This window comes from Delphinapterus leucas, chromosome 5 (assembly GCF_059928025.1).
Source record: "Delphinapterus leucas isolate spDelLeu-1000000601 "Yukka" chromosome 5, BTC_Dleu_Yukka2, whole genome shotgun sequence".
Lineage (NCBI taxonomy): Eukaryota > Metazoa > Chordata > Mammalia > Artiodactyla > Monodontidae > Delphinapterus > Delphinapterus leucas.
In genome coordinates, this window is record NC_143133.1 from 40,933,551 (window position 1) to 41,077,729 (window position 144,179).

Genomic DNA, 144,179 nt, shown 5'->3' on the forward strand with positions numbered 1-144,179 from the left:
GCTGAACAGCAATCTTCAAGAAAATTGCTTTAAATTGGCCTTCATTAGCACTCACAGCACTGAAAAACAACACCAAGTGCATGCCTTATGGAAGGGAAGCCAGTAGCAATAGCTCCCTATTAAAAAGGCAGCATATTAACCTGCTCAACCAGTGTTCACCACATTCTATAAATACTATTAAATAAAGAATCTTCAACCGCAAAATAATTCTACTATTTATAAGTATTGGGACTATTAAGGCCAAATTTAAAATTCCAACCTTCAATGGCATGTATGTTAATTCCAGTTTACTTTTTTTTCAATTTTAGAGAATTAGAGATTGTAATGGAAATTTTCATTTTTCTTTGTATAATGTTGCTCCTGGGTTATAAAAAATCGGTACCACACAGTAACAAAAGAATAAAGAAACTAAAACTCTCATAGGAAACTCAAACTAATGTAGATACCAACACCAAGAAGAAAATACGTTTCAAAGTGAAGAACAAATTCTTGTGTTTCATAACTTTTCTTTGAAGACCATGCTCGTTCTTGACATCTGCATAGTAAAATGGAGTTTAATTTCCTTGGTCAACTATCCTTTCTGAAAATCCTGCATTGGCAGACTTGGAAATGGAAGGAATTTTTCCCGGGGATTAATTCACAGCTCTTCTTAACACTCAAAACGCTGAATATCTTCAGTACACAAGCCAGGGAATTTGGCCCTTGGAGTTACACTTTTTAGCAAACAAACGTTAAAAAAAAAATGTTTTCAACAGAAAGAGGCCACACGAAATCTATCACACATATGAAATTGTCTGATATGAAAATTGATATACATATTAACTCCCCCAATTCAGCTCCCTCCAGTTTACAGCTTGAAAAATTTCCAGTATTTCATCCTTTATATTGGCATCTCCATTTCTGAACCTTACCACTGGTTTTGCTCCAAAACATAACATTTCAAAACAGAACAGTAAAGTAAAACATTTTAGGCCTAGCAAATAAGACCACCTTCTTGAAAGCCAGGTAATTTTTCTCAAAGTCTAAGTTCATAGCCAATTCTACCATTTCAACTTGAACCATTTAATTTAGTAAACATTTTTTTTTAAATACAAGGTTCCGTGAATTCAAGACTGTTCAGTGAAACATGGTTATTCATGTCAATGGAGGGATGCAGCTTAAAGTAGTGACTAAAATTTGGATCTTACAGTCAATTGATCCCAGTTCCACCATTTACTATCTATATGACTGTAAAGAAGTTCCTTATACTTGCAAAGGCTCAATCTTCTCATCTGTTAAGTGGGGATAATATCATAGACTTTCATAAGGAGGAAAATGAAATAATATTTATAGGACACCAAGCATGGTGCCTAGCACGAGAAGCTTTCAAATAGTAGCTCTTATCGCCATGTTTGATTTGACTTTTTAAAAAAAATTATATGGAGTCGTTTTAGACCAAAATGACCAGTCCTGTGTTTAAAAATTTTATCAGTTCAGACTTCAATCATCCATTATAAACTGCCTGCACTCAGCAGACAAAATGTGAAAACCTTGACCATTCATAAAACACTTTCTCACACACACCCAAATGCCATATTTTCCCCTTCAAAATATCTGGTTATCTGTTCCTGTAAATAGGACATAAAAAGGACAAATGACATTTTTCACTTTTCTTCAAAGATTTTGCCATCTTAAAAACAATTGCGGTATTTTCCTTCTTGTGACTTTTGCATATAAACCAAATCGTATTTTAAATATTTGTTTCAAGAGTTATCTTGAAGCTGATTTTAAATTTTCTTTACACAAGACCACTGTAAAATAGAACCTAGTCTTGTTCTTTATTCTAATTCCAGATTCAAACAAGCTACATTTTTGCTAGATTTTTATTTTTTAAAAAACCAAGAAAAAAAATATATGGAAGGTAGGGGTATGTACAGTTGTTGGTTTTTTTTTCCAGTTCTCTTCAATACATAAGCAGTGCTTTTCAATAGAGATAATGTAAACTAATTTCATTCATTGCAACACCCAACAGGACCCAAGATTATTTATTTCTATACCAATCTACCTGTTCTTTACTGAGTAACCCATTTCTAGGTATCTAATTATCCTATTAACATTATTTTCAATTTTATGATTGAGAATAAAGGAGTATAGAAACTCAGAGGTAAGCACCACAGGTGGCTCATTTTGTGTGGGGAAGAGGTGAGAATTATTTCAAACTCATTTGCATTAAGGAAGAGAACTGGGCAATCTGCTTAGGGAGCAGGGCAGCTTCATTTTAGGTTTCATATTTGTCAGGTAAAATTGGCAGGACAGCTGAGGCAAACCAATGGCAAAAAAAAAAAAAAATACCTCCAGTGTAATGATGGACTTACCATGTGGTCTCTGAAAAGACAACTGGTGGAAGAAAAGCACCCAGACTCAGTTTCATGAGTCAAGGGCTTCCTTCTGTCCTGGGGTCAGGGCCACTGTGGGATGCAGTTAATGTTAGGCATATACAACACAGATTTGTCCAGCTTACTCTCAACCATACAGTTTATGTCATTTTCTACTTGTTTCCCTCCAACCATGAAGGGGGGACTCTAGAAGTCAATGTGAGTTCAGGGCATGTGAGCATGTGCAAAGCAAGCCCATACAGCCCAACCAGGCCCATAAAAACCAGGAAATGAACAAGTTCAAGTTCTCATAGTGTGTTAATGTGCCCACAAATGTACCTACTTTATACATTTAACAGCTCATGTAGTAATGAAAAACGCCATGTAGAACATGTAGCTTCATGGGCGAGGTGGGGTAATTAATATGCCTATATGTGCTCCTTAATTGTTCCATTCCCTGTATTTTTGGTTAATGTAACACTCTGCAAATTTTTATATAAATAGTTTATATGTTATATGGAATTCCACGTAAAAGAACTAAGGGGGAATGACGAATAAGGGAAAAGTCTAATAGTATTCTTGCTAAATTTCATTAGCTTGATACTCTACCTTTTTTATTTTCTATAAACTGCCAATATATTGACACAAAACTTTCAGTTCTAGTATGGTCACTCAGCAAGCCGGTAGTGAGATTAGCAAAACATAAAGGAAAGCTCCAAATCTGTCGGAAGTAGCATTTTACCTTTTCAGTCATTTCTCAGCCAAGCCATCTTTGTAAAAGAGCCAGATATCAAGTTTGACATTTTGAAGTCCAAACATGTTTGAGTTGTCAGTTTGAAAACTGGGGAAGCCTGGGATAACGAGCTGAATTTTAAAGTTTTCACTATTACTAGTGAGGTCTGGGTTTGGGTTGTTTTTCTAGGAGAACCCAAAGGCCACTGAAGATGTTTTTCCATCAATTTTTCATAAGCATTTAAGCTTAAAGGGAAAAAAAAAGTGGAAAGGTGGGAAGACATGGTTTTCTTTGGGGGAAGGAAATTAGAAGTCACCGCAAATAATTCACCTGGATAGGTAAAGGCGAGCAAACACTGTTTGCCTGTGAATCCCGGACAACTTCATTAACTTCTACCCAAGGGAGGGGCAGAGCCTCTCGCTTCATTTCAGACGGGCAAGGAAAGGGCTTTGAGAAGGGAACTGGGGAAGGGTACGTTCCAGGTGTGGATTCAGCTCAACTCTCGCCCATGGCCTCCACAGGTGGCTCTCCTGGCAGCAAGGCCGGGCGCAAACCCGCCTGCTTGGGAAGCCTGACGTGACCCTCCCCGAGGCTGGCAGGAAACGGTGCCCCTGTTCTCCGCGAGTCGGCTGCAGCTGGGTCCAGTTTGCTCCTGTTCCTCGGGGCAAACCTCCGCAAGACCCGAGTTAGGGAAAACTCGACGCTCCCAAGCTCCGCAGCGGCTCGACCGCATCCCTCCCACCCTCCAAGCTGGAAAAGGCCTCATCGCCGGATTGGGTCTGCAAAGGTGCTCGCCAAAGCCCTCAGAGGCCCCCGCAAAGCCTCAGTACTGTCTCCAGTCCCGCACGGCGTCCGCCCGGAGACTCGACAGCTCCAAGGCGACTTGGCGGCAGAGAAGGATCCGGGGAACAGACGCGCGTGGCGGGGCAACGGTGCTGCAGACACCGCGGCGTGACGGCCCCGCTGGAGTAAGTGGCTTAAACGCAGAGTTCTGGTCCCAGGTCTGATTCTCCACTGCTAAACTGCCACTTTCTCGAGGGCAGGCCTTTGACCGTCCCTGTGTCCCCAGTGCCCCTGGCACAGTGGGTCTCAGGGCAAGCTGATCGAGCCGAGGCCAGACTCCACTCCCCTTGCCTCCCCGCCCCGCAGCCTCCGCCTCGGCGTCTCCCTGTGATGTCCCTGAACTGCGTGCACCAGCCCCCCCCCCCGGAGGGATACAAATGCAGATCCTGGGCCTCACCCTCACCCACTGAAACCAAGTACACTCCCCACTGAATTTTTACGCGTGCTGAAGTTGTGAGGCTGGCTGGGCCCTAACGCCAACCGCAGCTTTTTTGCGTCTTTGTACCGTTTCAGCTTCTGAAAGAGGGAGACATCATCAGCCTTGTCTTACAGGAGGACCTGCAGCACAAAGCGGGTTGCTGGTACCCAAGGCCCCACGCGGAAGCGGCCCTGCGCGGCTGGGGCTCTCTCCGCACCAGCGCAGCGTCAGGCAGGGATCTGCACTGCTAGGATTTGGGAGATCGACCGCTGCGGCTCCCGAGTGCTTGAACCGACTTCCCCTCCACCTGCCCCCTTCCCCGGCCTTTACTGCCGGCGATCCTGGAAACGCGGCTGCTGTTGCAGGGGCCGAGAAGGAGCGCCCAGCGTAGAGGGCAGAGGCTGATTGCAGCCAGCTTCGCCTGCGGCGACCCCTGCCAAAAGGGAAGTAACAGGGGGAGAGGGGGCACTGGCCTGGCTGGTGCCTGCGCATCCTGGCCAGGTGACCTCCGCGAGGGCCCCGGCTGCACCCCTCAACCCAATCCCTACCAAACCACGCCGCGCCCGCGGCCCCTACCCTCATTCCATCCCACCCGGGCGGGGCCTCCGCCCCCGGCCCGGTTCCACTCCACTCACGCCCTCCCTGCGTCACTCACCCACCCACCCTACCCGTGCCGTTTGCTCCAGCCACAAGCCCGGGACCGATTCAAGGCCTAATCCTTTCTGTCTGCGGTGCCAGGGGAACCCTGGGATCATCCCGTTCCCCCCCGCCCACCCCGCCACTCGTCCCACCCACACTCTCACAGCTTAAGCGCGCCTTGGCCTCCAGCACCCTGGACTGGCTCAGTGTTTGGGGGCCAGGGGGTGGGGAACCACTGAGTCGGTGGTGAGTACTGGGGTAGCCTTCCTGTTGGAGCGCTCAAGAAATAAAACTAAATCAGCGTCCTCTGCCCGCCAGGCAGAGAGACCTAACTCGCAAACCCTCATGCTCCTCTTGGGAAGGAAGGACCCGGGTATTGAAGGCAGGGTGTATCAGGCTAGTGGCCTTTTACCATCCCCGAGTCCACCTGGGATGCAGGGGAGAAGACCACGCCAAAGCGGCCTTGACCCCCTTCCTGGCCAGGGTTGACCCAGAAATTATGTCCGCTTGCATCATCGGTAACATGAAGATAACAATGCCTCCTCTTTCCACAAATATTCATAGAAGCCTACCAAATGTCAGGCACTGTTCTGGCCTCCAGCAACTCAGCAAAAAGCATAGGGGCGTGGTTACGGACATGAGCTGCCAAGGTTTAAATCTGGGTTCCATCACGTGGTTAACTGTAAGACCACAAAGAAATTCAGTTATTTGTACCTCAGTTCTCTTAACTGTAAAATAGGGATGATAACGATGCATCCCTCATAGAATAGGTGTGACAAATGTTTTAATGGGCAGAGATAGAGAGCTTGTCATGGTAGCTGGCCCCTACCGAAAGCTCAACAAATCGTGAGCTGTCACTCTCATTATCCTGTTTCAAAGTGCAGCCTGATGTCCACGCGACTTGCCAGCAACCTTTCTGTAAGGATCAGAGCAAAGAGATGCAGACGTGAAGAACGCATGGAGGAGCCCGCAAGCTAGGCGCTCGGACGGTTGCCAACCCTTGGCCCCTGCCTACAGGACCAGAAAGACGAAACCACAGAGATCCTGCTGGCTCTCCCAGGCCTCGGAGTCCTGGCTATGAGCCAAGGCGATCCAGCAGTGCGCCGGGCACCCGCCGTGTACGAGATGCCCCAGAACTAACCGCCGGCGCAGAGGCAGAGCGCCCGAATGAAGCCGCTGGTGGGGCTACCTCACAGCTCTCCCCAGCCTTCTTGAGCATCGGCGCTGGGCACCGGGGAGCCAAGGAGCAAGCGCCAAGAGACTCGGGCCGAGCCGAGCTTCTTCCGAAGTGAACCCCTAGGATAGCCTCCTATCTGAGGGAGATTCCAGTAGGAAAGGTCTGTAAGCCTCAGGATGTCCTTAGCGAAATGGACAGAAGTTGCACCACAGGCCTTGCAAAGCTTCTTCCTGGAACACTTAAAAATGCACCGTGAGCCTTCTTGTGACTATATCCCAGAAGGTCCTGCTTAAGCCGTTTCAGGCATTTATGATCTGACTTGATAAAGAGGGTTCCTATTTTTCCAGTACTGCATGCTAGGCACATTGCCAAGCATTTTACATGCTCTAATTCTAAATCTACAAAATAGCTGCTGAAACCTGTGGGCCTTTTAGTACCTTGCAGGCAAATCAAAAGCGGGTCATAAGATCTAGAAATCCTAGATCAGGATTTCTGATCAAGATTGTCCTCTAGAAGAAGAGTTTGTGAACCCCAGATGAATTCTGCCCTTCTGCTGGCATTTTATGAAGGACTAAGCAGCAAGTCCCCCACTCAGCCAGACTTTAATCCGCCCTGTCTGCCCCACCCACAGACCTGAGATGGGAACATTAGCATAGCTCTTTGAATGAACTGAGCAGAAAAGCGCAGAGTAAGCCTGCAATCTCTCTTCCACTGGATCACAAGTATACATCCAATCTAAGTCAAGAGCCTGCTTGTTCTGCCAGAACAGCTTTAAGGCAATCTTCCAAAGCCCCCAGACCCCAGAGCCCTTCCTATTAGGAAATTCTGGAGCCTCTGCTGCTAAGTGAAAATCATTATCCTCCTTGCAGAGGTGACAGCCAGCTCAAAAGAGGCTGTGACTGGGGCAAGGCCACCCAGTGGTCATGTCAGTGTTGAGTTCAGATCATCTCTAAACTCTTTGGCCCTGAGCAATCGCACCCAGTTACCAGAGCATTAACCAATTACATCATCTCACTCTACACTAGCAGTGTCAGTAAGGGCAGTTTATATACCAACAAGGAATAAGAGATAACAATATTGAACTCTTACTGAGTGTCAGGCAGTGAGATAAATGTTTTACATCTATCTTTTAAAATTTATTTTACAAAGAAGAGACTGAGGCACAAATAGACTAAGTATCTATTAGTTTAAAGTCACCTGGCTATTAAGTGGCAGAGCTGAAATTGACATCCAGGCCCCTGACTGGAGAGACCACCATCCAAATTGCCATTCTAGGCAACACTTGAAGCATCTCTTTGCAGATGTCTTTAGGTTCCATTGGTCTGTGATGGCTTCTATATTTGTTTGTTTAAATCCAGGCAAAGACCTGAGATTCCTTACCACGTGAGCCCTGGTGTCTTTGAAAACAGCTAACATGTATTGATTGGTTACTATATGCCAGACACCAGTAATTGAGCACTTATATATACCAGGCACTATTCTACGCCATTTCCAAGTTTTAACTCATTTAATGCTCAGCGAAACCCTATGACGTAGGTTCTGTTGCTACCCTCAATTACAGTTGACCATACTGAAGTCAGTGTCATACAGCCAGTAAAATGAAGAGTTGAGTTTGACTCCCAGGTACTCTGGCCTGTAAATGATTCTGTACTGGATTCGAAAATGGAAGATCCCTTTGCTCAGAGGTCTTTGCACCACTATCTGCCATCTTTTTTCTTCCCAATTAGAGTGATGGCCTCTCTGATGGAGTTTCTCTGCTGAGCTAAAGCTTCAAGCAGCCTAAAGAAAAGAGGAGAGACACTCCCTTCAGGCTTGGCCTCAGTCTCCAAGTTGGTAAAATTAACAGGCTATGCAACTCTTGTAGGTTTGAGCCATGCAGATTGTGCCTGGAGCCTGAACGACAGGAAGGCCAAGAGGGCTCTCCACAGCCTCTGGGCAGCCCCTGTAGATAACTACATCCACAGGCTCTTTGCATACCCTCTGGTTACAAAATCCTTTCATGAACATCCTTTCCTTTGCGCTCTCTGTTGTGGAAGGTGTGTGTGTGCGGGGGGGTGGGGAATCTGTTATTCTTTCACTTTTAGTAAGGAACTGAAACCCAGAATCTCCCTGGACGTGACCACTTTGGCTTCAAGCCGACCAAGGGCATGAGCAAGGCTCCTAGTTTACCCTGATAGCTAATTATCTTCAACCTCCTTCCGTGGAAGCCTCCAACTTATTTGTATCTAAAAATATGTATTCCCAAGACATTTCTTTTTAACCAACGAAGGCGGACTTTGGGGGTAGTGTGGGGTAGGTGTTACAGAGAAGCCAGCTACTTTAGCATTTATACCCCACCGCCTCTCAGGGCACTCCGAAGACGTTGAGTTGGAAACAACAATCGAGGCTGCGGTAGTGACAGAACGTGGTCCCAGCACACCTTGGGTGCAGGAAAAGGCGCCCTGCATGGTGCCATCCGCGTGGGACCGTGGGGCAGACGCCAGGGGGAGGCACCGCGCCAGGGCCAGCTGGCCCATGGATAGCGGGAATGGGGGACTTGGAGGCGGAGCCCCGCGCCCAGCTTTCAGACCTTGGCGGGTCATTTCTCTTCTCCAGCTCTCCGTTTCCGGGATGGGCTCCTGTTCTGGTTGACTCTGCTGGGTCATCGCTGCTTCTGCGCGAGGAGGAGCGCGCTTAGAACCGCAAACTCGCGCGCTTAGAACCGCAAACTCAAGCGCTTACTCGCAGAGCGGACTTCGCAGAGAACCCAGGACTCGCCCGCGACCTCCTCTCCGCGCTCGCGTCACCCTCAGCTCAGGGCCTCCCACGGACGACAGATAACCTTCAGGGATTCAGCGAACCCTTTAAGAAAGCTTGCCACTTCCTTGCCTGATTGGGGTCCGCCCCTTAGCACTGGCAGCATTCCCCCACCCATTACCGTGGGTGTGGCACAGGGGCTTCTAGGGACTGAATGGGATGGAGCCGCTGCGAAGGTCCCCAGTGCCTAGACAGGAGGCCTCTACCAACTTCGCAACCATTTTCGGAGGTGGGCATTTTCACCATGGTCTTACAGAGGATGATAAATCTGAGGTTCTGTGACATATTCCCAAGGCAGAATTAGTAAATTCTGAGCAGACCCTCCTCGTGCCCCATGAACCTTCCTGCTTCCCTAGATCAAGGCGCATCGGTCACTATTAGGTCCCAAAGGCCTGTGTGATGAGCAGTTTTCACTGTGAACCCCTGGTGGAGGTTCTATCTCTTCCCTTTTCTATCCTCAGGGCCTCGATCTTACTCATGCCTGAAGTGGGGGTTTGGGAGGCATGCAGAAGTGACTCCTGAGGCAGGCTGGAGAGTGTTGGCCAATGATGGGGTTCGCTGCATCCCTCCCGAGGGCCTCTAAAGTGAGCAAGACCTGGGCATGGACATGGGTGTCTTGGCTTCAGCTTTCTGCCTGCTGGCCTCAATTTCCTCACACCTACGGTGGGTGAGAGGTCAAGGTGGACTGTGGCACCTTAGAAAGGAGTTAAGAGCAGTGGCGCTGGGCCCAACTCCATCTCTACCAGGGCTGTGATCTGGGGCGGTTTACTTAACCTCTCTGTGCCTCGACTTTTTCCTCTGCAATAGCTCTCATCAGTTTTCCCTAGAAAGCTTTGCCTCTCTGATGGTTTTGAGGCTTGCAAATAAAGGAACAAGCCAGGTCTCCCTCTCGACAGCTGAGGGACATTCACTGCTAGGGAACTCCAGGAACGGTTCTGAGAAAAGCTTAGCCTCCAATTACCAGCCATGAGATACTGGACTAGCTGCATTCCCCTCTGTGTCCCCACCTGTAAAACGGGTCCCTGAAAATCCATGAGTCTCTGAGGCCCCTTCCAAGTTCCAGTTTTTGTCATCAGTGGTTGGGCATCTCATGTTGGAGGGAGGGGTCGGAAGGCTGAGGGGCCAGAAAAGACGGGTCCACCCCAAGGGCCTCTGCCGCTCCACCCCTTTGGGCGCGGCTCAGGGGGGTGGGTGGAAGCACCACACCGCAAGATCTCTGCCATGGCAGGGAGGGAGGACCGAGGGGCCCAGAGTTCCCGCTGCCACATATGGTCTGTGGATTTAGGTGTCAAAAACCGGAGAATTAGAAATGGTAATTTTCCGTCATTATGGCTGAAACGCGATCTGTCACAACAACTGGAACATGTCTCCGCGCTAGCGAAAATAATGTTCGTGATTAGGAATCATTACGCATGTCAAGCCGAGTCCATTAAGTTGTGGGGAGAAATTAGCCTTGACGGGCGGAATCAAACTACAAATATACAGGCCTCGCCTTCAGGAGGCCGAGCAGCGGCCCCTGGGAAGAAGCAGGCCAGAGCGAGGTGTTTTCTTAATAGGAAACCGCCCAGAGAATTAATACCCCTTTCTTCGCTCCCCATGGGATTCCTCCTCCTTTGCCCAGTGCCAGACCCCACCCTAGGAGTGGGAGTGGGGCATGTAGGTGTCTCAGGCAGTAGCTGGAACTTCTGAAGTCCTATAGGCCCCATGGGCGAGTTCCCTGCTCAACTCTTGCAAGCTGTGTGACCCTGCCCTAGTCACTTGACCCTCCTGAACTTTGCTCCCATATCTGTAAAGGAGAGATAATCCCACCCACTTCCTGGGATTCTCCTGAGGATGAAACAAGATGAACTATGGTCAGAGCAGAGCAGTAGAGGTGCTTTGGACCTGTGAGACCCCTTTACCCTTCCTGCAGCTCCCTGTCTCTGCTGCTGGGGACCTTGGTGATGGGGGCTGCAGTGTTTGTTGGGAGGGGTTGGAGATTGGGGTTGAGTGAACAAAACTGAGAAGCTCTTTCCAATCAGGCCCTGAGAAAGGAAGACAGAATCTTCAAAAAAATGGGGAGGGGTGAACGCACAGCAACTGATGTGCCTTCAGTAGACCTTATACACCACTCCCTCTCACAATGCGTAGGAAAAGGGGTGTGGAGTCCTCTACCCTTCCCGGGGCCTGTGCCAGCCACCAGCTCACAAGGATCGATCATGTCGCCAGGAATCACACTGTCCCCAAGGAGAGGAACATAGTAAATGGAGCCTGGATTAAGAAGCCTTCCTCTACAGTCCGTGTCTCAGATCCCCTGAAGACAAAAAGGCAATTTACTATCTCCTGATGCATCTGTAATAATGAGTTTGGGGGAAATTCTCCCCCTTTTGCAAATGGAAAAGAACGGAGGAAAGACCAGGGTGAGAGTCTAGGAAGGCAGGTTCCTGTTCAGCCTTGTACCCTTACCACTGCTGAGAATTTGCTGTTATGCCAGAACCAACTCCAAGGGCTTTGCCTACATTATCTCCTTTTATCTCCCAGCAAACCTATGTCTCCATTGTTCTGATGGGGACACTGAGGGCCAGAGGTTAGGGAACTCATCCAAAGGCCTGGAAGCTGAGAAAAAGCAGAAGCGGGAGCCAAGGCTATAGCCCTGCCTCCAAAGCCTTAACACCACGCTGCCATTTCGACCTGCACAGCCAAGGCCGACCAACCATCCCTTATCGAGTTCTCTTTCTTCCTTTGCTACCGGCACGCGAATTCCGCTTCTCAGAGAGGTTGTGAAAATGAAATGAGCTAAGGAACGTCAACCATTCAGCTCGACTCCTGACTGAGCTTACTCTCTCCGGGGCTCATTTTCCTTCTCTGTAAATGGGATCCTCATCACCGCGACTCTGCGGTGGGGAACAGAACGGAAATGTGGCCAGCGCTGAGTAGTTTGGAGCCAGACAGTCTAGTTCGAACCCCAGCTCCTCCAGCGAGAGCCGCAGCGTAGGGTCGATCCCCAACGTCGGGTAACTGTAATCGAGCTGCCTGGAAGAATGAATCAAATAATTCACGTAAAGTACTTAAGGAAACGGTTTAAGCGCAAACAGATTAAGCGCTAAATAAAGCGCCGGTTACTAGGACAGTGATTGGCCCGCGCAGGCTTGCAGGGCTTCTGTCTGGGTAGAAGGAGAAGCTGCCCCCCAGCTCCTCCTGAAACTTCTCGGACTTTCCAGCGGCTCAGGGCGCTAGTGATCGGAGACCTCAGACACTGACTCCCGAGGGCGTCCGGATCTCGGGGCTGCTCCTCCCAGACCCTCCCGCAGGCCTCCCGGAATGCAGCGGGTGTTTAAAAGGGCACTCAGAGCTCTCGGCCTGGTCTCCGCCCCCACGCACACGCAAAGTAGGGAAGACTCCGAAAGGACCTGAAAAGAAGGGACAGAGACTTAGCCCGGAATAGGGACCCTGTCATGGAGGCTGAAAGGCAGAGACCCAGCCCTAGCGATTGGCACACACCGTGAGCGCTCCTGAAAATATTTGACATTTCAGTGACCTTCCTTGACTAGCCTCCCAAATAATACCCTGCACTCTCCCGCTCTAACACACAGCCTGCTTAATTTTCCTTTTGGCACTTCTATTCCAGTCTCCCACTGGACGGTAAACTCCACCAGGGTGGGGCCTTTCTCCTCTGTATCCCTGGCACAAAGTAGGCACCTAACAAATAATGCTGAATATTTGAACAAATGAATGAATGAGGACAGAAAAAAGGAAAAAGAGAAAGTCAGACAGCCGTTCCACAACAAAGATTTTTCTCCTCACCTCCCCCCGCCCCAAACTCTATGTTTAGGATTACCCTGGGAGCTTTCTTTCGAGGTCCTTCCTGGCCCAGCACCTGGGAAGGATAGGACACCCGTTGGCCTCTGTATGTATCCTGTGGGGGTCTTCCCAGGCATGTTCTGGGGGTGCATTCCGCTCAGGACTGAACCACCAGGACACCACCCTCCCACAAACATGAGTACCAGCATGGCATGGAAAACAATTATTGTTAATCAAATAAATAATGCACACCTTAGGAAAGAATTATTTTAAAGAAATTCTTCTGCAAGTTCTTGTGGACAGAAGGAATCCACTGGAAAGCAGATTAATGTATTTCTTTTCTAAACCTTAATAGTCTATGTATTGAATTTATTTAAAAACCATAACTGCAGTTGCAAAGGATGCACGGAACCTGTTGTCTCAAAAGTTTCCATTAGGGGTTGACTGTTCTTACTCATTTGGTGATTTTTACTATCTCTCAACACTCCCTGTCCACCCCTTACCATCTCTGTAGATAATTTTTTTAAATGGTAAATGTCCTTGTTTAACTTTGCAAAACTTACTATCACTTAGGTTATGAGCTCTTCCTGGCACCTACTGCCCAGGAAGCATGGGGCTCTTAGATGATCACTGCCAGGGGTAGGGTGTATGGGGGGGGTAATTATCCCTAGTTTTGGCAGTGAAGCTTAAGCCCGATCTTCATGAAAGGCCTGGTTCCAAATCCACGCTCTGTTCCTATCGGGTTTTTCAAGAGGAAGCTCTCACTGTCTTCCCTTCTGAAGAATCAAAAAGATCTCAGCCTGGGTTTGGCCTTTCCAGCTGAGCACTCCTGGACTCACAACCTTCTCCCACCCCTGTGCCTTCTCACGGAACCAGAACTACCTGCCTTGAGATTCAACGGAAGTGGCCCAGAGAATCCGCTCTTGAAGCATAAGGTACAATACAGTAGGAATCTAAAAAACTTTTGAATGCTTACTACGTGCCAGGCCCTGAGCTGGGAGTCCAAAGAGCTAGGACAGTCGCTGGAAAGCTGCTATCCCAACTAGGAGCACTGTCAACCGCACCCCGGGGCCTTAGCCCGGGCTCACCCCTAAGCGTCTCGAGAAGCCTCTCTGCCGAGGGCCGCTGAGGGCTCAGTCCCGCCACCTGATCCACCTCCTGTACCTCTCCAAGGGTGTTCTCCACACCCCCCTCCCCGCGCCCCCGCCTGGTTCTCTGCGCTCTGCCGGCCAACTGGCCCTCTCCAACCACAACGTCTGTCCAATTCCGAAACTGGACCATTCCCCACCCACCCACCCATATAAACCGGAAACAGAACGTTTATTCAGGGCCCTGGTTTTGTCAGCCCTTAGCTGGTCAGATTTCATGTGCATTTTAATACCATCAAATCTGAGGTTGAGACGCATTCTGGAGTTTGCTGGCAGCTAAGCGGGCTGCCCAGGCTCCGGGAAGAATCTTGAGCCTGAGGCGGCATAACTTGACCCCAAGGCACGCCGGCTCTGATGCTCGGCCTTTCCCCAGGGCGTGCACTCAGCCAGCCGGGAGAAAAGAACTTAGCAAAGCTCAGGAAAGCTCCGCTGGCCCTCCTGTCCTCCGCTAGCTTCGCGCCGGCGCCTGTGGCCAGGCGCTCAGATCCCGAGGTGCAGGTGGGGTGTGGCGGGGACAGACAAGGACAAAGCTGAGGATCTTGGTCCTTATTCAGGAGTCTGGCCAGTAAGTATGTATTGAAAGTCACAGAGCGACAGGCTCTGCACTAGGCACTTAGGTACACCGCGGGCGCAAGCCCTCCCAGCTCCAACTTCCCAAGGGTTGCTAGGCCAGGCCAGACTATGCCAGAGCACGACAAGGGGCCCAATATCACTTATCACTGTAGCAAGTAATAAGGACCGGGACAGTGGGACAGACTTAGAAGGGATTTTTAATCGAAACTTGCGGGGAGGGTTGCCGGGGAAGGCCTGAGATCTGTAAGCCGAGATCTGAAAGACACAGCGCTTCACCGCCTGGTGAGGGCTTCCGTTGAGCCCGCTTTTTCTCTCACCTGCCCTGTGTCCACGCGCATCTCTTCTCTACTCTTTCTCACCACCTGTCTCTGTGTGTCTCTAGTTTCGTTTCCCACGGTCCCAGGGGCCAAGGACGCGTCGCTCAACTTCTCCCGGAAAGAAGAGGGGCAGCGTCCCGGGCCTCCTTAAGGAGGAAGAATTCCTGGAAGTCAGTCACCCTGGTGACATCCCCACACCGGGTCCAGGATGTGCTGGACCAAGCCCGGATGCCAGCCCACGCCAGCAGGAATACGCTCAACACCTGTGCAGGGAGGAATATCAATTCCATCAGCACCCTTTACAAAAACAAAGCACAAATGTGATAAAGCGGGACAAACCCTCAGATCTTGCAGCTCCTTCGAAGCTGTGGGTACAATTTGGGGTCACATCTAGGGTCTCGAAAGTTCCCTTGCAACCTCTGAACCCACGCAGCCCTGTATCCTCCGAAGGCCACAGTCTTGCTAAGGGCGCTCAGCAAGGCGTGGACAAGCCGGGGACACCCAGGTCCAGAGTTGGCACTGTGGGCGCTGCCCGGCCACCACCGCCCTGCCAGCCCCCGGTGCCAAGAGCAGCGGCACCGCGCGCGGGCATGCTTCTCCGTGCGTAAAAATCCCGGCCGCACAGCTCTGCCACGCCACCGAGGGGGCCTCGGAGCGCACAAGGGAAGCCATTCAAAAATGTTAATAAGCTTATTAAAATAAGCGGCTTTACTGGCTCTTGTTTTACAGCGTGCTGCTCACCCTTGCTTTCTAGTGGACCACGGGAGAGAAAACACTTGTGGCATTAATTTTTTTTTTTTCTTAACGCGTCGCGGTTTCCATCCAAGGACAGGGGTCTCTCTGGAGCTCAGCGCGGCCACAGAAGCAGAATAGCCTCAGGTCTCCCTCCCAAGCTTGCTGGGTGGGGAGAAGTCCTCGCATCGGAAAAAGCTGGACTTTTCAAAACAGCTGACCACCCAGGCCGGGGAAGCAGATAAAGGAGGCCCAAAGATACGGAACTTGGGGAGGCCTGTAGACAGCATCTTGGGGAACCCAAATTCTTTGTAAAAATAAAACAACTCCACCACACCCCCGCCAAAAAAAAGAAACTGCTTATAAAGGGGATGGCATTATTTAAAGTAAAATATAGCAAGGCTTTGTCCTTACTTCCACTTCAAGCCGGGGGTGAGTGTACACCCCAAACACTACCCAGAAAACTGAAGGAGCATCTCACAGCTCTCTTTTCTTTCCTTCTTCTTCTTCTTTATTTAATTTTTAAAACAGAGATTCTGAGAAAAGAAATTAATTTCCTAAGATTGAAGTGAGTGGCAGAGCTGCTTCTCACCTGTGGACTCCAGGTCCGAAGCAGAATCACTTTTTAGATCTATGGGGCCATTGAGCCCCATTTGACCACTTCTCACCCTCGAATATGCAGGCTGGAGAGAGAAGCTCTCACCTTGTGCATCCCAGATTTCCAGGGCCGGGATTTCCCTAAGTGCCGGGGCGCACGTCCAAGTCACAGGGAGCGCTGCTCAGCCAGGAGGCCTGAATGTGGCGATGGGAGGGGGCCGAGCCGGAAAGGACTCACCAAGAAGCCCCGAGGCCTTGAGCAACCCCTACGCTGATCCTCACGCCAAAAACTAAAGTTGCAATTGCAAAAACAGCAGGGAGGGATGCAAGCGCTCTCTGGAGACCGTGAGGCCTGTGCAGAGACCACGGGCTCTTGGCTTCGCTGGCGCACTAACCGCCCGGCCGCGGGCCGCACCCGGGATTGTGGGCGGGGGCGCGGAGGGAGAAAATCCGGACGCTTGTAGGTGGAAGAGTGTGAGAGAGCGCGGGCCTTGCGCGGGTGAGTGTGTCACGCACACTCACGCAAGCGTGGGGGGAACTTGGAGCCCAGCACCGAGCTTACCTCGCTGGAGGCTCCGGGGTGACGCCCCCGCGGCTACCGAATATCCCCTTTGAACTTGACATTCCAATAGGAATAGAGAGGGGCTGTTCGCCCAGGCCGCGGGCTCCGGGTCAGCTCCGGGTGGGTCAGAAGCCACGCTCCTGCCTTTCCCTGCCCGATTCAAAGCCAAAAACTTCAACAGTAACGACAGCGCTCCGGGATGGGTGCGGGGCTGCAGGGCCGTTTGCCACATTTCTCACATTCGTGAATTGCCCTAAATTTGGACTTTCGACCCTTCCTTCATACACCCAACAGGTTTGAAATAAGTTCATTGTTCAACTTAACCTGGATCCCGCACTGGACCACCCCGCTAGTAATCTTTTTTTAAATAAATGCTTTAATGATTTTTAACGACCCAGTTTATGTTGAATAATTTCTATGTGTGACTACAGGGGGACAATTTATTACATGATGTAACCATTTACAATATAATACACTTTTTGCAACCCTGTTTTGGCATTTCTTCATTTCAAAAACATATTTATCAGGAAACTCGAAAACTGGAGGAGGCCCAGGTTATCTATCCCTCTGAGGGCCCCTTCGTGGAGCACACCACAGAGCACTTAGAAACCTCTGAAGGATGCAGGAGTTCAAGGAAGATTGTTTAAGATCAGCCAACTCAGCATTGCCCAGAAGTTCATAATAATAATAATCATGGCAACAATAATAATAAGTCCACACCAGCTGCACAGTGCTTAATGGTTTTCAAAGCACACCCACCCTCTTGTGATCCAACCACCCTGAAACCAAACGTGGGGAATGCTAGCTCTGAAGCTGAAGGACAATTCACCCTGCTGCCTCAAATCCTAAAATATGCTTCTAATCTTTGAATGACTCCGACTTGGCCTCTTAACGGCCTGTGACTTTGGGCAAGTCACATTGCGTCTTTGAGCCTCAGTTTCCCCACCTGCAAAATGGAGGTCATGTCCACCCAGCTAAAAGGCGGCCTCAAGGAACTACCGAGGGACAGGATGCAGGAAGCACTTTTTCACTTGTAATGTCCCAGACAAAGGAATAGAGTTATAGTTATTGTTATCATTGTTGTTGGTGGTGGTATGTATTGCTTGGCCGCTCCTTCCGGCCTCTGCTCCTGTTTCCCTGGCCGCTGGCGGTGCGGCCTTCACACTTTCACTGGTGACCTGACTTCTGCAGTAGCGCGGCTACACCTGCGATGCATCAATCCGCCCCGCCTGCCCTCAGGTCTTTCAAGCATATGCTGGGTCCAGCAGGTCCCATGGAGCTCGATGTGATTCCCAACGAAGACTGTTAGCAGGGGGAGGTTGGTGGCCTGCAAGACTGAAGCCCTGCAGCTCCTTGGCATAGGTCTGAGCCCCAGCACGGGTCTGCCTCGCTCCCCTCCACTCCTTCGGGCCCAGAAGCTGCTCCACCAGTGTTCTGGTTCCCGGGAATGTGTGATTCTCCCCACTGCTCAGCTTTCCCCGAGGCAGGAGCCCTTCTATAAGGCGAGGTGAATTCCATGGACTTGAGAGAGGTCGGTTTCTACCTTTCTCCTGGTGATGAAACGCGGGTGGAGTATCGGCCTGGCCGGACCGAGCTCCGGTAGCCAGTTGGGGTCCCCACCCCGCGGACGTCTGCAGGCCTTGGATGAGGTCCTGCCTCTGTGGGATGCTCGGTGTGGCTCTGACACACTCTGCCAGTTTCCCGGTCCCCTAGATGCCGCTCTTCCTCAGGCCCAGCCTCTCGGGGTTCGGGGCACCGCTACCACTAAGCTGCCTCTCAGAGGCGCGGGGACATGTGTATTGAGCTCTCTTCCGACTTTCTCAAATGAAGTCAGATTCGCCGTCACCCTCTTTCCCTTGCTAGAGTGGAGGAGCGGGATTTGCTGTGGCCCGGAAGCCCTTTATTTTCTTAAATGGAATCTATCCCCAAACTCTCCCTGCTTGACCCAGCTCTTTAGAGATACTCTCCGGGGGTCCATGAACCCCTCAAATCAAGTCACTTTGAGTGAGACGCGCCTTGGGATCGCCATGGTGAACAGGTCGGGAGTTTGAGTTACACACACACACACACACACACACACACACACACCACCGGTGACATTTGGTAGCCTATCATCCCAAATTTGCTGCCCAAAGCAAGATTTTTAGTCTAAGCCTGATTCCTTGGAACTGATTTCCGCACGGGTCACAGCGTGTTCTGTCCCCTTTCCCAGCCATTGCTCCCAATCTAAGTGTGTGGGTCGAACCCAGTGATCTTTAAGGCCAGGTCTGAGATTCACTAAGGGCTGAAAGGGATTGAGAAGGATGAAACCAAAAGTCTACCTGACTCAGGTGACAACTGTTCCTGGCAACCAGGTCCTGAGAAGGCCCAGAGGGCTCAGCGGGGCCCAGGGTCGCAGGGAGTGGATGAAGGAAGATCTCCTTGGACAGGAACAGGGCGGGCAGAAAGCAGAACTTTCTCCTCTTCAAAGAAAGGGCACGGGTGGGAGTAGAGAAGGAAAAGGAAACGAAGAAAGTAATACCGAAACTTTCCAACAGGAGCCGCATTTGCGGCCTGGGGTCCAGGTAAAGACATACATCTTGGGTCACGAAATGCGGTGGGAAATCCTCGGAGGGTGGGCTGGACCCGGAGGCTGCCTCCAGCTCCTGGAATCAGATCTTAACGGCGTTCGCGCCAACGCCAGCCGCGGAGCAGCTCAGAGTGAAACTGCAACAATCCGGGTCAAACTGAATTCGTTTGAGTCATTTTTCCCGAGCGACTCGAGCCAGCCCAGTAGAACTGACCCAAGCAGGGAGCCGGAGAGGGAACTAGGAAAGGAAGGGGCGCCGCCTGGCCTACGGAAGAAACTTCCCAGTCCTCTGGATTCCAAATCCGCAAGGATGGAGAGCAAACTACAGTCTTAGGACGCAGCCACAAACAATTGACGTTTTCAGAAGGGGAAGAAAACCCTGCCCCCCTCCAAAAAAAACCCCGCAGTAATGGCGATCTCTGGAGAGAAGAGAAGGGATTCTAGCATTACTGGAAAACTTCTAACTTTCTTTAAGGAAAATGCATTCATGAGTAATGATGAAATTAAAGTGGAATTTTAAAAACATGTCAGAAAGAAACAAAATGATTGCAGGAATCCTTTGGAAGGTAGTTGGACTTGGGGGCTAGGGTGTGCATCTCCTGAGGGCGTTTGCTTTTCCCTTGCCGTCTCACTGTTTCCAGAAGCGGGAATCGTTTCGTAAAGCCTTTGTCGCGACTCTCTGCCCCCTCCGGGCTGAGGGGTAGCAGAAGCCCGGCCAAGGCCTTTGGGGTGCCAAGGCCGGAGGGTCCAAGGCTGGGAAAGATCGCAGGCGGAGGAGGAGGGCGAGGCGGCCTATCTGCTGCGGTGAAATTGAAAGTAGCCCGGGTCTGGGTTTCAGTGTTTTCCCAACTGAGGCCACGGACCAGGGGCCTTGGCGCCTGCCGTGTGGCATTAACTCTTGCTTGCTCTCCCCGGACCCGACGTGAGGGGCGTGTAGCGGTGAGCGCTTTGCTCCGGTGAATCCTTGGCATTTGGGGAGAGTCATTCTGGGGAACGCCGGCGGGGCGCGTTCATCTTTAAAATGGAGTAATAAATAACCATCTCCCTGCCCATCCTCTGCTCCCACGGTGGGCTTCTGTGCGGATCAAGTGACAACGTGTCATGAGGGAGTGAGTGGAAGTGCTTTGGAACAAGGTGCAGCGTCATTTGCACCCGGCAGGGGTCAAAGCACAGGTGACCCTCCCCGGGAGACACCTTATTAGCTCCTCAGTCTCCCCTAACCGCTTCAGAATTCCAGCGAGTTTTTGCCTATTCTGGAAATGAAATAATGGCAGGAACGCTTAGAGAAAACTCTCAGAAAATCGAAAGCAAAGAGGATGCCGGCAGGTGGAGGAGTGAAAAGGTTAGGGTGGGGGATGGAAATTGGGAGCGGGTTCAGCTATGGATGCTTCCTAGACTCTGATACTAGTGCCCACGAGTAAAAACGTGAATCCTAGGTATTTGCTCCGGATTCAGTGGGATTCCTCTGTGACTCCTGCAAAGTCCCAGAAATGACGATTCCCTGAGCTGCGCGGGTTTAAATGCTTCCTGAGGGTGAGCAGCGAGGAGACTTCCGGGGGGAGCGAGGTGTCCTGTCCTGGACTGAAAACAAGTTGGGAAAATGAGCCCACGTTACCGGTTCCCCCGAAGCCGGACAGAGAGAGGCTCAGAGAAAACACGGCGTCCAGGAGGGCATGTTAAACTAAAAGTTTATAAATTAAAGGAAAAAAAAATACAACGAATAGAGCTTCCAAATTTCACAAATCTTTTAAAAGTTAATACTCTAGTTGAGTGCACAGTGCCCTTAAGGAGGCGACAAGCGGCGAGGTTGACACGAGGTTGACAGGATCACCTGTCTTAGGTTGCAGGGACAGGGATGGGAGAATCCTGGGTCAGGACGCAGGAGTCGCCGAGGCTAAACGGTAGAGACTGGGCCCAGTGGCCGAACTGCAGAGGACGCCGAGGAAAGGCCGGTCAAGGATATTCACATTGAATACAAAAATAACCATCATTTGAATACAAGCAACTGAAAAGTGCTATAAGTTTTAACCTCCGAAAGAAAGAAAGGAAGGAAGGAAGGGAGGAAGGGAGGAAGAAAGAAAGGAAGGAAGGAAGAAAAAGAAAGAAAGAAAGAAAGAAAGAAAGAAAGAAAGAAAGAAAGAAAGAAAGAAAGAAAGAAAGAAAAAGAAAAAGAAAAAGAAAGGAAGAAAGAAAGGTTCTGCGAAGGACTCCTGGGTTTCCTCTCTCCTGGTTCGGGGGTTCCCAGGAGCTCCCCCAGTTGGTCGCAGCCTGGACCTCCGAAAGGGAAGATGCGGGGCCCTTGCCCTGTCCTGTGCTCAGAGGCTCCCTTCCATACATTCAGCACCCAATCAGGCGCCCCCACCCGAGCTCTGACACCGGGAAGGGGTGGGGAGGAGGGCCCGCAAACCAAATATTTCATGGTTCAATGAACCCCTAGCCTGGGGCTTCTTGGGGCTGCCAGGGCTCTAAACCCCTTTGAAACAATTGCAATTTCCAAAAATAATAGATATGTAGATACACATAGATTGGTAGCATGGATACCATGAACTAGTGTGGCCTAGCGCACGAAGCTCCCGGCAGGCCTGAAATTCTGGGATTCAGGCTTGTGTGGTCTCCAGGAGTTCTCTCCTCTCTGGGAAACGCCATCCCCAGGCAGACACAATCCAAACCCAACATTATGGTGGTAATAAATAATGTCCAAGGGATTCCAAGCAAGTGGGGCGGGGGGTAGGAACAGGGTCCCTAGGCCATAGGACGCTTCTGTTCAAACTAGAAAAAGGCGCCCCCCTCTGGGTAGACCCAGTCCCGCTGCCAGGGCGCACGTCCTGGAGAGCAGAGCCAGGGCTGGATTTCATCCTCCACCTGCCCCCTCCGCGGGGCTCTCCAGTACAGGGCACAACTTGTACAGCCATCAGCGCCCGTCTGGAGCTGGGGCGCGGGGATCATTCGCTGCCTCATCCCAGGCCGGCTCACTGGGTGCCCGCGGCGGCCGCACACGTGGAGAGTGCCCAGCCGGGGAGGCAGTAATAAGGGTAATAGTAGGAGGGCTGCAGTGGCAGCAGCGAGGGAGGCCGCAGCACCTCTCCGGGCAGGTACTGTCTCTGGTCGTCGCGCACCAGCACCTTCACTGCCACCTTCTTGGCGGCGGGCGCCGAGGCCAGTAGGTCGGCGGCCATCTGTCGGCGCTTGGTCTTGTAGCGACGGTTCTGGAACCAGATCTTCACCTGCGTCTCGGTAAGCTTCAGCGACGCGGCCAGGTCTGCGCGCTCGGGCCCGGACAGGTAGCGCTGGTGGTTGAAGCGGCGCTCCAGCTCGAAGACCTGTGCGTGGGAGAAGGCGGCGCGCGAGCGCTTCTTGCGCGGCTTGGGCGCCACGGGCTCCTCCTCCTCCTCTGCGCCGCCCGCGGGCCCGCCGCCGCTGCCGCTGCACAACGTGGGCACGCGTGCGCCTCCTGTGCCAACGCCGTCGTCCTCGACCCTCGGGCTGCGGTCGCCTGTGGACACAGTGAGAACAGAAACGAGGCACTGTCAGTGCCGCAGAGGAGTGAGGTCCGGCCTCAACCGCTGTGGTCGGGGTGGGGGGCGGAAATACCCTTTCATGCCGCCGGAGTGGTGGGGAGGGCCTGGAAGCCGCGGGTCCGGGAGGCAAGTCTTAGAACCCTGTCCCACTCGCTTCCTGCAGCTAAGCTTGTTGTGAGCCGGCAACGAACTCAGCCGCTGTATCCACGCTGTGCAGCCAAGATCCAGCTCCTTGCCCTCTCTGGGCTCCAGGCTCCTCGCAGCAATGTGGGCATTGGGCCTGAGCATCCTCGCACGCCTTCTCCTCAGCCCTCAGCCCTCAGCCCTGGGGTTCTAGATGGCGTTTCGGATACCCTCCCTGGGTTCGCCCGCCTCCCCACACTCACACTCACACACGCATCGTCACAGCACACACGTGTTGGCTGCGCGTAAAGAGAAAGTGGGGAGATGGATCCTGGAGACAGAAGTATTCGGAGTCTTACGCCCCCATCCACCCGGAATTGTGGGAGGGCTATGGCAATAGGCTGAGTCAAGGCCACGGGTAGGCTTCTCCCTCTCTCTTACAAAGGCAATGCAAGGAGGGCTGGGGTTGAGGGTAGAGGGGTGTCCCTGCTTCGAATCCTTGGACCCTAATCTGACGACAGCTCCCCTGCCTCTTCCCCGCTCTCCCCGCAGAACCCTAGCAGGGAGGTCCAGCAGCAGATAATATTTGCTTGGGGCCAGCGTGAGGCCTACAGCACCGTCCAGCCGACGGGGCAGGCATGGGGGTCTTTCTGACCAAATGACGTGCCAGCTCGTGGTTGAGGAGGTTCCTCCCCCTGCTGAGTCTGGGATGACCTAAATCAAGCCCCTCTGCCTTCAGCTGGCTGCAGGGTTTGCCTCCAGCTCTTGGGTCCTCAGCCCGGCACAGGTCTTCTGGGCCTGGGGTCTGGGAAAGCTAAAGAAACCCTCCTCCCGAAGCTCGGGCTCGGTTGGCCTTCGGCCCACTTGAAATTATCCCTCGTTACCTAGAGTCTGTCATACAGAGTGAAGTAAGTCAGAAAGAGAAAGACAAATACCGTGTGCTAACACATATATATGGAATTTAAGAAAAGAAATGTCATGAAGAACCTAGGAGTAAGACACAGACCTACTAGAGAATGGACTTGAGGATATGGGGAGGGGGAAGGGTAAGCTGTGACAAAGCGAGAGAGAGGCATGGACATATATACACTAACAAACGTAAGGTACATAGCTAGTGGGAAGCAGCCGCATAGCACAGGGAGATCAGCTCGGTGCTTTGTGACCACCTAGAGGGGTGGGATAGGGAGGGTGGGAGGGAGGGAGACGCAAGAGGGAAGAGATATGGGGACATATGTATATGTATAACTGATTCACTTTGTTATAAGGCAGAAACTAACACACCATTGTAAAGCAATTATACCCCAATAAAGATGTAAAAAGGGAAAAAAAAAGAAATTGTCCCTCGTTACGTATCTTTGAGCTGCAGGGCGGGCTCTGAGACCTCGAGCTGGGAGCATCTCTGATCTCTGGGCCAGGGCCCGGATACTGGCTACCCGAGGTTTCTGGGACCCTCGCTCTTCCCTTTCCTCGATTTTGGGGATTTGAAGACAGACTCAGCCGAAGGCACTGGCAATGGACTCAAAGCCAGGGTGCAGTGGTTCTCTCCCAGTCTGGTCTAAAGTACACTGCCCCACGACGTCGTCTGAGGCTTTACCCCAGGACGCAGCGTTCTGAGGAGTTTCTCGGTCCTCTCTCGGGCTCAGTTGCCAGAGGCTTAGAGCAGCCCGCGCCGATGCGCAGAGCTTAGGGTCTTGGCTAACCCGGGGGGCCCAGGGAACAAGGTGCTAACAGCAGGCCCACCCCACTCGGCGTGGTTGCTCTCCTTGCCCAACCCCTCAGCCCGGCCCCCTTCCCCGCGAAGCCTTAGCCGACCTGAGACGCTGGCCGACATCTCACTGTCGCTCCGGCCCGCGGCTTCCTCCTCCAGGTCCTTGGCTGCGGGAAGCTCACAGACCGGCTGGCCGAGGCCCAGGGTCGCCCCTGTACGGCAGGCCCCGCTGGCCCCCGGCGGGTCCGCGCAGCGCCGTCCGCCCTCGTTCTCCTCGCTCAGCGCCGAGTCCGAATCCCAGCCTCCCGGGCTCTCCGTGGTCCGCCCCGCAGCCGTTCTGGTCCCAGGAGGCGACGCCAGTAGAGAGTCCTCGGCGCCCCCCAGCGCGCCCGCGTCTGTCTCCCCAAAGAGCCGCCAGCAACAGACAGCGGGCGCCGCTGCCACCGCTGTACCGCCGAGTACGGGGCGCCCCTCCGTCGCGGGCAGCCCGCCGCGCTCCTCTTTCTTGTTGAGGATCGCCTGGATGGAGAAGGGCGTCAAGGTGTTGGCGCCGCGCACAGCCATCTGTGCCGCGGGCCGGAGCGGCCGGCCGGCCGGGCGGGCGGCTGGGGCGCGGGGCAGCTCCGAGCTGAATGGAGCGCGCGGGCCGCCGCAGCGCGAGTGAGCCCCGCGAGCGAGGCCCCTGCAGCCCACTCCTGGGCTGCCCAGCAGCCTCCGCCCCCCTCTGGCCCCGGATCAGCGCCGACCCTCACTCCCACTTCCGAGGCCCACCCCGCCCAGAGACCCCCTCCCCCCCAATCCAGCGCCAGAAGTTCTCCTTTCGCAGCTCAGCTGGATTATCTCATCGCCTCGCGCCCTTAGGGGCGGGCCGGGGTCTGGCCCTCGGAGGACGTGGGGGGAGGATCAGTGAGGCCCCTCTGCGGCTGCAGTCCCCTCCTGAGCGCCTCCGGGGTGCACGGCCCGAGTCACTTTTTCTTTGCGCCTCTGTCTCTTCCCCGCCTGCAGGATTTCGCTTCTGGATCGTCGTCTCCTTTCCCTGCTGGGCCGGCTCTTCCGGAGCCCACCCCCAGCGGCGGCGGCGACGACGGCCGCTGGATTCCGAGAGGCTCGGGGCACCCTTTTACCCCTTGTCTTGGTTTTATCTGTTTCTTCTCTCTTTCCTTCCTCAGAGTTCCACCGTAGCCCACCCCCCCACACACCCCCGCCCGGGTGTCATTCCTCACTGCTGAGGGACAGCCTCAGGCCACGCCCCTTCACTGGGCTGTCCCGGGAGCTCCCGGCCGCCCATTGGTTGGCTCTTGCTGGACGACGTCGACTTGAACAGACAAAACGGGGCACGCTGCGCGGAGAAAGTCAGGGTCTGACTTAACCCCTTTCCTCCCAAGCCTGGTCCTCGAAGCATCCTCCAGCAACAGAGAGGCTCACCCACCTAGACACGCTGAAAAACCACGATTCTTACCTCTACAGATGTAGCCACCTATTCTAGCACTTTTATGGAACACGATATTTAGTTGACTCAGATCTGGGAGGGAAACCCAAAGTTAACGCAGTTCCATAAAACGCGCGTAGTTTCTGTTCTCTAGGGAGGTTTATAGATTCGAAGAATGAAATGCTTCTTCTTCTCCCCTTATACTTTCGCGGATTCCTCACTGGAATATTAATTATTTTCTCTGAAATAATAAGTGAATTAAAATCACTGTAGAAATAGTTTTCTTTCCTCACCGGATTTTATTTGTTTCAATTTCTATAGAAGAATTAAAAAGAAAAAGATGGTAGAGATAGAGCTAAAGTCAGGAGAGAAATTAGAGGGCATCTTTGGGAGAGTTTCTGGAAATTGCGCGGTCATTTCCCTGGGCTGTCAAAATTGAATGCACTTGGAGTTTGCTAAATTTTACACGAGGAAGAAAATTGAAACTTTGTTCTTTAAATATTCTGTTACTTGTGAGTTGAAAAAATATGTTTTTGTTTAAAAGAATATCTGGGAACTACCATAGTAAAGATTCTGAACTGATGACATTAATTCGCTTTAAAAAAAAATGAGTAGTGCATTATTTTATGTAGTAGAAGAAGCTAGGCTAAGAAACACAAATATTGTGGATATCTCAAAACATTTGTTGCCTATTTATATTATTTATTTTTAAATGAAGAAGTTGCTTAAGGAACAACTTCACTGTCTTCCGTAAATTTTACCAGAGATTTAAATTAAAACCAAATACACAATTTGAACCATTAAATACGTTTAAAGAACTGTGATTTTAATTTAGTAAATTGCTGAGATTGGTGTTTTTGGTGCCACTAAAACAAATAATATTCGCCCTTGTAGCTTTCTTTTTGGTAGTTGTTTTTCTACACCTCAGGATGAAATACATTAGTAGTTTTCAGGGTCAGTTGGGGGGGGCTTCGCAGCATCTATACTTTCCAGCATTTCAGCCACGTGATGCTCTTTTGCATCCCAAATACACTATAGTGCACACCCTGTAGTGTATTTGGGGGGGGGAGCCTCATCCTTGAAGAGGTCATTGTCCATTTATAGCTCTTTACTACTACTTCAGTTTTGAGGGAAAGGTGTTTAAATTTGGTGTCAGTAGGTGGCAAGTGTAAGGAACGGGATGCTCTTCAGGCCCAGAGGGGGAACAGAACAGATGCTTAAGAGGTTTCAAAAGAAATCTGTCCTTTCCTTCCTCCCGCGGACCTTCATTTATTAAGTTACACCCCTCTCCCACCACCCTAGACAATTTGTAGCTACTCTCTGGGGGCGAGTTGAGGAGCAGATTGACTGACACAGGTCACCCAGAAGAAGAGAAACGGGCAGGTGTGAACTGCCTGTCGCAAACAGCCATCCCTTTGTGGGGTTAGGACTTGATGTGGACAAATATAGAATGAGTCCGGACACACAGGCAGGCAGAGATGTTTGCGGGTTGAGTGACTGAGCATTAGAGTGAATTTGGGGGCTATACAAAGACTTACTTGAATATATAACCACCACTTAGTTGCCCCTCCCAATTTTTTTTAAAGAACCCCAAATCAAAGTAGAATATATCCCTTGCCACAGGCTTGGATAGAGGTTTTCAAAGCTTAGAAAGATGCAATTCGGTGACTTTGAATTGTCCGTTTTTTGGTGTGTGCCCGGGGTATAAGAAAGTGGCCGCATTCCGAGTCTTCAGGAGGCTCACAGAGAGGGAGGCTCGTGTCATCTCGGGCAACTGCGGCGGTTAGTCAACCTTTAGGTCTGGGGAATGGCTGCAGGCAGGGCCGGGAGTTGGGTGTTAGCGGAGAGTAAACACACGGGTCTGGAACTACCACTAGAAGCTGTTGGTGGGGTTGGGTGGGAATGAAAAGGCTTTGGGGGCCTGTGAGAGGAGGTGGACGGATGCACAGAGGCTTCCCCCGGTACGCGCAGAGTCAAGGCCAGCGAGTGGGGGTGTGTGGCGAGGGCTCAGCAGGTCAGCGCATGTCGCAGGGCTGGATATCGCGGCGATAGGGGCGCGCCGGGGCCCCGCTTCCAGTTCATAAAGGGCGATTTGCTCCGCGCTTGACCGGGAGCTCCGGGGACCCACGGCTGCCTGACGGCGCCTGAGGTTCGGTGGGCGCCGCGCTCCGGCCTGGGCCGGCCCCGGGAATCTGCGGAGCTCCGGACCCCCCTCGGCCGGCCAGTCTTCGAGGGGGCGCCAGGCTTGCTCTGCGCCGGTGCCTTCCTCCCCGGCCCCTCGCTCAGCTCTGTCCTAATCTTCCCCTTCTCCTTTCCGACTTCCACCCTCGACCTCCCCTTCCTCCTCGGCAGTTTGGTTCCTGCGCGCCCCCTACATGCCGTACCCTCCGGCCCCGGGAGCAGCCTCGAGCCGAAGCGCTGCCGGATGGTGGGGCTTCCGCGGGCCGCGGCGCAGCGCAGGATGAGGGTGGGAGAGCCGAGGGCCCCGGGAGGAGGCAAACCCCATTACTCGGGCGCACGCCGCAAGCTGCTACGCACGCTCCCGGGACCCGTGTCCGCGGGGATTTTCCTGTGGGGCCACCGCGCGCAGCGTCCCTGCCGCCCTCCACCTGCGCCCGGGGCAGGATGGAGGGAGATCCGGAGAGGAGACCGCCTCCTGTGCCCAGAGCGGCCCGAGGGCGAGCGCCAGAGGCTGTTTTGCAGTGGGAGGCCAAGCGCGTCTATCAGACGCCAACGGCGGTGACCGAAGTCACCTGCCGTCTCTTGGCCACGTTTTCCAGTCCCTTCAAACGAGGGTTTTTACCTCTCTCCGATGCCGTTGCTAAGTTGCGCGAGTTGACGGGCAGGGAGAGGATGCCGGTGCTGGCTCGCCTGGTAGGAGCCAGATCCAGGCAGGCCGCGCTCGGCACTTACCCTCTGTCCCTATCCACAGGCTCCCGAGGGCACTCCAAGCATCCGAAGAATCCCAAGCATCAAGCAACACGCCACTTTCCCGCCAGCAGACACTGGCTCCTGGGTTTCTAGGTCATCCATTTTCAGACCCCACCAGAATTTTTCTCGTACGTGGTCCAGGTATATCAGACCATTACTATAGGCCGAGGTAGTTTTATATTTAAACAAATGTTGCTCACCAACAATGTGCCGGGACCGTAGCTTATTGTTTTCTTTAGTCTACATAACCCTGAGGGTGGAGTGAATAGAAGACATTATTATCCCTATTTTACAGATGAGGAAACTGAGACTCATGGAGTTTAAATGATTCCACCATCAGTAAGCAGCTAAATCAGGATTCAAATCTGACTTTGTGTAATGCCAACCCAGCTGGGTTTTCTACTCTAACCGCTTTTTCTCATAAACCTTCATGTTTATTCTCATTAAATGTTTCCCATTGTCTTCCTTACTTATTTCTATGCTACGCATTCATCAGAAAAGGAACTTCGAACTTAAGGAAATCAAAGAAAGAATTAGGCAGGAAAATCTAACGATTTTTTCAGTTTCGGACTTTTGAAAATAAAGAACGCTAAGGCCTGTGGATCTGAACCTAAACCTTGTTTATGTAGAAGGAAAGAAATACGCCATTGTTATTCTAATTAATAAACTAAACCATGTGTAGAGGGAGACAGCAGGTGATGGAAGTTCCGTTGAGTTCAGAAATATGGGGACCTGAGTTTTGCTCGAGGCTCCTGAGATGCTGCGATACGTCCTCACGGAAGACATTGTTCCTTTGGAGTTAGTTTTCTTACCTGTAAAAAGCCAGATTTGGAAATCACCTCTCAGGCTTAAAAAGAAAAGTACCCTTTTCGCCTGGGTACAGTGGAGGACGAGCGCCACCTAGCGGGCACCTCTGAGGGATGTGAGGATACCAAGGTAGAGAAGTAGTGTGATAAGTAGAGTCAAAAAGAGAATGTTGGTTTCATAAAACGGAATGTTTTTGCTCCTAGTTTTATGTTTCCACAGTCTCATGTTGTCAGGGATATAATAACCGAGGTGTTCCATTGAAGAGACTCAGCCAGACACAGTCCGGATCCCCACTGAAGACTCACCTCCCTCAAGGGGAGGGGGAAACGATGGGGGCGGTTGCAGCGGGAGCTCAGAGATCTCCTGGTCTAACATCTCCTTGATTCCTCTCTGCTAGCTCCGCTGACTGCCCCTCGTGCAAACTGGACCCGGGCGCCCGCTGGATGGCGATATAAGGTACATGCAGTCTGTGAGATTTACTGGAGCCATAGGCAAGTTTTTCATTTTTTTCAGAAGCTAACTTTTTCATGAGACTAATTGGGGTATTTCACCCTAAACATCAATAAGTTCTGGCTTTGCACACAAGTCTGTCTTGTCGCTCAGATTTTGTTTCTTCAATTGGGCTGTCAGAGCAGTGGGCGGATGATGATGCTATTTGAGGGGCGGTTAAGGAGAAGAAGGAGATCTGAGTGGATAAAGGGGAAGATGCTATGTGCTGTTACTTGTACTGAGTTTGAGATGCTTGTAAAATAACAAGCGAGTCTTCTGAATTTACTGTATTTCTGTCTCTAAGTAACTATCCTGAGGGCCTTTGTGGTGTTATGCAGGTTCCCTTATAAATTTTCCAGCCAATTTCCCTTTCTGTAGTCTCTTCCTATCATTTATTTAAAAATGTTCAACAAATATTTGAGTGCTTACTGTGTCTCAGCTACTGTTCTAGGCTCTGGGGCTCATGGCCCTGTAAGACACTACTCTCAATAGGCTAACATTCAAGTGGAGAAATATCATCAAGAAGCAAATGCCTGCATAAAGCAATGGAGGAAACATGAGATGGTGTAAGTGCTCTGAAGAAAATTAGAGCCATCTGATAGAGGGTGATTTGGGGCTATTTAAAAAAAGAAAAGAAAAATTTTTTAATTTATGTTTTTATTTCAGTATAGTTATATTAGTTTCAGGTGTACAACATAGTGATTTGATATTTGTAGAGATTATACTCCATTTAAAGTTATTATAAAATATTGGTCCTATTCCCTGTGCTGTATATTACATCCTTGTGTCTTATTTATTTTACACTTAATAGTTTGTACCTCTTAACCTCCTTCCCCTATCTTGCCCCTCCCCCATCCCCCCACCCACTCCTCTCCGCACTGGTAAGCACTACTTTGTTGTATGTATCTGTGAGTCTGTTTCTGTTCTGTTATATTCATTTGCCTGTTTTATTTTCTAGATTCCACATATAAGTGAAAACATACAATATTTGTCTTTATCTGACTTACTTCACTAAGCAGGATACCCTCCAGATCCATCTATGTTGCTACAAATGGCAAAATTTCATTCTTTTTTGTGGCTGAGTAATATTCCTCTGTGTGTGTGTGTGTGTGTGTGTGTGTGTGTGTACACCACATCTTCTTCATCCATTCTTCTGTTAATGGACACTTAGATTGCTTCCTTATCTTACCTATTATAAAAATGCTGCTATGAACATTGGGGTGCATATATCTTTTCGCATTAGTGTTTTCATTTTCTTCACTTATACACCCATATGAACGATATGGTAGTTCTGTTTTTTAAAAAAAAACTTTTATAATTTATTTTTATTTATTTATTTATTGGCTGCACCGTGGGCCTTATGGGATCTCAGTTTCCCAACCAGGGATTGAACTTGGGCCACGGCAATAAAAGCCCTGAATCCTGACCACTAAGCCACCAGGGAACTCCCTCTATTTTAATTATTTGAGGAACCTCCATACTGTTTTCCATAATGGTTGTACCAATTTACATTCTACCAACAGTGTACAAGAGCTCCCTTTTCTCCACATCCTCGCCAACGTTTGTTCTTTTTGTTCTTTTTAATGATGGCCATTCTGACAGGTGTGAGGTGATATCTCATTATAGTTCTGATTTGCATTTCTCTGATGATTAGTGATGTTTAGCAACTTTCCATGTGCCTGTTGACCATCTGTATGTCTTTGGAAAATGTCTATTCAGGTCTTTTGTCCATTTTTTTTTTGTCCATTTTTTAATCAAGTTGTTTGTTTTTTTGATATTGAGTCTTATGGGCTGTTTATATATTTTGAATATTAACCCCTTATCGGTCATATCATTTGCAAATATTTTCTCCCATTTAGTAGAGTGCTGAGACTTACTTTTATTTTTATTTATTTTTTTTGCGGTACCCGGGCCTCTCACTGTTGTGGCCTTTCCCGTTGCGGAGCACAGGCTCCGGACGCGCAGGCTCAGCGGCCATGGTCCACGGGCCCAGCTGCTCCGCGGCACTTGGGATCTTCCCGGACCGGGGCACGAACCCGTGTCCCCAGCATCGGCAGGCGGACTCTCAACCACTGCGCCACCAGGGAAGCCCTACTTTTATTTTTAATTAATTATTTTTATTGAGATATGTTTGACATATAACTTTGTATAAATTAAAAAAAAATAAATTTAACTATAGTTGATTTACAATATTGTGTTAGTTTCAGGTGTACAGCTTCCTTTTCATTATAGGTTATTACAAGATACTGAATATAGTTCCCTGTGCTATACAGTAAATAACATTGTATAAATTTAAGGTATACTGCATGTTGAATTGATACATTTATATATTGTAAGAGGATTGCCCTTGTAGGGATAATTAGCACCTACACATATTTATTACTTCTTTTTAGTGGTTGGAATAACTAAGATCTAATCTAGCAAGTTTGGTGATTATAATGCAATATCGTCATCTATGTTCCCTATACTGTGCATTAGATCTCTATTATTTACTACTCATTGCATCCCCCTTAAGCATCTGTCCTATTGCCCTTCACATTCCCTGATAACTACATTTAATACCAGAGATTTATCTTTAGATAGGAGATACTAGAATATGTTTTTATGTCGGTGTAAATAACCCAATAGAGAAAGATATTTTTTTTTATTATTCCAGTAACCCAATTAAACAAAAAAAATTATTTATTTAATTTTTGGCCACACCACGCAGCATGCAGGATCTTAGCTCCCTGACCAGGGATCGAACCCATGCCCCCTGCCCCTTAGGAGCACGGAGTCTTAACCACTGGACCCCCAGGGAAGTCCCAAGAAGGATAACTGATAATGCAGAAGAGAAGAGAAAACTGCAAAGTCCTTGAAAACTGCAGTTGGTCTCTGGTAAAAGAGAATGATATAGATGCTTTTAGGCTGGTTACTGCGGTGACTGACAATGACGTAATAATAACCATGGTTGGCATTTACTGAGCACATACTATGAGCCAGGTACTGTTCAAATGCTTAATGCTTATTACTTTATTTAGTTCTCTCAACAAGTATGAGGCAAGCTGAGCACAGAGAGTGGGGCAGGGAGGATTAGGGGGATAGGGAGAAGGTGCAAAAAGCCGTTTGGGACAATGGGAAGGGAAGAAATCAGAATAGTTAGGTGGAACAGCTGAGCAGGAGTGAGGGCATATTTGAGATTCATGTCCATGACCTTAAAGTGTGACCAGTTAGCACAGGTTTGTGCTTTTCTCCAGCAACATTCCCTTGCTCAGGGAAACAGAGACACACAGATACACACACACACACACACACACACTCACATAGCATAGGTTGGATAGATAGTTGGGCTACTCAAGGCGGGGCCATTGCTGGATCATTAACAAGGGCAGCCAGGAATTTAAGGCTGTTTGTGAGGGAGGGCTTAGAATCATGGAACCTAAGCTGGATCAGGGCAAAAATAGTGACTCAAGGAAAGTGATTGATCGATTTAGGATCAATGGATTTTTTAAAATTTATTTATTATTTTTTTTGTGGTACGTGGGCCTCTCACTGTTGTGGCCTCTCCCATTGCGGAGCACAGGCTCCAGACACGCAGGCTCAGCGGCCATGGCCCACGGGCCCAGCCACTCCACGACATGTGGGATCTTCCCGGACCGGGGCACGAACCCGTGTCCCCTGCATCGGCAGGCGGACTCTCAACCACTGCGCCACCAGGGAAGCCCGGATCAACGGATTCGAAGTCCTAAAAGAGTAAAACACTTGCTGGAGCCTGAGTGTGGGTATTAGGGTTGTGAGTTGGAAAGAGGAGTGGTCATAGATTTGGGTACTTAGTCGAGTTCCAGAGGTCCGCAGGTTATCAGTGACACAGAGGTCAAGGTTGATGCTGGTGGGTGGAGCATTGACTCCTGGGGGCACTGCCTGACTTCCTCTAGCTCCTGACACAGCCGAGTGACTCCTGATGTTCCTCTGAAACCCCTCAAAACCTTCACTCCTGTTCCTACCGCCTACAGGCCGTCTGTCCTGTTACTCATTGTGGAGACCCCACTGACCCACCAGGTCTGGCAAAGAACACAGAAACAGAAAAATGCACTATTTTAAAAAGATACTGTTCTCCACCTGCCTGGCTCGGCTCACACATTATTTCAGTCCTAAGTCCTTCTGGGAGTCTCCCATCCCTACCTGTTGTGACCTTTTCCTTCTGGAAACAAGGAAACCCTCTACTTTAGAATGATTTGCCCGTGCCCCCAACCTGAGCACTTGTCTTTCATTAAACCGACTCATCTGGGCAAGTTGCCACTCAGTGATGATAAACAAAGATGTGTGATTCAAAAGAGTGGCTTTTTTAGAGTAGCATTTCTTAAATTACAACCCTTTGCTACCTCTTTTCACATTTTTGTCCTCTGTGTGTATCCATCTATAATCTCTATTTACTTAATACCTTTATTTAAATGACTACTTTCCTTCCTTCCTTCTTTCCTTTCTTTCCTTTCTTTCTTATTGAAGTATAGTTGATTTACAAAGTTGTGTTAATTTCTTCTGGACAGCAAAATGATTCAGTTATACATAGGTATACATGCCCTTTATTATATTCTTTTCCATTATGGTTTATCACAGGATATTGAACATAGTTCCCTGTGCTATACAGTAGGACCTTGTTGTTTATCCATCCTATAAATAGTTTGCATCTGCTAATCCCAAACTCCCACTCCATCCCTCCCCCAGCCCCCTCCCCCTTGGCAACCACTAGTCTGTTCTCTATGTCTGTGAGTCTGTCTCCGTTTTGTAGATAGGTTCATTTGTGTCTAAATGACTACTTTTTAAACTGGAAAAAAATCTCATTTTTAAAAGAACGTTTGTATAAATAACATAAATAACGTGAATATGTTCATATATAAATATACACATATATGAAGCATCATTAACCTATTACCAAATATAATATTTTAAAAATATATGTATATAATGCTGATAGAACTGTGTTGATACACTAGTTCGATATAATAGGATGCTGAAGGCTCTGGGCCTGAGGTTGGCTCTCTGTCATAAGGACAGATTGACAAGAGCTAGAGAGACATTACAGCACACCAGCACCAACCTGAGACTTTCTCTCTGACGTAAATAGAAAGACTAAAAGGGAATTGATCCAACAGAAATGTGTAGGAAAGTTCCCCGAAAGATGTATGCTAGAATGCTCAAAGCCTCTTTTCCCAGTTTCCAAAAACCCTGAAACTACTCAAATGTTCATCAAGAGGAGGATAAGTCAAATGTTGTACATTCACAACATAGGATACTACTCAGCCATGAGGATGAGCCACTCCAAGGCTGAAGGCAGCTGTATGGACGAACCTCACGAACATTCACCTGGGTGGCCCCAGTGCCTAGAATGGGCCTGGCACATGGTAGGCTCTTAGCAGGTATTTATTAAATGAATGGTCTCTTTATTCTCACACAACCTGAGATCAGAGGGACAGGTATCAGGATTTCTATTTACAGATGAGGACTCTGAGACGTAGAGAGGCCAAGTGATTTATTTAAGATCACACAGAGCACAGCTGCTGCATCAGGATCCCTGCTAAGGCAGCCTGCTTGGTAAAATGCGTTAGCTCTCTAAACTTCCTCACTTACACAGCTGTTCCCTTAGTCTTTTAGCACAAATAACATATTTCAGCTTCTTTTGCTGTTGTTAAATCATCTTCTGAGGCCTAATTTGGAGATGTTTATTTCCATTATGGGATATTTTGGACTGGGTTTTGAAAGGGAAAGGGACAGAAAACTGTGTTTTCAGAGAAAGGGGTTTAGGATAGGGGGGAAGCTTACTGGAGAGATTTATGTCGAGGAATTGCAGCAAACTCTGTCATTCTGTCTGATAAGTGTGGCTAGAAACAGGAAAGGGAGAACAGGATATGGTGGTAGCACACGGGCTTAATGGAACATCAAGTGAACAGATGGGACTGAGCTGTCCTGGCAGCTATCAAAGGAAGAAGCGTGAGGAGCGATCCCTGCACAAAAGCAGGTGAACCAGGGCTGGAGACACGTGCTTCCTGTATGTTCAAAAAGGGCTCTTAGTGCAGTATCAAAAGCCCTCTCTTTAGAATCAATCCATATTTAGCTCAGAAGGAAGTAGGGGTCTGGGGGGCCGAGGGTGGATGAATTTATTGAGACTTGAATTTCACTTAAAGGTTGTTTTTTTTTTTTAATTTTAAATGAGCTTATTTATAAAACAGAAACAGACTCACAGACTTAGAAAACAAACTTATGGTTACCAAAGAGGAAAGGTGGAGGCAGGGGAGGGATAAATTAGGAGTTTGGGATTAACATACACACACAATATATAATAGATCAACAAGGACCTACTGTATAGCACAGGGAACTTTGCTCAGTATTCTGTAATAACCTATATGGGAAGAGAAGCTGAAAAAGAATAGAAATATGTATATGTATAACTAAATCACTTTGTTGTCTACTTGAAACTAACACAACGTTATAGATCCACTATACTCCAATATAAAATAAAAATGAAAAAGAAGTCTGAAGTGACCAATTATATGTCCTTTTAAACTCCAAGAATGCTTACTGGGGAAAGAATCTTTTTGAAGGATCAGAGGACCCCCAAGTGACAGGGATGAAATGAAAAACAATGTTTGAGGGTAAACAGAGACACATGAGCCCAAAATAGGAAAAGGCAAATTCTTGATGAATACTTCTTTAGGGATGAAAAAAATGTTATTTGACTCTTTCAAGTAAGACTTGAAGAGTGACAAATTGTTTTCTGCAAATAAAAACAACTTTGAGCTTTGATGATATACTTATTTTGAAAGAATGACATTTGCAAAAAAGCATGGGACAGATTCTGCCAGTGATCAGAGGGGGCACATTTATTAAAAGCTAATGGAGAAGCTGATCCTTCCGGAGATAAAAACTGAGTGAATGAGAACACAGATGATTTCTGCAGAGAATGTGAAAAATGTATTTGGAGTTTCCACTTTAGAAAGCATGGCATATTAGGTATTTGTCAAGGCTCCACTGTAGCAAAACAACCAGATGCTAGACTAATTACAAACTTGAATTGCATCCTTAAAGTGCAGTGCTGAGCTTGCTACAGCATAAGGGAAATCCACAAGCCAGTTGTTCTTGTATTGAAGTCTAAGTATGTGTAGTAGGGTGGGATAGAGTTGAGTAGCCAGAGGTGTGGCTTTGCCAATTATTAAGCTATCATCTCTTAGCTTCACATCTACCTTCTATATTCCATGTTGTGTTGGCTGGGCTGGGACTTGGAAAACCCCACTTCTTCTTAGCCAGATGGCTCTCCAGGTTCTTTCTGCCAATTTGGGGCACTAAGCACAGACTAGGAGGCTGAAGTTGGAGAAGGGACTTGCTTCTCCTTGTTTGGTCACTCTCGTTAGCCTCCCCCCAGCAACGGTTCTTCACTCCAGCAGTGGCAGCTGATTGCAGACACAGTTGGCTCCAATTTCCCATTTTTCCCCCACTCTAGGACAAGCCACCCTGTCTCGCCAACCCAGCCACACGCCTCAGGGGTCTGCTCATCACCACTGCTCGGTTTCTTCTTCAGTTTCCTACCAAACTCCATCTTTTGTTTCTGTTCCCCAAGCCAAGCAGTGATGGTGGTTGCTTTCTGAAGTTACTCTGTATCATGTCAGGATTACTCTTTTGCTCTTTACTCCTCTAATAGCTACTGAAACCAATTGCCAATATTAAATTATTTATTAAAATAACTGATATAGTTTCTAATAGCTGACTGGACCATGATTGAAACGGGTCTGAAATGATTTCCTATAACGTAGTAGGAAGAATATGGCTCTCAACAGGCCTTCAATCCAGCACTGAGAGCTGCTCCTGAGAAAGAAATAAGGTGACCTGGAGTTAAAAATTCTTGTAAATTTGCTAATGATTGGACTCTAGGCAAACAACGAATGGTGTTTGCTAGTGGGAGAGTTGATACTTAGGAAGTGCTTTCAACAGGACGTACCTGGTCTGTCCAGGATTGCTTACAGCAACAATACAACAAAGAAAAAAACCCTTTGGAATCTATTGATTTATGGGGCTTGGCTCCTGGGAAAACATCACGCAGGCTGTGTAACCTTCTGAGTAGAGATGTTCAATGACTGAAAAGACTTTTTCCTATGTAAGTAGAGTAGCTGCAGGTATTTTTTTTAGAGACTTCTTGTATTAATCTGGGCACATGTGCATCCTGATGAGAAAGGACCAGGGAAGTAAATTGGCTACCCCAGATCTCCATGCTTGATGGCACCAAGAAACTACTTATATGCTTGAAATTATTAGTAAAGATTTGTGCTGGCTATGGTCTCTGATGAGTCTGATTTGACAGTTGGTCCTTTATGGTATTACAGAGGCCACTTCTCATAATGCTACTGGGGCTTCATCAAAATACAGCAGTAAACAAGCAAGAGGAAGATGGGGGATGCAGATCTTAGAGGCTCCCAAAGATGACAGTGGTGAAGGGCATCCCCAGGATGGTGTGAGGAGACTCAGGATGAGATGGCAGCCAGCCCAGACTGGAGGCGTGTGACTCAAACGACTAATAGGCTGAAACCTGTTTTCAGCCAGATCCTTTGGCCATGGAGCATCTTTTAAAATCTAGTGGTAACTTCGAGTTTGGCCTGAATTCTTTTTTTTTTTTTTTTTGGCCTGAATTCTTTAGTAGACTTGGCTTGCCTGGGTCATGCACTGATACACCTCTTGCTTTCTTCTCTATGCTCTAAATGTGAGAGGCAACACATCAAAACTTAGAGATATCTGTTTGATCTTGAGTCTTAAGACACAACAAGATCTAATTCCAAAGTGAAATTTATATTCAATTACATTAAAATTAACGAAAAAGTACCATAAAGAAAGTGGAAAGATAAACCACAAATTGTGTGTGTGTGTGTGTGTGTGTGTGTGTGTGTGTTGTGTGTTTGTTTGGGGGAGTGGTATTTGCAACACATTTACATGAAGGTTTATTATCCAATATATAAAGATATATATATTTATATCTTTATATTAAATATATAAAGAATTCCTACAAGTCAATAAGAAAAACACAAAGAACCAAATGGTAAAATGACATGAACAGGCATATCACAAAAGAAGAAATAAGGATGGAAAATAAACACATGAAAACATATTCAACCTCCTTATAACCAATGCAAATAAAGACTACAATGAGATATTTTACATCCACTAGATAGGCAAAATCAAGAAGTCCTATATTACCAAACGTCCAGTGAGGTAAACACACTGCTGGTAGGAGTACAACATGGTAAAAGCATTTGGGAAGAAATTTGGTTATCTTATGAACCTGAAAATATGCTTACTCTAGGAATTAGCAGTTGTACCCTGAAGCAGAAAGCTGAGTGTGTCTTGGCATGGGAAATGGGGATATATATTAATCCCTCAGCCTTTGAAGTGGCTGAGTGGTCCTCTGGTTCACAGGCTAATGGTCGCCTCAGGCAGCAACCAGCCTGCTCCTTCAGCTTCCCTTAATGTGCCTATAAATGTCATCTTCTATATGTATGATGATAAGTTTGGGAGGCTCTGCCCATAAAATATCCATAGAATATTCATAGAAGCATTGTTTCACCTGGAAACAACCTAAAGACCAGTACCAGGCAAATGAGCGGCTTAGTATATTGTGATGTATTCTTTTAACGGAATACTATACGGCAGCAAAAATGTACTAACTGGAGGTATGCATGTTACCATAGAAGGTGTGCACATTACCATAGACGAATTTCAAAGCACAGTGTAGAAGAAAAAAGCAAGTCTCAAATGATCCTTAAAATATGATTCTATTTATGTAAAGTTCAAAAGTATTCAAAACTTAAAATATCGTTTAGGGATGTATATACATATACAGTAAAATGATAAACTTGTATTTAGAATGGTGGTAAACTTGGGGGTACGCAGGAAGCTTCCAAGGTGTGAGTATCGTTCTGTGTTTCAATGTGTTGGGGGGCCCATAGTTGGTGTATTAAATAAAGAATGTACAGATTATAACCTGCTGAACAAGGAGGCACAAACCACCCTCATGGGGTTGGCAGGTAGCTCTTCCAGCATCCGATCTCCCACTCTGGGGAAGTGAAGACCCCGGGGTCACTTTGATCAAATGTGCAGTTTCAATACATTCATACAAAGGAAGTAAAGTCCCAAGATTTGTTGCTTACAGATCACAGATATGGAGGTGGGGTTGAGGGAAGTGCAGTGAGCTGGGAGAAGGGCAGTCCTCTGTCCCAGATCACAAGAGAGCAGGAGATGGAGAGTGGGGTACCAAGCACCTGTTACTTATAAGGTGTTTGGGGCAGAGGTCACTTATTTTTTGAGTACTCAACTCTAAGTGGTTATTTTAAAAGGTGCCCCAGGAAAAGCAAAGCGGGAACTTAGGGCAGGAATCCTCAACTCAGGTTCTTATGTAAATGTCCAGAATCTGGGTGGGAGCAGGGTTGTCAAATAGATGTTAAATTGTTGAGTTTGTGTGTGTGTATGTGGTGTGTGTTACGGGGAGGTAGTAGGGGTTCTAAGGCTTTGACAACCTTGGAAAATTCTGGGTTAAACGAAGTTAGCCAGATTTCTTAGAAATCCATGTGTGCTCGTGTGACTAATGAATTTCCAAGAAGGTCTGCAGTGTGAGGAAGCAGCCTTTGGAGCTATGTATGTGTTTTGTGTGGTTAGAGCTATGTAGATATTATCTGTGTGCTTCTCCTCCTGGAAGTTTCTGGAAGGTTGACTTGGCAGTGAGAACGGGGCCTGTCGTTGCCAGCCTGCTCCTCAGCTTTCAAAATGCTCTATTCTTTAGGTCCTAACCTTGCTTCAAACTCCATTTTATACTTAAACAAACAAAGACTCTCTTGTCCACCAGGAGTTCGTCCTTTGGACGGCTTCTCTCAGGAAGGTAACTTTCTTCCCTGCTGCTGTGTCCTGCGGTGCAGTCCCAGGGCAGCACAGCTGTCTGCTGCACGTGTTGTCACCCCTGGGACTGGGGCTCACACTTGTGTCCCTGGTGTTGGGCTAGGAGCTCAACAAATGTGCATCCCAGCAGAGCAGTTTCAGCGGGAAGACACTGGCTATACAACCATTTCCTTTCCCTGAGAAGTGTCTCAGTGTATCAGGAAACACTTCTTGTTCTTGATTTAATTACACAAGGATAGCTAAGCAGTGATTTTAGGAAATGTAAGGTGCTCTCGCACTCAGAATGAACAATAAATAAAAAACAGATGAAAATTAAATCATTGAGCTCGAATCATCCCCCCACCTCATCTCAAATCAGTTAGGTTTTCAGTTGTGGAGATGTTTGGGGATTCCTCCACTATATCATGGTCCTGTGTGAGTGAGCCTGCTGTTGAGGTAGGAAGATCCATCCTCCCGCTGTTGGGGCTTTGCAGAAAGAACCTGGACCTGGGGTTAGAAGACAGGAGTTCAGTCCCAACTTGGCTCACTGTGAGATCACCAGACGGCCATTCCTAATGGCTGGCCTTGGCAAGCTGGAGTTAGTAGGTTCTAATCTTGAAGAAGTCTAGGTGATGGGGGGGTCCAGCAGCATCGCCCTGAAGAAGGCAGGGAAGGACCAGCTTCAGCTGCAGAGGAACTGGCTGCATTACTTTCAGTCTGGGGACAGGCTGCCCCTTTGGGATGTCCCGCTGCATTGGCCCAGCCTTGTGTCAGCTCCACAGACGCGTGACTGTTCAGGTTGCCTACGGACGAGCAACGAGGCATGGCAGTGGTCACTAAGCTGAGATGAGGGAAATGGAGAGTTTGAGGTGGTGTGAAAGTGTTTCCCAGTGGGATCTTGGGGGGAAGCTCCTGGCATTTTGGGCTGTGGAGTCAGGGGCTGTTCTGTGCATTGTAGGACACTCAGCATTCCCAACCTCCTCCCTTCTACTAAATATGGACCAGTGATGCCAAATCCTTGTGATGACCAAGAACTGCTCCTGTGTAGTTCCAGTGCCCCATGGGGTGGCAGTTCCTCCCTACACGGGTTTCAGAACCGCTGGAGGTTAAGTGACCCAGCTGAGCTCCCCACCAGACGATTCCTTATGCAGCTGCAATGCTTACTTCCAACTTTGTTAAGAGGCTGCATTTCCTCACCACCCAGCTACTCAGTCCCGTAAGGTCGTGCCCAGGGAGGGCGTTACTAAACGGAATAAGACTGGTTTCACGTGGAGAATACGTTCTCGGGTGAGCAGTTCTGGCGAACCAATCTAGAACCATCTAGTGCAAAGATGGTTTGCCAAGGAGTCTGGAGCCTTGGAACCTAGTCTGGCTTCTTACCCTTAACTAACTTTGAGCTTTGGTTAAACTCAATCATATAAATGGAAATAAGGAGTTCTCACATTCCTTGCCTCCCAAACCCCTTCCAGATCTAACATTCAATTCTACCGAGACAGAGAGGCCATCACTGACTCAAATTTGAATGTGAAAATGGAACAATATATCTAAGACCAATTATTTAGAGAGATGAAACAGTTTTCCCAGGGAGAAATTTTAAAATAGGGGGAAAAAAATTCTTACCACTCAAGTTTTGGGAAACATTTTATAATTTATATATAAAATCTCAGTAAGAAACAATGTAAAATGACAGAAATATCCAACTTACATTAAGAGTTCAAAAAAAAAATCACACACACTGAATGTAAATTTTAATTATAAAACAAGAATATGAACAAAACATTTTAAAACAATCTCAATTATTTGGCAACTCATCACATCATTGCTAGAGGCAAATTTGATCTTAAGAAAAGCTTAATCTTATGAAAAACTTAAGTTGGACAGTTTGCTCATATGAGAGTTAAAACATGTTTAAAAAAGAATCTGGCAATAAAGCCAGTTTCTATCTTGAAATAACTGTGTATAAAATAACATATAATCCTGAAGCTCGATAAACAGGAGTGACTTAATCTTCAATGCATTTCTCTTCACTGAAAAAGACATTATGGAAAGAACATGGGGCAGCACAGAGAGGAATGGACACCGACACAGGGGTTTATGCTGCAGGTGACAGATGTAATTTTACTTGAACCGGAACCTCCTACGTCAGTGGGGCTGGTAGTAAAGTCAGAGATGCGAGTATAATCTAGAAACAAGTTACATTCTTAAAAAACAGAATCACAACTGTGAACAGAAAAGCAATGGAGACCCCTTCTTGAGCTAAACTACTTTACTTGGATACATGCGAGAAGAGTCTGTATTTCCTGCCAGATGAAATTCAGATAGTTACAGGGCAGGCAGAGTCCTAAAACATCTCTACTAATGACTGCATAGCATTTAAAACCCTTTTTTTTATTAAAAAAAATAAAATAAAATAAACAGATATATAGTAAAGTTCACAGATAAGTTTTCTCTGTAAAATAAATAAAGTGTTCATTGATTAGCATCATACATACAGTAAAATACAACCTGTTTTTACATGTTTATATACTGTACACAGATTACCAATTGGCAGCCTGGTGTCTGATGGGCTGGAAGGGTTTGCGTGAGTGATGTGTCACATCGGGAAATCCCAATTTCAAATGTTAAAATATACAACTACTTTGTTTTGAGTTCAGGTACAAAGTAAACTTATTTTCCTTTATCTGAAATAAATGTACATAATACTTCTATGAACAATAGTTTATAAAGCTGTTTAAAACATAACAAGAAAAAGCTTGCACCTAGGAACTTGGAGCACATGCACGGCCTTCCCCTGGTTAAAAACAACAGCCTGTGGCCCTGAGGCTTGTCCCTCTTCTCTCTACCGTGTCCCCTTGTGGACCAGCCAGGGGTGGCCGCAGTCAGATTACCGCTTTGCCTTCTTCACCGGGGTCTCCTCCACCCTCTGCTGGCCTCTGGTGCGTGCCCCGGGAGGGCTAGCTTCTCTCTTGCGTTTGGTAGGAGGGGAGAGCTGTGCCTTTGATCTGCAGTAAACAAAAGTCAAGGCCGTGGTAAGACTTAGAAAGAGCTGCTTCAAATAATTTGGGAGTTCTTCAAAAATTGGAAGATTTTTGACCTTGAGAGCCAAGAAGAGAAAACCTGGATAAGGTCTACACAGGACAAGGAGACTCCAGAAGAGCCTATGCTGACTGGTTACTTGCTGACAGCCTCACATCCTAACAGGGCACGGGTGGGGGAGTTTGGAAGCCTGTACTCTGATTCCGGTTCTGTGCTACTCTGGGTGTGGACCTTGGTCAAGACCACTTTCTTCTCTAGGCCCTAGTTCTTCTATCTATACAATAAAGAAATCAATGGCCAGTCCCATGTTGAAACAACTGGTGAGAACACAGCGGGATGGCAGCCTCCGTCTGAGCACGCGCACAACCGTGTCTCACAGGACGTTACCACAGAGGACAGCTGGCAGTGTTAGAAAAGGCATGGGAACCTGAGAAGAATTTCCTACCCAGTCTCCCTGCCAGCAGCCTAGCCCTGCTCTCCATTCTGCCATTAGACTGATTTGTCGGAAACTTCAGTTAATCATGTCAATATCACCGTCTGTCTTATCTCTTCTCTAGGATCTCTGATACTTTCAGCACAAAGTCATCCAGAACGCAATACACAAAGTCCTTTACCATTTGCCCTCAACTGCCGCACCATTCTGGACTATAGTCCTGCCAAAGTAGCCCCATTCCCAAACACAAAGTGTTCTCTGACATGTTCATATTTTGGCATGGGATTTTTTTTTGGAACAACGCCACACCTCCTATCTGGCAAACCTCATTTTGAAGCCCCAGTTCAAAAGCAACTCCTTCTGGGAAGCCTTCCTCATCACAGAGCAAGCTGCCCTTCGGAAACCCCACAGCACTTTCTGTTGTTAATTTATCCACTGGAGTTTTTCAAATTGCAGGCTAGAGCCATTATTTTAAAACAATGTATTAACAGAACACAATAGACCATTGATATCACTTCTATTCAGTTTGGCTCATGAAAATTTTGTTTCAGTGACAGCGACAATATTGCAGAATACATTCTTAACATGAGCTGCTTACTGTCAAAAAAGTTTGAAAGTCAGGTACACATACGTCCCTCCATTAGACAGGATGTTTCTCCAGGGCAGCTGCTGAGGTTATTCCTTTTCCTCTCTCCAGTGCCTAGAACAAAGCCCGACATGTGTGGGCGAGCAGTAAATGTTATATCAGTGAAGACACTTGGAAAACAAAACTGCAGGAGATGGGACTCTACTGATGTGAAGACATGTTTTACTTATTGTTCCTTTGACAGCACAAGTAAATGAGCTCAAATCGAGTCAAATATTGTTGTATATGATGTAGTTTCAGCATGTTATCTATGCATGTATTGAGAACGGCTAAAAACCAGTGGTTGTCAATATCCCATTTCAAACCATAACCAGGGAAAGCCATCAGCCACTAAGTGCGCAGCTGTTTACCTAGGAGTGGGCGTGTGCCAGCACTGTGCTGGATGTCATACCGCAGAGAACAGAAGCTTTGCGCAGGGGCTTCCGTCTAGCTGTGTGAGCTTGGCTAGGTCACCTGACAGACCCGTTCCTTCCACTCAGAGGGTGGCCTATGACCAGCAGCACTGGCAGCACCTGGGAGCTTGTGAGAAATGCAGACCATCAGGTCCTGCCCCAGACCTACAGAATCAGAGCCTGCATCTCAGCAAGAGCCTCTGTGATTGGCCTGCACATTCATGTTTGAGAAATAATGAACCAGACCTTTCTAAGATTCTTCTCATATATAAAATAAGGATAAATACTACATTTTACTTAATGATGATTAATGGGAGAATATATGTGAAAGGTGCCCAGCACTTCAGTTTGCTTCGCTTTCTATAACATGGGGATAACAATGCATACATACAAGTATGCTAGGAAGATCAAATGGGATAAGAGACATCAAAACAGTTTTTATACAATATGAAGTCTTTTATTTTTTGATGCTATAATGTACAGAAGGTAAGGCAAGTCCCTGACCTCAAGGAAGAAGCTTATGGACCAGAGGGGAAAACAAAACTAACACACTTAAAGCAATGGTATATGCCACTGTCAACTGCACAGCCCCAATTAGAAGGGCAACAGGAAGGAGGTGAGGATGAGCTGAACAGGCAGGGCGGCATCCTGAAGGGGGTGGGTGTACAGGATGGAAGGACCTGGCTGACTGGGGGCTGGTGGTGTGGGCGCTCCTCAAGAAAGAGCCAGCACAAGCAGAGGCAGGGAGCAGGGGTCGGCACAACCTGTGGGAAGCGGGAAGATGAACCAGGCCAGGCTGAAGGTGTAAGCTGGCTCGTGGCTATGCCTCAAGGGCTCTCCTGTCACCTCATCACCTCTCCAGTGCTCTGGGCAAAACAGAAATGACCCCGGGCTGTTACCTGCTGGACCCTGCTGCACTGCTTTAACCAAGCATTCAGGTCTGTGACCACTCGGGGAGAAACAAGCCTTGTCTTTGGTTCTGGGGGGCAGGAGTTGGCAGGTAAGGCTCACACGTGTCAAGGATAAAGCCTGTGCAGGAGGGCTGTGAGGTGGGGCAGACTGGTGAGGCCACCGAGACTCCTTTTGGCAGCCCTTCCTACTCTGTTTGGAGTAGATTTCATTTGGAAAACAAATGATTCCCAAAGACAGTTATTTGGCAAGACAAGAATCTTAAGCTTGGGGAGAAAGCATCACTGCACCAAAACCGGTCTCAGGGGTTTAAAAGTGACTTGAACGTCAGCAGGGACTTACCTTCCTAGTTGGGGAGATTTACTAACTTTTTCACTGGTAGATAATTTCTCTTTTGCTAATTTTTGGTGATTTCTAAGAGAAACTGTTTCTGGGCTGCCAAGTTTGGATGTTGCATGTGTAGATGGCTCACTATGATGTTTTCTGAAACAGATTATAGAAACACTGGGCAATGGCAGCACTGAACACTCCGTCCCTGGGACTCCAGAAAGGACGAGGCTCCTCATGGGCAAGTCAGAGAATGGGGACTAAAAGTAGGAAAATGGCTGATTTTCTGGACCACTGTTGGTAAGCAGGTCTTCATGTCACCTGAGACTAACTCTGCTTATATGACTCTAGCTTTGCTTTGACTGTGTGGGACAGTATATCGTGATTTAGAGAAAGATAAATCTGTGATAAACAGAAAATATATTGGCTGATGATATAAGATCCCAAAGTGCTCACCAGAGTAGAATAAGGGGCCAAGATCGATGAAAGTACAGTTCACAAAGCTGAATGCTAAGGCCCTGGAACCGGGTCCAAGCAGTCGCCTGCACAAGCATCAGGTGAGAGAAGAAATGCCCCATGAGGAAAAAGAACGTGCTGAGTTGGTGTGCAGCCCAGGCAGAGGGAGCCCAGTGAGTTGGATGCATGTTGAAGCACAGTCTAGAAAATAAGGTGGACAGGCCTCTTCTAGATTCATCAGCGCACACTTGGTGTAAACATTTGCTTCTTAAAAGAGAACACAGATAAACTGAGGAGAACAAACAGGATGAGGAGGGGGCGCAAAACAAGAGAAGACCTAGAAGCCACCCTCCAGTGTTTAAGGGAAAGGTGTACAGGCTCCAAAGGTAGAAGCTATGGGGAGGCCAGCATCCATTGAACACAAGAGAATGCCATGAGGAGGTGGCTTTCCTGTCCTGAGGTAACACGCAGAAGCAGAAATACCTTTACAGAGGAGCTGCTGGCAGCATGATCGAGGTACTGATGGGTTTGCAGTATGGACCCACTGAGACCCCATGTGACCCTGGGAATCTGTGGGATTATAAAGATGCCAGAGCCCTGGAACCAATCAACCAATGCCAAGGAATCTAAAGTGAAAAAAATCCATTTGTAAGTCACAAGCTCCTAAAGTGCATTAAGGAGAAGCATTGATAATCCGGGTGATTATAGAACCGTAAGTCAAATACGATTTATCTTTGAAGAATAAATTTTAAAGGGAAAATCTGTTAGCTACTTTTAGACACTCACTTGAAGATGCCTAGAAGGCCTGTGGAACTTTCTGAGTTGGGCTCGACTATACTGGATGATCTTTCCACGAGTGTAAAAGAGGGAGGGGTGTCTGTACCCAAATGCACCCTCTCAATCAGCAGATATCTTAATCCTGTGATTCCTATTTATCTGAGCTGCCCCACCTAAAAAACAACCATGAGACACCTCACCTTCAGCCCTGTGAGCTCCTAAAGTCTTCTGGCTCTAAAATCTCATTCTTTGAGAAACTAAACCACATCATGAATGGCTAATAATGTACAGGTTTAGAGGAATTAGAAATAGGTTCATTTTAAGTCTTTATGTAAACATAACACATTATTACTATTATACTACAGTGGCAGATGTTAGTAAGTGATACTCTTGAAATAAATATTCCTGAAATCTTGGATAATGAAATTATAGATGAGGATACCAAGATTAACAGCTTGTGAATCACATTAAAAATGGAAAATATTCACGCTTCAGAAAAAGTTATAAAACTGTAAGGTGATGCAACACTTCTCAAAATGGGCTGTGGGGAAAGGAATACTGATTGATGTTAAAAGGTATAATAACAGGGGCTGGGGGGCCAAGTATAACTGACAAAGTTAAATAGGTTTCTTTCCTTTAGGACCATGACAAGCCCTTAATATGGTAATGTACACTATGGCTTAAGAAGGAGAGAAAATTCAGAGGCATTCCCCAAACTCACTTGACCATGGTCCTCTTTTCTCCAGAGGCTCTGGCTATACTAGGGTTTGGGAGAACGTACTATGGGAATGGGAAACATATGAAATTGCCAGTTATGTAAGTGGAAAATGGTGGCCATCCTGGCGATTTCACGTGATGGACCTGTTACACAGCACTGTGAGGTGCATCTTGCAACGGGTATGGGCTCGTGATTTCTCTTTCTCACTGCAGCTAAGCACGCTGCACACAGAGACTGTGTTGTATGTATCTGTGTTTCCACCCACGGTGCTTAGCACTGCATCTGAGACATCTACTCATCCTTGATAAATATTTATGAAGGAACTAAATAGGTTGCACCCAACAGGTATCTAAAGCCTGGAAAAGATTCCAAAGAGGGAAAATAGCCTCTCCCAGAGGAACTGAAATGTCAGAGGACTGGGAGCATGTGCTCTCTGCTGAGGATAAAACGAAAGGAAAGAGCTCACACTGTGGCACAAGTGAGTCAAAGACAAGAGAATCCCATGAGACCCACAGCTATTTTCTGATGGAGAAGCTGGTAAAGGTTCTGGAAGCTCTCCTTTGTCCCCTGTTACCTCTGAGCCTCTGATCTGGTGCTGGACCTTGTGGTGGCTCCTGTGGGCTCATCCTCTTCCTCTTCTTCCTCTTCCTCATCAGACTCCTGGTCTTTCTTGTCCTCAGTTGCTTCAGAAGCTGATTTCTGGCGTTTTCTTTCTGGCTCTGAGGATTCTGTTCAGACAGAAGGGTAACACCTGGATTGTACGATTCCCAAAGACACTTCCAAAGGACAGATATTAGGGCCTTGGAGGCAGAAGAAGTGGTTTTCCACTTCCTTTTTGTTTCAGCACTTGCAATTCACAACTGTTTAACTTAATCTCTGGGATAGTTTACTTAGGCAGTTCACAGCCAGCATTTGCAAAAAATTCACATGTACTCAGAAAAGCACCTGGGATGTACCATTTCTGACACAGGATTAGAGCCATTTCACACATATTTATGTAGTATTAATACTAGCTGCACCCCCTGGATTTTTCCTCATCCAAAGAAAAACTCTTAAAAAGGTGATTCTGAAATGATAATACTCTGTAATTAAGACTCTGCCAGGAACATACCAGCATCATCTGATAGAGTGAGCGAACGCTTGGGCTTTCTTCCTCTCCGACGCACATTTGCTACAGACTTTTCTTCACTGTCATCCTAGAAGCAAGAAAATTAAAGTTGAAATGGTGGTCACTTGAGCATTTACTAAGTTTATTTCTAAAGGACATGTCTTGATAAGAAAATTAACACTTACATTGCTTCCACTTCGTTCTTGTAGGTTAGGTGTTTCTTTATTGGACTCATCTTTAAGAAAAGGAAGATCTCTGCATTAATATTTTAATTAGTGTCAAATTAAATTTCAACAGTTTGGCTTGCTGTCTGTGCATGTACCAGTGATAATTAAGGTATTCTTACGCAATTTATCATTGTTTTTGTATCAGCCAAGCAAACGTTGAGGTGGAATACCTAAGCAAAAAAGCACGTCGGAATGAAAGTCAGGATACCAAAGTTTGCGTTTCAGATCTGTCATGAATAAGCTATGTGATCTAGGCAAATTACTTAAATTCCCTCAGCCTCAGTTTTTTCATCTGTGAGATGAGGATTTGGGTTAGATTGCCTTCATGGTTTCTCTCTTTCAGCTCAAATGCTCTGAACCTGGAAAGGGAGGAGGAAGGGGACATCTAGGGAGCCCCTAAGAAACAGCAGGAACTGCAGGTCAGGATTCCAGACTTTACTCAAATTGTAATGGAGCTCTATAAATAGTACAGCCCTCATTTGATAGGTAGGAAAATGAGGCTTGAGTAACTTAAGTAATTTGTTCAGAGTCACATAACTAGCAGGTGGGGGGGGGTTGGAATTCTTATGACTCCATATACTCATATCATGGTATCTAGAAAAGTACATTTTATAATCCTATTTTAGGTTGTGAATACCTATTCTTTATGTATTTGCTTTCTGTAGATGTTATCATTTTCTGAGAATGTATCTTGGTAAGAAAAATGAAGTTTAGTTCAATGCACTGTTTGAAGCTAAGATTATGAGGACGCTGATTAGACACTCAACAACCCCAAAGTGGACTTACTAGTGATGAAGACTGCGTAGCTGCCTTTTCTGCAATTTCACTAAACTAACATAGGCAGAAGAGTTAAAAACCAAGAAAAAGGCTCACAAAGAAGAATCCAGTCTTTAACTGGTCATCATTACCCAGATTCAGAAAACTACTGCCCAACGACAATAGTAAAACATAATTGCATAGCTTACAATAGAGTCTTTAAAGGGCATTTGAGTTCTAAAGATTTCTTGTTGTATGGATATAAAATATTATAAAATTATGAATAAAAGATGGTTAAAAACAAAACATAAGCAAAACCTCCTTTTGTTAAAAAAGATAAACAAACCTTAATTTTCAAAGAGGCAAGAAAAAGTAAAATATGATCATAAGATCCCACACATAGTTAAATGTGGAAAAAAATTTTAAATTACACATTTGCTTTTACCTTGCTAATCAAAATATGTACTTTCCTGATATGACCATGCTATTTATTTGGTCCAAAATACTTGCCATATTCTTTCTTTTTGCCTGTGTCAGCACTTTCAAACCCATCAATGGCTATTTTTTGCTTTTATGTATCAAAAAATTTAAACCATGAAATTAATACAGACACATAGTAAAGATTCTGAAAAATGCAGGCAACAGTAAAAACATGAAATGTTCCTACTATCTCACCAGCCAGAGCTAATCATTATCAACATTTTGGAATATTTTTTCTTCTTGGAATGAGGACAAAAACACTTCATTGAAACAATTTTATCTCTTGCATCCTAGTTCTGGAAGCTGCACAGGCTCCTTTCAAAATTCTTCTTCTGAAAACAATAGGCTCTTGGGCTGAATTCCTGTCTTCCTGATAAGAGTTCCCAGTCCCAGGTTGATCTATTTCTCACTAAAACATGTCCATGAAAGTATGGTTTGGACACAGCAGTGCCTTCCCTCTTTTGCTCCGTGTTGCCCTCCCCCTCCTCTCTGAAGGCTTCCCAGACTAACAAAACTGAGAATGACTCAGATCACAGGAAAAGCCACTAGCTAGAGTCTTTCATGGCTACAAGGACAGCCGCTTTTACCAAGGAAGCCACCCACTTCATTGGAAAACAATGAAATTCTAAAACCTTCCCCGACAGCCAGGCTTCCCCACCCCTTCCTTAAATCATACACAGAGCAATGCTTTTAGGTACATACCTGTTTGCATTACTTTCTGTTTGCTGCCAGGCGGAGATTGTTCTACCTAAATTTAAACAAAGAAAAAAACTGAAGTCAGCAGTTTGTTATCATCACATAGAAAGTCAATCAACAATGTAAAGAAGGTACAGGAGGACCTCTGTTTATTATGTAGGCAGAATATCTGGAACCTACTTCCTGCAGTTGATTAAACATACCAAGCAAATATGGATGCCTATGATTCTGAACACACAGGCCTTTCCACAAGGAGGATTAGGGCTGCCACAAGCCTCTCTCCCAGCCACTGTGCTGCTATGCCGGGGGGCAAGCAATGGAGGGACACACATGGCCCGCTGTTAATATTCCCCAACCCGGCCCGGCAAACCATCTTATGTGTTGGTAAATGCATTCACACTCTTACATGTGGCTCTTTGGTTCTGTTGTCTTATAAGAATTCTAGTGAGATAATTAATGCAGATATTGTTATACTACTTTATATCCAAGGAAATGGGAGTCTTGAGAGGGTCACATGACTGGCCCAGTACCACAGATCTGGGAGTAAGTGGCAGAGCTGAGGCTTGAATCCCATTTGCTTTTGTTAGGTCAGTGGACATGTCTGTCCTCTTAATAATGTTATCATTGAAACTCATGCAATGACGTTTTGGTACAATGATTTTGTTGGCTATACACTTCAGGGTCAAAGATAAAGAATATTAAAAAACATAAAGTATTACTGCCAATTTTCCTGCATCAAAATTGGTGTACATTCTACTATAGAAGGGCCTCCATAAAAAGTAGTAAGACAGACACTTTGGAGGTTTCCATAAAGAAGCCGTTATCTAAAAATCATATAAAACAGCTATTTTCTGTATTTTAATCAAGGATGACAAGAAGATAAGTCCCTAGATAATTTATATAACTGAACTGACAGGTGAGGATAGAGTCAGAGTGAATTACAATTAATATATTTATATGATGCTATTAGTAATCATAATATTATCTGAATGGTTATTTGATGTTTTATTTAAGAAAATCTCTTAAAGCTTTTCAAATACTTTTTAGCAAAGATAGTTGAAAATGCTAATATTGCAGTATACTCTTTCCAGGTCAAGAGCAGATATTTGAAGAATTCCCATCGTTTGCAATTACTTACAGTGACAATGCCAGCATCTGTTTTGCAGTCATCTTCTAAAAAATAAAAATCTCACTTAGAAAATCAGTTTGAAAATTTCTTTTGTGTGAACTGAAAACACACCAAATACCTACTTGTTTTTAATGATGTTTCTACAGGGTGTTTACGAGGTCTTCCTCTTTTCCTTTTAATAATTACTGGCTGATCTTCCTAAGGGGAAAAGGAAAAAAAAGCAATACAAAGTTTTATCCTCTATTATACAAATAGTTTGCTTTCTCAAAATGGGATTTAGAGTTCCCTCCTAAGAGGTCTCAAATCCCAGCTTTGTCTCTTAAAAAATATGTGACCTTAGGCTTAGTGCTTCATTTCTCTCAGTACAGTCCCCTCACTTGACAAACAAGTCTGAGTATGAATGAGTATAAGCTGACTCATACTGAGCTGACTGAGTATGAATTCACAGAGTCCTGAGGATTATGAGATAATAAGATAATGGAAGTAAGCGCTCAGTGTCAGCTTTTACTTCTGTAATAAATATGTATGTCCACTTAAATGTGGATTTGGTCCTAGTCACTTGTGATCAAATGGGATCCCTTATAAAAAATAAAGGAGGCCACTGAAAACAAACAGAACTATTAAAAAGCTGTATCAACAAACAGCTTGGAGAGGGTGTGGAGAAATGAATAAATGCTGGAGAGGGTGTGGAGAAAAGGGAACCCTCTTGCACTGTTGGTGGGAATGTAAATTCATACAGCCACTATGGAGAACAGTATGGAGGTTCTTTAAGAAACTAAAAATAGAACTAGCATACGACCCAGCAATCCCACTACTGGGCATATACCCTGAGAAAACCATAATTCAAAAAGAGTCATGTACCACAATGTTCACTGCAGCACTATTTACAATAGCCAGAACATGGAAGCAACCTAAGGGTCCATCGACAGATGAATGGATAAAGAAGATGTGGCACATATATACAATGGACTACTACTCGGCCATGAAAAGAAACGAAATTGATTTATTTGTGGTGAGGTGGATGGACCTAGAGTCTGTCATACAGAGTGAAGTAAGTCAGAAAGAGAAAAACAAATACCGTATGCGGACACATATATATGGAATCTTAAAAAAAAAAAAAAAAAAAGATTCTGATGACCCTAGGGACAGGACACAAATAAAGATGCAGAGGTAGAGAATGGACTTGAGGACATGGGGAGGGGGAAGGGTAAGCTGGGACGAAGTGAGAGAGTGGCATGGACATATATACACTACCAAATGTAAAATAGATAGCTAGTGGGAAGCAGCCGCATAGCACAGGGAGATCAGCTCAGTGCTTTGTGACCACCTAGAGGGATGGGATAGGGAGGGTGGGAGGGAGATGCAAGAGGGAGGGGATATGGGGATATATGTAAACATACAGCTGATTCATTTTATTATACAGCAGAAACTAACACACTATTGTAAAGCAATTATACTCCAATAAAAATGTTAAAAAAAAGAAGCTGTATCAAGACTGGCAAACTTGGCAATGGTTATGTAGAAGATCTGGCTGGTGTACAAGTTGTTTCCCTTGATTTATGGGCCTCCGTCTCAGGTCACTGTGATTCTGTGTCCCACTGGGCTCTCTGCAAATCCGAAGGGGCCTGGAGTGAGCAGGGATGGAGGTCTGCCTCTCCTGCAGCCTCCCAGGAATCCCTGACCTCACCTTGTCAAACTGGGTCCCGTCTGGCACTTGCTGCAGGCCTTCCGCACATCCTGATGCTGCTGCTCCCATTTCGTTCTGCTGGACTCCAGGGCTCAGCAGCTCCCTGTTCTCTGACCTGAGCTGGTGCCTGGCTTGGCCGTGCTAAGCCTCTGGGTCAGGAAGTGACATGGACACTGAGGTACAGATCTGGGCTGATCCCATGTGGCTGACAGAAGTAGGTCTCATACAAATGTTTGGATAAAATTAAGATATAGGGAAAAATGAATCAAAATGAGACTGATGAAGTGCACTGCATGAAATGCTGTCCTAGTGCACTAAAAAAAAAAGAGCTACTTCAAAAGCATTTAAGAACTTTGGGTAAGAGCATTGAATGTATTTTATTTGTTTGTAGTACTTAAATAAATCTGAACAAATAAATATAAAAAACATTTCTCACCTCCTGAGATTTTACGTTGTCATCATCATTCTGCTCTGTCTTTTCGCCAGCGGCTTCACTGCTGCTGTATTCATCTGAAGAAAGAGCAGAGCTCGTTCACTGCTGGGGACTACACTCAGCCTTGGCGCCAGGACACCTACCAAGGTGACCTATGTCGTCCCCGTCACACATGCACACAGACTCCATTCTCAGGTGGACACACCAAAGTTAATAAGCCAGAGTCTGGTTAACCGATAAGAAGCACACTTTGGGTAAAACAGGAGCCAGATTAAAAATGATCCCCAAGCGCTACTGATACTCAGCACGACGTACTGTGTTATAACGGGAAGGCAGATCAGCAAACTGCAGTTTCAGTTGGTGAAGCCTGGTGAGAGATATGCTGACTGCTTTGAAGGATCAGTCTCCTCTTAAAACAATTTATCTAAGTAGATGTATTACTCACCTTTTTCTTCCATGGCCCTTGAAGCAGTGTTGTTTGTCTTAGAACTTGTTTTAGGTAACTCTTCCAAATCTCCAGAGTTCTCTTCCTATGGAGAAGTTGAACAAGACAAGAAGCTTCTTTTTCTTACTTATTTCAACAATAATTTCCTAGCAGTCTTTTAGATATTTGTGGGAATTTTTTAAAAAAATAACAATCTTGCTGCTTGGGAGACTACACAAAAAGATACAAAATCTGAAGGCAGAAAAGCATGAGATAAGGCTATAAAGCAACAAGGCCATTTTTTTTTTCCCCCTGCAAAATGGAAATTGCTCTCCTCCCTCACCCTGGACTTTTCAAGAGAAACTCCAAAGAAAGAACTGAAAGGAATTTACAACAGATTTTTTTTTTTTTTTCTTTGCTGGTGGAGGCGAGGGACTGGGGGAAAGGAATAAAGCAGAAGATGCCAAAGAGAACTTCTGGGTATCCAGCTGGGCTGATTTAGAGCAATGATTTCTCAATGGTTAAATTATTTGCCCTTAGTTGCAAAGAAGTTTTGAGCATGAAATACCAAATTGTTTATACTATGATACTAATATAATGTGTAAATAAAAATATACAAGTTAAATTTAAAATGAGAATACTGTTTTATATTGAGAATATTACCTGTATATGTGATTTTTAAATGAAAATAATTAAGTCAGAGTATATTTAAATTTAACATTAAAAACCTTACACAAAGTTGAAGGGAGAATAAAAGGATACCCTTTAATCTGTTTCTTTCCAAATTCAGGAGTACCGTCTCAAGATTTTTGTTCTGGATAGGGCAGGGGGAGTGATGGGCTTTTTAAAACCCAGTATCTTTCCTTGGCCACAGCCAACTGAAATTCATGACAATATGTGACTTTACCTCTTCGGTTGTTAAAATTCTTTTACTACTTTTTATTTAGTTTATCAGTTATTGGGAGGAAAAGAGACTATAAACTGGTTTTAGTGAGCTGGAAGTCAGCTGCATATATTTATAAGGTGACTTAAATACTTTTGGAACAAGTTGGAAAAACAACAGATTAGGGAAAGAGAGAGAACAAGAAGATGGAGGTGGACTGGAACAGACACTGAGAAGTGCTGAGTCTCAGAAATGGGAGAAAACCCAAGAAGAGGTTATCTACCAGGAAATGGAGAAATCTGGGCCTAGAACAAAAGACAGGGTAAGAGCAGAAATGAAAATTTGTGAGCCGCTTCCCTGAGTCACAAGGTGAAAATAAGATCATAGGAAAAAAGAGGCAATGAGGGAGGGCCCATCCTTGGACTACCTATATTTTAGGGGCTGGAGTTATGGTAAAGAGAAAGCCAAATATTAAAATTTTTAAACAGTATGTATCACCGTATTTCACTGTTCTCATGTAAGTATATCTGTAATAAAGCATATTACACTTGGGAAGAAAGGACCTGGGAACCTAAGGAAGTCAATAATATGAACAAAAACCTAAGCAATGATTATATCTAAACTGTGATATTAATACAATCTCGCAGTTTAAGATTATAAAGTGCAACATTTGTTTTTTCCTTTGAGAGAGCCTAAAAAATATACACCTTTTATTTTTAGAGATACATAAAGTAAAAGGGATATTAGAACTATATATATATAATATATACACACACACACATATATAATACAAAATAAGTATACACAGTGATGTAATTAGGTTACCCCTAAAACTTAAAATTAATATGTGGAAAAAGTACCTTTGTATCTTGTGGCTCAGTTTCAGAGCATTGCCTCTGTCCTGTTTCTATTATGGAATCCAGGACATCTGGATTATCATCTGTAAATCAGTTTGCACAGAATCACAAAGGAATAAAAGCCAAATGAAAAAATGAAATGCATAGTTCTATTTTAAAAAATGACAGTTTGAGACTTCTATCTTAGGCATTTATGATGTCATGTGACTTGAGCACTGAACACTGGCCTTGGCCCTAGCAAAACCAAAAAAATAAAAATAAAAAAATCTACAAATGCTCAAATGGCACCAACAAAGCAGGAGGTTCTGTGGAGAAGGCTTAGGACATAGCGTTTCCAGAGATTGTTTTATTCTTGGCTGAGCTGTGTGGCTGTGGTTCCCCAACCAGGGATTGAACCCAGGCCACGGCAGTGAAAGTGCCAAGTCCTAACCACTGGACCTCCAGGGAATCTCTGTCCACAGACACTTTTAACTTCCTGAACAGGTTAGCACCTAAGAGGTATGGCTTAGCAATTAAGACCATGCTCTTGGGAATCAGATTTACTTGATGGCACCTGGTTGGGGCCCAGGCCCAGGTTACAGAGGAAGCCTGGGTTTTTGTGATTTCCAGGGGTTGGGTCTTCTGCAGGGAATAATCTAGTTTCTAGATCAAGTCCAGAAAAGACCCTGCAGGTGTCAAGCTGGTCTGGAAACACACTAGAGTTAAGAGTTGTAAACAATTACTACCCTCAAGAATTTTCTATGTTACCGGCCCATTATTTTGGATGTGAAAATAATATGATTTTCAAAGATGTCTAAAACAGGAACACATATATTCTAGATACCCAGTTCATCTTCTGAAGAGAGATACTGCTTCTTTCTTTTTCTTTTAGGCATGTGCCTTTCTTCCTCTTCAACCTAGAATTAAGAGTGACTATATTAAAGACAGTAGAATTTGGATCCAAATCTACTTAAAGAGGGGCACATTGTATTACTTTCTAGCCCTTGGAATAAATTTTTTAAAAATCTAGAATATTGCTTCTGGCATCTAGATTTGGATTAGACTCATTTTGTAAGCTTGAGGGTTTTTTTTTTAAGATTTTAATATAAATCCATACAAAATATCCATATCTATTTTTGGTTACATACTGTATTTCAACAATTCTAAAATACGTTAAAAAAAATTCTCATTTTACCATCTCTGAAGTCAAACTATGTGTTACAATTGATGGCATGTCATAAATTAATTGGCAACATTTTTCTCCCGTCTTGGTGGCCTATTAAAAGGCTGATGAATGGCAGTATATGAAAAAACATCCTTGACTGTACTGTAGGGACATGTCCAAGTAATCCTGGGACCTGCCAAATTACCTAAACCTTACAAGAACATAAAGAAGTAACAGTGATATGGAGAACTCTTAATACATACATTTAATTTCGTATATACACAAAGAGGTAAAAGCCTTTATGCACAGGAGAAAGCACTATGCATAAAACATGAAATGAGTTTCTTATGAAAACCCACCTCTTTAGGATTTGTTTCAACACTATGACTTCTTATGGCTTCTGTGTTGTCTTTTCCACTATTGGATGTCTCTGAGTAATAAATACAAAAGAAAAAAGAAAAAAAACAAAACCCCACCTTAAGTATTCACTCCAATACTTATTTTAGGGGTGTGTGTGGAAGGGGGAAGGAAAAGAAGAAAGAATACGTTACAAATGACTGTGGTGGGATCCTCACAAAAACTATGTCAGGTAAGTTCCATGATTTCCATTTCTAGACTTGAGTAAATGGAGTTGAAGGAGGGAAGAGAATCACTGGAATTTACATGGTAAATTTCAAAGCCATTTCTCCCCCCAGCTCCTGTATCAGCACAGTATGAACAAGTGTCCAAGGAAAACAATAGATCATGCATGGTAGTTCTCTTTGTAATTGGGACAAGTTGCAAAAAACCTCAATGTCCACTAACAAAAGAAGCAAAATAGTAACTGTGGTATATTCACACCATGGAATACTAAAGGGCAACTGAAGTAAAGTAACTAGAATTATACATGTCAACATGACAAAAAAAGAGATTGGGATTGGGGAGGGGGGTGTATAATATGGATTCAAATATATCTGTACCATTTTTTTAAAAAGTTATGAAGCAAATATACTGCATTTTAAGATATGACAAAACTAGGTGATGGATACATGGGTGTTTATAATTATTGCCACTTTACTTTGGTTTGAAATATGGTATACCTTGTTATAAAAATAACTGTATAGGGGATTAAGACCTCTTTCCCCATTCTTGGAATAGGGAATCAACAAAATCAGTAGGAATCAACAAAATTCTACATTTTGTTTTGAGAAGAGAATTATTCCTCTGGGGTTGGCAGTCTCTGCAGGTTGCGTGCAATGAGGTCTGACCCCTGGGCGATGAGCCTCATAAATGTGATGTCCCTGATCTGCTACCAAATTGAGATTGCTTGTCAGAAATCAGCAGTTAAGTACTTAGCACAGAGCCTCTCCTATGATACAAACCACTGGGGTCTATACATTTTGTATCCACATTGGATAAATCTACTGTGAGGTTTCTGGCAAAGTTCTAGTAGCTATTTAAGGCAAGGCACCACTTACAAGCTATGTGGCCTTGAATGAGACACTGGACCACTCCATGCCTCAGTTTCCCCAACTACAGATGTGATGCTGTTAATGCTCATTGTAATGGATCATATAAATTAGATGAGTGAAAATTTGCAAACTAATTATAATTAGCACAGGGCATGTCACACAGAAGGCACTCAACAAATGATAATTATAATATTAAAATTACTACTATGAAATACACTAACTTACCTTCTTTGCTTTGAGATTTGCTATGAATTTCATTTGTTTTTGAGCCTGAATTTTCGACCTAAACACGCAACAGAAAAAGTTACTTATGGATAATCTCACACAAATCTTGAATATCTAGAAAATAATCTGGCCGTTTGTGGGAACGCTTAAAGGAACTGGAGTCCGTGTTTTTTTAATAAATTTCACCCACAAGCTCAAGAGCATAGGGCATTTTCCTTTTGAAGAAGTTTCAGTTTAACAAATTAGCATCCCACTGTGTTTACTCTCCTTGTCTTTAAAATGGTTATGGCAAAAGAGTAAGAAATAAGAGAGAAAAAATTTCCGAATTCTATGAATTCTCTTCCCATCCAACAATCCCTGAAGATTTTCTTTACTAAAAAATGTTGAGGGATTCTGTCATTCTGTCATAAGGTTTCCCTCTGGGAAATCTTGTCAACTGTACTTTTTTTTTTTTTTTAAACACAGAGAGGAAGTCTTAGAATATCCTACAACATTCTAAATCCTAGCTACAGAATTTCATATTTGGAAAGGGCAGTTGTGCTTAGATGGGAAAAAGCCAGCTGGGGGATTTGGGGAAACAAGGTAGGATGCTGGGGAGCTCTGGAGGTTTCAGCCACATTTAGAATCCTTTTAACTCCTGGAGGGTAAACCTGAACAGAACCAAGTGGGGCTTTTCTCTTCCTTTTACTCAGTAGACCGTGTGAGCTTCTAGATACAGACTGGGATGTCTCAACTGGGTGAGGTAAGCCCTCTGATGCCATAGTTGTCTGGTAGGAAGCAAAGCTCTTCTGAGTCCTCTAGGGGCACTGGAAAAAATGTAGCTGTCTGTGATTTGCAAGCATTTTACAAAATGTTCACTTCCCTATGCACTAAGGAAGAAAGAAAAAAAAGCAAACAAAAACCCAACTCTTTCAAGCACAAAAGGGATTATGAGAGCCACAGCTGGGGAAAAATATGTATATATAGCAATTATAGTTTAGTATCTTCACAAAAGGTTTCTAAAGACATAAAGTGAACTTTAGTTTTTAAAATAAAGTCGGTTTGGTCTACAGCACCAGGATAATTTAAGACATCACAGTCCAATTTGCAATCCCATTATAGTAATAAAAAAAAAATAGAAAGCTCCTAGCTCTTTGAAGGATTTCATTAGGATTACCAGGGGAGTTCCCTAGTCTGAGGGATCTGGGCCACCTTCTATTTCCTTAGTGCTGTTTCATGACATTGGCCTAAACAGCCACTAGAACACAGTGCAGCTGAATTGAGTGACTCCTTTTTTCTGAGAAAAACAACTAAATTTCCTGACATCAGTGGATATAATTGAACATGGAACTGAAGGTGTCAGTAGGTTGAACTTGAATGGAGAGCACGTCCTGTCTCCTAAAGAAATGCACAGCCAGCCCCTCCCCTAAATGTAATCGCTCTCAAAACCCCAAATCAAAGCAACCCCAACTGATAACAACAAAACTCTAACCATTACAGTGACTTACATTTAGTGATTCAATCACCAACAAAGGCTCCCTCTGTAGTTCAGCTGTTCAAAAATAAAAATGAGAAATAAGGAAACTGAATGTTGTTTCTGAACCACAGAGAAACAAATTTAGAGCTTTTTAGTTAAGTCGGAATATGTCGCTAAGTGGCCTAGCTGCTTTTGTGAAATATACAATCCGTGTTCTGTCCTACTATCAGAAAAACAATGTTGCCTGCATTTTTACAGTAATGGCAGTGATCCATTAAATCACTATAGTGATGTAGCCATGTCGGTGATCTGAAGCTTAGAAGGACGGTGGAAGGAAGGCCTTTGCTGTAACTGTTAAGCGACAGTGTAACACTGGTTCATTTAAAAATAACGCCATCAAATGAAAAGTTAGATCCTATACGGCAATGGTCTATTTATATTCTTTGGAAATTTGAAGTACAAGGTCTACTGTTTCTACTCAACAATGACAGAACACACATTTTTCTTTTAAAAACAACTTCCTTTTACATAAGTAGATCTCTTATTGAGCCGTACCTAAACACAGTAAAGTAACCTGAAATATAACTGTGGGGACAAAGGACTTCAGAATCCAAAAATGTTACCTTCTTGACAATTAACAAATGGGATATTAATTATTTGTATTATAACACATACATACAAATTTTAATTAATGCATCTGTCCAAGTTTTGGATAGATTAGTCATCGTTAGGGTTTTAACATGTGAGCATGAATGGCTTACCAGGTCTTGGGGTGGTCTTCCAGGACTGCCTGGTACTTTTGCTTATAAGGCTTCTGAGGTCACATACTTTGAAGGCTGCCCTTTCAGATGGTTGTGCCTTGGAAGGTCCCCACCCTGACTGCCCCAGATAGTTCCGGGTGAGGATTTATACACACTGCCTTTCTCTTTGCCTTGTCCACTGAATATACACCTACTCATCCTTCAATATTTGCCTCCAAATTAGGGGGAGTATCAAGTGCTTGAAATGAAAATGCAAAACTTACATATTCTTTGACCTCTCAACTCACTCTTATGAAAACACTTAGGGAAATGCATGGTTACATCCATATGGAAGCTCACTGCAGCTAGTAAAAACTACAAAATCTGGAGACCACTAAAATATCTAATAACAAATGGGAAAATGCATTACAGACCACTATTAAAACAAATGAAGTTGATCTGTATACAATGACAATGAAGGCTGCCCACAATATATGGCTGAGTTAAAAAAAAAAGATAGAACAATATAATTCAGGTACCTAAACTGAATCAGAGTAAGTCTCAGGATTTCAGCCATGAATGACAGCACAAAGATATCTTCCTAAAGACCAAGAATGAGAAAGTGATTACTTCTGCTGGGGGCTAAAGGAGAAGATAAGAAATTGGGCCTTTGCAAGCTGTGTCTTTGCTCCTGGATCATGCTTTACCTGAACTTTTCAGTTTTTTGAATGCTATGGACTGGATGCTTCTGTCTCCCTCACATGGAATATATTGCCACCCACCCCATATACTGAAATCCTAATCCCCAATGTGACGGTATTGGAGTTAGGGTCTTTGGGAGGTAATCAGATTTAGATGAAGTCATTTGTAAAGTGTAAAGTGGTCCTGACACCAAAGTGTTTGAGAGCCGCTGTCCTAATCCTGTCTGACACTGAGGCTCTCCCCTAAAAGATACTTAGTGGACACCGAATACTACTGCACAGAGAGGCTGAGAAGAGGCTATGCAAGCGGGAAGTAGCTTCAGTAACTGGGCAACTGCCAGAGCCCAGGAGCCATGAGCGTGAGGTTAAAAGAAGTGGGAACAGGGGCCGGAGACTAGACTTTTGGAAGTGAACTGTGATAGCACCTGAAAGGACATGGAGGGACACATTGACACATCTGTGAGCTTGAGCAAGGGTTTGCTCCAAAGCAACTTGTTTGGCCACAATTATTTGGAGACATTGGTTTTAAACAATTACCTTACATAATATTGATTGACATAATACTGATACTTCATGAGAAAAAGTATAAGTTAAAAATGAAATAGTAAAGAGTTCCCTCTAACCTATGTTAAAAAGTGAGAGGTAAATCCATATAGCCTGTCGATGTTTTATTACAAGTTAGCTATTAATTTTATGTGGCAGTAAAAGATAAAACCACATGCAAGGAAAAAGTAATGTGAACAACCACTAAAAGGAGTTTACCGACTCCACTCAGCTTTCTCCCACTTGGACTTTCTGGTGGTGCTGGAATTTCATGATTTTTCTCTTCCTCTGATGGCACAAATACCTAAAAAGTCCAAAGCACCATAACAAATAAGTTAAATGAGGTTTTTGAAATAAGAAGGTAAGTTTAATTCACCTCAAGTGAATTAAACAAAACACCCAATATCCTGTGACAATATAAAAGTCTACTTTCAAGTTTGTGAAATTTAAAAATGAATACTGTCAACCTTCAGAAACAATAAAATAAAATAAAATAAAATATGATAAAACTAATTTCATCCATCAATGGCTCTCCTATTGCTTTAAAGTAAAAGAGTACAACACACAAGGCCTTTCCTGATCTGCCCCAACTTCCTCAAGAGGCTCAAGTCTCACCACAGCTCACCCTGAACCACTGCAGTGCCCGCTGTGATAAACAAAAACAAAAAAACACCCCCCAAACTAGATTTTATTCTAAGTATGATGGGAAGCCACTGGAAATTTCAAGCAGAGCAATGACATGACCTAATTTATGTTTTTCAAGATAGCTCTCAGGGCTGTGTGAAGACTAGAGGAGGGACCGGAGAGGAAGAAAGTCCAATGGGGACACTACTGAAGTAGTGGCTTAGATTATGTGGCAGCTATAGAAATAGAAATAGATGGATTCAAGTTATATTTTGGAAATGGACTGAATGTGGGGTGACTGAGGGTGACTCTTGGGTTTCTGGTTTGAGTGGATGGAATTGATGATGGCACTATTAACTGAGGTACTGAGGTTCTTAGCTTTTCCCCTATAGGATGTGACAATAACAAAACTTAAATGTCTTAAGTACAATGAGAAGCTATACTCTGCTTGTATAGCTATACAGAATACAGGAACTATATTCTGCTCAAGTGTACATATGTCTATATATGGTGAAAAGGTACTTACACCACTGACAGTTCAGCATAACTGAATTACCAGCCATACCTCAGTTTTCAAGTTGGCTTTCAGTCCCAATCCTCCCAAATCATTCAATGGAGACTCTTCCGTGCCTAATGAAATTCAAAGCACTAAATCAACTTAAGAATTTGCTTGCAAAATACATCCTGAATCAAAAGGTAACAGAATGTTGTTATCTAGTATGCCATGCCCTCTTCCTCTGCTATCAATAGAAAACAGTAAAAAGGAATATATATGAAAATTCTCAGATGAAAGGCAAGGGGTCATTTACTCATTTTTGGTGGAGGGGGTGTGTGAAAATGTTTTTCTGCTGTTAAGATGGCTGCCCACAAAGAATGATACAATATTATTTGTGAGGACATCTTATTTCCAAGAATTTTTCTATAGTGATCTACATCAAGTTTGTCCCTAAAAGAAAATATTCTAGGCCACTGTGGTATATTCCCAATAAAGGTGATTTGTGAATAGACTCACTGTACTTGCTTCATGCTGACACAGCAAAGTTGAACATAAAGTTAAAAACTGTGAAGTGGATAAAAAGAGAACAGAATTTTCTCTGCCAGAGACTCAAACCTATCCCTGTCTTGGTCATTTCTTTCCTTCTCTCTTCTGTCCTGTGACTTCCAGTTTCTCTCACCTGCCCACATGTAAGCCTCCAAAGAAAACCCTTCCTTTCTCCAAGAGGCTGCAAGCTTGCCTTTGCTAAAAGCCCTCCTATTTCTGTTCCTTCAGGGGGAAGAAAAGGGGGGAGGCAGGAGGAATAATAGACTGTAGCAATGGTTGAGTCATAAAAAAACTTCCAGAGTGTTCAATTTACCCTAAGCTAAAATCAATGGAAAATTTTAAAGTCACTTATTTCAACCCTTGGGACATTTCTTAATGTCTCCTATCTAAGTCCCTATTTCTTAATGTCTCCTATCTAAGTCCCTATAATGAACAGGACTAAACCTACTGGCCTCAGCCTCTGGAGGCTGCATTTATATGGTATCTAAGGTCTATTCCAGTTGAAAAGTCCAGGATGCTACAATTTATACAATCAGAGTAGAAAGGAAGACAACATCCCTGATCCCTTCAAGTCCAGCCCATGTGCCCCCTCTGAGTTCTCACAGCATTCTGTGGTTAACCCTATTCTAAGCACCTGTCACACTGCAGTGTCACGGCCTATGTACAATATATGGCTAGATTCACAGCTATTTTCCCAGCTTGACTATTTATCTTTGAATCCACAGTGGTACCTGGTGTAATGTGTCTGAAGTGGGAGTGTATGAATGACCAAGCTTAAAGCTTACACCTTTGAAAGTTACCAACTGTTTCTAACAAGACCAGCACTCTCTGAAATCTACCAGGAAGGAATGCTTTTCCTTTTCAAGCAATTCTAAACCAGAAACTAACTCATTTATATGAACAATAAACTCCATTAAAAATAATAATGTGCTCCCTCGATTAGAAGTAGCCAGCTAGACTGAATTGACACATAGTTCAAGTCTGTAAGTCAGATAAGGGTTAGAATGATGCTTGTTTTTGTACTATTATCTCCTTTTTATACAACAGAAAACTGAGGCTCTGAAGTAAATTTTTTTTTCCTAAGAGGCACCTGAGTACAATGCAAGTTATTTAAACTCTCTGAATCCTTTTCCTCATTTGTAAAATGAGGGTGATAAAAAATACACTAATTTCATACGTTGTTGTAAAGGATCTTCATTTTGATTGATAAGAAACCTGAAGGTCCAAGAGGTTTAGTAACTTGCAACAGTCCTGCAGACAACACTTGGCCAGCTGATGACCTGGCTCTCAGCCTCTGGCCTCATCGCACATGAGAAGCAGGTCTAAGGCTTTAAGCTTTTAAACACAATTTTAGAGAAGCTTGACCTTCAAGTTGGATGAGAGCTATTTTGTAACGTTCTAGAATCCAAACCATCTTTTGGAAGATTGTCTTAAATGTCCTCTGCACACAATTATCTTTGTAAAATGCAACAATGTGCACTTAGGAGATTCTCACCTATGTTACGCAAATTCTCTTCAGAAGAAACAGTGACTTCAAGGCCTCCTTCTTCCTGGAAGGACACGGTCATGCTGCTACCATCTCCTGTTTTCTCAGCAGGCGCTGGAGCGCTCCACTTGCCACTGCGATCACTCCTGATAGTTAAGTCCTGCTTGCACTTAGGAGCCGAGAGAGCTACAGCGTAGGCAGCAGGAAGGACTGTCATGTGAGAAGGAGCAACTTCTGATTCTTGGCCATTAATACACTCAGTGGTGGTTTTCAAGTTGCCCTCAGGCCCCTGCTGATCATCAGATTTTTTAGCACCAGTATTTACGGCTGTCAAACAGAGCACCCTGACGGAGGAGTCGTTGGCTGCCTGCTCTGCTCCTCGAGGGTCGAGAGGCAAGTCCACACTAACCCCTGCCGGACACCTGCCTGGAGTGCTGTCCCCCGACGTCCCTGCCTCAGGGCTTTCATCTTCTCTCTGAACTTTGCCTGCACAGTCCTTGCCAGACTTCAGTGTCTCTGGTGCACACCCAGCACCTGCAGAGAGCACGCTGGCCGACACCCTGTTGTGCCCTTCCCTGGTGCCCACTGCCACCACGGGGCCCACTTCTTTTTCTCCTGTGGATGGCCCAGGATACTGACAGTTGTCCTCAGCAATTAGGCTGGGCAGAGGGGCCTCAGCCTTGCTCATCTTCGAGGCTAACAGGTCATCTTTTCCTTCAGGGCTGCCTGCAGTCAGCTGACTCTCTTCGTGCCTGTCTAGGCCAGTGGCGGCCAGCACACATTCGGCTGTGCTGGTGGAGATGATGGCGGCATCGCTCAAGTCCTCTGTTCCCGCAATGGCGAGCTGATCTTCATCCTGTGGGACGGCACCCACCATGACTGCCTCACGTCCTTCTGAGGTGCTGGTGGAAATCATGGCGGTGTCACTTGTCTCCTCTGCTGGTGTGACCAAGGGATGGACTTCCTCCTGAGGGGCAGCACTGGACACTGGGCCCTCGCAGTCTTCTACTGAGCTTGTTGATATGATGGCACTCCCATCTTTCTCTTCCATGCTCAGGATGGATCGCTCATGTTCCCTTCCCACAGCCACACCACAAATGGAGGCCTCGCACTCTTCTGCGATGCTGGTGGAAATGAGGGCACACTCATCTTTCTCCTCCTTGCTGGTTGAAGCGAGGGGGCTCTCGATTTCTGCAGGTGCGCTGGGCATGGGCACATCGAAGTCATCAGCGCTCACCAAGACTGGCCCTTTAGCTCTTTCTTCAACTGCTACAACTGGCTGCTGACTCTCGGCACCTTGGATGGTTGTTGCACTGGAAATGGGCACTTCGAACTCCTCCCCTATGCTTGTGGAAATCATGGCACACTCGTCTTTCTCCTCGTTTCTAGCAGCCGGGAGTTGGCTCTCATCGCTTGACACCGCGCTGGGCATGGGGACCTCAAATTCTTCCACGTTCACTCTGGGGCCTTCCACACTTTCTTCAGTTCTTGGGGCACTTGAACGACCTTCTTCCATACCTACCATTGTGTTTAGCTGCAGGGTGAAATCATTTGTTGTACTGGTAGAAATCATCAAGCCTTTGCCTTGACTTTTACCGCTGGCTAAACAAGCCGGGTTCGTAATACTGACACTGGCTTTAGCAGCCACAAGGCCGTCACAGTCTTCATTTTCCACAGAAGTGATAATACCTTCATCTGCTTTTTCACCTGGTGACGTGTGATGAGCCTTGTATTCTGGGACTGCACCGGATACAAGAGCCTCATAACTGCCCCCCACCAGGCCAGTGGAAATAGTGGTATCGTTGACGTTTTCTTTTCTGGTGAGCTGACTGTCACTGTGATCTGAAGCTGCACTAGTCATGGGACCCTCGCAACCTTCACGAACTGCAGCCACTTCGCCCTTTCCTGCAGCTGCGCTGGTCACGCTGCTTTCCACAATCCCTTTGGCACTGGAGCAGATCTCTGCATCTTTAATGTCCTTCTCGGCACCACTCATGCTATCAACATTACTCTCATTTGCATTCGGGATGGCAGCCCCGGCCTCGGCTTCCACATGCCCCACTGCAGTGCCAATCCGACCATCCCCTTCTTCTGCACTTTCACAAATGGACACCCCTTCACCTTCTTCTTCAATCCCTGTGCATGTTGATGCATGCCCGATCTCATTTCCTCTTCCAGTACTGGTCACAACACCCTCCCCTTCGTCATCTTCCTCCTTCGCGCCTGTGCTGGTCACGATGTCTTCGTCATCGCATGGACCAGCAGCGACTAATGGTATGTTGGTGACGTCTTTGGCAACTGTGCTGTCCATTGCACTCTCTCCGTTTTCTTCTGATTCGGAACTTAGAGCAAAGCCTTCGCTGCTCTCTTCTGAACCTGTGCAACTTGCCGGCCCCTCCCCATCTTCCTCTGTTATCCCCGTGCTGGTGACCGCGCTTTCACCTTCTGGGCCGTCATTCACAGACCCGCCTCCCTCCTGGGTGGGACTGGTTCCTGCTGGCGTGTCATTATCTACTGGGACCTCAGGGGCCCCTGTAACCCTCCGCTCCTCCTGTGGCCCTGCACCAGCTACTGAGCACATGATGAAGCTATCACTTCTCCGTTCTGCTCCTGTACACGTCACGGTCCCCTCAGTTTCCTTCTTGGGGCCCATTCTCATCATATTTCTCCGGAATCCATCCACCTCTTCACTGCTTAGGGACCCCTCTCTGATTTCTGTGCCAGCACTTGTTACCGCTCCATCACTTTCAACCTCGCTAATAAAAGTAACAGCTCCCTCCACGAGTCCTGAGTCCCCACTTGAAGAACCCTCACACTTCCCCTCGGAGCCTGCACTGGTCACAGCATCATCCTTCTCTTCGGGTGCTGCGCTGTTGACGTCGTCTTTGGTGGTCCCCATGGGAGCCGTCACTGGGTCAGCCACTCTTTCTTCTGGCTCGGCCACAGCACACTCCCCACTTTCTCCTTCCTTGGTGCTTGTGAGGAAAGTTTCACTTTCAGCAAATCCTTCTGTGACAATGCCTCCACCCTCCTCTGCTGCAGCAAAGACGGTGCCTTCCCTGGCTTCTAGCCCAACGTGAAGACAGTGCTTTCTGGAGTGCACACCCATTGTGAGGCCTTCATCCGCCTCGATGCTTGTGCAAGGCAGGGCCACCCTGCCCTCTGCTGTCTCTGCAGACGTGGTTGTGGCATCCCCCGCCTTCACTGGGTTTAGGGGAACACCTCTGTCCTTCCCTTCAGTACTGGTGGCAATGGAAGTCTTTTCTGCTCTACCAGACCTGGCTGTTGCAGTCTCAGCTTTCCGGCTCCTTTGGTGTAAAACAGAGGATGCAGTGTTGCTTTCAGCACTGGTGTCCACCTCACTGTTTTCATTCCTTCTGTCAGCATCAGTTGGCAAGTTTTCTATTTCACCTGGGCCTCTACTATGCTTAAGTCCAACAGTTTCAGCATCTTTTTCTGTACTCACACCTACCACCTGATCAACAGCAATGCCATCCTTTTGGCCATTTTCTACAGAAGTCTTAATTGTCTGCTTTGAACTCAAGTTACTTCCTTTCCCAGCCACGTCCATTGAACCACCTTCTTTGATAACATTCTCATTTTCCATAGTCATGTCTGTTAACTCACTACCAAGAGGCATGTTTACTTTTCCTTGCTTGCTGTGGAGTACAGTGGCCTGGGAACCTTCTGGAATGTGTCTTTTGTTGTCCATGCTTGCTTTTGCTGGTTTATCTACTGTGGAAACTGCATCACCTTCTTTGCTGTCACTTGTCCTAGGGACTTCTGATTCCCTAACAGTCAAGCTTTGGTTAGGGATTTCAGAGTGGTCCACAAGCAAGGTGCTGACTGTGCCACCTTCTGAAACAGTTCTTTTGTCAACTGAAGGAGTTACACCTGAATCATGAGATTGTTTCTGAGGCACAGCAGTCACAGAACTTAATGACAGGGAGGAGTCTACATTTGTGGAATGTTCAAGAGCAGTATCTCCTTGAGCAACACGTTCTTCAGTGGGTCTGGTGGTGTTTTTCAAATTCTTTTGCGCCCTGTCGCTTTCTGACAGAGCACGAGGTAACAATCGATGACTTGTTTCAGAGTCTACATTCATTTCATGAGTTCCTTGTTGAGTGGGCTCTTTCTCCCCGGGATTCAGTTTGGACACAGCACCTTGGAGATGCACTTTCTTGGTCAGGGTGCTTTTATGGTCAGCGTGCTTTTCAGAATTACCAACAGTTCCTGTTCCACGTCCTGATTTACAGGCTGGAGCTGCTGTTTTTGAATCTACTATGGAAGTTCGTAACTCATCCTTTAGAACTGTAGTGGTTTTTTGTTTTGTAATATTTTCTGAGTCAATGTCTTGCTGAGAACTACTGCTTCTGATGTTTTGGGTTTTTGGTACTTCCAATGCATTTTCCATGGCTGGCTCCAGGTCAATTTCCATTGGCTCTTGTTCGGGCATCAAGGCAGGATCACTGCTTTTTTTGGGTCTATGAAGGGAGGAACTACTGGGAGTGCCCAAAGGGCTTGCTGCTGGTTTTTCTTCTCCTTTGGTCATTTCTTGGCATAAGCTTCCTCTTCGATTTTCACACAACCTTCTGCTTAATTTCTTTTCCACGACTGAACTGTTTCCTCTGGGCTTTTCATGACTGCTGTCAACTTCCTTACCATCCTTATCCTCTGATTTATTTTCTTCCTTCTTTTTCACGTCCTTACTACTATGCTTTAAGCTCCTGCTTTTGTGCCCATCTGATAACTTTCTCTCAAGTCTGGCAGAGCTTGACTCTTTATCACCCTTGTGCTTCTCCTTTGCTAGTGGTAACTTCGCTCTGTGACTGGACTCTCTCTGTGCACCGTGTGTTGAAGAAGCAGTGCTCTCTGATGCAGGTTCCATACCACTTTCCTCAGAGGGTCTGTCTTCAACTCTAGACTTCCGCAGCCTATCTGGGTCACTTTCTTCTGTGTTCTTCTCCTTATCTGGTTTTGAAGTGGTCACCTGTTTCGTGACATTTTCTTGCGATTCTGTTTCAACTGCTTTTAACTGTTTGCCTTGGCTTTTGGATTTAGACTTTAACACAAGTTTCTCTTCTAACAAGCTCTTGGTTCTTCGCTTCTCCTTGTGAACAACGTCTTCTGCTTTTGAATTACTATCTACATTAGTCGAGTCCGTGTCACATTTATCCTCTGAGTAACTTTCACTTCTTCTCTGTAAGGTGCTTCCATGTTGCTTGGAACTCAGAGAATCTTTCTGAATTTTAGAATCACTTGATCTTCTTGATTTGTGCTCTGCCTTAGTTTTGTCAGCTGACCCGTGTCTCTCTTTTCTGTTGTTTTCTTTGCGAACATTCTCATCAGTTTTTATAATATATTCAGAAACTGGTTTACCATCTTTGCCCAAAATTGATAATTTCCTTTCATTCCTATGTTTACTTTTTCGTTCAGCTTTATCATCTGAAGAAAGCCTTGTTTGTTGACTTGGCTTCTGAATATTTTCATCAACTTTCAAGCCTTTCTCAGAAGAGTGAAGCTCAGTCTCATCACCTGTTTTATGTGTACTGTCACCTTTATACTTGTGTTTTGTAGACAGTTTGTCTTCTGACAAAGTTTTCTCTTTTTCAGGCTTGTCCTTGGAGGATTTTGTCTCTTTCTTAGGCAGGCTTCTCAAGTATGGTGTTTCAGACTCATCCTTCTTTAGATGCTTTTCATTTTTAAGTGTGCATTTCTGTTTCTGGGGTTCTTCTGTGCCACTTTCTGACCGTTCCACTGGCCTCTTCCCATCTCTCATGTCAGTCTCTTCCTGCACCCCTTCCACCACAACAGGGGTTGAGGTCCGTCTTTTATGTTCCCTTTCTATTTTGGATTCATTTTTGTTTTCATCAGCTGAATGCAAAGACTCTGAAAGTCTCCGAGCAGGTTTACTTGGTTCACTCTTTGCATGAATGTGCTTCAAATCCTTTGAAGAAGATACTTTTTCCTTTTCACAATGCTGTAAGAAAATAAAAGTTAAAATATAAGAAATACTAACATTAAATTTTATATTCACATCTAACATTTGGGTGCATATAGTACGTTGAGTGCTGTCACATGTTACACCTTACTTATTTAACCTTTGCCAGCAGCCAGTAGATATTGTTAACTTCATTCTATGAATCAGGAACCTGAAACTCAGCATGATTCAATAACTTGACACCCAGCAATGAGTTCAGATGATTTCATTCTGAGACTAGTACCCTTCCCACTACATTGCAGCATCTTTTTAGAGAGTAGTTATTTCTCCTGAGATAGGTCCATGCATTTAGGAGGCCTTCTTAAACTCTAAGTTGCCAAAGCCCACTAATGCCCAGTGGTCATTAATAAATATAAGCTGAAAGAATGGCAAAGCAATGTTCTTTTTAGTCCAAAAGCTGAAAACCTAATGAAGGCAATTTAAAAATTTTGCAATGAAATAAAGGTTTCCTATATTTTAATTTAGAAACCCAAATTATTTACAGGAACTCCATGAATTTAGGTTATCTGTAAGACAAGCTACTTAGGAAGCTTCAAATACACACAATAACTCACGGTAATAATAACGTTATATATAATGTATGTATACATTGATGTATCCAAGGGAAGATACTAATAGACCAAAACATCCAAACTTTCCTCCCTATCCCACAGTACAGCTCTGAGGGGATTAATGTTAATGACTAAGCACACTCTAATAAAGACTCATGGACTAGCTATAATTATTCTTATTCAAATAATGGGCTGAAGTACTCAGAAAGCCCTCTGTGTCTCTGGGTCAATTTATCACTGCATCTTTTTACATTTTAGCAACTACTAATATTGGGATCAACATCTTAAAAAAATACTTTAAAATTAAACTCCTCAAAGAAAGAACAGGGATTTCATCAACCTAATTTTACAGTAAGTTCTAACCAATTAATGTGAGTAAAATTTTATGAGATCATTTTTCACAGAAATTTCTCATAAAATAAAGTTAAATATTTTAAAGATATGCCATTAGAATATCAGGATATACTTACAAATATGCCTTTGATTTCTGGATAAAGACATCAAGAACATTTACTGGCTATGAATAAATAATTACTAAATCATTATTGTTTCCCTTACAAGTGTTAAGATAGTTCAGCTACAGAGTTACAAATATGGCAGTATACATAAATATTTAAACCCAGTGAAAACAAAAGTTTATCTCAAGAAAATAAGACAAAAAGGAGAAGAAATGTACTTATTGAACATTTTGGGGGTAGTTTTATGTACATATTTTTACTATTTAAAATGATCACATCTTAGAAACAATCTAAGTGCTCAACTAAGAGGAAATGCTTAAATTATGGTATTCAATATAATATTATACAATCAAATGTTATAATTAGGAAGTTACAGCATACAATGAGCAAAGAGGGAACATTAAAAACACTTTGCGGGGCTTCCCTGGTGGCGCAGTGGTTGAGAGTCCGCCTGCCGATGCAGGGGACATGGGTTCATGTCCCGGTCCAGAAGGATCCCACATGCCGTGGAGCGGCTGGGCCCATGAGCCATCGCCGCTGGGCCTGCACGTCCAGAGCCTGTGCTCCGCAGTGGGAGAGGCTGCAACAGTGACAGACCCACGTACCACAAAAAAAAACCCCAAAAAACAAAAACACTTTGCAAGATTACATCTATCTACAAAATTATGAACATATGTTGATGAGAATGGAAGAGAATAGAACAGATAATCTATTTGTAGAGGGATTTTAGCTTTTTTTCCCTTTTCTTTTTCATTATTATTCCTGGCAATTTTATTATTGCCAATATAGGAAATAAGAGGTGGGGAAGTTGGGGGAAGGGAAGGGAGTAGAAAAGTAGCTATTATCCAGATAAAAGATCATAAGAATCAACTTGCCAAAATGAGGACTTCTGGCCATAATAGGATGGGGGTGTTAGAATGCTGAATGTGATGGATTTTTTATTCAACTTGGAAAAAATCATACTGTATTCTAAGTTTTACTACAAAGGACTGAATGGCGTATATCTAACAAAAGAACAGTTAAAATGGGGTTTTATTAATTAAGACACACCTCACTTGTTTTGAGGGTTTCTTTGGAATCTTCTTCAGATTGCTGTTTCTTTTTAGAATTCTCGTCAATGTTCCTAGGTGGGGGAAAAAATGAAATATGAAAGACGGAAGAGATATGGGAACATATGTATATGTGTAACTGATTCACTTTGTTATAAAGCAGAAACTAACACACCATTGTAAAGCAATTACACTCCAATAAAGATGTTAAAAAAAAAAAGTGAAATATGAACTCTGAATCAAATATCAGAATTTCTCAGGAAGATTAAAAAAAAAACCTTAGCTTTTCTTTACTATACACATTTAATTTGTACATAGAGACTTGTGAATTTCAATTTAAATCCTATTCTTGGTCAACAGTGAAGAACTCAATCCCAAATGTGACATGGAACACTCTTGGCCCTATAGGAAAGTATTCTTGAAACAAAATTTCCTGAATGTTGCTTGAAGATGAATATGATATGGGCTGCAATTTCATTTTGAAAGTCTTATATTTTGAATAAACAGGGTAGTTTTATTTATTCAGATTGACAGGAATGAGGTCTATAAGAAAAATGAGAGGTAACTCCTCCCACTGAGTTCTGCAAATGATTGATTCAGCTATCTTCAAGTTTAAGATAAATTTATATAACTGCATCACAATGGAACAGCAAAGTTATAGCCCATGGCTAGACAGTCACTCTCAATCTCTTCAGTTTTGTTATAGAATTAATTATAGAATTTCTTATAGAGTTAATTAATTAACTATAGAATTTCTTATAGAATTAACCATGATAATGCAGTGCTAAAAAAAATTTTGGCTTGGACCTCTGGTTTATGGGGAGAAGCATGAGATTCTGGTGAAGTGAACTGCCTGGAAAGACTGGAGAATGGAAGCAGTCACTGTCAGTAAGAGGTAACTGAAGGCTTCCCTGGTGGCGCAGTGGTTGAGAGTCCGCCTGCCAACGCAGAGGACACGGGTTCGTGCCCCGGTCCAGGAAGATCCCACATGCCGCGGAGCGGCTAGGCCCGTGAGCCATGGCCGCTGAGCCTGCACGTCCGGAGCCTGTGCTCCGCAACAGGAGAGGCCACAATAGTGAGAGGCCCGCGTACCACAAAAGAAATAAAAATTAAAAAAAAAGAAGTAACTGAATGTCCAGAACAGGGATACTTCCTGAGTACTTCTAGAGCGTCTATAAAACTCTCTGAAATTCTAGGGCAACTGTGTGCTTATGCATGTGCATTTTTTTGGGCAAAGAGCCCAAAGATTCCGTCAGATTATCTAAAAAGTCTGCCCCCTCAAAAGATCAGTATACACTACTTTGAAATATTATAGATATTAATACAATGAATTATGATACTGAAAAGGAAAACCCTAAGGTCTTTCATAAACATGGAATAACATACACATTAAAGGTCTCACTCTTTACTGTCATTTTCAAAGCCTCTCTTCTGAAAGCATGACGAGAGAATGTTACAGTGGGAATGTGGCCAGATAAAATATGTACCTGGAATCCTTTTTTCTCTTTTTGCTTAAGGCTACCTTTTTCTCTAAAACTTTCCGTTCTTTAAGGACTTCTTTACTTCGGGGGGCTTTGGGTTCCAAACTCTTTGTTGATGATTCTTCTAAGTCCACACTACTTTTGCCTGGGAAAGAAGCAATCAATAAACTATCTCACAACAGAGTTTTAAAAACAGTGTAATATTTATTTTTCATTAAGGTTTTCTAATCACTGTAAAAATGCAAAATGGCTTTAATATCTCTAAGCTGTGTTAGAATAAAAATAATTTTTTAGATGGAGAAGTCACATTTTTTATTTCAAATGTTCATATATGTATATCTGTGTATTTTATATCACACAAGATCAGTGTCCAGAGGAAGTTCAATTTTATTCAATGAAATATTCCAGATAAATGTTTGACATTTTGGTTAACATAAAGTATAGATGAATTCCATTATTATCACTGCAAGGCTTGAGGACTCACAGGTTAACAGTAAATTTTCCAGTGATAATTCATTCCACCATCACTGGAGAATAAATTGCTAACATGTGAGGTGTATTATCTGGTATGTGATAGAATGTTTACTTTAGATACAGAAATATAATTTAAAAAGTGATGAAACACATTAGATTAAAAAGGAAATCTTCCATACTTTAAAATACATAATTTAAAAAAGTGAAGTTTTTTTGAGATATGATTATAAAATAAAATGATCAAAATTATATCTCATAAGTTATATTAATAGCTACAAAATGATGGAGTATATAAGGTAGTTTAAAATATTAAAAGTTAACATCTCCCATACCTTGATTCTTAGCTTTTGAAGACTTTGTCTTTTCTGCTTTCTGTTTTCGTTTTTCCTCAAGTTTCTCTCTATTAATTTGCCTTCTTAAAAGCCTCTCTTCTTTTTCTTTAGCCTAAAACCACAAAATATTCATAATTATTCTGACAGATTATCAGGCAAAAGCAAAAACACTTTGGGGAAAAAAGCACACTTGCCCTTCAGATGTTCTTACAAATTAATGGGCTCTGCAAAAGTGCATATTTACTACTATATACATATGTGCGTATGTCCGTGTGCATGTGTTTCAATCTGGACGTTACCAGAGGAATAAAAGAGAGAGAAGTTAAACTTTTCCATTACTCTTAAAGAATACCATCAATTTAAAGGTATCATTTTGGGAAGTGGTGGCTTAATAAACTGCTATTTCAGTTAAAAGGATAGCTGTAAAAATATCTATGAGCATCAAGTGTAGAGGTAGGTCTCCATAATTTTTTGATTTTCTCAAAAAAGAAAGTTGAAATACAGATTCAAGTGACAGGCTAGTCCTACAACAAATGTGACTTTCTGGTCATAATCTCAGGACCCAGGTTTTAGACATGGGACTTTCTGCAGTCATATTTTAAAGCCAGGGAAAATCCAGTCATTGTGTGTTACTCCACCATCTCTTTCCCACCCAGAACTCAAAGCCTCAAAGCACCAAACATCCTAAGCATAAGTGTAACTCCTTATCAACTAACCTCAAGAGATAAGCCACTATTAACATTTTGGTGCACTTCCTTCAAGTCATTTTTCATGTAGTAATATTCCCTCAATCTATGATGCACAATTTTTCATATTTTAATGTTTCTGATATCGTAAGCCATCTTAAAATTGATGTACGTATACAACAAGGTAGCAATTTTTTTCTCTAAAAACCTGTTAATAATAGCACATCTTAGAAGTATTTTCAAATGCAGGAAATATGTGGATGGACTGCGCTTCCCTCTTAATATTATGTTAATGGCTGATGTCATCTCTCTTTATGGCTGGATCCATATTTGAGTCAAACATTTCGACACTATGAAACACCTAGGTTGTTACCAGTTTTTCACTACCATTAATCATGATATGAACACCTCCATCATATGTTTATGTCTATTCTGCCTAGTTAAATGACAAGGTTCCTGAAAGTAGAACCTATATGTCACTGTTTCAAATGCTCACCAGTACCTTGTAAACAGACTAGTCAAGTTTGCCAACCTGACTTAACAGGTTAAAATAATAAGAGATCAAATCTGACTTACTATAGATTGCCGCCGTTGTTCTACAGTAAGCTCGTCATCAGAATCACTATAATACTTTGAATAAAGATATGGTTTGTGAACATAAGCATGCCGTATACTTTTTGCTTTTCCTTCACTGGGATCATTGGTTTGCATTTTTGTTTTGTTCTGCTTGTTCTTTTCGTCATCTGGAAGAAAGTCAATAGAAAGATCAGTGCTTCTGCCAATCAGCAATAAGATCAACATTATGCTTGATCAGCATTAAGAGGCAAAAGTAGTATCAATGTAGTTTGAGTGTATTTGTAGGTCTGACAGGAGAAATATCAGTATCTGAACATCCAGATATTGACATTTTTAAAGGCTATAATCTATCTATCTATCTATCTATCTATTTATCTATTTATTTATTTAGGCTGTACCACATGTCATGTGGAACTTCCCCAACCAGTGATTGAATCTGTGCCCCCTGCACTGGAAATGCGGAATCTTAACCACTGGACCACCAGGTAAGTCCTCTTGACTTATTATTTTTTTCCTTTCTTTCAGCTTCTCACATATCAAAAAGGCAAAGAAAAATTAGGCCTTATAGTTATTTATGTTTCTTTGACAAATAATTAATCCTCATTTGTATGAAAATAGACTTGGTATGAATGCTTTACCAGTATTTAATTGAAAAAATTCACCTGAAGCAACACTTTAAAGTAAACTTGAGATGTTAATGACAACCTGTGATCTTTCTTTTATGGAAGAGGGAAGAATCAATAATTGGCCCTACACCAAGTATATACTAAAACCTCTCTACCTGAGGAAGGAGGATAAGTTCCCCATGGCACAGCAAGAAGTAAAGAAGTGGTACTAAGTACTCCTTAGTACTCTCAAAAGAGCCATTTTCTTACTTTTTGGATCTCATATATAGAAAATCTAGTTCTGTCCAGGAAAAACCTTGAAAAGACCCAATAAAGGATCTAGAATTAAAATTTCCATTTGGCTAGAGAAAGTAGATTTTTAACAGGAAGAGAGCATTCTTCCTACATTGGTACTCAAATGACCTCATGACGATAATTATGAAGAGTGGAGATTGCTGCTAATTCAGTTTTTTAATAGATACTAAGAAAAGAATGAAAAATGGGAGATACAGAAAAATACATCTGTGGCATTAAAACCTTCTACTTTTTCTCCCCTATGGTTTTCTCTCTAGGTATTCTATCCAAGAGCCAGCAACAAAGTTACAAGATGCTACCTACAGGCAATTGCAAATCATATTCAATATTTTTGACTTTTCAAAAGGCCATAAATAATATTTAATCATGTGGTAAAGAGCAGCATAAGGTATTGATTATAAGCCCAGACACAGGTTTGAAATGGCACTGTGCTCACTAGTTATAACACCCTGGACGAGACACCCTGTTTTGGCAACTCTGTTTCCTCACCTGCACCTATACAATACTGTAATAACTGAGCACAGTGCCTGGAACACACTAAGTACTTAATAAGGGTTGGCTGAAAAACAAACTATATAATAAAAGAGAGGTCTGGTCTTTCTTCTCCATTCTGGGAGGTAATCTCTAAGCCTTTGGAATGCCATGCCTAATAGGAGTGTTTTTATTTACCTAGGGTCATGGGTCAAGCCAAATTGCCCTAATAGTGTGATTTAGGGTGGGAGCATTGGGTCATGGGGTATCAGTTTGACCTCCAGAGGGGCTGGAGGCTGAGGCCAGACACATGGGCAGTCAACTAGGTGTATATGATGAAGCCCCAATAAAAACTTCAGACATAAAGACTCCAGTGAGTTTCCCCGCTTGGCAATAATCTGTATACTGTCAGATATCAATGCCAGGAAGTGCACCGTGTCCACAACACCACAAGGAAAGGACAATTGGGAGACAGCAGAAGCAAGAAGAAGTACAATCCTGCAGCCTGCGGAACAAAATCCACAATCACAGAAAATTATATGAAATGAAATGGTAAAGGTATATATGTCCCAGGTAAAGGAAGAAGATAAAACCCCAGGAAAACAACTAAGTAAAGTGGAGATAGGCAACCTTCCGGAAAAATAATTCAGGATAATGATAGTGAAGATGATCCAGGATCTTGGAAAAAGAGTGGAGGCAAGGATCGAGAAGATGCAAGAAATGTTTAATAAAGACCTAGAAGAACTAAAGAAAAAACAAACAGAGATGAACAATATAATAACTGAAATGAAAAAGACCCCAGAAGGAATTAATAGCAGAATAAGTGAGGCAGAAGAACGGATAAGTGATCTCGAAGACAGAATGGTGGAAATCACTGCTGCAGAACAAAATAAAGAAAAAAGAACGAAAAGAAATGAAGACAGTCTAAGAGACTTCTGGGATAACATTAAATGCACCAACATTCGCATTATAGGGGTCCCAGAGGAAGAAGAGAGAGAGAAAGGACCTGAGAAAATATTTGAAGAGATAAATCCTAAAAAATTCCCTAACATGGGAAAGGAAACAGTCACCCAAGTCCAGGAAGCACAGAGAGTCCCAGTCAGGATAAACCCAAGGAGGAACATGCTGAGACACACAGTAATCAAACTGACAAAATTAAAGACAAAGAAAAAATATTAAAAGCAACAAGGGAAAAATGACAAACAACATACAAGGGAATCCCCATGAAGTTATCAGTTGATTTTTCAGCAGAAACTCTGCAGGCCAGAAGGGAGTGGCATGATACATTTAAAGCAATGAAAGGGAAGAACCTACAACTAAGAATACCCTGCCCAGCAAGGTTCTCACTCAGATTTGACAGAGAAATCAAAAGCTTCACAGACAAGCAAAAGCTAAGAGAGTTCTGCACCACCACACCAGCTTTGCAACAAATGCTAAAGGAACTTCTCTAGGCAGGGAAGACACCAGCAGCTTAAAAGAATCTTGTACATACATCGACTGCTATATCAAAACTGCATGGGAACAGCAAACCCAAAAACTACTACTACTACACACACACACACACACACACACACACACACACACACACACACACACTCTCTCTCTCTCTCTCTCACACACACACATACACACACACACACACACACACACACAGAAAAAGCAACCTGAACACAACACTAAGGATGGTCATCAAACCACAGAAGAGAACCAGAGAGGAAGGGAAGAAAAAAGACCTACAAAAACAAACCCCAAACAATTAAGAAAACAGCAATAGGAACTTACACACTGATAATTACCTTAAATGTAAATGGATTAAATGCTCCAACCAAAAGACACAGACTGGCTGAATAAATACAAAAAGAAGACCCATATATATGCTGTCTATAACAGACCCACTTCAGACCTAGGGACACATACAGACTGAAAGTGAGGGGATGGAAAAAGGTATTCCACACAAATAGAGATCAAAAGAATGCTGAAGTAGCAATACTCATATCAGACAAAATACACTTTAAAATAAAGACTGTTATAAGAGACAAAGAAGGACACTACATAATGATCAAGGGATCAATCCAATTATAAATATATATGCACTCAACATAGGAGCACATCAATATATAAGGCAAATACTAACAGCCATAAAGGGAGAAATCAACAGTAACACAATAAGAGTTGGGGATTTTAACACCCCACTCTCAGCAATGCACAGATCACCCAGACAGAAAATTAATAAGGAAACACAGGCCTTAAATGATACATTAGACCAGATGGACTTAATTGATATTTATAGAGCATTCCATCTAAAATCAGCAAAATTCACATTCTTCTCAGGCACACATGGAACATTCTCCAGGATTGACCACATGCTGGGCCTTAAAGCGAACCTTGGTAAATTTAAGAAAACTGAAATCATATCAAGCATCTTTTCCAACCACAATGTTATGAGATTAGAAATAAACTAAAAGAAAAAAAAAACTGTAAAAAAGCACAAACATATGGAGGCCACAAAACATGCTACTAAACAACCAATGGATCACTGAAGAAATCAAAGAGGAAATCAAAAAATACCTAGAGACAAATGAAAATGAAAGCAAAGATCCAAAACCTATGGGATGCAGCAAAGGTAGTTCTAAGAGGGAAGTTTATAGCAATACAGTATTACCTCAGGAAAAAAGAAAAATCTCAAATAAACAACCTAACCTTACATTTAAAGCAACTAGAGAAAGAAGAACAAGCAAAACCTAAAGTCAGTAGAAGGAAAGAAAATATAAAGACCAGAGCAGAAATAAATGAAATAGAGACGAAGAAAACAATAGCAAAGATCAATGAAACTGAAAACTGGCTCTTTGAGAAGATAAACAAAATTGATAAACCAGTAGCCAGACTCATCAAGAAAAAGAGGAAGAGGACTCAAATCGATAAAATTAGAATGAAAAAGAAGTTACAACAGACACTGCAGAAATACAAAGCATCCTAAGAGACTACTACAAGCAACTATATGCCAATAAAATGGACAATCTGGAAGAAATGGACAAATTCCTAGAAAGGTACAATCTCCCAAGACTGACCAGGAAGAAATAGGAAACATGAACAGACTGATCACAAGTACTCAAATTGAAACTGTGATAAAAAAAACTCCCAATAAACAAAAGTCCAAGACCAGATAGCTTCACAGGTGAATTCTTTGAAACATTTAGAAAAGAGCTAACACCTGTCTTTCTGAAATTGTTCCAAAAAATTGCAGATGGAGGAAACGCCCAAACTCATTGTATGAGGCCACCATCACCCTGATACCAAAACCAGACAAAGATATCACAAAAAAAGAAAATTACAGGCCAATATCACTGATGAACATAATAAAAATCCTCAAAATACTAGCAATCTGAATCTAACAGTACATTAAAAGGATCATACACCATGATCAAGTAGGATTCCTCCCAGGGATACAAGGAGTTTTTAATATCCGTAAATCAATCAATGTGATACAAGAACAAATTGAAGAGTAAAAACCATATGATCATCTTAATAGATGCAGAAAAAGCTTTTGACAAAATTCAACACCCATTTATGATTAAAAAAACTCTCCAGAAAGTGGGCACAGACTGAACATACTTCAACATAATAAAAGCCATATACATAAACCTACAGTTAACATCATACTCAGCGGTAAAAAGCTAAAAGCATTTCCTCTAAGATCAGGAACAAGACAAGGATGTCCGCTTTCGCCACTTTTATTCAACATAGTTGCGGAAATCCTAGCTATGGCAATCAGAAAATAAATAAATAAATAAATAAAAGGAACCCAAATTGGAAAAGAAGAAGTTAAACTGTCACTGTTTGCAGATGATATGATACTATATGTATAAAATCCTAAAGACGTTACCAGAAAACTACTAGAGCTCATCAATGAATTTGGTAAAGTCGCAGGCTACAAAATTAATACACAGAAATCTCTTGCATTTCTATGCACTAACAACAAAAGGTCAGAAAGAGAAATTCAAGAAACAATCCCACTTAACATCACATCAAAAAGAATAATATATGTAGAAATAAACCTACTTAAGGAGACAAAAGACCTGTACTCTGAAAACTGTAAGATGCTGATGAAAGAAATCAAAGATGACACAAACAGATGGAAAGATATACCACATTCTTGGATCGGGAGAATCATTATTGTCAAAATGACTATACTACCCAAGGCAATCTACAGATTCAATGCAATCCCTATCAAATTACCAATAGCATTTTTCACAGAACTAAAACAAACAATCTTAAAATATGTATGGAGACACAAGAGACCCCGAATAGCCAAAGCAATCTTGAGAAAGAAAATAGGAACTGGAAGAATCAGGCACCCTGACTTCAGACTATACTACAAAGCTCTAGTCATCGGAACAGTATGGTACTGACACAAAAATAGAACTATAGATCAATGAAACAGGATAGAAAGCCCAGAGATAAACCCATGTACCTATGGTCAATTAATCTATAATAAAAGAGGTAAGACTACACAATGGAGGAAAGACAGTCTCTTCAATAAGTGGTGCTGGGAAAACTGGACAGCTACATTAAAAAAATGAAATTATAACAGTCTTTTAACACCATACACAAAAATAAACTCAGAATGGATTAAAGACCTAAATGTGAGACTGGACACTGCAAAACTCTTAGAGGAAAACACAGGCAGAACACTCTCTGACATAAATCGCAGCAATATCTTTTTCAATCCATCTCCCAGAGTAATGGAAATAAAAACAAAAATAAATAAATGGGACCTAATTAAACTTAAGAGCTTTTGCACAGCAAAGGAAACCACAAACAAAATGAAAAGACAATCAGAGATTGCAAGAAAATATTTGCAAATGATGTGACTGACAAGGGATCTGTCTCCAAAATTTACAATCAGCTCATGCGGCTTAATATCATCAAAACCAACAACCCAATCGACAAATGGGCAGAAGACCTAAATAGATATTTCTCCAAAGAAGACATACAGATGGCCAAGAGGCACATGAAAAGATATTCAACATCACTAATTATTAGAGAAATGCAAATCAAAACTACAATGAGATATTACCTCACATAATCAGGCCATCATCAAAAAATCCACAAACAATAAATGTTGAAGAGGGTGTGGAGAGAAGGAAACCCTCCCACACTGTTGGTGGGAATATAAACTAATGCAGCCACTCTGGAGAACAGTATGGAGGTTCCCTAAGAAACTAAAAACAGAGCTAGCATATGATCCTGCAATCCCACTCCTGGGCATATACCTGTACAAAAACATGGTCTGGAAGGATACATGCACCCCAACGTTCATTGCAGCGCTGTTTACAATAGCCGAGACATGGAAGCAAACTAAATGTCCATTAACAGAAGAATGGATAAAGAAGATGTGGTACATATATACAATGGATTATTACTCAGCCATTAAATAGAATGAAATAATGCCATTTGCAGCAACATGGATGGACCTAGAGATTGTCATGCTGAGTGAAGTAAGTCAGACAGAGAAAGAGAAATATAGTATGATATTGCTTATATGCAGAATCTAAAAAAAAAAAATGATACAAATGAACTTATTTACAAAACAGAAACAGACTTGTAGACTTAGAGAAGGAACTTATGCTTACCAAGGGGGGAAGAATGGGGGAGGAGGAATGCTTAGGGAGTTTGGGATTTCCATGTACACACTGCTATATTTAAAATGGATAACCAACAAGGACCTACTGTATAGCACAGGGAACTCTGTTCAATATTCTGTAACAACCTAATTGGGAAAAGAATTCGAAACAGAATAGATACATGTATAACTGAATCACTTTGTTGTATACCTGAAACTAACACAGCATTGTTAATCAACTATACTCCAATATAAAATAAAATGTTAAAAAAAATATCCTGTGATAAACCATAATGGAAAGGAATATGAAAAAGAATGTATATGTATGTATAACTGAATCACTTTGCTGTGTAGTAGAAATTAACACAACATTGTAAATCAACTATACTTCAATAAAATAAAAAAAAAAAGAAAGGACAAGTGGAAGCTCTGTGTTTGAACTTTGCCAGACTCTATAGCCTATGTGCCTCTTCCTTTGGCTGATTTTAATCTGTGTCCCTTAGCTGTAATAAACCATAACTATGAGTTTAACAACTTTCAATGAGTTCTGTGAGTCCTTCTAAAGGTGGTCTTGGGGACTCCGAATTTGCAATTGGTGTCAAACATGAGGACAGTCTTGTGGACTGTGCCACTGACACATGGCAAATTCATATAAGATCTCATCTTTTATAATAATACTAGGGAATGGAGTTAAGAGATAGAAAACCTAGGCTTGTTGAGGTTTAGTAACTTACCAAGCTTGCTCAGACAGACAACCTCGGAGCTGGGACTCAGGAACAAATCTTCCAACTATAAAGTCCCGTGCTCTTGCCACTGTACCACACTGTCTTTCATGATACAGCCATCTGAATATACAAATACTGCTCAATGCGAAGCTTCACAAAGGCATTATTAAGTAAAATGCTTTACCATCTGATGTAATCTCTCCTTCTTCCATGCTATCAGACATTACAATTTCCTCCTCAGTGTCTTCTTCAAAAGATGAAAGGTCACTGGTGTGGACAGAGCTAACTGTGATGTCTGTAAGTCCATCCACATCAGAATCTATCAAAGAGAAATCTTCAAGAAGGAAATATAACAGAAAATAAATCATCTTGTTATATAAGAATACACACAGCACCCAATTTCTAAATTACATTTAAAATTTTCTGGTTTAAATACTGTCAAAGAACTTCAACTTCAGAAATAATCCCTCACCATTAGTAACCAATATCAAATAAGGTACAATTGTTTGCAGAAAATACAAAGGCAAATTATCCTGTAAAATTAACGAAACTCGTAATTCATGGTCTGAATGATAAAAACAAAGGAAATTTTAAGTAAGGAACTGAAATATTTACTATCTAATATTTTAAAGATTATGAATTAAGTTGCTTGGAATAATGTATATGAATAAATTACGAGTTACATAATAAGGTTTAGAACTTCTCTGTTCATTTACTTTGTGAATTGGTAAATTAGTATAGAAAAGAAATATACAAATGTTTATTGCTTATCTTTTAGCAAAGAGGGTATGAGTTTTCAGGCTTTTAAAACACACGTATCAAATACATTTTATTAAAATTTGAAAGCAAATCTGATGTGCCCCCAATGGACACTCATTTGTTCTTTAAACTGTTGTTGATTTTTCCAAATTTTTACCTTCTTTGGTCCCTTCGTTGGTTTTAGCTTTATTATTGTTTTTTTCTGAGGGAAGTTTTGAACACTCTACTTCTTTATCCTTTGCTTGTTTTTCATCTTTTACTTTTTGGACATCTTCACTCCTTTTTGAGTGATCAAATTTCTTTTCAGTCTTTTCCTTCTTTTCTTTCTTTCTTTCTCCCTTTTCATTGCTATCTGGCTTCTTTTCACCTTTGTCTGCTGATTTATTTTTTTGGTCACTGCTTTCTTGTTGAACATCCTTATTTAGCAGAACTGAACTATTACTTTCTTTTATGTGATTTTTAATTTCTTCAACTGGACAAGGGAGATCACTAAATTCTTCAGACTTAGGGACTGTTTCCTGTCCTTCCCCTGCAGAGTCAGGTGTAGATTTTTCTTTATCAGCCGTGTCCTCTGAAGTTCTCTCTTTCTCAACAGTAGTCTCAGTGCTTGGCTGAGAAGGGAGTTTTTTGGATATTCTCTCACTGGTCTTTGCATTTGACATTTCTGTCGAAGCCCTGGCAGCACTAGCTTCTTGGTTAAGAGAAGTGATGGTTTCCAAGATTGACATGGCATCACTGGCCACATTCGCACTGGCCCCAGGGGCAGGGACACCTTCGAGGGAAAGGCATGTTTTAGAATAAATTTATGCAGAAGGTAAACCCCTCTGCTGAATCAAGGCCACTTGCCACTGTCATCTTTACATGACACATCACCTTTAGACTTTCAGGTACTGGTGCTAGTACTTAACACATTCTAAATTCTCTACCTCTGTAATACAGTATATTAGGAAAGGCACCAGCAAATGTGATACTAGTCTAGTTCTCAGAAAAAGGATGTGTTTTCTAATTATTTTAATTATCCCCTCTATTGAAACACACACACACACACACACACACACACACACACACAGTACATTACTAAAATGCTCATCATTAAAAAAAAAAATGTTATGCCAGTTGAAGAATCTGGGTAATAATTAAAATAAATATAATTTCACTAGAGTGGCCAAATAGATAAATGTTTTAAAGAACTAAATACCCCTAACTTGATACTCAGTTCAAGAAGGAAAGCAATGGAACTGACCAAGAGTAAAAGCAAAGCACCTTGTGTAACGATGGAAGAGTCTGGTTTCTCATCATCGGGGGCTGTGCTGCCACCTGTTTCCTCTTTGTGATTTAGCGTGGCCAAAAACTCATGCACAGCTTTCTCCACCTGAGGTCTGAATGTGTGGTTAATCTTTGGATCCACAACCTGAGAAATAATTCTGTCAATACCAGACTCCAACATTCCTGATCTGAAACACAGGGTAATTTACAGAAAGGTGAAAAAGATAATACTACATTATTTGCATTAATTACTTTTAAGTAAAGCCATATCTATTACATATATGTTCAACCTTAAATTGCCTCCAATCCATTCATTTGGAATATACAGAAAGAATACACAAAAGAAAATACGTTTCACAATACAGTGGCATTTAATACATCATACTGCAAAAAAATATGTAAACTTCCCACCACTGTGTCACCAGTGGCAATACTAAAAGCAAAACAAAATACCCTTAGAACTAGACACACAGCACATTACCTAAAGACCAGGCTTGTAGGTGATGCTTATCTTACCTCAATCATGCCCATGGCTTATCTCACTAAATGACCTTAGTGATCATTTAGTGATAGGAATAAATGATCATTAAAGCTGAGCTCTGGGTATAAAATAAATCTATGGATTCTGCAACCTCTTTTTTTTTTTTACCAGAAAAATGTACGCCTCTTGTAAGTATTAGAGCCTCCAGGAAAACTGAAGAATATAAACAAAGTATAATTTTACCAAATTTACAAAAAAGGAAAAGAAAAAGAAAAAGAAAGAAAACTTTAAAAGAACAAAAATAAAACTTAAGATTTCTGGCCTTCTTTTTATTATCTTCTTGCTATAAAAACTAAATGATGTATTCATTCAACAATTATGTTACGAGTGGCATCTACACAACAGGCACCATGCTAGCCACTGGGCCACTACAAATCAGATCTGGTCCCTGTTCTGGTGGGAGAGAGAGACACAAACAAAATACAACATGATAGGCACTAGAACACACCATACACTGTAGGAAAAAAGTAGGATATTATTATTATTAGCTATGTCTGAGATTATTTGCGAAAGCTTTCCTAAGGAAAGCTTGATTTCCAGAGAAGAGAAGGGGAAGAAAGTGCACAAAGAAATATCATACATAAGAGACAGAGGAGCAAAAGGGACAGTAAAGTCTGAAACGTGCAGAAAATCACAAAGGTGTCTGAGCAAAATAAGATGACATGAACTTATCTGAAGAAACACACTTCCACCTTGTCCCTTTCTAACAAAGAACTTGAGGAGTCACAGTTCCCTGGATAGAGTTGGGAGAGTGGGGTGCTGGTCTTCTGCAGCTCCAAGGCCTCAGGCTCTCCCTGCATAGTGGGTGAGGTGTCTATCCTTATACTTTGCAATGCTATTTCTGAGTGCAGCGCTGTCTGGAGTGCAGGATGGCTGTGATTTTCATTTCCTGAGGCACCTCGCAGCCCTGGGATACTATAATTCCACTTATGTGGGCCATAGAGAAAAATGAGTCAACACTGCCCAAAGTAGGTAACCTGCTTTCTAAAGTTCTAAGATATAATACAAAAAACAAAAAAAAGGCAAATCCTGAAAACATTGTTGTTACATCTTAGAGGTGTCTTTAAAATGTAGCAGGTGGAAAAGAAGCAATGACAAGCAATCTGAAAAATGTTTTGATTTAAGGCACAAGCACAAAGGCACAAAATAAAAAATAAAACCCACCCACCTCCAAATTACTGCTTCAGTCTCTTTCCCTGATGCCTATGTTCTGGGCCCTGGTGTACTTTAGTCTACTCTCACTCAGAGGTCAGCTCTGATCTTAAAAATGTATATGTATAGCTGATTCACTTTGTTATACAGCAGAAACTAACACAGCATTGTAAAGCAATTATACACCAATGAAGATGTTAAAGGAAAAACAAAACCAAAAACGGAAGCCAGTGCTAGAGACCACATTGCTCTTCGTGGGCTCACTTCATTGAGGTGTGGCCAGAGCTGCCTCACCAGAGGGAGAAGCCACACTTCTAGGTTCAAGGGCAAAGCCAAAATGCCAGCAGCTGCCACTGTCTTGGTTAAAGCTACTTCCTTGTCTTCCTTTTAAACACTGTACAGTTAAGGTCATTATTTCTGAGCTCCCTAGCATTTTTAGGTTTTGTTGTATAAAGGAATGCATAAATAGAATAAAATAAAACTTTTTTCCGTCTATTGAGTTGGCAGACTGGCTATTAAACTGAACCATCCAAAACTGCTGATATTAGACTATTTTGTCCTACAAAAATGGCAATTGTAGATGGTTCAATCTAATAGAGTCAACTGAGTATTTCTCAAAGTATATGTAAGAAAAACTGTCTGACATTGTATTTATAGGTGATAGTCCATCCCTATACCATTAGTTAGACACAACTAGTCTTTTAAGAAACTTTAACATGTTATTTAAGAGACATAAATTTACTAATGGAATTTAAATAAGAGAACAGTTCTATTAAAAATAAATAAGAGAGCTAGAAGAAAATATACAGATATCCCAGTAAGAGCAATGCCTATATTACCCAAGAGACAGCTATTTCCCCTGTTCTAAAACGTCTCTAGAGGAGAGTCCTCATCACCCATAGGTGGACTGCTCTAGTGTTAATTGCTGACAGTCACAAGAACCCTCTACTGATGTGTCCAGCAATCCCTCACCAAATAAGATTCTGTGAAAACAATGCCTTATATTGGTACAACAACAATTTTAAGTGCTTGATTTTACATGGGCACGATTGAGTTTAGTTCCCTTTGAAGAACAAAATAAATGACTGCTTCCCTACTTTATAGGTTCTGTATGCTAAGGAGTAAATTCCAGGAAATTTGCCTTCCATTTAGTCTCTCAATATATGGAAAAAAAAAAAAAAGAATCCAAGGCTCCACCCTTGCGCTTTTAAAGCAATGTTTTCCTTTGTGAGAGGGAAGCAGATATGCAAATTGTTGCCTGACAGTGCTCTGCAAGTGTAGACAGTGTCAGTAAGCTTCCCTCCCCCATCCCACCCTTAGCCTCCCATCCCCCTACTATTTTGGTTATTGTTCTCCTGAAGGTCTGGAAGTGAGTAATCACCCCCACCCCAGGCCTGCCACCCAACAGGAAAGGCTTTGACTTTTTCCCAAAAGGTATTATTATGCAGCCCTCTAATGGCATCTTTCATCTTACCTGGATTCTTTAATAGGTTCCTGAACATCCTTTAAAATGCAGACAACAAAGCTATTGTCAAATTTCCCTCTTCTCTTATTTACTAGGACAGAGTCTGAGCCCCCAGGTTCCTAGTATCTAGTATTACCTGTGGCTAAATGGGTCTTTGAGTCAGAGTGTAAAGTTTTATTTGTGGGGCTTCCTGTGGGTGGAACTATCAATGGAGTAGCACACTAGGTAGGTGTGCAAGGTTCCTGAGGGACAAGAGGGAATTAAGAGGTAACAGCTATAGGGACTTCCCTGGTGGAGCAGTGGTTAAGAGTCCACCTGCCAATGCAGGAGACATGGATTTGATCCCTGGTCTGGGAGGATCTCACAAGCTGCGGAGCAGCTGAGCACGTGTGCCACAACTACTGAAGTCCGTGCACCTAGAGCCCGTGCTCTGCAACAAGAGAAGCCATCGCAATGAGAAGCCCGCACGTCGCAAGGAAGAGTAACCCCCGCTCGCCGCAACTAGAGAAAGCCCATGCGCAGCAACGAAGACCCAACACAGCCAAAAATAAGTTAAATAAATAAATAAATAAAAGATGTAACAGCTGTAAAAACATTTGTCTAACTGTTTAAAAGCCACATTTCGTAAATATTTGTCAAGGCAGGGAGACTAAGGCAGTTTTTAAACAATGTAGTCACTTTTTTGGGGTGTGAAGCAGGGAGAGAGGGTCCAAGTCTTCTTGTCTTGTCAAATACTTATATTCAAGAACAAGATAATATTGTTAATCTGCTTTTGGGGGAATAAATATGATTTTTTTAGGTCCCTCTAACCATTCCAGCTTTTCACTCTCTTTATGTTTACCAAAAAATGACTCCGACATGTCTAAATGCACTTCTCCCACCTTTTTTGGATATGTCATCATTAAAAAGCACAGGTAAAATCACAGTAAAATGCAAGTAAAAAGACAAAAGAAAAGGAGAGGGGCAATATTAGAACACAGAAGACACAGCCTCAAATCAGGGGAAAATGTTTTAATCTCAGTGACCTTTAATGTCTTTATTTGTAAATCAGGCATAATAAACCCTGCTCTTTTAGGGCCAAGAGAATAACTGTGAATGTAACTGTATAGGATATACTTACCTATCTGGCATTAACCATCTATTCATATCATATCTAGAGGGTTTTTTTTTTTTTTTTAAGTCACGCTGTCATTCCCTTCCCTCAATATTTCCAAAGGTCTACAGGAGAAATCAGACTGTTAAATTTATGGGGGAAATGTGAAGTGATTAGCACCTACTCTAAAATCACACTGTATCATAATATAAAGTAGCCACACCAAACTTGACAAAATTATCACCAGGTGAACAAACTTCTGCACAATGTCTCTGCTTTCAGGCAAAGTATATGGTGACATTCTCAAGCCCTTGTAGAAACTCTGCAATTCTGAGGCTTACTTGAGCACTTGCTGTCGAATATTGTTTCTTAGCTGGTTCTTATTGAGGTGCGGACTCCACGTATGAGTTGCTAAGTGGTTTGCAACAAAGTTGTCAACACGTTGTCTCAGATTCTGATAGGCAGGCTAGAAAGAAAAAAGACATAAATGTTAAAAATCTCCATTGTTATACAATATCGATAGTCTCAGGAATTTGAGTATCTTTAACAGTGTTAAACATTTCTTAGATTACAGTGTCAATGTGGCAACAAAGTTTCACAGCTTACGACAATCCTGCTTTAGGATAATTTCAGAGTCATTCAAATACCATTTATTTTGTCTAAGACAATATGTTTGGAGATGAGGACTACAAAGAAGACAGACATACCTTCTATTTACAGACAAGGGACTAGAAAATAAGATACCAATAAGTGTTACTGTTAGATGATTTGGAGCAAAGAAAGGGAGAAGAGCAGAGAAAGTAAGCCTTCATTGAGAACGTGGCACCTGAGTTTCACAACACAGCTGGGACCAGGAAAGGCAGGCCTTGCAGGTACACCCAACAATATAAGAGCAAGTAGATGAGAAAACGTGGGGTCAGGAGCATTAGGGAGCCCCCCACATTGTTAAATCCAATTTGGATGCAGAAGAGACTATAAAAAAGCAGAGAAATGAAGTTGGAGACAGAGCTTGGGGCCAGGGCCTGGAAGGATCTGGGGACCTGTATACAAAATCTGGAATTATGGGATAGAGAACAGGAACCCACAACACATATAAGCAGAGTGATATGTGATAGCTGAGCTTTCTGATGAAAACTTTCTGATAAATTAAAAGCTTTCTGATAAAGCTTTTTTAATCTTCCTACGGTGAAAGAGTAAACAGACACAAAATATACTCAGGAAAGGATGCAATGACTAGAATAATAAAGGTTTGTACTGGGGTGGCAAAAACGGGCTGAAAGACATGGATTCAAGAGAAATCATGAAGTGGCAACCACTGGAGCTAGGCATTAAGTTTGGTGTAGGTCACCAGTTCGTAACTGGAAGCAATTGTTGCCCCCCTCCCCCCCGGGGTGGGGGGTTACATCAGGCAACGTCTGGAGACATTTTTGATTCTCACAGCTGAGGGGAGTTGCTTCCGGCATCCAGTGTGTCGAGGGCAGGGATGCTGCTGAATATCCTACAGTGCACAGGACAGACCCCCACAACAAAGAACTATCCAGCCCAAAATGTCAGCTGTGCTAGAGCTGAGCACTCCTGACATAAGGGAAGCAGGAGAGAGGACACATACCATGTCATCTCATGCTAAAAGTATGCTGCCTAGAAGGAATGTTTGACCACTCAGTCAGGACTGCATGCTTCGTTCCTCCAAGCTGTCCCCCACATGTCATGCTGTTTATATCTTTCGTTTATGTGGCTCTTAACGTAGATGAGTTTGAGTGTTCCGAATGATTTTAAGCAAAACTGTACAGCCTCGTCTTCTGCTATTTGCTCCCTTACCCTTCAAAGTTAATTCTCTAGTGATAAGTTCTCATGCCTTCAATCTTGTACACCTACCATTCTTTCTCCCTGTCCATTTGGCAAATTTCTCACTTTTGGAGTTCACCCAAATCTGTGAAGTCATCCTGACACCCAAGGTAGGCTTCCGTGGCCCTTCTCCCACGTACCAACTATCTCCTATACATACTGTCATTCAAGTAATTCTTGTGTTGTACTATATTTTGGGGAGGGGGGAATATTTATCTCCCTACTGAAATGTAAGCCTGTTCCTTCCACTCTTTCAATCTTTGTTTCCACACACCTTTCCACACTGCTAGGCAGATAAGCAACTGAAAAGTCATTGTCAGGTGAGATGACTGGGTAACTATCTAGGTAACACAGATGATAAAGATTTTATCCCTCTGTGACACCCCTTCATCTCTTCCAATTTCCAGACTTTTGCTAATACCTATGTTCAATCCTACCAAAAATGGTCTCACAATCATTTTTCATGTTCTTCTCCATTTATCCAAAACCAATGTGAATGAAAATTAATTTCCTCCCCAATGATTCTAAAACATAATTCTTCTTTGCAGTATTCCCAAATCTCAGAAACAGTTAGGCTCAAATATCACAACAAATTTAGCACTCTAGTTGCCCCATAAAACAAGCTTCAATCTGAACTACAACAGGTAATTCTCCTGGTTGCTAAGTTCTACTTTAGGTCAAAAGCCTAGTGACTAGAGAAATATTTTAGATTCCATTACTTTTCTGGGAATAGCTATCTATCTCTTCTTCCTTCTCCAGCACTCCGGGTCAAAAGCCTTGATGTCCTCCTTGCTTCCTTCCTCCCTTTCTCTTCCACCCCTCTTCCAAAACCATCAGCAAATCCTGTCAGCATTAGCATCAAAAAACAGCCAGAACCTGACCACTTCCCTCCTGCTTCACTGCTACCACTCTGGTCCAGAGCATTCTCATCTCCTTTCTAGATTATTGTTGCTGACCTCCCTGAGCTACCCTTGTTTATCTGAAGTCTGTTTTCCACAGTGCAGCTAGTGCTAATCTTCTAAAATTAGGGTAACCATATTAATTTATTGTCCAAACCAGATCATGACTGGGTGCAAAGGGGACACTGTTAATAATTATACGAGGTCAAGCTATCTAAAATGAAAGTCAGAGCATGTCTTTCTTCTGCTCAACTCCTGCCAGTGGCTTCTCAGCTCTAGTAAGCACCAAACTCTTACAAAGGCTTCCAAGGCCAGACAGATCTGTGAAGGGAGGGAGGGAGGGAGGGGCAATTCTACCTCACCTCCTGTCACTTTCTCCCTCAGTAGGTTCTGCCTTAGGCCTTCCACACTTGCTGTGGTCTCCACCTGGAACCCTCAGCCCTGATAGCTGGACAGCTCCTTCAGTTATGGCTCAAATGTCATCTCATTGAAATCTTCCCTGAACAACTTACTCAAAACACATCAGCAATCCTTTCCACCCTCATCCTGCTTGCTTTCTTCCATAGACCCTCTCACATATTATTTATTGTCTGTTTCTCTCTGCCGGGATTCAAGCTCCATATAAGCAGGGACTTTGTGCTCACTGCTATATCCCTGGCACCTAAAACAATGCCTGGTACATAATAAGTATTTGTTGGGTGAATAAACTTATATACTTCTGTCTTCTATTTTCCTTTTGAATCTAAAAAGAAATAGACAATAATCATAGTGACCAGGAGCCATTTATAACTGAGAAAGTATCCAAAAATTGGCCTTTACCACCTGGGGTGAAAGGTGCCATATTTACTTGGTCAGTGAGCTCCCTGCCTGGGACAGAAAGATGGGTCTCTCTTGATTTTCCCTCCTCATACTCTACTCAGTGCAAAGGGGTCAGAATGGCTTTGTAACCTCTCAGCTTGCTCCAGGGGTCTGGGAACTGGTAGTCTACAGCAGAGGAGCCTCACCATTAGCTGGATCTTATGGCTGCATGTTAATGTGAACATGTGCATTTTCCCTAGTTTTCATTAGACTGTCAAAGCCCTGAGCTTCCCTCCTTCCCGCCCAAGAAATGTTTTAAGACTCCACTTTGAGAGGATCTGGCAGGGATATTACAGATACAGCAATAACACTCAGTGGGGATGGGGATGAAGAAAAAGTTGAGCCTTAGACATTGCAGCCCCCTCGCCCCCACCACCAGCATATTAAATTTTCAATCTGCATACACAATAACACACAGATTTGTAGGTTTCTGAGAACAGCAAAGTGAAATTTCTACTTGCTGGATACAAATAACCAGCTTTATTTAGTTGGGTAACATTTACTTGGCCATGTCCTTTAAAAGGAAGGAAGGGAGGGAGGGAGGGAGGAAGGAAGGAAGGGGCAATAGGCATTATTTTCAAAAAGGTGGTTGTGCATATTCTCTAAAAGTGAGAAAACTACATATCAATACTTCCTACATAGATAAATATCCCCAAGTAAACTGAATTTTCTGTGGTGCAGAAACTCTGACAACTCAAAAAAGGCACATTCCATTTCTGGTCTACAAGGTGGGCCAGAGTTTTTAAAAGGGAAGATGTTCCCACATGTCAGGAAGGTTTTCCCAGAGAAGATAAAGGAATTGTGCGCAGTTCACCACAAAGCACTTTTCTCAAAGAAACGAGGTTCTTTAGAACAGCTGAACACACTATGAGAAAACCCTCACCCCATCAAAACTCTAAAAGCAGTGAACCAAACCAGGCCTAAGGAAAAAGAAAAAGAAAACAATTGTTTCCAACAGAAGCTTCCTGCTTCACTTGCTTCCAGACCCTACTGGGTTTCCATTCACCTCACTGAGTGCTCCTTCCTGGTGTCCTCTACTCATCCCTTGCAGAACCAGCTAAGTTTACATGTTCCTGCTAATGCTCCTTTCACTTTGACATTCGGTACAAAATCCCTTCCCCTTCCTAGCCCCTAACTCTTTCTGTACAGGGAACCGCCGTGCTGACCTTTCCCTTCTACCACTTACTCTTTGGAACTCACTCTTTTGTCCAGTCCTTCTTCCACTTCACTATCTGCTGCCCCCTCTCCTCCATCCTTTCCTCAGTTTTCTCTGCTCCTCACCCCTCACCCCACCTCCCTTCTCACTTTAGAGAAGTGACTTGGCCTAAGCTACCTAAATCAGTCATCGGTAGAAACAAAAGTCCTGATCTCCCCAGCTCTGCCTCTTCACCCCTGCACCCCTCACAAAGTCCAGCAATGCACACTGCAAATAACTTGATTCATTACCACTTAGTAATTTCTGCAAAGGACAAAGATATGATCCTTGCCAGAAATCTTCGAGAGAAGGCAAAAATAACTTGGATACAAAGTAAACGTGGCGGGGGGGGGGGGGGTAAATCAGAGACGAAAGCACAGTTAACGTTAATGTTTCCAAAAGAGTCTCCAAAAGAAAAGTGACTCCGTCTTGCTCACCTCTACATTCCCAGCACCTAAGCAGTGCCTGGCACGTTGGAGGTGCTTAACGCTAGTCTGTTAAACGAACGAAAGGCTAAGCGAATGAATGAACACAGCGTGCCTTGCACAGTGCCGGGCACAAAGCAGCAGCTCAGAGAGGAAGCGGCTGCACAGGGAGCTCGGCGGGAGACGCGCCTCAGAGGGGCCTCGGCAGGGGAAGCCAAGGCGCCGCCGGCCCATCGACGGATGTGGAAGACTGCCCATCAAGGCGGCCCGCGGGTCCTCCCCTGTTCCCGCACGCCCGCAGCACCTCGCGCCCCGAACCTTGGTATCCACGTCGGCCAGGCAGTCCCTGCGGAACTGGTCGAAGAGCCCTTGACTTTTGAGGTGGTTCACGATCATGGCCACGAGCTGCGGGTCCCCGACGCCGGCCCCCGCGCCGCCCGCCCCGCCCGTGCCCGGGCCAGCCCCGGGGCCGGGCGGCGGCGGCGGCGGCTGCGGCTGGGGCGGGGGAGGCGGCGGCGCGGGAGGAGGCGGCTGAGGCTGCGGGTTGGTGGCCATGGCGGTCTGGGCCGGGGAGGGCGCGGGCCCGGGCGGCCGGCACTCCTGACAGGCGGCGGCTGCACAGGTCCCGCCGCCTGAGGTAAGCCAACGGGATGTTGTTACGGAACCAGCAGATCCAGGGCAACCCCGGAAGTGAAAGGGAACCGGGGGAAGGGAGGAAAAGGCGGTGACAATAGCAACGAAGGTCCGGCTACGGGGGCCGCGAGGGGCCAGTTGCAGCAGCCTCAGACTGCGGGCGCCCTCGCAAGGCTGGGCTGTGTGGGAAGCGGCGGCGGGCGACGGGCTCTGCGCGCGGGTATTGGGTCTGGAATCCAGGGCAGTCGGGCGTTTGACTCACGCGACTCCCAGGGTCTGGGCGCCGGCTAGCACCTGGCCGGGGCGGGGGAGCGAAACGTTGACCGTTGGTTGGTTACAACTGCGGTGGCGTTTAGGCCTGATGGTGTTGCTCCTGATTCACGGAGCAGTCGAGATCCATAGACGTTCGCATCCGTAGACATGCGAACCGTTGGTAGAACTGCTTTGTCCAAACTCTCCCAGCCCTCTTCGTTCTCAGTCTGTGATCCTGCCCATTTTTCTTCCAGGCAGGTAGCTCCAGGGGCCTCCTGTCTCTCTCCTCCCCGTCCCATCCCGTTTTCTCTTGAGCATCCCGTTGCTCTCCGAGTGTGCCTGTGGTCTAGAACCCGATCCCTCCAGCACCTCCTTCCTATTCGTGAAGACAAACCGCCAGGCTTTTAGTTTTTAGGGTGTTGCTGTTGATTAGTTTGATAAATAAGTAATGCTTGCTTATATAGCACGCGCTAGGAGCCAGGCGTGGCGTGTGCATTAATTCACCCAGTCTTTGGAACAGCGCTAAACTAGGTCTTACTATCACTAATTTGCAAATCAGGAAACTGAGATGCGAGGAGATTAATTGTCCAAGGTTACACAGAGAGCAAACCGCCTGATTCTTGACTGAGTTATCTTTAAAATTATTCTTAGTACACGATCAAAGCAAAATAAATATTACAAATTTTCATAATTATTCAATAGAATGTAAAAGTTATGGGAAAATACATCTCAGTGAAATGGATTTTGTTGCTTTTTAAAATTCATAGATCTGTGGATGAATATGTCTTATTGCTAGAACGGAAAGGATTGAGCAACAATTCTATTCGTATTTCTAGTTTTTATAGCTGTATGACCTGAGAAATTGTGTTCATATAAACAAGTACTATACCTGGGAATGGAGTTTTATTGTAGCAATACTCAATTCTTGATCTCAAAAAATTAGATTTGATGATCTTTGAGCTGGCTGTTCAATTAGTCCTCCTTCAATTTTCTTGAAAGCAAAGAATTGAAAACCACCCGACTTGCCAAAGGATTTGTTTACCTAGTCCTTATTCTTCCACTTTTTCGGTTTCTAGAAAATATACCAGATAGGCTTTATCAAGACATCAAATGATTAGAGTAAGGTGTTAAAAAAGAAAAAAAAAAGACATCAAGTGACTATGAATTAGACTTTTTTTAAAATGAGATGTACCTTGTTTAACCCAATATACTCAAAGTTTGGGAAAAACATTGTTCATTTGCATAGATAGTTTTGGATAAAATGCATTTTTTTTTTTTTTTGGTTCCAGGTGGTTCAGTTTTGTTTTGTCAAAACTTTGCAGCTAATGAAATAGCTGATTAAAGTTAAAACTGTCAAATAGGAAATACTTGTCATATAACCTAATTAACAGCCATTTTCATTGTCAGACTAGCCAGATCAGCCTGATTGGATTTACTTTCTATCAGAAACAGTTTGACTTCATTGTTTCAATTCAAATAAAGTGTCCTGCATTTTTTTTTTTTTTTTTTTTTGCGTTATGCGGGCCTCTCACGGTTGTGGCCTCTCCCGTTGCGGAGCACAGGCTCCGGACACGCAGGCTTAGCGGCCATGGCTCACGGGCCCAGCCGCTCCGCGACATGTGAGATCTTCCCGGACCGGGGCACAAACCCGTGTCCCCTGCATCGGCAGGCGGACTCTCAACCACTGCGCCACCAGGGAAGCCCAAGTGTCCTGCATTTTGAGGAGTATAATGAAAACTGCAGAGAGCAGAAGTCGTGCAATAAAAGCTTTATCACTAAAAGCAAATCAAGATCAAAATGGTATAATATATAATTGTTTTATCTATTTTCAAAATTAGTTATGAAAACAAGATGAGAATATGACGTTGCCCTTTAGTTAATTACCAACAATGCGATACAATATATTGTTAAATGTATATAGTACTTATTGTGTGTAGTAGGGTAAAAGGCATGGTATTTCTTTGGTGTATATAGATGTGTGTATCAAATTTACTCAACTATTTGGGAATAACTAAAGAGTCATCCATAAGAATTCAGCAAAATTCCATAAATTTAATTAGGCAAATGATCAAACTTAAGAAAATAATGAAACAATAAGATATTTGCTGCTAAAAATGAATTGGTTCAGTGGCTAGTAAATAATTTTATGTTTTGTAAACAACATATAGAAAATCCTAAATATTTTTAAAACATCATAGGGTGAGAATTAACTATATTCTGTTTTTACTTTTTTATTGATATTATTAATTTTATTTATTTTGATTCATTGGTTACTCAGTATTCCAATTTTTTTTTTTTTTTTTGGCTGCATTGGGTGTTCGTTGCAGGCTCTAGAGCAGAGGCTCAGTAGTTGTGGTGCACGGGCTTAGTTGCTCTGCGGCATGTGGGATCTTCCCGGACCAGGGCTTGATCCCGTGTCCCCTGCATTGGCAGGTAGATTCTTAACCACTGCGCCACCAGGGAAGTCCTCAGTACTCCGTATTTTTAGAGACATTTAAAAGTACATATTTTTGTGATTGTAAGGTTAATACTCATTGTAGAAAATTTGAGAACTATAAAATACAAAAGAGAAAAGAAAAACAGTCTCTTTTTCAGATAACCACTATTAACGTGTTAGTATGAATCCTTTTGGATATTATATTGATATATGTGTATATACAATTATTCCATTTTTTAAAAAACTAGGTAATACATTCAAATGGAACACAGTGGAGTATTAAGTCTCTCCCCTGTGCCCCAGTTTCCCTACCCAGAAGCAAACTCTATTACCAGTGTCTGGTATAATCTTCCAGAGATGTTACACACACACACACACACACACACACACACACACACACACACACGTGTTTTAAATTCCTCTTTATAGTATTTATTGGTGAAAATTATAAATCATGGTTGGTTTAAGATGATGGGTCCCTTTTCTGGTCCAATATGGTTTCTTTTTCTTTTAGTTTGTCCCACTTCTATTAATCCTATTCTTTGCCTATTATTTTGCAGAATTATCAGTCTCTGTGTATGTTCCAAATTCACTTGAAGTATTGAGTCTTTATAAACGGTATTCCTAAGAAAATGTACTTCTACAATATGCTCTATAAAATGTCTCTAGTAGTTACACAAAGAAAAGTTTTACCTTTCATGGTTCCCTTAAACTTGCTCTGAGTGCTCTAATTTAGACCTCTATAGGGGTTGGACAAGGCAATTTAAATTCTGTTCCTTTTGGCAAAAAAAGTAGAAAATTATAATTTAAATAGATAATTCACAATTGATTTTATAAAATGTATGTTAACTGTCTTATTGAATAACACACAGTTAATCTAAAAGAAATGAGAATATTTGTATCCATGGGTTTGTTACACTGGTTACACACAGACTGGGTACAGTGTAACTTTGAACAATTTTTTAGCCTTGGAAAGCATTCTAGTTACATTGAAAAGAATCAGGGTCACTGATCTGTACTGCTTTGTCTGTTCCAAGGTGCTTTTCTTTCCACTTGAAGGCAGGTCCTAGGGATGAGTATCGTGAATACCTAGAGGGAAAATGGTGTACATTTAAATCTAAAAAAAGAGGGGAAAATAGCTGTTTTAAGCAGTCATCATTTCTTACCAATGGCCTTGTTGCTTTGTTCTCTTCTCTTACAGTTTCTTTAGAATCAGTTTCTTTACTGTGACAGAGACTGCATGGCTTACAGAACTGAGAAGCTTGGGCCTTTATAAAGCCTGGACTTAAAGGAGGCAGCAAAGATGTGGTTGTGAGACTTTGGAGGTGAGAAGCCTGTATTCAAGAATGTATGCCTTTCACTAGATAAGAAGTTGCTTCTCTGAACAGTGAAGATAATGCCTAATTCACAGGGTTGTTGTAATGACCAAGCCAGCTCACATAAATGACAATGTGACATATATCATTTTGTCACATGACAATTTGTTATATGAAATGAATTATTAAGAATGGGTGGAATTTGGACAAAGAGAGGGGGAAACTGCATGCTGAGGAAAGAGCAGATTACTGGAAAATGGTCCAAGTTTTCCTTTATTATAGTTTCTAATGGTACCGTGAATGAGAATAGAATCAAGGCAGGACACTGGGTCTCTGGTATGGGTACTGGATGCACACGATGTGTCCAATAAATGCACATTTAGTATCATATATTTATTTCATTTCTGTTAAAATGTTCTGTGACATAGCCCATCAGTTAATTAATACACATGCAGATGTGCTACTTTGAGAAGAAATTGCTTTTGGCATTGGGGGAGGTACAGTGGGTAGGCTGAGACAGAATTCTAAAATATGAATTTTCTCATCAATGTTTGGGGAACTCTGATGGCCATTCGTGGTTCCCTTAAGTGATTGGTTGCCTTTTAGTCAGGTTTTTATTCCACACTTCCTAGTTTCAACATGTTTTTGTTTTCAGAAGAGGATACTCCTTTTATGCAGGTAACATTACTTTTTTTCATATTTCTTTGCCTTTAAGATTTAAACTTCTAGTAGTGATAACAATACGATTTAAAGAAGTAAGTTTTATTGTGAAGTTAAGCAGCCAGTGTCAATTAATGTTACGGAGTTGCTGGCTGTTTTGACAAGTGGGATGGCAGTATATCAGATAGCTTGAAATAAAAGATATTCCTTAATATGCTTATAAAAATCGAAAGGATTTTTGCATTTAGAAGAGTTAGTCTTTAAGAAGATTGTTTTTATTTTAAAAATAACATGGGTGTGTGTGTGTTTCCTGAATATTCTAGATGATAGATTGTTCCCTGCAAACTGAAAGCCACATCTCCAGGAATGAAATTAGGAAAAGTAGAAATGAAAGCAAGATTTGTAGAAATGATGTAATATTATCTGAAACACCCAAATCTAATCCAGGTCATCTGTAGAAATTCTGAAAGGGATGAGAAGGTTGATTATAACCAATAAATCTTACACCTAAATAATGAAAGTATTCTACCTCTGAATGAAGAATCTTTTCAGAGGGGAAATGGCTGGCATAGCATCTATGGAAGGCAGGGATCCAAAGTGTCTAGAACTGACGTTGTTTCTACAGAAAGCATGCATTTGCTAATAGGTGCCAGCCATTAAGATCATCTAATTCATTCCTCTTCTGACTCTGTGATCATTGGACAACTTTTGGTTCATATTTGGCTTCACATCTGGCTTCGCATCTAGGAAGAAAAAGTGCTGTTCAGCAAATATAGGAAGCTCTCCACTTGGTGGTTATATCTTTCCCCATGGATGATTTTTATGCGTAAGGCTGTAAGAACTTGGTTAATGGTGAAACCATGTGGGATTCAGATCCATTCTTTGTGTACTTATATTCACCCTCTGACCTTGCAAAACGGAAGGCTGGGCCCCACACTGTGGTGAACAAATTGAGATATTGCTGTGGGACCATTCCGGATGGTCTATCTCAGGTAACATCAAATTTTCTTGGCCATGTTTTAAATTTAAATTTAAATTCCACAAGTACCTTGTGGAAAATGAGGAAAACACAGAAGTTTATTGAGAACAGCTAATCATTTAGAGATAAGCCCCCATACAAGCTGTACCAATTAGAACTATCCTTGGGGTTTTTGAAGATAATTGATATCCCTCTCTGGTGGCCACACTGTAAGCAGATGTCTAGTAGTCAACCGCCAGGTCCTCTGCCATATGGATAGAGCCAGTCTGCAGAAGAAAAAACATCTGACAACCGGCAGAGTGAAGCCCAGATAAGGGATGGACAGTGAAGGCCCTGCCTGTCCTCCACTTGTTTCTGAGGCCTAGTTATATTTGTTCTTACCCATCGTTTGATTATGTAAAACAAATACTGAAAAACATTCAAACTAATAAAGATTCTATTGTTTAATATGGAGGATGCCTTGTTAGGGTGATGGGGAGGGACCCAAAAGGGAAGGGATTGTGAAAAATGGTGCCATGTGCACAGGAACCTAGTGAATATCAGCATTTGTCACCGTTTGCCCCCTTTGTAAACTGACACTTTACAAACTGACACTTTACAAAGTCAGTTGGCTTGACACTTCCTACTAATCCATGCTGGCATACTTCAAAACATCAATACAAACCTGATATTCTTTAAACCACATGGCTTGCTTTTTAATACTAGAGCCTCTGTTACTCCAGTGAGGCCATGGATTGGGTGGGGACAACTCTTTAAAAAGTGTTGCCAAATGCAAGTTCATGTGTCCCATGCACAGTGAGGCCAAACAAGCTGAAACATTGGAGTTTGGAGCTGAGAAAGGTTTATTGCAAGGGCCAAGCAAGGAGAATGAGTGGCTTGTGCTCAAAAAAAAACAAACTCCTTGATGGTTTTGAGAGAAGAGTTTTTATAGGCAAAATTTGGGGTGAGGGCTGCAGAGTGTGTGACTTTCTTCTGACTGGTTGGTGGTGAGGTAACAGGGTGGTGTTCTGGGAATCTTGTGCTCAGCCTAAAGTCACCATCCTCCACCTGGGTGGGGGGCCTTAGTTCCTGCAAAAGAAGTCAAAGATAATATTGTTTTGTGTATTGCTTGGGGAGGAACCAGGACACTGCTTTATTGCTTCACCACTGTTTCTTTACTGCTCCTCATTTGTTTCTGAGTTCCCTCCCTTCTCTAATTAGTAACTGTTTGAATCTGCCCTTTGGAATTCAGGGAATGTCTAGGAGGCTGACACCTTTTCCCTACAAACAAGAAACAGGGGTCATGGAAAGACGTTTGTAACTGGGAGAGCCTCGCAGGGTCCTCCTTCATTTCAAAAGCAAGAGCTTTCTTGCTAGAGAGATTTGACTCGAGAATGATTTTCATAGAGTTGAATCATGTGTCTCAAGGGATATGAGTTACTTGGAAAAAGAGAAGTTATGCTTACTCTTGAAAGAAAATTGAATAAAAATACTCATCAAGTAATTCTTTTAGACAATGAATACTAAACTGACAATTGTACTCTTCTGGATATAAGTAAGGAGTTTATGTTGAAATATCTTGCACCACTCTTTTTCTGTGATAAGAAAAGACCATAATTAACAGGTGAGATTCAGGTAACCATTAAGAACATAATAAAAGGCTGAGTAACGGCTAAGATTCTTTTAGATTAAACATAAATTTGAATTTTTACTATTTTAGGTTATTAGAAACACATACTTTGGTGTGGTAGATATGTTGAGCAAGTTACAATGGTGGTTAAACAGTGAGTTTTGCGATAAAGAAAGCATTTGTGTTGTTCCCAAACTTCAGAACTTTCAGAACAAGGAAGGAAGAGGGAAGAAAGTGTACTTTCATTTATATGCACATGTTTTCTGTTATTAGGCAACTGTATAGGAATTCTATACCATCTTGTTGGTTCTAAGTAGAGTTCCCTAAAATAGGAAGCCCAATGGGCATGGGCCACAGTCTCAGGGAGCTAACACGCTGATTATAAAGACAAAACATGCTTCTTATGCACACACAATACATGTGTGAAATAAAATAGGAGGAGTTGGGTAATGTAGAAGTTGAAATTAAGCAGGACCCCATAGGGCCCTCCCAGGTACAAAAGCCTTCTCATGTCCCCAGTTTCTTATTTGCAGGACAAAGGCTTCAGCCTCCTAGGCTTTCCTGAATACCAAAGAGCAGATTCAAAGAGTTGTTAATCAGGGAAGTAAGGGAAAGAAGAAACAAAGGAGGAGCCATCGAAAAAGGGTAGTGCGGCTATTGAAGCAGGATCCTGGTTCCTCCTCAACGGAGATACATAACAATATCTTTGAGTTCTTCTACAGAAACTAAGGCCCCCACCCAGGTAGAAGTGAAACCGTGCAAGTAAGATTGGGACTTGAAACCACGGTCTTTTAACTGAGATCACACACCTGGTCTCAGGACTTAATGAAACTCAGGTTCTTGATGTCTCATCGCAGAAAAAATTCAGTGAGAGACAAAGTGATAGGTAAGAAGTAGATTTATTTAGAGAGAAACACACTCCACAGACAGAGTGTGGGCCATCTGGGAAGGCTAGAGGCCCCAAAATATGGCGTGGTTAGTTGTTATGGGCTGGGTAATTTCATAGGCTAATGAGTGAGAGGATTATTCCAACTACTTCAGGGGAAAGAGTGGGGATTTCCAGGAATTGGGCCACCACCCACTTTTTGGCCTTTTATGATTAGCTCTGAACTGTCATGCTGCTGATGGTTGTGTCATTTAGCTAATGTATTACAATGAGCATATAATGAGGCTTAAGTTCTACTGGAAGTCAAATCTTCCACCATCTTGGATCTAGTTAGTTCTAACTAGTTTTTGTCATGTCCTACGGCTATGTCATTCTTTTAAAAGTTGTGCCCTGGCCCCTCCCCTCCTGTTTCAGAAGATGGTAACTACATGCTGAAACCCCAGACTGGTTGAAATCAGGAGGTTGATGGTTCACAATCCTGGAATCCCCCACTTACCTCACCATCAACCAATCAGAAGAAAGTCACACACCCTGCAGCCCTCACCCCAACTTTTGCCTATAAAAACTTCCCCTGAAAACTATTGGGGAGTTCAGGTTTTTGAGCACAGTCCACCCATTTTCCTTGCTTGGCCCTGGAATAAACCTTTCTCTGCTCCAAACTCCGACGTTTCGGTTTGTTCAGCCTCACTGTGCGTCCAGCACACGAACTTGCATTTGGTAACAAAATGAGGGCAAAGTGCAAGAAAATGAACGTGTACATTTGTAGGAGGGTGGCTAGAATGGACTGAATTAATCAATGAAGCCATCTACAGGAAGGCAGCCTGGAACTTGGTTTTGAAAGAAATGATGGATGCTGGATGGGCAGAGGGGCTGGAAGGCCTGAACAAGTTAAGTACCTTAATCTTCAAGGGCAGTACTAGAAAATATATATTCATACAATTAAAGGCATAGTCACTCCTGAAGTGGGCATTTTCCTTAATTTAGATTTACATAAAACAGTAGATAGCATTTTGACTAATGAATGGCAGAGGAGCTAATTTAAAGTAAGTCTAAAGCAAAGGCAGATTTACTTCCATTTCTTAGACTAAATGTGTAAATATATAAAACAGGGACGGTGAATGAGGAAGCTTATTTTTACAGGCATGATGATGAAGAGGTGGAGCCTGAGGCCTTTGGAGCCACAACTGGGTTTGCTTTGCTGTTTTCTAGCTTTACGACTGTGGGCAAATCACTCAACCTCTCCGTGTCTTGTTTTCTTATTTGTGAAATACACAAATGGACCTACCATAGGGCTTGGGGAAGACTGACTGAGATCATTCATTCATTCTGCAAATATGTTTGGGGTCCTTCTATGTGCCAGGAAATATTTTAGTCATGGGAGAGAAAGCAGGTAAGCTAGGCAGACAAATGCTTGCCCTACCTGTGCTTCCATTCTAGTGGAATTAGCTGGTCAGCAAACAAATGAATTAATAAAATATCAAGAAGAGATAAGTACTCTGCCTAAGATGAAGTAGAGAGATACAGCGGAGGTTGACTGGACAGCAACTCACAGGTTAGGGAAGGTCATTCTCAGATCTGAATGTTGCAGTGAAGTCAGCCATGAGGAAATGAGGAGTAGCTAGTGCAGGAAGAACTGCTAATGCTAAGGTCCTGGGGCAGGAATCAGCTTGATGTGTTTGAGGAGCAGAAATATGGTCATTGCAGCCGGAGGATATTGGGGTAGAGTAGTAGCAGGTGGAATCAGATCACAAAGGGCTTTGACCACAAGGATAGGAAACATGTTTTGTCTTAAGTGCAATGAAAAGCCCCTAGAGAATTGTGAACTGGCAAATGACGTGATTTCATAATGGATGGAACGTGTTCACCACTGGTTCTGGCACAGGAAAAACACTCTGTATATGTTAGCTGCTGTTACCATTTCATATAATCCTCACACCAGCCCTATGTGATGGTTACTGTGAAAGAAAATCATTCCATACCTGATCTGGGGCACAACTTTGTGAGTTGACGTGATTTTCAGCCTCTTTGGGAAGGATCTAGCATTCCTAATAAAGCTCCGGAGTATTTTTCTGATGGACCTTAAAGCAATTTAGATTCCTTCTGGGAAGTTAGATTGACTCCACTCTGCTCCTGTTTAGATGTGCCCAGTAACCCTTAACCAGATATTCAAAGGTACAACACTCTTTAAGCCATGTGCTTTCCTAATAACCTTCAAACCAGACATTTCTCTTTTAAAACTTTAGTGGAGTGGTGTTTAAGTCACTTTTGGTGTCTTCCCCAAAGAAAATATTTGAGCTAGCCTTTTTTTTTTTAAGTCTTTCGCTTTGCCAACAAGCTTGAAATGAAATGTGGATAAATGTTTATAAATCATTAATATCACCATTCTACAGACAAGGAGACTGAGCCTTAGAAATGTCAAGTAACTTGGTCAATGCCACAGATTTCCGCCCAAAGCCTATGCATTTAAGCACTCCACTGTGCTCCCCACCCCCGCACCCCCGGGAACACCAAACTCAACTTAAGCTAGTTTTCCAAGAAGAAGCAAAGCAATTCTGAACCTGAGAGATGACACAGTCCCCATTAATCATACTTTCTTTTATTGCAATTCCATTGTTATCTTTTTTTTTTTGCGGTACGCGGGCCTCTCACTGTTGTGGCCTCTCCCTTTGCGTAGCACAGGCTCTGGACGCGCAGGCTCAGCGGCCATGGCTCACGGGCCTAGCCGCTCCGCGGCATGTGGGACCCTCCCAGACCGGGGCACGAACCCGTGTCTCCTGCATTGGCAGACGACTCTCAACCACTGCGCCACCAGGGAAGCCCTATCTATTTTATTTTATATTGATTTTTAAAGGTTGGTATTATATAATTCATTGTAACCTTGCTTTATTCCACCCAAGATGTATGTGTAGTTCACATCCACTTTACTCTGCTTTCTGATTTTTAAGGGTTTTAATTTGTTCTTTCACTAAGTGAACCCAATCCTAACTAGAATGGACCTTTTCTCCTATTTGTCAAGATTCACAAAATCTTTTCTTCTGGTCTAGGACTTCACTTACTTGAATCTTCTGTGCATCCAAGCCCAGAGATTTAAATCATTAGTGTCTATGATTAATGCCAAACATACAACCAGATTGTATGAGTCTACCAAGCTGAAGTAAACAATGTATTAGCCCTTGTGAGAAAAATCCTGAATGAAATCATTGAAGGATGCTAAAACACTCTGGATTGGGACTTCCCTGGTGGCGCAGTGGTTAAGAATACGCCTGCCAGTGCAGGGGACACAGGTTCGATCCCTGGTCCAGGAAGATCCCACATGCCACAGAGAAACTAAGCCTGCACCTAGAGTCCGTGCTCCACAACAGGAGAAGCCACTGCAGTGAGAAGCCTGCGCACCGCAATGAAGAGTAGTCCCCGCTCACCGCAACTAGAGAAAGCCAGTGCACAGCAATGAAGACCCAACACAGCCAAAAACAACCACAACTACAAAATACTCTGGGTTATTTTGGACTGGAGGATGGGGGAAGTCCCTACTTCTAGCTAACAAGCCTCATTCTCTTAGAATGGAATTGATCCCATAGATGTACTGGAACCAGTTTAAATAAGCTCATGTTAAATTTTCAGGAAATTTGTGAAGTAGTTGATGCCAAGTTGGTAGCTCGAAACTGGCCACCGTGGGAATATTTATACCACAGAAATTGGCAAATGCCACAAATCAGGGCTTTCATACCCCGTAGAGCCAGTTTTTAAACACTCAGCAGTACACAACTGCAAGTACCCTTCTAGCTCATGTTTTTCTGCCTAGTTATAGAACAAGAGGACATAAAAAAGCAGTGGGATGGTTTCCAGGACAGGTTTTTGCTGGCATTTGGTTTCCTGCCTGCATTTTTCCCGTGTCACATACACTGCCAAGCGTTCTGTAGTCAAACAGACCCCACATTCCTAGCAGAAATGAAGTTCACTATTATTTTCCCCTCAGTTGAATCCCAGATCCATTACTAGCTCTGTGACTTGTGCTGGTCAGTTATCCACATCTCTAGACCCGTATCACTCCAGTGAGGATAGTATTGCCAACATCGGAGTTTGCAAGTGCATATGGGATGCTGAGGGTACTCAGGAAAGGCTTTGCTTAGAACTTGGTGCATTGTAAGCTTTCAATAAGCGATGGCTCTAATTAAAATGATATTATTATTTACTAGGTGTTCACAGACCCTCAGAGGATTCCTGCCCTTGAGGCACTTGTAATGTGCTGGTGTCTAGAGGCCTCACATTTCTGGTCCAAAGCCCTGAACCAGCATGGCTTGCACCATTTCCCCACAAGATGGCGCTCTGTTTCTGCCTGTGCTCAGTGAGGCTGGGAGCCCTGGCCCAGGTGGGATTCCTTTGTAATCCAAGCCACACCAACCACACTTTCTCCCTTTCATTCAATGCCTGCCTCCCAGGGATGTAACTACAAGTGCCTGAAGCTTGACAAGCTTTTTGGCTAGAAAGAAGTGGGAGAAAGAAACCTTTCTTGAAGTATGTTGATTTGGCCTGCATGGCTTTTCACTGACATGACATGAAGAAGGAAGACTTTTGTGTCTCTGTGCAACATCTTCCTTTTATTCGCTGCAAGGATTTTTTTTTTTTTTTTTTTTTTTTGCGGTACGCGGGCCTCTCACTGTTGTGGCCTCTCCCGTTGCGGAGCACAGGCTCCAGACGCACAGGCCCAGCGGCCATGGCTCACGGGCCCAGCCGCGGCATGTGGGATCCTCCCAGACCGGGGCACGAACCCGTGTCCCCTGCATTGGCAGGCGGACTCTCAACCACTGCACCATCAGGGAAGCCCTGCAAGGATGTTTTTAACTGGTAGGAAGCTGAAGTCTTTGGGGGGTTCTTTCTGTTCTATCTTGGTTCCTTTTTCCTCATTCTCCAGAATCTTCAAGGCAACATGATAGAGTAAAATCAATATGGGGTCAGCAATCAGAACTAGATTTGACATATGATTCTGAAGCTTATCAGCTGAATTACTTTGGGCTACTTATTTGACTTTCTAACCTTCAGCTTCCATAAAATGGGGCTATCTATCTATATCTATCTATCTATCTATCTATCTATCTATCTATCTATCTATCTGCCTTAGGTTAGTCCTGTTCTTCACAGCCTCCTACTCATTAGATTCACCTATGGAACTTTTCAAATATAGTTGATTCCTTGGCTCTAGTTCAAAAGACTGATTCAGTTCAGCTGGGTTCAGCCCAAGTATCAGTCTGTTTTAGGACTTCCCCAGTAATTCTGTGTGCAATGAGAGTTAAGAATGGCTGAGATCCTATTATTAAGCCTCTCTAAGCCTCAGTTGGCTCACATGCTCAGAAACTGGAAGTCCCTAGACCTCAAGAGCTCATACAAAAGCAAAATGAATCTCTTTTGCTAACAGCCACTTTGTGACTGCAATCCTTCACCTGTTCAGACTAGCAGGCAGTGCAGTCTCTCCCACACCCACACCTTGTCTTCAGAGATCTTTCCTGGGAAGCCCAAGAACTCCTATTGTTGCTCTGCAGGTGAGAAGAACTAAACCTGGGATGCCTGGCCCTTGCTGAAGCTGGGCAGTCCCTGTGGTCAGGAGAAATGTCAGCTCTTGCCGCGGTTCCGCAGAGAACAGCGGACGATGCTTCTTCTCCTGGGTTACCCTTGGTCAAGGATACTCTTCTCTCCAATTGACCTGGGTTGCCAGGGATGTGGCCCATCAGAGGTCAGCTCTTTCATTTCACACAGAAGCAACCGTATTCCCTAAGGCCCAGCCCATCATCCAGAGAGCAGTATCGTGAGCTAAAGCACTCACTGCCCAGAACCAGCTGCTTCAACAGACTTTGCCTGGGTTGCCCAGTCCACACTCCTCCCTCTTGATGAATTTCCTCTTGGAGATCCTTCTTTTTCTTCCCATCGTCTGGCCTCAAGTAGGCCCACCCTTGTCAGATGTGTTCTAAAGAATATAATAAGTAGATAAATAACCAAACTATTTTCTCGCAGAAGGCTCCTTGACCCACCATGTAGTTTCACATATGTAAACTGATGTATGAGAGAGGATTCATTCTGAATTTACATATCAGCCTCTTCTAAACCTAAGCCCTTTCCAAGCCCCATCTCCACCGAAGAAGTCCCTTTCCCAAAATCAATGGGTAGGAATGCACTTACTTTGCACACCTGTAACTCAAAGGGACTGCTGAAATGATTGTTTCCAAGATAAAAGACAACTTGCCCCAAAAGTAAGTTCAGGTTTTTACCCTGAGCACAGAAATCACATAAAATAGCCAAGATGGCAGTGTTCTTAGTTTCAATTAATTCTAGGATTTAAACTCCTCTGGGCAGCCCATTATATGTAAAGGGGGTTGATTTGAATGGCAACCTCACAGGGTGGCTGAGAATAAGTGAGAAAAGATGCAGAAAGAGCAATCTGTAATGTCTTATTGTCACTGTTACTAATCATTAATGCTCATCGGCATCTAATCAGAGTTGTCCCTTTGAAAAGTGGGTACCTCAGGACCAAGTTATCTCCCCTCCTCTTCCTGCCTCTGTACGGTAGTCAGTATAGGGATCCAGACCCCTGACCAATACAACTCAGTGGTCCCAGGTTTTTACCCTATCACCAGTAAGGGTAGTCACGTTAATTAGAGTAATGGAACCTCTTCACTTAAATGCAGAGCTGTGGGCCCAAGTATTACTTGCTGTCTTTCCCTCCTGCTCTGGTTATAACAATTCAAGAAAGCAACTTTTGGTCAGATGGTTTGAGTTGGTTCTGGAACTTTGGTTCTCCTCTGTATAGACCCAAATGTCTTCAAGGGGTTAGGAGTAAAATTGGGGAAGGTCTGGTTTGAGCCATGTTCTCCAACATGGTAAACCCAAAGCCCTAAATATTGAAGCTATTGGTACTTGCCTGGCCTTTTAGGAAAGTGCAGTGCTGGATCTTGATTCTCATGTGGTTCCTTGGGTCTGCTGTCTATTTCTCAGGAATCTGGAAGGGAGGAGCTTATAATAAGGACCCCTAAACCTACAACAGTTCTGCTGGTTGAAGGGCTAAACACTTCTACCCTGGGGTGTTAGTGACCACTGACATTTTAAGAAATGCATGCATGTCTCTCAAAGGAAGATCAATTTGGGGGTCTTCCTGCAGTTGTTAACTACGGAACATGTGGGTTTGATTACTTAAGGTGCCGGCTTGTCTCTCTTATGGGTGACCATGAGACATATTCTGGAGGTAGTGCTGACTTGGCTCAGTGGTTGAGTGGATGAAGCAGGAAGGGAGAGGGCAGTATTCAGGTGGATAAGTTTCCTCTAGAGCAAGCATTGGCCAACTATACCAGCAGGTCAAATCTAGCCTGCTGCCAATTTTTGTTTTTTACCTTTTTATTTTGAAATAAGTTAAGACTCATTTGCCACCTATTTTGTAAATAAAGTTTTAATGGAACATTACTACACTTATTTGTTTACAGATTGCCTATGGCTGCTTTCCTGATACAATAGCAGAATTGAGTAATTGCAACGAACAACAGCGTATGACGTGCAAGGCCTATAAGTTTGTGCCATCTGGCTGTTTGCAGAAAAACTTTGATGATCTTTGTGCTAGAGTCAAAGATGCTTCTCACATATGCTTCCCAAAACTGCCTCAGATTTCCCCCTTGCTGCAGCCCAAAGGCCACAGACCCCTGTTGAATCAGAAAACTCTGGAGTTGGAAGGAGGTATTAGTGGATATCCAGTGAGATTTCCCATCTGAGACCAGAATCTTCCAAGGATGCCTTCTCAAGTGATCCCCTGGAGGTGAAGGCACACCATTGCCTGAAGGGGCCAACCCACCTTTTTTGGGAAGTTCTGGCTGTTGAAAAGTGATTCCTTATATTGAGCTAAAATCTTGTAGAAAGAAAAATTGTTCAAGTTTTATTATTTTATGATGCCATCTCCAGCCTTTGGAGGAGGAAGACTCCATCATCAGCAAAGTGGGCTGTGCTGTCTGTCTTGTGTAGAGTAGCACGATGGGTGGGGAGGAGATGTGCAGAAGCTGGCGTACTCTGCAAGGGAAAAGATGCTGGATGCCTCTAGAGAGAAAGATCCAGAAAAGGGGGGCTGGAGGGGCATGGCTGGACAGGGGTGGGTCAGAGAGGAGCTACAGGTGAGGAAGGAGACAGAAGTATGGAAGCTGAAGCTATCTCAAATTATTCTTCAGTGCTTCTGGAATAGGATTTGAGTTTGTGGCATGCTTCTAGATGCTTCAACTAGTTGAAATGTTCTTCAAGGGAGAAAAAACGGGCCCAAATGGTACAGATGTATTGAGCTGTGTCAGTTTCCCTGAGGTTCTCATTCATCAGTGTTATATTCTCAGTCCAAAGAGCTTTCAGACCAAGCAGCACCATAGCCATAATGGTCCAAATCCCACCTCACTGCCTTTGCTCCTAGTCATAGATTTCCTCTTCTCTCACCTCAAAGGTTGCTTCAAACCAGAAGGCATGGAAGGAGATAGAGGTGGAGGGAGGCCATGTGCCATCTCTCTGGCCCAGGGTTGAAGGTTTTCCAGGTCACAGGACAGTGCACAGATCTCCAGAGGTATGTCAAAGGCCCTGTGTTCAAGATCTATTTCTGCAATAATTTTGTATGCAATATTTTGTCATTAGTTCTCTTTTTGGTGCCTTAGTTTCTTCCTCTGTACAACAAAAGGCTGGAGCTAGGGCAGTGTTCAAATACTGCTGTTGAGTTTTGGGTGTTCTACAAGGGTACTCGGGGGCTTGGGACAGGTTGGGCGGCAATGAGGAAGCTGAGGAGCTGGGTTTCCTGGCCATTTTACTCAACTTTCTTCAAAGCTTCTCTGTGCTATCTATTGGATAGATTGGGGTTCCTCAAAATCCTCTATTACCACTAAATTTCTGCTGCTAAAGAAAAGAAAGGCTAGAATCCGATGAACTTTATCAGTATTTCTCAATGCTGTGGTACTTGTCCCATTAGAGGGACTCAAGCTGGTTTTATGTGATATGTGGATGAACGCTTTTTTTATTGAGATATGCTTGACATAATATTATATTAGTTTCAGGTTTACAACATAATGATTTGATATATGTATATATTTCAAAATGATCACCACAATAAGTCTAGTTAACATTCACCACCACAAATAGTTACAATTTTTCTTGTGGTGAGAACATTTAAGATCTACTCTCTTAGCAACCTTCAAATATACAATACAGTATTATTAACTCTAGTCACCATGCTGTAGATTACAAATCCAAGATTTATTTATTTTATGACTGGAAGTTTGTACCTTTTGACTTCCTTGACCCATTTTTCTCACCCCACCTTACCTCTGGCAACCACTAATCTGTTCTCTGTATGAGCTTGGTGTCTTGTTTTGTTTTGTTTTTAAGATTCCACTTATAAGTGAGATCATATGATATTTGTCTTTGTCTGACTTATTTCACTTAGCATAATGCTCTCAAGGCCCTGCAAATGGCAGGATTTCACCCTTTTTTTCTCTAAATACTATTCCATTGTGTACATATACCACATTTTCTTTATCCATTCATCCATTGAGGGACACTTATGTCGTTTCCATGGCTTGGCCATCCTAAATAATGCTGCAGTGAGCATGGAGGTGCATATATCTTATGAGTTAGTATTTTTGTTTCCTTTGGATAAGTACCCAGAAGTGGAGTTCCTGGATCATATGGTAGTTCCATTTTTAATTTTTTGAGGAATCTCCATACTTTTTTTCCATAGTGGCCGCACCGTTTATATTGCTACCAACAGTGCATGGGAGGTCCATTTCTTCACATCCTTGCCAACGTTTGTTATCTGTTGTCTTTTTGATAATAGCCATCCTGACAGGTGTAAGGTGGTATCTCGTTGTGGTTTTGGATACACATTTAAAATTATCATAGTTCCCATGTTTATTTTAATACCTATAAGGAAAATAGAGCCAGCACATCAAGTGTATGATTTTATTGATCTATAGCTTAGGATGAGGCTAAATGTAGTGGGCTTATTTAAAGAAAGAGGATACATCAATAATAGTACAGATCATATAGGCATATGGCAAACCTGTTGACATTTGGGAAGACAGGAAAAATGGCTTCTGCAGGCTCTCCTGGCTGTGACATTCTAGCATTCTTCTCCCTCCCAGTCTTTTCTCTTGTTCCCTCTCTCTCCCCAGGAGAGAAGGCATTGCGATGTGCATTTTCAGACTCAAAACAGTGGTCCTGACATGCCTGGGGTCTGGGCTCACTGGTCCTCTTGGTCCTCCACTGCAAAGACTTCTGCTTTGTCAGGGGGCAGCTCTGCTTTCCCACCTCTGGTCTCTGATGAGATATAGGAAACTGGCAGGAAAGCAGACCAAACTGAAAGCAAGAAAAACAGGCAGGGCTATGCAGAGTGTGCGCAGCTGCACTTCACGAGATTAGCCAAGGTGCTCTCTGTTCCATTAGCAGAATACCCAATGGGCTCGTGCTTGAAAAAGCCAATCTGCAGAATTAGCAGCCAGTAAATTGTTAATCTTGCAGACTGTTGATTATGTCTTGCTTCTTTTAAATTATCAGACCTCACTTATATTTATTTACTTCTTGGCATGAAATCATTTTCTATATTCTCTTTTTAACTCACTCCTAATGGTATAATGCATGTCTATTTACTTGTTCTGGATTCTGGATGATGCATCCACAATTGTCTAGTTTCTAATAGACATGCACTGCATGTTCAAGTTAATGAAGCATGGCATGCCATGGCGGACAGACTTTGGACGTTAGAGTCTGGATTTGAACCTGGTTTAGCCACCTCTGACCTGTGAACTAGTGTTACTTAAATAAGCTTGGGTCTTACTTTCTCTGGTTACTCAACAAGAATTATGCTTCTTTCATAGAATTTTTGTGAGGATTTAAGTGGTACCATTAAAAACATAAAAAAAAACACCTGGCTTGAGTATGTTGAGTTTTAGATACTAAGTAAATACCAGTTCTTTTTCCATTTTTTTACAAGCTCGACAGGTCTTTGTGCTAGATGCTGTAGACAAGGCAAAGATGAATGTGATGTAGGTCAGGATAGCAAATAGGTTTTATTTCATATGTCAGCTCTCACAGAGTGTGCCGCTTCAGGGAGAACTGTGTGGAGATGGATTTTAAGGGTCAGCGGGGAAGAGTGTCATAGTTGATTAGCCATGTCCTAGGGCTCAGGAGTGGGCAGTGGGGGACACGAGTGTCCTACATTTGCCATCACTGACACAAGCCCTGCTTTGGGGAAGTCAAAGCTAATGGAGTGTGAAATTCCTGGAGAAGCATAAGGACAGTGGTAGCACTTCTACATATGTTACGTCTGGAATCCTCTCAGCCAACTGGAAAGGGATGAATTGTTATTCTCATTTTATACATGAGGAAATGGAGGTTCAGACAGGATAAGTAATTTTCTCAAGGTCTCACAATGTAGAAAATACTGGCAATGAGATCTGAACCCAAATCTGTCTGACCTCAGAGACGTTTTGTTTGCAGTTACTAACTTTTTAAATTGCGGTTTTCAAATAGAGTCTTTTTTTTTAAATGAGGTGAAATTTGGATATTTTAAGGTTTGTCAAAGTGCACTAATCTTAAGTGTCCAGCTTGACGAACTTTTGATTACACCTGGGTAATTTAGATACACCTGTAAAACCATCAAGCAGACCAAGTTACAGAATTTTCTCACCTTTCTGGAATGTTCCCTGTGTGCTTTCCTAGTCAATAACCTCTCCACCAAAAGACAACCACTATTCTGATACTTATCAACATTGACTAATTTCGACTGTTCTTCAACTTCCTATAAGTGAAATTATATAGTAATTCCACATTTGTGTCTTGCTTCTTCAACGAAATGTCTGTGAGATTCATCTATGTTGTGGTATTAGTAGTTTGTCTTTTTTTTTTTTTTAATCACTGTATGAATACACCACGATTTATTTATCCATTCTCTTCTTGGGGGACATTTGAGTTGTTTGCAGTTTTTGGTTGTTATGAATAAAGCTGCTATAAACATTCTTGTAATGCCTTTGGGTGGGCATGTACCCTTATCTCTCCAGAGTCCATACCTAGTAGTGGAATTACTGGGCTATAGGTTAGGAGAATATTTAGCTTTAGTAGATATGAGCCTTTGCCTTTTCCAGTGAGAGTTCTACAATATCAGGGGCTTGAGTCTTTTTGATCTCTATGGCATCCCAGAACCCACAGCAATTCCTGGCTCAGAGTCGGTGCTAATGATCTAGTTTTGAGTAAATGAAAATATATGCATATTGTACATCTTGAGTCTTGGCTTTGTATTGGGGGCTGCCATGTTTCACTGAACAAAGAGGTCATAATCTCTCTCCCTGTGCCCGGAGTTCCCCTTTCAAAACAAGTCTTTTATAATGCCTCCTTAAATATCTCAAAACAAAGTTCACAGATAATACAACCTGTCTACACACATATTTTCTTTTTAATCAATTTGGTGTCCTAACTTTTCTGTGAAGGAAATATAAAAGGAAAGTAATTTCTAGTAAGGTAATGAGTATTTCAATATACAAATGTCTGGGGACTTCTATATTGGAAGACATAAGGAAATACACAGATACTTGCAACAGATACTATACATATGATCAGTACAAATGCAAAGTGAGAGAGGGGCAATGTTCTGCTAACTCCTATCATGAGATGCATTGTTATCAGTGATATGATTTTCCAAATGGTGACCAATGCTTGCTAATATTTTTAATAAAAAAAGCACAATCTTCCCCCAATTGGCTCTGAAAAATTCATTGTATATTAAAACTGTATAAGAATGCTTTATTTTTTATGTAAAATGGTGTTGGGGTCTAGGTTTAGATAAACTTTTCAGCAAGAAGAATGTTTTGTGGGATATACATGGCATGAAACATATTCTTCATTGAACAGGATTATTCCAAGCATTGTATAGGGTGTCTAGCCTTCTTGGTACTCAACCATGAAATGCCTTTGAACATCTTCTCATCATAGTGCCAACTATTCCTTTAAATTTACAAAATATCCTTTGGGATGGTATCACCCCCACGAGAATCATGGTTCTAACTCAACTCTCTCATTTTACTGATGAGGGAAACTCTCCCTTGAAAAAGGAAGAACTTCCTCCCAGATCTCACAGGGACTTAGAGGTTAATCATGGATCACAATCTTCTGACTCTTTAGTCTAAATCAGGACTCCATCCTCCACAGCAGTTGGAGCTGGGGCTTTGAGTCAGATTTGGGTTCAAATCCTGACTCTGATCTTAGGCAAATTGCTTCATTTTTCTGAGCCTCTGTTTCATCATTTGCAAAATTGGAATTAAAAATAACATTTCCCTTAGAGAGTTGTTTTGAGAATTAAGCAGGTTTATGACTATGAATACCTGACACATAGTGAGATCTCAACACAAGGTAGCTATTATATTATACCCCCTTTAAAGCACATTTATTTAAGTGCCCACAGAAGTTGGTGTATCCTCTTCTGGGAGAACTTCTCCATTTGAAGTTTTCTCTACAGAGAAGCACTTCTCTTTATCCGTTGTTTCCAAAGCTTCAAACAGTCCCTTTCCAGGGCAAAGTGTCCTTCTAACCTCCTCCCCACCAAAGCTGTCCTAAGTCACAGTCAAGGACAAAATGTCTTGAGCTAGGCAGCTCAGATCACCCTGAAATTAGCCTCTTACTTAAAGGATGGAAGAAGAAATTTGGGGGCTGCAACTGATTTGAAAATAAGGACGAAAGAGGATGAAATTTTGTACCAGATGCATGGTGAATCATCTAGATTTTTCATTCTACCAACACCCTTTGAAGTGGAATTGTTTATTATCACCTCCATTTTACATATGAGAAAATGGGGACTCGGAGCTGTTAAGGCCCTTCATCTAAGTCACACAGAAACAAGACTGAAATCAGGTTTGATGGACATTCTGTTAATGTGAGTTCTTTCAAAATCAGACCCTGAGAAAAGGATTTGGGTGCAAATAGTTTATTTGGGTTTTTTTTGTTATCAATTTATTGCCTCTTAGATCTGATGCACCCTTGAATATGTGGTGTATGAGAAAGGAATTCCTTTAAGTATTTCTTTAACATGAGCATGATGCTAAGCTTTCTCAGTAAAGGATGCTGGAGGGATATTGCTGGAGAAGGAGGGTCTCCTGCCATTTCTGTGCCAGATGAGGCTAAATTATGGGTGTGGGGACATTCTGTGGAACCTGCCCACAAGCCAAAATATGGTCCTGAAGCCGAATCCAGCCTCTGTACCTCGACACTGAATTAAATCTCAGAGACAGAGTTTTGGGTAAAGTAGAAAAAAAATAGCTTTTTTATTTTGCCAGGGAAAGGGGGCCACAGGGGGCTAATGCCCTCAAAACTGTGTGTCCCCTCCCCACCCCGAGGGGGTAGGGAGAAGTTTTATAGTGGTGGTTCAAAGAAGACTTGATCAGCTTGTGGACATTCTTCTTATTGGTTGGTGGTGAGGTAAGTGTGAGTGGCATCAACCTTCTGGTTTCAACCTGTCTGGGGTCTAAGTGCTTGTGGGCAGCATACCGTTAATTTCTCCACCTGGTGGGGGTTTCAGTATCTGCAAAACAGCTCAAAGATATTGCTTTATATCCCTTGAGGGGGAGCCAGGACCCTGCCCCAAGGCTGCACTACTGTTTCTTGACTGCTCCTCCCTTGTCTCCGCATCCCCTCCCTTCCCTAATTAGCATCTGTTTGAACCTGCCTGTTGGAACTCGGGGGAAGGTCATGGAGCTGTGGTGTGGTGATAACCTTCATGCAACCCCCTTGGTATGGAAACCAGAGCCAGGAGCACAGCTTACATGCTCTGAAGGACTCCTATCCCCCCCTGACTCCCAGGCTCCACATCCCCATACTCAGGTGCTGATTGACTGCTCCCCCGTGTGCGCTCTGGAGGGTGGCTTCTTGCTTGCAGCACCTCCAGACCAGCTCTAGCCTAGCCAAAGCAGCAGACTTCTCTACTACACTGTGGACTGAGCCACACCTTCTCCAAAGATGTCTGGATTCCTCCCAACTTTGTCCTTCCGTGGGTGTTCAGCCTAAGCCATAGGGTGCCTTAAAGAGTTTACTTGTATCTTACAGTTACTCTTTATCATAGTTAATGGTTCTTTGTATTACACTTCCTCTGTTTTAAGTTACTGTGTGCTCTGTCTCCTGATTGGATCCAGACTGTCATAGGAAGTGATCACAGGAAGAAGGTGAAAGAGTGGGAAGGGACAAAAGCCAATAAGGAATGTACTAATGAGTGGGTCACTATTGTCAGTACCTGGGACTCAATCACACTGGTGTCCCTTTGAGAGTCTGGGTGCCACACACTTCAGCATTGCCCCAGCAAGAGGCAAGAGGGCTGGATATTTATCTACCAACTCCTGTCCCTCATTGATTGAGGGTTGCTTGGGAATTTTAACTCCCTGGTACTTTTGTCCTGCCCTGCATGCCTGGACTTTCCAGGGCATACTTATGTAGCCAGAAGAAGCCCTCAGGTAGAAACAAATCCTTGATGGTAAAATATCTGTGTGCATGGGAACTTCCTGTGATGCTGCAGGTGACCTCTAGGGTGGACCAAGGGGATGTGGGTCAGCACAAACTATCTACTACAGACATGTTGTAGGATGCTGGGTGGCAGAAGGAAATTGGTCAGCTAGAAGCTGATGAATGGCTCAGATTGATTCAGGGTTAATTTTCTGGAAAAGTCCAGTCGCAGAGGATCAAATGTTTTCCTGACTGGTATAATTTAATTGTATAGTCAGTGTTTGTTATGGATCATGGGGTTTTTCTTTGACCTTGACAGTCTCACTGGCTTGCTGTCTGTACTAGAAGACACTGTCTTCTAGCCATTTCAAATACAAAAAGCCAAACCTGGTTTCCATCAAGAGTTGGCAGCCCTACCATTTTCAGGAGGTGCCGATGGCTGTGGTATCCAACCAGCAAAAAGGCAGTGGTGTTTGTATTTTCCACTTTGCCCTTTACAAGAACATTTCAGCTGAAGTGGAAGCCTTTTTCCTTCATCTTGGGTGTTTTAATAGAAATCTTGGTGACATTAAGCCCTTTTAATTCTGAGCACTAGCTTCTAAAGTTCAGTGACACAAAGCTCTGTTCTGCCATGGAACACAATGGGTACCAAGGCGAGAGACTGTCATCACCAGGAGTACCAGAATGAAAATACAGCCAGGAGACAAGGTGATTACAAAGAACCATGGACAGTGTTTGTCTGTGGGAAAGAGTGAGCTGAAGGAGGTTATGTTTATATTAAAAAATTTAAATCATTCACATTTTGCAATAATGTAACCAATTTATAGGGTTTTGCAACTGGCAATGTGTTCTTTCCACATTTAAAATATTCTGTGAAGAGAGAGCAAGGAAGCTTACTCTGTCCTGAAATGGAAAGATCTCCAAGACATGGTGTTACATGATAAAAGCAGTATGTAGAACAATATTGAGTAGCTAACTATTGTACGAGAAGGAAGGAAAAAAAATTATATAGTCACGATTGCTTGTATTTACATGAAAATCTAATAAAAATATCTAGGTATGGTTTAGGAGGGCAAAAACAAGGGGTGAGATTTTTTTCAATTTATAACTTTTATATCATTTTGATTTTAAAATCACATCAATGTATTTCCTGTTCAGATAAAGAAATAAATAACCAGGACTTCCCTGGTGGTGCAGTGGTTAAGAATCCGCCTGCCAATGCAGGGAACACGGGTTCGAGCCCTGGTCTGGGAAGACCCCACATGCCGCGGAGCAACTAAGCCCGTGTACCACAACTACTAAGCCTGCGCTCTAGAGCTCGCAAGCCACAACTACTGAGCCTGCGTGCCACAACTACTGAAGCCCACACGCCTAGAGCCTGTGCTCTGCAACAAGAGAAGCCACTGCAATGAGAAGTCCACGCACCTCAACGAAGAGTAGCCCTCACTAGCCTCAACTAGAGAAAGCCCGCGAGCAGCAACGAAGACCCAACGCAGCCAAAAATAAACAATACAAAAATAAATTAAAAAAAAAAAAAGCCCAGTGAAGAACATAATCATTCGAGAGCATGCCTCTGTTATTTGATCATTTTTACAACCTTTGAAGGTAGCTTTGGATGGGAAAATGCATTCCACAAAATCAAATATCTGCACATAGTGATTCCTTTGCAAACATTTAGGGAGTGAGTATTTTTATTTGATCACGGAAGTTTTTTACATCGATGCTGCTATTTACCACACAGGCAGAAGGGGGCAGTGTTTCTCTGTTTTTCTTTGTGCCTTTCCCTATCTCCCCAACCCAATAGGCAAAACCAAGATTTCTCTAATTTAAATCTATGATAAAATGTACCACATTTTCTAGATTCATGTTGTTACTCTCATCCCAAAAATCTTTTGAGGACTTGAAGCTTCCAACAGGCTGCTTAATGATTATTCAAAAGGGGCTGATTTTTGGGTTTGCTCTTGTGAAGTCTTTCTTCTCTCTTCTCTCTCTCCCTTTTTGTCATTCCACTCAGCTCCCATACATCACTTTCCATGATCAAGTCAAAGAAAAAGACCCTTAAATTATGAAAATTCACAGCTCTCTCTCATTCTCTCTCTCTTTTACTTTTGCAGATGAGACTCAGGATTTGGGAGGCAAAACAAACAAACAAAAAAAAGGAGAATTTTGGACCTCCGTGAATAGTGCTAATGTGGAAAAAAAAAAAAGCTAAAAGGGAAAGAGAATAAGCTTTGGCTGAGTGTTTATCTGTGTGCCTGGCTGGCACCGCACCTGCCATAACTCCTTTTACATCTTCACTACAACAAGGATGTGTCATTAGAGCCATTTTGAGAAGGAGGAGATGAAAGCTCGTAGGCAATGAACAACTCGCCTAAATTTATGTTGCTGCAAATAGATAGAATTGGAATTGGGAGGCAGATTGCATCCAAAGCTGGACCATTTACGTGTTTTTTCCCTACACCATCCTAAAGAAATGGAAGGCAGTGCCTCCCTTTCGACTCTCTCTCTTGTCCCCCATCCTCCCCTGGTCTCTGTACCTGCTCTAACACAAGTGTGCACCAGCCTCTTCCTACGCCACATGGTGTCTGTAAAAAGAGAAAACGGAGACAAGGCAGCAGCCTCAAGAGCTCCCCAATGTTCAGTGGAAGCTGGTCTTTGTTATACTCAGGCAGAGATTCCTTTAGAAAAGGCAGCAACATTGAACTGCCCAAGGTCAGACATTCCTCAAGCTGTGGACTTGGGGAAGTGCCAGGGGAGGCACTGCACTGTTTCCAAATTTTGTGCTTGTGTATTTGTGTGTGTGAGTGTGTGTGTGTGTGTCTGTGTCTGTGTTTCTGAGTGTTCTTGTTTTCTCATTCCAGCTTCCTGGCAATGCCTGCAGATGAAGGTGACAGTGAATATGCAGAAATAGACAATTTGGAGTGTTGGATGGACTAATTTTAATAGTGAACAAAGAACAGTGTTGAAGACATTTTACCCAAAGTGAAGGTCTTGGGAGTGATCTTGGGTGGTGTCCATCCTCTGTATTGAATAACACCAACTCCCCTGGAGAGAGAGCTGTGGCCCTTGCCAATGCTGAGTAAGACAAGGAGAAAGTCTCCTTGGAGGCCAGCAGGACTTTCGCATGCTTTAACACTTGCTGTGCTGCCATTTCAACAGAGAGGACCAAGCAGCAGACTGGGGTCTTTGGGTGGACAATAGCACGTAGCTAGAATTTTTTTAGGTTGTTTTCCTTTAGTTATAATTCTATTTATGGCAAATGACTATGATTTTCTGCTCATGGTAGTGAAAAGTATCCTTTTCAACACATGCATTTTGATAAAAAGGTTAACCTAAAAATAGTTGAGCAAATAATAGGGTAGGTGGTATATACATGTAGCAAAAGTGATGAAATGGCTCCAAAATTAAATATGGAGTTGTTGTAGCAGATTATTTCTAAAGTGTCTTCCATCTCAGACAACTTGTGACTTTAACTCCATCATTTGAGAATCATGGGAAAATTAGAATTGTGCAATTTCAGAGCAGAAAGGGATAATCTAGCCCAACCTTCTTGCTTTATAGTTAATGAAAAGGAGGCTTAGAGGGGCATGGCTGGCCCAAGGTCACACAGTGTCCTGCTGGCTGATAATCTGTGTGGGGAGTGTGTACTGACTGCGGAGACAGAGTGAGGATAGCAGGGCAGGATGATAGTCTAGACAAAGGGCTGCTTGAAGTAATTCAGGTCGTCTTGGCACCAGGGAGGGAAAGAGGGAAGAGGAGGGGGAGACAATCTTTGAACAAAACGAAAACTCCTAGATAAAGTGGGGAAGAATCCTTAAAATCTCAGTTCCTTCTGCTTACTGCAGCAGCAGTGACAGGAGCTGACTGGTTTCCCCCCAATAAACGCAGCAGTAGCTCTTTGCTGCGGAATGTGGCGTTAAATGCAGTAGGTCAGCACTAAGCTTGAACAAAATGTGATGACTGATTAGGAAATGAATGGTAAGTCATGGACGGCAAGTCCTGATCATGGAGATCTTATCAACACCCTCCCCCGACTTCACCCCGTCCGAGCCAACAAAGCTGCACTTGCAGACTGACGAAACCGAACCCAGATGTCCTTGTTGCTCTGGGGACACTTCAATTCTGGCTGTGACAGTCATCTGTGAGGAAATCAGATGTCGCAGGGAGAAGACTCAGCCGAGCTGCAGGCACTCAGGATCTGCTGGGGGGTGGTGAGGTGGGGGAGTCGTGGTCCCCTGCCTCCTCTTCACTGTGAGTCTTGCTTTCCTCTGGGGGTACTGAGATCATAACGGTGAGATGTAGTCAAGGATTAAAGACAGCTCCCCCTTGTGGATGGGGCTGGGGAGCCCACGGCATGGTTCAGGGCAGGAATTTAGCATATGTTCTTGGATTGAATGACCAGAAGGCCGGGTAAATCAATCAACAGGCTTTGCATGGTGTTTGGCATTGAGCCAGATCGCTGCTCACTCACATTCCGGTGTGAACAAATCGCTCAGTTTTTTTCTCTGTCACTATTTATTTCATGACTAATATTTCGATAAGAAAACTCTGTCCTACAAGTATGTGGTTGGGATATGATGGGTGAGTCTAATGAAAGTAGTGGTTGCCTTTTCACTCATTAAATTATTTATTCATTAAGCACTTAGTGGGGAGATAACCTAGGCCCCTCCTTATAGATTAAGATCTAGTTAGGAAGTCAGATAACAACTTTGTAAATAAGAAGATTACCAAAATAATGTTTTCTAGAATATCAAATATGCTAGGATCAAAAGGTGCTTAGATTAAAAAGTAATGGTAATAAAATTGATAATGTATTAAATACATTAAATACTTACTACGTGCCACCCCTGTTGTAAACAATTACCTGTATGATACATTTAATCCTTACCATTGTACTAAAAGAGATATAATGATTATCTTTCAATTTATTAAGGGAAGCTGAGGCAAAGAGTTGGATAGTAATGGGAAGAGGTGGGATATTTTAGACAGCAGACTTCATTGGAGTAAGTCAGACAGAGAAAGACAAATATCATATGATATCATTTATATACGGAATCTAAAAAAAAATGATACAAATGAACTTATTTACAAAACAGAAACAGACTCACAGACTTAGAGAACGAACTTATGGTTTCCAGGGGAGAAAGGTGGGCAGAGGGACAGACTGGGAGTTTGGGATTGACATGTACACATGGCTATATTTAAAATAGATAACTAACAAGGACCTACTGTATAGCACAGGGAGCTCTGCTCAATATTCTGTAATAACCTAAACAGGGAAGGAACTTGCAAAAGAATAGATGCAGTACACGTGTATGTATAACTGAATCACTTTGTTGTACACCTGAAACTAACACAACATTGTTTATCAACTATACTCCAATATGAAATAAAAATTAAAAAAAAAAAAGAACTCTTTGGGAAGTGACATTTAAACAAAGGCCAGGAGTGTACATTGCCTATGTATCTTTAAAATCTATGATTCCCTTTCTACTCATTCCCACCCAGCCCCACCCCACAGCTGTTTGGTAAAGCCTACCACATCACTCAAGTAGTCCTTGCAACTACATTCTGTCTAGACTGACCCTCCTTGCAGCCAGAGTGGTGTGACAGCAAGTGGAGGGGACAGACGGATGGACTAAACACATTTGACCCTCTTATTGGTCTGTTGATCTGTCTAGGGTGTGGCTTATTGGTGTCCTCTGAATTTGAGAATATAAGGCTTAGATCTCTGAAGTAACATAGCAGGGAGTAACAGCTTGCCACTGTGCACTTACTCATGGGGAGGCTGGGTGTATTTCTCCTCTTCCCTTAAACATTGAGTCATGGCCATTTACTGTAGGAATGGGGGTAGAAAATAACCCAGTGGTGGGGGGCAGGGCAGTAATCAGAATAAAATTATCCACATGCATAGTACAATAAGTTCTACAGCCTTTCATTGCAAGATTCTACCTGGGTCTCCCAACAACCTTGTGGAACAGAGATTGTCATGCATTTTTGGGTGATCAGAGAAAATGAAGGCTGATATACATCAGAACTTTAGCCAAGGTCATGCAGCTGGTGGGGGACAGAACTAGTGCTTGAACTTTCTGATAAATGAAAAATCTGTTTAATCCATCTGACTATAGGCTATAGGGATAATGCTTTGCTTAGAAATAACCATTTATTGTTATGAATGCCTACCTTGTGCTGGATTCTGAACTGAGAGCATTGTGTACATTAACTCCTTGAATCCTGTTGCACACTGCTCGGAGAGCAGTTGGCACAGTGCCTGGCACATGGTAAGAACTCAGTTAATGTTAACTTATATGGTTGTATTCTTGAATAAAGGGAAACTGAGGCCCAGAAAGATTAGGTAATTTGTCCCAAGCCATCTGTCAGTAAACAATGGGGCTGCAGTTTGAATGCAGGCCTTGTGGTCATGGGGTTTATCTCTCATCCATGATGCAGGCTGCCTACCTGCTTCACGGTTGGATCCCCAGTGCCTCAATGTGTGTTGTGGGCGGTGCAAACTGAATTTTAGGCTTCTGCAGCTTGTCTCTGGCAACATTTACAGTTTATTCCATTTTTCATTTGAATTACCATTCAAAGCCATTTCAGCTTTGGGCCTTCAGCTCTGCAGAGATGAGTGAGGCTGTGGCCCCCTCTGTGGTTCCCCTCTAGAACCCATTTACCCCTCTCTTCACTCAGTAGAGGCTGAGAATTCGAGGTAGTGGAGGAGGAGTTTTTTTCCTCATTGTGCCTGAGGGATGCATATTTCTTTGGAGGGGTTGGTAGAATCTCATCCCTATGAATGCAGTTGGATTTGGAATTCAAGTTGTAAGGGTTTCCTGTTTCGTATTTTGCCAAATTTTCAAACATAAAGCTATTTCCTAAGTAGACAACGTCTTGGAACTCCCCAATCTCTCTGCTCCAGGCTGCAGCTTTACATTCACTTTGCTTAATTCCAGAAATAATTTATCTGTGGGGCCCTGGGCTCAGTGACACAGAGAAGACAAATTGAGAGGGATTTCAGGTTCTGTTTCCATGTTGCTGGGATGTGGCAGAGAAAGGACAGATGATTCTCAGTGGAACCTTTCATCCAGGAGGTAGAATTTTAGCCAAGCTTTGAAAGACATTTGGATTTTGATAGGTGGAGGAGAAAGGCAAATGCAGCAAAGCCTACATCTGATAAGGGGTTAATATCCAAAATATATAAGGAACTCAATAATTCAATAGCAGAAAAGCAAATGACCTGATTAATAAATGGATGAAGGATCTGAATAGACATTTCTCCAAAGACGACGTGTACGAATGGCTAACATGTACATGAAAAGGTGCTCAGCATCACTAGTCATCAGGGAAATGCAAGTCAAAACCACAGTGAGGTATCACCTCACACCTGTTACAATGACTATTATCAAAAAGACAAGAGATAACAAGTGCTGGTGAGGATGTGGAGAAAAGGGAACCCTAATGCAATGCTGGTGGGGATGCATATTGGTGGAGCCACTATGGAAAACAGTATGGAGGTTTCTCAAAAAATTAAACATAGAACTACCATATATAATCCAACAATCTCATTTCCAGGTATTTATACTCAAAGAAAATGAAATCAGGATCTTGAGGAAATAGCTGCCCCTCCATGTTCATCGTGACATTATTTACAATAGCCAAGATATGGAAGCAATCTAAGTGTCTGTTGATGGATGAACGGATAAAGAAAATGTGGTACATACATACAATGGAATATTATCCAGCCTTAAAAAAGAAGGAAATCTTGCCATTAGTGATAATATGGATGAACCTGGCGGGCATTATGCTAAGTGACTTAAGCCAGTCACAGAAAGACATACCACTTGATCTCACTGATATGTGGAGTCTAAAATTGTAAAATTTATAGAGGCAGAGAGTAGAATGGTTTGTTGCCAGGGGCTAGGGTATGGGGGAAAGAGGGAGATGTTGCTCAAAGGGTATAAAGTTTCAGTAACACAGGATGAATAAATTCTGGAAACCTAATGTACAGTATGGTGACTATAGTTAATGATACTGTTTTGTATACATGAAATTTGCTAAGAGAATAGATCTTAAGTATTCTCACCACACACTAAAAAGTGGTAACTCTGTGAGGTTAATTAGCTTGATTGTGATAATCATTTCACAAAGTATACATATGTAAAAACATCATGTTACACACTTTAAATATATACAATTTTTGTTAATTTTACCTCAATAAAGCTGGAAGGAAAAAAAGCCCCAAAATACCTTAGACTGAGTGGCTTAAACAAAAGAAATTAATTTTCTTACTGTTCTGGAGGCTGGATATTCAAGATCAAGGTGTGGTCCGGTTTGGTCCTGGTTTGCAGATGCCTGTCTTCTCTCTGTGTTTTCATGTGGTCTTTTCTCTGTGTGCTTGCATCCTGGTGTCTCTCTGTGCCTCCAAATTTCCTCTTCTTATAAGGACGCCAGTCAGATTGGATGAAGGCCCACCCAACAGCCTTGTTTTAACTTAATCTTTAAAGACACTTTTTCCAAATACAGTCACATACTGAAGTACTGGGGGGCAGGTTAGTGCTTCAACATATGAATTTTCAAGAGACATGATTCAGTCCAATACAGACATCAAGCTAAACATTTTACATAATTATTTTTAATGTTCATAATAATCCCATGACTAGTACTATTAGTAACTTCATTTTTCTGAGGCAAAAAGAGGTCAAGCATCTTGTACGTGGTCACACAGCTGGTAAATGGCAGAGCCAGGATTTATCCATAGCCAGGTCTATCTTAGAAGCATCTTCACTCTTACCACCGGGTCTGGCCACATGAAAGTGGGCTATTGTCATGATGGGTATACCTGGGGTGTGGTCAAGGGCATGATGCACCTTATTATCAGTTCTGCCTAATCATGTGTGGAAGAACAGCATTGTCAGGGCATCAGAGAAATGTCTCCTGAAAGATGGAGAACTTGAGAGTGCAAGTAAGTTTTCATTGTTTCCAGATAGACATTTTGATCTTGGGATGGAGAGGTAGATTTGGGAGAGGCAAGGCCACTGTATAGATTGGGTTGAATAATGGGCTTGACATCCTGAGCTAAGGAGGAGATGAGTATGGCTTCTTGGGCTAGCTCCATGCTGAGCATGAAGAACACGTTATTTGTTCTGAAGTGTAGTTGACTGAAACGCAGGGATGTGAAGTAAATATCAGTAATGTTGGGTTGAATTGTGTCTCCTTAAAAAGGTGTGTTGAAGTCTTAACCCTGGTACCTGTGAATGTGACTTTACTTGGAAATAAGGTTGTTGCAGATGTAATTAGTTAAGATGAGGCCATATTGAGTTAGGGTACCCCTACATCCAATGACTGCTGTCATTAGAAGGCTGTATGAAGACACAGAGAGACACAGAGAGAAAAGACAGCTATGTGTAGACAGAGGCCAGGATTGGAGCCATGCTTCTGCAAGCCAAGGAATGCCAAGGATTGCTGGCAACTGCCAGAAGCTAGGAGAGAGGCATGGGACAGACTGTCCTTCAGAGCCTGCAGAAGGAACCAATCTTGCAGACATCTTGACTTTGTACTTCTAGCCTCCAGAACTGTGAGACAATACATTTCTGTCATCTAAAGCCATTTAAAGCCATCTGTCATTTAAAGGTTTGTGGAACTTTGTTAAGGCAACCTTAGGAAATTAATATAGATGAGAAGGGAGAAACACTCATGTAAACTATTGCTTAGAGCGAGAGTAATTATGACTCAGAGAGAAGAATGGAGGTGTAGAACGTGTCTGGGGACTTATAGGAAAGAACAATTTTCAAGGGGGATGAAAATTATGCTTTCAGGATCTCCATACAAATGGGCAGACTATGAGAAGTAAAAGAAACTAATGACAAAAGGTGGTAGATGTGACATGTTAGAGTTACCAGGACTTGGGATGGGATTCAACATTGGTATATGCTGAAATGAAGGGTATAACCTATTATGTTGGGACATATTTTGTATTAAAAAAATGGAAATTAGAGGGCTTGAGAGGGGAAACAGGCTAGCAGAGCATAGGATAAGGATATAAGTAAAGATGCATGGAAGTTCTGTCTTTAAAGGTATAATAAGAGCCATGTGAATTTTCAAATAAGGTGGCTGCATGTCTTTCTTGCCCAGGTCACAAACTTGCTCAGAGGTAGGATATGGTAGTAACTGGAACTTCCATTACCTCCGCAGATATCTGCTACAAGCTTTATCTGGCTGAAAGTGGGAAAACTTGACGCATTTTTATCTTGCTTTACTGATAATTTCATCTCACGGGGGCAGTGACTAAAGAATTTCCACTCTGAATTTAATAATGAATTGCTACTTGGTTAGTAAAGTAGAAGTGACAGAATCTTAAGGTAGGGCCTGATGGAATTTCTCTTTTTGGGGTAACCATGGCCTCATAGAGTTTATGAGCTCCAGTGAGAAGCTGGATCAGAATTGTACCCTAGACTTCGGAAGGAAAGATTTTTAAAAATTCAGAGAATATCCATTCGTCTGTTCTTGTTGGTGGACAATGCAAAACTCCATAGGTTTTTCTTCCCTCATCCCTCCTTTCCTTTCCACAATTCTATCTTTTAAGTGAGTCATTAAGGGACATTACATTTTAGCCTTTAGAAGTCGAATCTAGCCAGTACTGGAGTATGAGGAAGGCTGGAATTGGTGTTCAGAAGGAAGTCAAGCAGCGTTATCACGAAGCTCCCATGCATGGCTGCATCCAGGTGGCCAGCACTCCCGCTATATTCTGGAAGGACGATTAGTCATCATGTATCATCAGGGCAGTCTGTAGCTTATGCTTTTCACATGCCGCTATTTATACTTGATAAATATAAATGCCAGTTTGTTTTGTTTCATCATTATTAATTTAGATTGTTGTACATTATTAGATGAACGTTACACTGCTCTGTTGGCCTTCCTGTGGGAAATGAAAATATTTGCATCATTTGTGTTTTAAAACTATAGTTCTCTAATAGCTATAGGTTAAGATATATATTACTGTGGATTTTAATGTGAAACAAACTGTTATCGTTAATGCAGGGGTATACATTATCTTCATTATCTCTAAATATTGTACAGAATACAGTCATGGTCTCACCTAAGCTGTTTCAGCTTCACTTTCTTTATCTATAAAATGGGAATAGTAGGACCTGCCGTAGTGAGGATTAAATGACATCACGCGTGTACACTGCTTACACAATGCTCAATAAAATGGGAAATAATTATTACCAATATTTAAAGGATGCTTGCAATTTGCTAGGCACCATATGAAGGTTTCATATGCTGAGTATTGATCCTCAGAATGAGGTGGGTATTACTGTTCTTTTTTTTTTTTTTTAGAATTTTTGTTTTTAACATCTTTATTGGAGTATAAATGCTTTACAATGGTGTGTTAGTTTCTGCTTTATAACAAAGTGAATCAGCAATACATATACTATATCACCATATCTCCTCCCTCTTGCACTTCCCTCCCCCCCTCCCTATCCCACCCCTCTAGGTGGTCACAAACCACCGAGCTGATCTTCCTGTGCTATGCAGCTGCTTCCCACTCAGCTGTCTCTTTTACATTTGGTAGTGTATATATGTCCATGCCACTCTCTTACTTCGTCCAAACTTACTCTTCCCCCTCCCCGTGTCCTCAAGCCCATTCTCTACCTCTGAGTCTTTATTCCTGTTCTGCCCCTAGGTTCTTCAGAACCAGTTTTTTTTCTTTAGATTCCATATATATGTGTTAGCATACAGTATTTGTTTTTCTCTTTCTGACTTACTTCACTCTGTATGACAGACTCTAGGTCCATCCACCTCACTACAAATAACTCAATTTTGTTTCTTTTTATGGCTGAGTAATATTCCATTGTATATATGTGCCACATCTTCTTTATCCATTCATCTGTAGATGGACACTTAGGTTGCTTCCATGTCCTGGCTATTGTATATAGTGCTGCAATAAACATTGTGGTACACGTCTCTCTCTCTCTCTTTTTTTTTTAACATCTTTATTGGAGTATAATTGCTTTACAATGGTGTGTTAGCTTCTGCTTTATAACAAAGTGAATCAGTTATACATATACATATGTTCCCATATCTCCTCCCTCTTGCGTTTCCCTCCCCCGCTCCCTATCCCACACCTCTAGGTGGTCACAAAGCACGGAGCTGATCTCCCTGTGCTATATGGCTGCTTCTCACTAGCTATCTGTTTTACATTTGGTAGTGTATATATGTCCATGCCACTCTCTCACTTTGTCCCAGCTTACCCTTCCCCCTGCCCATATCCTCAAGTCCATTCTCTAGTAGGTCTACGTCTTTATTCCCGTCTTGCCCCTATGTTCTTCATGACCATTTTTTTTCTTTTTTTTTTAGATTCCATATATATGTGTTAGCATATGGTATTTGATTTTCTCTTTCTGACTTACTTCACTCTGTGTGACAGATTCTAGGTCCATCCACCTCATTACAAATAATTACGTTTCTTTTTATGGCTGAGTAATATTCCATTGTATATATGTGCCACATCTTTATGCATTCATCTGTCGATGGACAATTAGGTTGCTTCCATGTCCTGGCTATTGTAAATACAGCTGCACTGAACATTGTGGTATATGACTCTATTTGAATTATGGTTTTCTCAGGGTATATGCCCAGTAGTGGGACCGCTGGGTTGTATGGTACTTCTGTTTGTAGTTTTTTAAGAAACTTCCATACTGCTCTCCATGGTGGCTGTATCAATTTACATTCCCACCAGCAGTGCAAGAGTGTTCCCTTTTCTCCACACCCTCTCCAGCATTTATTATTTCTAGATTTTTTGAATATGGCCATTCTGACCAGTATGAGATGATATCTCATTGCAGTTTTGATTTGCATAACTCTAATGATTAATGATGTTGAGCATCCTTTAATGTGTTTGTCTGTAATTTGTGTATTTTCTTTGGAGAAATGTCTATTTAGGTCTTCTGCCCATTTTTGGATTGGGTTGTTTGTGTTTTAGATATTGAGCTTCATGAGCTGCTTGTAAATTTTGGAGATTAATCCTTTGTCAGTTGCTTCATTTGCAAATATTTTCTCCCACTCTGAGGGTTGTCTTTTCATCTTGTTTATGGTTTCCTTTGCTGTGCAAAAGCTTTTAAGTTTCATTAGGTCCCATTTATTTATTTTTGTTTTTATTTTCACTTCTCTAGGAGGTGGGTCAAAAAGGATCTTGCTGTGATTTATGTCATGGAGTGTTCTGCCTATGTTTTCCTCTAAGAGTTTAATAGTGTCTAGCCTTACATTTATGTCTTTAATGCATTTTGAGTTTATTTTTGTGTATGGTGTTAGGGAGTGTTCTAATTTCATTCTTTTACATGTAGCTGTCCAGTTTTCCCAGCACCACTTATTGAAGAGGCTGTCTTTTCTCCTGTATATTCTTGCCTCCTTTATCTAAGATAAGGTGACCATAGGTGTGTGGGTTTATCTCTGGGCTTTGTATCCTGTTCCATTGATCTATATTTCTGTTTTTTTTTTTTTTTTGCACAGGCCTCTCACTGTTGTGGCCTGTCCCGTTGCAGAGCACAGGCTCCGGACACACAGGCTCAGCGGCCATGGACCACAGGCCCAGCTACTTCACGGCATGTGGGATCTTCCCAGACCGGGGCACAAACCCGTGTCCCCTGCATCGGCAGGTGGACTCTCAACCACTGTGCCACAATGGAAGCCCTATATTTCTGTTTTTTGCCAGTACCATACTGTCTTGATTACTGTAGCTTTGTAGTATAATCTGAAGTCAGGGAGCCTGATTCCTCCAGCTCCGTTTTTCTTTCTCAAGATTGCTTTGGCTCTTCAGGGTCTTTTGTGTTTGCATACAAATTGTGAAATTTTTTGTTCTACTTCTGTGAAAAATGCAAGTGGTAGTTTGATAGGGATTGCATTGAATCTGTAGATTGCTCTGTGTAGTATAGTCATTTTCACAATGTTGATTCTTCCAATCCAAGAGCATGGTATATCTCTCCATCTATTTGTGTCATCTTTAATTTCTTTAATTAGTGTCACAATTTTCTGCATACAGCTCTTTTGTCTTCTTAAGTAGGTTTATTCCTAGGTATTTTATTCTTTTTGTTGCAATGGTAAATGGGAGTGTTTTCTTAACTTCACTTTCAGATTTTTCATCATTAGTGTATAGGAATGCAAGAGATTCCTGTGCATTAATTTTGTATCCTGCTAGTTTACTAAATTCATTGATTAGCTCTCATAGTTTTCTGGTAGCATCTTTAGGATTCTCTATGTATAGTATCATGTCATCTGCAAACAGTGACAGCTTTACTTCTTCTTTTGTGATTTGGATTCCTTTTATTTCTTTTTGTTCTCTGATTGCTGTGACTAAAACTTCCAAAACTATGTTGAATAATAGTGGCAAGAGTGGAAAACCTTGTCTTGTTCCTGATTGTAGGGGAAATGGTTTCAATTTTGCAGCGTTGAGAAAGATGCTGGCTGTGGGTTTGTAATATGAGGCCTTTATTATGTTGAGGTAGGTTCCCTATTCCCACTTTCTGGAGAGTTTTTATCATAAATGGATGTTGAATTTTCCTGAAAACTTTTTCTGCAACCACTGAGATTATCATATGATTTTTACACTTTCGTTTGTTCATATGGATTATCACATTGAATGATTTGCGTATTGAAGAATCCTTGCATTCCTGGGATAAACTCCACTTGATCATGGTCTATGATTCTTTTAATGTGCTCTTGGATTCTGTTTGCTAGTAGTTTGTTGAGGATTTTTGCATCTATGTTCATCAGTGATATTTGTCTGTAGTTTTATTTTTTTGTGACATCTTTGTCTGCTTTAGGTATCAGGGTGATGGTAGCCTCATAGGATGAGTTTGGGAGTATTCCTCCCTCTGCTGCATTTTGGAAGCATTTGAGGAGGTTAGGTATTAGCTCTTCTCTAAATGTTTGATAGAATTCACCTGTGAAGCCATCTGGGCCTGGGCTTTGTTTGTTGGAAGGTTTTTAATGAAAGTTTAAATTTCAGTGCTTGTGATTAGTCGGTTCATATTTTTTATTTCTTCCTGGTTCAGTCTCGGAAGGTTGTGGTTTTCTAAGAATTTGTCCATTTCTTTTAGGTTGTCCATTTTATTCTCATATAATTGCTTATAGTAGTCTCTCATGTTCTTTTGTATTTCTTCAGTGTCAGTTGTTACTTCTTCTTCATTTCTAATTCTGTTCATTTGAGTCTTCTCCCTTTTTTTCTTGATGAGTCTGGCTAATGGTTTATCAATTTTGATTATCTTCTCAAAGAACCAGCTTAAATTTTATTGATCTTTGCTATCATTTCCTTCATTTCTTTTTCATTTATTTCTGATCTGATCTTTTTGATTTCTTTCCTTCTGCTAATTTTGGGGTTTTTTTGTTCTTCTTTCTGTAATTGCTTTAGGTGTAAGGTTAGGTTGTTTATTTGAGATGTTTCATGTTTCTTGAGGTAGGATTGTGTTGCTCTAAGCTTCCCTCTTTGGACTGGTTTTACTGAATCCCATAGGTTTTGGGTCATAGTGTTTTCATTGTCATTTGTTTCCAGGTATATTTTCATTTCCTGTTTGATTTCTTCAGGGATCTCTTGGTTATTTAGTAGTGTATTGTTTAGCCTCCATGTGTTTGTACTTTTTACAGATCTTTTCCTGTAATTGATATGTAGTCTCATAGTGTTGTGGTCAGAAAAGATACTTGATATGCTTTCAATTTTCTCAAATTTACCAAGGCTTGATTTGTGACACAAGATATGATGTATCCTGGAGAATGTTCCATGAGCACTTGAGAAGAAAGTGTATTCTGTTGTTTTTGGATGGAATGTCCTATAAATATCAATTAAGTCCATCTTGTTTAATGTATCATTTAAAGCTTGTGTTTCCTTATTAATTTTCTGTTTGGATGATCTATCTATTGGTGAAAGTGGGGTGCTAAAGTCCCCTACTATGATTGTGTTACTGTTGATTTCCCCTTTTATGCTTCTTAGCATTTGCCTTATTTATTGAGGTGCTCCTATGTTGGGTGCATAAATATTTACAATTGTTATATCTTCTTCTTGGATTGATTCCTCAATCATTATGTAGTGTCCTTGTTTGTCTCTTGTAAGAGTCTTTATTTTACAGTCTATTTTGTTTGATATGAAAATTGCTACTCCAGCTTTCTTTTGATTTCCATTTGCATGGAATATCTTTTTCCATCCCTTCACTTTCAGTCTGTATGTTTCTCTAGGTGTGAAGTGGGTCTCCTGTAGACAACATATATATGGGTCTTGTTTTTTTCCATTCAGCCAGTCTATGCCTTTTGTTTGGAGCGTTTAAACCATTTACATTTAAGGTCATTATTGATATGTATGTTCCTGTTATCATTTTATTAATTGTTTTGTGTTTGTTATGGTAGGTCTTTTCCTTCTCTTGTGTTTCCTGCCTCAAGAAGTTCCTTTAGCATTTGTTGTAAAGCTGGTTTGATGGTGCTGAACTCTCTTAGCTTTTGCTTGTTTGTAGAGGTTTTAATTTCTCTGTTGAATCTGAATGAGATCCTTGCTGGGTAGAGTAATCTAGGTTGTAGGTTTTTCCCTTTCATCATTTTAAATATGTCCTGCCACTCCCTTCTGGCTTGCAGAGTTTCTGCTGAAAGATCAGATGTTAACTTTATGGGGATTCCCTTGTATGTTATTTGTTGTTTTTCCCTTGCTGCTTTTTTTTTTTTTTTGTAGTACATGGGCCTCCCACTGCTGTGGCCTCTCCCGCTGTGGAGCACAGGCTCCAGACACGCAGGCCCAGCGGCCATGGCTCACGGGCCCAGCCGCTCTGCGTCATGTGGCATCCTCCCGGCCCGGGGCATGAACCCGTGTACCCCGCATTGGCAGGTGGACTCTCAACCACTGTGCCACCAGGGAAGCCCTCCCTTGCTGCTTTTAATATTTTTTCTTTGTATTTAATTTTTGATAGTTTGATTCATATGTGTCTTGGAGTGTTTCTCCTTGGATTTATCCTGTATGGGACTCTCTGCACTTCCTGGACTTTACTGACTATTTCCTTTCCCATATTAGGGAAGTTTTTCAACTGTAATCTCTGCCAATATTTTCTCAGTCCCTTTCTTTTTCTCTTCTTCCTCTGGGACCCCTATAATTTGAATGTTGGTGCATTTAATGTTGTCCCAGAAGTCTCTGAGACTGTCCTCAATTATTTTCATTCTTTTTTCTGTATCCTGCTCTGCAGTAATTATTTTCACTATTTTATCTTCCAGGTCACTTATCCATTCTTCTGCCTCAGTTATTCTGCTACTGATTCCTTCTGGAGAATTTCTAATTTCATTTATTTTGTTCTTCATCATTGTTTGTTTGCTCTTTAGCTCTTCTAGATGCTTGTTAAATGGTTCTTGTATTTTCTCCATTTTATTTTCAAGATTTTGCATCATCTTTACTATCATTAGTCTGAATTGTTTTTTCAGGTAGACTACCTATTTCCTCTTCATTTATTTGTTCTGGTCGGTTCTTGTCTTGTTCCTTCATCTGCTGTGTGTTTCTCTGTCTTCTCATTTTGCTTAACTTACTGTGCTTGGGGTCTCATTTTCGCAGGCTGCAGGTTAGCAGTTCCCATTGTTTTTGGTGTCTGACCCCACTGGTAAGGTTGGTTCAGTGGGTTGTGTAGGCTTCCTGGTGGAGGGGACTGGTGCCTGAGTTCTGGTGGATGAGGCTGGATCTTGTCTTTCTGGTGGGGAGAACCACGTCCAGTGGTGTGTTTTGGGGTGTCTGTGACCTTATTATGATTTTAAGCAGCCTCTCTGTTAATGTGTGGGTTTGTGTTCCTGTCTTGCTAGTTGTTTGGCTTAGGGTGTCCAGCACTGTAGCTTGCTGGTTGTTGAGTGGAGCTGGGTCTTAGCTGTGAGATGGAGATCTCTGGGAGATCTCTTGCCATTTGATATTACATGGAGCCAAGAGGTCTTTGGTGGGCCAGTGTCCTGAACTTGGCCCTTCCACCTCAGAGGCACAGTCCTGACACCTGGCTGGAGCACCAAGACCCTTCAGCCATGCGACTCAGAAGAAAAGGGACATAAAAAGAAAGAAAGAAAGAAAAAAATAAAATAAAAAATAAAATAAAACAAAATAAAGTTATTAAAGTAAAAAATAAAAGAATTATTAAAAATAAAAAATTATAAGTAATAAAAAAAGAAAGAAAGAAGAGAGCAAGCAAACCAAAAAACAAATCGATCAATGATAACAAGTGCTAGAAACTATCCTAAAACAAACAAACAAACAAACAAAAGAATGGACAGAGAGAACCCTAGGACAAATGGTAATAGCAAAGCTATACAGAATAAATCACACAAAGAAGCATATACATAAACACTCACAAAAAGAGAAAAAGGAAAAAAATATATATATATAAGAAAAAAAAAGGAAGAGAACCACCAAATCAATAAAGAAATCTACCAATGATAATAAACGCCTAATACTAAACTAAGACAAACATAAAGCCAGAAACAAATTAGATGCAGAAAGCAAACCCCAAGTCTACAGTTGCTCCCAAAGTCCACTGCCTCAATTTTGGGATGACTTGTTATCTATTCAAATATTCCACAGATGCAGGTACATCAAGTTGATCGTCAAGGTTTAATCCGCCTCTCCTGAGGCTGCTGGGAGAAATTTCCCTTTCTCTACTTTGTTTGCACAGCTCCTGGGGTTCATCTTTAGATTTGGTCCCTCCTCTGCATGTAGGTTGCCTGAGGGTGTCTGTTCTTTGCTCAGACAGGACGGGGTTAAAGTAGCCGTTGATTCGGGGGCTCTGGTTTACTCAGTCTGTGGGAGAGGGAGGGCTACAGAATGTGGGGCAAGCCTGCGGTAGCAGAGGCCGGCATGAAGTTGCAATAGCCTGAGGAGTGCCATGTGTTCTCCCAGGGAATTTTTCCATGGATCACGGGACCCTCGCAGTGGGAGACTGCACAGGGTCCCAGGAGGGGAGGTGTGGATAGTGACCTGTGTTTGCACATAGGCTTCTTGGTGGCTGCAGCAGCAGCCTTAGCATTTCATGCCCATCTCTGGGGTCTGCGGTGATAGCCGCAGTTTGCGCCCGTCTGGAGCTCATTTAGGCAGTGCTCTGAATCTGCTCTCCTTGTGCACCTGGAAAAAATGGTCTCTTGCCTCTTTGGCAGCTCCAGACTTTTTCCCGGACTCCCTCCCAGCCAGCTGTGGCGCACTAGCCCTCTTCAGGCTGTGTTCACGCAGCCAGCCGCAGTCCTCTCCCTGGGATCTGACCTCTGAAGCCCAAGCCTTAGCTCCCAGCCCCCATCTGCCCTGGTGGGTGAGCAGACAAGCCTCTCAGGCTGGTGAAGGCTGATTGGCACCAATCCTCTGTGCGGGAATCTCTCCGCTTTGCCCTCTGCACTCCTGTTGCTGCGCTCTCCTCCGTGGCTCCAAAGCTGCCCCCCCCCGCCACCCCCATCTCCACCAGTGAAGGGGCTTCCTAGTGTGTGGAAAGTTTTCCTCCTTCACAGCTCCCTCCCAGAGGTGCAGGTCCTGTCCCTATTCTTTTGTCTCTGTTTTTTCTTTTTTCTTTTGCCCTACCAGGTGCGTGGGGAGTTTCTTGCTTTTTGGGAATTCTGAGGTCTTCTGCCAGCGTTCAGTAGGTGTTGTGTAGGAGTTGTTCCACGTGTAGATGTATTTCTGATGTATTTGTGGGGAGGAAGGTGATCTCCACGTCTTACTCCTCTGCCATCTTGAAGGTCTCCAGGTGGGTATTACTATTATCCCTGCTTTACAGATAGGAAAAACCTATGTCACAGGGCATTTAGGTCATGTTCAAGATCACACAAAATGGCAAAGTGGGGATTTGAACCTGGGAAGCCTGTTTCTAGACTTATTGCTGGTAACTACCACATCACCTCTGATAATAACAAGAATACACACATTTATTTTCCAATGGGTCATACAATGAGATCAAGGCCAAGTGAACAGTCTCTATTCATTTGCAATCCATTTAAAAAATATATTTATTTATTTATGGCTGCTTTGAGTCTTCATTGTTGTGTGTGTGCAATCCATTTCTTTCCTCACTTGCTGTGGGTATCTGGAGGGGCTGTGTCTTACTTACCCACAAATCCCCAGAACCTAGCTCAGCCCTTGATTGGTGAATGGATCCCCCTCAGTGACCTTTTCAGTTACCCTAGTCTTTGCTGATGATGCTGACAAAGTATTGTTCTGCTTGGGAACACCACCTGGATACAAGTCTTTGTAGATTAAGCTTTGAATTCAGTGCTCCTTGTGTAAAACTTGTGGAAATTTCACGAGCTTAGGCCTCCTTCAGGATGGAAGCCACCCGGTTGAGCATCTGGAAAATGTCATTTTCTACTAGTACTTCTTAAAATTCCTGGAGCTGACTGATGGTAGCTTTTTAGTCTTAAAATGAAACTTAGTGATAGCCTACAAGAGAGGAAATGGGTCCAAAGATGTGATGTTATTTTCTGGAGGTTACTCAGACAGTAGAGGGTAGATTCCAGACTGTAAACCAAGATTCCCACACTGTCCAGGGTACATTTCAACTTGCATATAGAAGGAGAATTTGGAATATTACAGATTTTACAATATGGGCTTTGCTTATATGTCCCATAACATCTGGACTAAAGCTGAAAAATTCAAACAAGTATTCATATTTTGCTTTTTTAAGAAACGGCAACTGTAGCTTTAAAAGGCTTTTTAAAACAATGAACATTTTTGAACTTACATGAAGATATTTGTAGAATGCTCATGGACAATAAAACTGTGGAAGTATTACTTAAGGCACTCAATGAGATCTTAGTGAATGTTCTGTACAATTAGTATTTTGTTTTGCATACCATAAATCAAGTAAATTTCTACAAAATATTAAAGACATCCAAAACATTCTGAAGTGTATCATTTGTGGAAATCTTTAAGCATCCATGAAACAAACTAGACAAACTCAAATGATTCTACTAATGGAAACCTTAGAAAAAATGGTTTGAATCAAGGTTTGAATCAAGATCCATTAAAATATTACTTTAACAGATACGCCATTTGTGAAATTGGATTTTCAAACAAATGACTTATCCATATTTTGAAATGAGTGGCTTACAGTTTTGCTTGACAAGTAAGAAATTTGTGAATTTAGGGGAAAAATATTTTCCTATCGACTATATTAATAGTGGTCAAAGATAATGATTATCAATTAATCGATGTCAGACAATTACTCAATAAATGACCCAGATACACTCTGTTGCTCTTTCCTCAGAACTAACTCTGTCCTTTCCATATGTTTCTAGTATGGCAATAATCTCACCCTGAAAGAGTAGGAAGCTTGTGAGCTATGATGGGCAGGGACCCTGCTTCTTTCTCTCTATGTTTTAAACAGAAAAGTTGGGTTATTCAGTGTCACATATGGAATGATTGGCAGATTCAGGATTAGGACTCAGCTCTTGTGACTCCAAATTCTGTGGAAATAAATGGGGATCAAACAAATGAGAAAAACAAAGACTATTTCTTTCTGAACTTGCTCTAGCAAAGGAGTCAGCCACTATGACTTACATTTAAGCAGAGACTTAAAGGCAGGCAGAGGAATAGAAACACTTTATCGTGGAAAAAAGGGAAGGCTTCATATGTGTCCTGATTGGAGGCTGCAGCATGAGGAAATTGTCAGGGTAACTAGAAGAAGGACATCCTATGTTATTGGTTAGGGATGCAGATTTAACTGTTTCGTCCTAAGTCAGAAACGGGGACAAAAGTTAGGAAAGCTGTCAGTTATTAATCAAGTCCTAGCTGTTTTGGGTTGATTATTATAGGACTTATTGTTTGCCTTCCTGGACGAGTTGCCAGAGGTAGTGTCTGACTTCCTACAAGTCTGACTGACAGGTAGCAGATTGACTTCCTGGGCTGGTTACTGTTGGTAATGGATTGGTTTCTTGGGCTGGTTGCTGTAGACTGTGGGTCAGAATTCATATGGGTTCGTGTGGTCATTTTTTATGTGGTCTGGCCAGTATTTACTTGCATACTCAGTCTGTCAGTTCAGTTCTCTTCCTTCTAAATTAGGGGTAGCAGACTTTCTGTTAAGGGCCAGACAGAAAGTATTTTCAGTTCTATGAGCCCTGCAGTCTCTGTTGAAATTACTCAACTCTGACATTTTAGCACAAAAGCAGACACAGACAATATGTAAACAAATGGATTTGGCTGT

At 43.0% G+C, this 144,179-nt stretch overlaps 2 protein-coding genes across 8 annotated transcripts; both read right to left on the reverse strand.

The window, feature by feature from the left end:
• Positions 1–22,207: 22,207 nt before the first annotated feature.
• Positions 22,208–26,096, reverse strand: NKX3-2 (NK3 homeobox 2). The gene is made up of 2 exons (XM_022567153.2): positions 24,692–26,096; positions 22,208–22,731 (listed from the first exon to the last, which is right to left on the reverse strand). Exons 1-2 carry the CDS (start codon positions 25,149–25,151, stop codon positions 22,208–22,210), a joined length of 984 nt encoding a protein of 327 aa, XP_022422861.1. The 5' UTR covers positions 25,152–26,096.
• Positions 26,097–42,758: 16,662 nt separating this feature from the next.
• BOD1L1 (biorientation of chromosomes in cell division 1 like 1) lies at positions 42,759–98,465 on the reverse strand. 7 transcript variants are annotated; one of them, XM_089911679.1, is made up of 27 exons: positions 98,080–98,464; positions 92,881–93,005; positions 88,286–88,476; positions 87,180–87,794; positions 86,448–86,597; positions 78,525–78,691; positions 77,263–77,374; positions 76,463–76,601; positions 74,977–75,049; positions 66,926–72,896; positions 64,954–65,018; positions 63,984–64,068; positions 61,812–61,855; positions 60,325–60,382; positions 59,008–59,078; positions 58,328–58,400; positions 57,508–57,587; positions 55,786–55,870; positions 55,344–55,417; positions 53,343–53,418; positions 53,230–53,264; positions 52,098–52,143; positions 50,118–50,167; positions 49,936–50,020; positions 49,399–49,552; positions 46,889–47,029; positions 42,759–44,132 (listed from the first exon to the last, which is right to left on the reverse strand). In XM_089911679.1, exons 1-27 carry the CDS (start codon positions 98,314–98,316, stop codon positions 44,015–44,017), a joined length of 9,120 nt encoding a protein of 3,039 aa, XP_089767805.1. In that variant the 5' UTR covers positions 98,317–98,464; the 3' UTR covers positions 42,759–44,014. The 7 variants fall into 7 exon arrangements, 4 of the variants coding, with proteins under 4 accessions (XP_089767805.1, XP_022422699.2, XP_022422698.2 ...); XR_002643649.2 differs by lacking the exon at positions 46,889–47,029 and adding an exon at positions 45,198–45,299 and having other exon boundaries at positions 44,025–44,132; XM_022566991.2 differs by lacking the exon at positions 46,889–47,029 and having other exon boundaries at positions 53,230–53,261; positions 98,080–98,463.
• Between the last annotated feature and the right edge of the window lie 45,714 nt (positions 98,466–144,179).

Excerpts from the sequence above, each read along its gene's own strand:
- NKX3-2 (XM_022567153.2), bottom strand. The coding sequence starts at position 25,151 with ATGGCTGTGCGCGGCGCCAACACCTTGACGCCCTTCTCCATCCAGGCG. Across the intron at positions 22,732-24,691 it reads GATGTCGGCCAGCGTCTCAG|GCGACCGCAGCCCGAGGGTC; the intron begins GTCGGCTAAGGC and ends CTGTGTCCACAG.
- BOD1L1 (XM_089911679.1), bottom strand. The coding sequence starts at position 98,316 with ATGGCCACCAACCCGCAGCCTCAGCCGCCTCCTCCCGCGCCGCCGCCT. Across the intron at positions 58,401-59,007 it reads TTGAAACAAATCCTAAAGAG|GTTGAAGAGGAAGAAAGGCA; the intron begins GTGGGTTTTCAT and ends TCTTAATTCTAG. Across the intron at positions 52,144-53,229 it reads CAGATGCTGGCATTGTCACT|GTAGAACAATCTCCGCCTGG; the intron begins GTAAGTAATTGC and ends GTTTAAATTTAG.